Raw genomic sequence first — 113,376 nt, forward strand, 5'->3', positions numbered from 1 at the left:
TCGATCGGAGATGAGTCTGTGCATGAAAGCCCTAATAACTAATGTTATTTGACTTCACTACCATGGGATGTTTTCCTATCTATTGAGGATTTACTTCATGTATTTCGATTTTAACTTTCTGTCTTACAGCCTTGTTTGTAGATCAAAGCTATTTGAAATTGTCATCTGGTTTTCAATGGCTTGTGAGGTTATTCATGAGTGGTTTATAAAACCGAATGGATTGTAAAAAAAAAAAAAAAAAAAAATTAACAGTATGAAAAACTGCAACTTTTGAGAAGTGACAAAATATTGTAAAAAATTAATATCATGCATTTCTTAATTTTTAAAAAGCAATTTATTGTTGTTGTCAGTCACTCAGTCATGTCCAACTCTTTGTGACCCCCAGGGACTGCAGCAAGCCAGGCTTCCCTGTGCTTCACCATCTCCCAAAGCCTGCTCAAACTCATAGTCACTGGGTCAGTGATGCCTTCAATCTTTCCCAGAATCAAGCTATTTCCAGTGACCTGGCTCTTTGCATCAGGTGGCCAAAGTATTGGAGCTTCAGCTTCAGCATCAGTCCTTCCAATGAATATTCAGAATTGATTTCCTTTAGGACTGACTGGTTTGATCTCCTTGCAGTCCAAGGGACTCTCAGGGTCTTCTCTAAAACCACAATTCAAAATCATCAATTCTTCAGCACTAAGCTTTCTTTATAGTCCAACTCACACATCCATGCATGACTACTGGAAAAACCATAGCCTTGACTAAATGGACCTTTGTTGGCAAAGTAATGTCTCTGCTTTTTAACATGCTGTCTAGGTTGGTCATAACTTTTCTTCCAAGGAGCAAGCGTCTTTTAATTTCATGGCTGCAGTTACTATCTGCAGTGATTTTGGAGCCCAAGAAAATAAAAATCTGTCACTGTTTCCATTGTTTCCCTACCTATTTGCCATGAAGTGATGGGACCAGATGCCATTATCATTGTTTTCTGAATTTTTAGTTTTAAGCTACATTTTTCACTCTTCTCTTTCACTTTCACCAGAGGCTCTTCAGTTCCTCTTCACTTTCTGCCATAAGGGTTGTGTCCTATGCATATATGAGGTTATTGATATTTCTCCCGGCAATCTTGATTCCAGCTTGTGCTTCATCCAGCCCAGCAATTCGTATAATTTACTCTGCATATGAGTTAAATAAGCAGGGTGACGATATACAGCCTTGATGTATTCTTTTCCCAATTTGGAACCAGTCCATTGTTCCATGTCCAGTTCTCCCTGTTGCTTCCTGACCTGCATATAGGTTTCACAGAAGGCAGGTAATGTGGTCTGGTATTCCTGTCTCTTTAAAAATTTTCCAGTTTGCTGTGATCCACCCCAAAGGCTTTGGGATAGTCAATAAAGCAGATGTTTTTCTAAAATTCTCTTGCTTTTTCTATGATCCAGTGGATGTTGGCAATTTGATCCCTGGTTCCTCTTCCTTTTCTAAATCCAACTTGAACATCTGGAAGTTCTTAGTTCATGTACTATTCAAGCCTAGTTTGAAGAATTTTAAGCATTACTTTGCTAGCATGTGAAATGAGTGAAATTGTGTGGTAGTTTGAGCATTCTTTGACATAGCCCTTCTTTGGGATTGAAATGAAAACTGACATTTTCCAGTCCTATGGTCACTGCTGAGTTTTCCAAATTTGCTGGTATATTGGGTGCAGCACTTTAACAGCATCATCTTAAGCACTTGATATAGCTCAACTGGAATTCCATCACCTCCACTAACTTTGTTCGTAGTGATGCTTCCTAAGGCCCACTTGACTTTGCACTCTAGGATGTTCAGCTCTAGGTGAGTGATCACACCATCGTGGGTATCAGGGTCATTAAGAACTTTTTTGTATAGTTCTACTGTGTATTCTTGCACCTCTTCTTAACAGCTTCTGCTTCTGTTAGGTCCATACCATTTCTGTCCTTTATTGTGCCCATTTTTGCATGATATATTCTCTTCGTATCTCTAGTTTTCTTGAAGAGATCTCTAGTCTTTCCCATTCTGTTGTTTTCCTCTATTTCTTTTCATTTATTGCTGAGGAAGACTTTCTTATCTCTGCTTGCTATTCTTTGGAACTCTGCATTCAAATAGATATATCTTTCCTTTTCTCCTTTGCCTTTCACTTCTCTTCTTTTCTCAGCTATTTGTAAGGCCTCCTTAGACAACGATTTTGCCTTTTTGCATTTCTTTTTCTTGGGGATAGCTTTGATCACAAAGCCTCCTATACAATGTTACAAATCTCCATCCATAGTTCTTCAGGCAATCTGTCTATCAGATCTAATCCCTTGACTCTATTCATCACTTCCACTGTATAATCGTAAGGGATTTGATTTAGGTCATACTGGTTTTCCCTAATTTCTTCAACTGAAGTTTGAATTTGGCAATAAGGAGTTCATGATCTGAGCTATAGTCAGCTCCCAGTCTTGTTTTTGCTGACTGTATAGAACTTCTCATCTTTGGTTGCAAAGAATATAATCAATCTGATGTCGGTATTCACCACCTGGTGATGTCCATTTATAGTGTCATCTCTTGTGTTGTTGGAAGAGGGTGTTTGCTATGACCAGTGTGTTCTCTTGGCAAAACTCTGTTGTCCTTTGTTCTGATTCATTTTGTACTCCAAGGGCAAACTTGCCTGTTACTCCAGGTATCTCTTGACTTCCTACTTTTGCATTCCAGTCCTGTATGATGAAAAGTACATCTTTTTTTTTTTTTTGGTGTTAGTTCTAGGTCTTGTAGGTCTTCATAGAACCATTCAGCCTCAGCTTCTTCAGCATTAGTGGATTACTGTGATATTGAATGGTTTGCCTTGGAAATGAACAAATCTTTCTGTCATTTTTGAGACTGCACCCAAGTACTGCATTTCAGACTCTTCTGTTGACTATGAGGACTATTCCATTTTGTCCAAGGGATTCTTGCCCACAGTAGTAGATATAATGGTCATCTGAATTAAATTCACCCATTTTGGTCCATTTTAATTCACTGATTCCTAAAATGTCAACGTTCACTCTTGCCAACTGCTGTTTGACCACTTCCAATTTGCCTTGATTCATGGACCTAACATTCCAGATTCCTTTGCAATACTGTTCTTTATAGCATCGAACTTTACTTTCACTTTCAGACACATCCACAACTGGGTATTGCTCACACTTTGGCTCGGCCTCTTCATTCCTTCTGGAGCTATTTCTCTGCTCTTCTCCAGCAGTATATTGGAACCTGGAGGGTTCATCTTTCAGTGTCATATCTTTCTGCCTTTTCACACTGTTTATGGAGTTTTCAAGGCAAGAATGCTAAATTGGTTTGCCATTTCCTTCTTCAGTGGACCACATTTTGTTCAAACTCTCCACCGTGACCCATCTGTCTTGGGTGGCCCTACACAGCATGGCTCATAGTTTCATTGAGTTAGAAGAGGCTGTGATCCATGTGATCTGTTTGGTTATTTTTTGTGATTGTGGTTTTCATTCTGTCTGCCCTCTGATGGATGAGAATAAGAGGCTTGTGTAGGCTTCCTGGTGGGAAGGACTGGCTGTGGGGAAAACTAAGTTTTGCTCCAGTGGGCAAGGCCATGCTTAGTAAATCCTTAATCCAATTTTCTGCTGATGTGTGGGACTGTGTTCCCTCCCTGTAGTTTGGGCTGAGCAATTAAAAAGCAATTTATAAATAATCAAATTTTCCTTTTTCAATTCAGTCAGAAGCCTAACATCATCAAAATGTCTACCTGGAATTTGATTTTCAGCTTCCTGGCTGCCATGGTCTTCAAAGATCCCAAGTTTCTTAATTCCTAGAGGTGAGTTGCTTTTTGTCTCAGCGCCAATTGGTCCCTTCATCCCTTGCTATGTAGGCTTATTGTAATATAGGGCACAGTTCATTAGCATACCACAAACCCTTCACAGGTGAACTACTATACATATAAAATTTACTTTTGCCATGAGTAAGAATATAAGGATATATACTGTTAAAAATAACTAGTTATTAGACTTGTATATTATGTGAGAGATTAGCACAGAGAAGATACAACTTGCTGCAAATTAGTAATAAGGTATGTGATGGAGTATATGGTCAGTTCAGAAAAAAAAAATAATCCATGATTTGCTAAAACATGTAAGAACTGAAAGCCTCAGAGTATGAAGGAAAAAGTAGACAAAAAGATCAATAGTCTCAAACATAACAGCAAAGAATACAATAAATGTGAAATGCATTTTCTATTTCCCAGAACTTTTTTAAGAAAAAAAAAATCCATCTTCTAAATTCCTCAAATCAAATGCCAAAATTTCTCTTCCAAAGTGCTTGACAAAAAAAGTTTTGAACACTGAGATGGGTAACACTTTTTTCTAATCTCTCCATGTGTAATGCCTCTTTTCCTTTTCTCTCAAGCTCTGATAATAAAAAAAGAAAGCAAAACCTATGAAGCATATCTACTGTGTTTATTTGCTCTCAAACTGAGAAATATTTATCTCAAATTTGTATGAGAGCTTAATAAACTCATTTTAATCTCTTATTCAAACTAGAACTGGTAATTTTGAATTCCAAGCTTACCTATTTGTTACTTATTTGTTCTACATAAATGGTCCCTGGCAATGAGTTTGACCTCAAAAATGAGCTTCAATAGCAAACTGTTTCTATTAAAGGGATATCTCCTACAATAGTACATTTTGAAAAAAAACAAAATTAAACATACAAAGATTAATATTTATTTCTTTATTAGATAGTGAATCTTTCTGCCAACCATTCAATAAAATTATCTTTACACTTGAAACTAACAAGCTTCACTTGCCAGAGTGGTCAAATAATATATGATTTGATACCTAAGGTAAGAACATTTGTTTCCTGTACAGAAGCTATCCTTCTACGTGTTACTTCAAAAAAAAAAAAAGTCAGGAGACATGTATTTCAACTCTTTTAAGAATGTAATGGCTGGAAGGGAGTTTCAAGAGAAAAGGGACATCTGTATACTTCTATGGCTGATTCACGTTGTTGTACGGCAGAAACCTAAAGCAATTATCCTCCAATTAAAAGTTTTTTAATTCTCAAAAAAAAAAGGATGCAATGGCAATAAACAGACTCATGCAAAAATAGTGGCGTTCCACTTCATTTTGGACTTCTCTGCTAAGACAGAGTTTTAGGTAAGCTCAATGACCCCAAGATTAATTCCCTTTTGTGGGAGACACTACTTTCGGATTAACAGCACTTAGCAAGTAATTCTTTTTCTTTTTTTTCCCAAAGATATGCCTTGTCTCAACCATACCAAAGGCTTTCTAAAAGAAAGACTCATACCACTTGGTGTCTTCATTCAGCATCAATCTTGGTGTCTTACAAATAATTTCAAAGATGATAAATGTGTGATCGTTGCTAAAACGTACTCTCTCATGCATTTTCTTTCTTTTTCTGTAAATAATATTTGCACTTTATGGGGTTGTTGTGAAGACTATGAGATAATGTAGACAAAATACCTAGCATTTATCCACACTACCTACCTTCTACACTCTGGAAATTGACTCAATATAACCTTTTTTTTTTTTTTTTGACTTTTACATTTATATATGTATATTCTATATAACTATCATGCATTTTATATTTTCTTTAGAATTATTCTTATTCGGTATTTACATTTTGGTGTGTAGTGTTCCGAACCTGTTTTTATATATCTATACATCTTTTTTCATAAAAATGTGAGTATACATTTATATTCTAATTGACTATAAGCATAATACCCCTCTTAATAAAGATTGTTCTTTTTTTAAAAAAAGAAGTATGAAAGTAAAAGTATTAGTTGCTCAGTTGTGTCTGACTCTTTGAGACCCCATGGACTGTAGCCCACAAGGCTCCTCTGTCCATGAAATTCTCCAGGCAAGAATACTGGAGAGGGTAGCCATTCCCTTCTCCAGAGGATCTTCCTGACCCAGGAATTGAACCCTAGTCTCCTGCATTATAGGTGGGTTCTTTACTGTCTGAGCCATCAGGGAAGTATAGTTGATTTACAAATTTGTGTCAAATTCTGCTGTATAGCAAAGTAATTCAGTTATACATACATACACTTTTTTAATATTCTTTTCCATTGTGGTTTACATCGGCATATTGAATACGGTTCCCCATGCTCCATTGTAGGACTTTGTTGTTTATCTACTCTACATGTGATAGTTTGCGTCTGCTAAAGCCAGACTCCCAGTGCATCCCTCCTCCACTCCCCTTTGCCCTTGGCGACCATAAGTCTGTTCTCTACGTCTGTGAGTCTGCTTCTGTTTCATACATAATGTTCATTTGTATTGCATTTTAGAATTTGCATAAAAGTGATATCGCACGGTAGTTGTCTTTCTCTTTCTGACTTACTTCACTTAGTATGATAATCTTTAGTTCAACCCATGTTGCTGCCAATAGCATTATTTCATTCTTTTTAATGGAGTGGTAGTCCATTGTGTGTGTGTGTGTGTGTGTGTGTGTGTGTGTGTGTGTGTATCACATCTTCTTTATCCATTCATCTGTTGATGATATTTAGATCATTTTGAAGTCTTGGCTATTGCAAATAGAGCTGCTGTGAACATAGAGGTGCTGCATAGCCTTTAAATATGAAACAAAATATGAAACAAATGAAACATTTCCAGACTTTAGAAATTTTTAACACAAAAAGAGGGGAGAATTGAAAGCAGTAGATTAAAGAGCAAACTATGTTTTTAGAATAAACTATTAGGGTCTAATGCACTTAAGTAAAGTCATCTATGGCTACTTTGGCTCAGAAATTTACTTTGAATATGTTACCATCATGTTAGAACAAACCACAGCCCTTCCCAACCTGCAAAAATGCGATGACATAATTTGTTCAGCTCATTAACTAATAAAGAATCACATTTAAAATAACCTCTAACCATGACTTTAAACACATCAAACAGGAAAAAAGATCATTTAATGGGGCATAAAGTTTATTATTTGCTTTAAAGAAAAGGCTAAAAATTCTTATAGCAGCCAAAAAAATTATCTGGGTCTTCCTACCAAAGCAAATTGTCCTCACATTTTTATATGGTATGACTGATGCTTATGTGAGACTGAAAAGGATATAGTGGAAATAAAATTTGTGAATCATAAACAGAACTGCAGGAGATGATGCAAGCCATGACTCAGGCAAGTACAACAATCAAGACCAAAATTATGCTTGCATTTTTCATATCTAGCTTTTCATAGCAATTGTGATTTGCAGTTGCCAGTTGGGTGCCATAAATGGAGCTGACATCAGATAAAAATAAATTGTGACGTTCAAGGAAAAGCAAATAAGTGTTAAAATATTAATATGTATATTATTATGGGGCAGTTGCAAATACTTTGGCCACTTGATGCAAAGAGTCGACTCATTGGAAAAAACTCTGATGCTGGGATAGATAGAAGGCAGGAGGAGAAGGGGGTGACAGAGGATGAGATGGTTGGATGGCATCACCGATTCAATGGACATGGGTTTGAGCAAGCTCCAGGAGATGATGAAAGACAGGGAAGCCAGGCATGCTGCAGTTCATGGGGTCACAAAGAGTTAGACACAACTTATCAGCTGAACAACAACAAAAACATGATGGCAATAATAAGTGTACCTTAGTAGAAATTCAAGAAATATTTTATGTATCAAACTTAATTCTTTCAGCAGCAATCAATCTTCCTCTAAGTGAACTATTAATACTAAAAAAAAAAAAAGTTTTTAAAGGCCTAGGGAAAAGGAAAGAGGGCAAAGAGGAGAGCAGAAAAGGAGGAGGAGGGCAGGTATACACAAAATGGGTATGCAATATAGAATATTACTTTCATTTGAAGGAAATGAAGGATAGTGAAGACTTTTGAAGTCCAAGCCCTACAGGCTGAATTTATATAATGACTCTTTTTTGTCAAGTACAGTTGAAAGTATACACAATAAGCAGTTGTTGTTTAATTGCTAAGTCATGTCCAACTCTTCTGTGACCTAATGGACTGCAGCCTGCCAGGTTCCTCTGTCCATGGGATTTCCCATGTAAGAATACTGGAGTGGGTTGCCGTTTCCTTCTCCAGGGGATCTTCCTGACCCAGGGATCAAACCCACATCTCCTGCATTGGCAGGTGGATTCTTTACTGCTGAGCCATGGAGGAAGCTTGTAAAAGCAATAAACAGGACTAAAACAAAAAGTTTATCAACAATTGGATTCTTGAGCTAAGTAGTTTTGTAGTTTTGCTTCTCTGGCATTTCTTTTCTTTCTATAAAGTGAGTCCTGAAAACAACACTAATGTATGTTCTTACGTTCTTGCTTGATGAATTTTTTTTACCATCTTATCTGAAATTCAAAAGAATGACACTAAATTCTTTGAGAAGGACATCTCTATTTACAATAAAGATTTCCCAAGACCTTAAATTCTGAATAGCTTAATTTTATGAAAAAGACTACTGTGCTTCATAGACTGTTTGTCAAATATTCTCCCCTTTAAAAAGGAAAAATACTTTAAATTGGAAAACCCTTTCCCTGGTTATTCCAGTAGACAGTTTAATTTATTTGACCATACTATTGAATTCTTGCTTCCATGGTTGTGTTCTCTGGTGTGGAGAAACAAATTGACAGTTGGTGGCATCTAATGTAGACAGAAATGGAGAATTTCTTACAGGGAAAGAAGAGAAATCATTTTTGTTTAAAATGGATTTCAACAAATTAGGCTTTATTTTCCTTTTAAAATGACTATTCTTTTTTGCAACTAAAAACAGAAAAAAAATTTTAATCTAGGAGTTATTTTTAAACAATGAAGGGGATCTAAAGTTAATCCTCACCATGTATCATTAAAAAAAATTAAAATGGAATAAGTACACTTTTTAAAGAGATATATCAATTCTTACAAAATAGCCTTCAGTGAAAGTTTCAAATCACTCTTAAATTTATCAATTAACTAATATTTTTTGAGTGTCTGTCACTGTGCTAGTCCCAAACCTTATTGTCTACGTTTAAGGAAATACAGACATTAATCAAATAATCACACTAAAGAAAAAATATAGTTTTGATAAGCTTTCACTATATAAATTTGAAATTTTCTATTTCCATGACTAATTTAAACCTTCTTAAAGGTATCATTTCAAGCAGCTGGTAACAAACATAAGTAAAAAAGTCAAATTTCAGGTAAGAAAAACTGTGGCAAAGGTATTTTGAACAATAAAAGAAATATATAACCTAAATTTAACTTTAGATCTTAATGGAGGAGAAATTTACTCCAGGGGCTCTTCCTGGATCAGGAATCAAACCCACGTCTCCTGCATTGGCAGTGGACTCTTTACCACTGTACCACCACAGAAGCTCGTAAAAGCAGTATAGAAGGATACAAAAAGTTTATCAACAATTTAACTCTTGAGCTAAGTAATTCTGTGGCCTTGTTTCTCTGGTATTTCTCTTTTGGAAAATACGAGCCACCCAAATAAACAGAAGTCTAATTGCATTTAGAAGTTCCTTTCTGTAAAACCTTCCTTGCAAAGGGTTATCCCAGGATGTGCTAGGCCCAGAGCGACACCTTGTGGCCACACAGAAACTTACACTGTTCTAAACCAATAAAATTTAAGTTGCTCCTCAGTGAATCAAAAATAATCTTCTCTCAGGAAATGACATATTATTACTTGACAGCTGGGGGGAATTTTTTAAAATGTTATTTATTGATTTACTTCTATTCTTTAAAAAATTGTTTTCCCATTAAGGTTATTACAGAATATTGACATAGATAACCAAGAAGGACCTACTGTATAGCACAGGAAACTCTGCTCAATATTCTGAAAGAAATTTTAAACTCAATAAAAAATAAATATAAAAAGATTAACATAGGTAGCTCTATATTAAAGTATAACTACATGCTAATGATATATTTTAATTATTATATATGAATATTCACTGTAAAATTCTTTTAACTTTGCACAATGTTGGGAAATGTTGATAATAAAATATTGAAAAAATAATGTTTAAAATGTTTCATCACCCATATTTTTCTCACAAACACATTTTTAGATATTGTTTTCAGTATATATGAGCATCGTGTGTGTGTTCATAATGCACGCTTTTATAGCAATCTTATACTCATGCAGGGCTTCCCATGTGGCTCTAGTGGTAAAGAATCCACCTGCCAGTTCAGGAGACATAAGAGATGTGGGTCTGACTGCTGGGTCAGGAAGATCCCCTGAAGGAAGGCATGGCAACCCACTCCAGTATTTTTACTTGGAGAATCCCAAGGACAGAGGAGCACGGTGGGCTCCAGTCCATAGGGTCGCAGAGTTGGACACTACTGAAGTGACTTAGCTTGTGTGCACCTTATATTGATGTGCAATGAATCAGGAAACAATTCCTTGTTCTGTATTTATTCAATTTTCAATTCAACATTTACATAACTTTATTTCTGTTAAATCATGTTCCTAAGACACAATTTTAAGACTGGTATCATTAGGATCAAGGGGGAGAATCATTTTCATGGCTCATGAGACATAGGATCAAACTATCTACCAGTTTCACACTGCAAATGAAAACCAGCACCAACTTACTAATATCATAAGACCTCACCATTTTAATTTTGCTGCTTTACTAAGCACTAAATTTGCTTCTATTCAGAGGTCAATTTATACTTCTCTGATTTTTGAAAAAAAATTTTACATACTTATTATCTGACTTTTCAATTTTAGCCATCCTAGTGGGTATGAAGTGGTATCTCATAGTTTGATTTGAATTTCCTTATGATAAATGAGGTTGAACATTTTCTCATGTGCTTATTGGTCATTTGTGTATCTTCTTAGGAGAAATATCCTTATAGAACATTTGCCCATTTTTAATTGGTTTCTCTTTTTATTATTCGGGTGTAGGAGTTCTCATACTAACTACACATCCTTTCACAGATGCATGATTGAACAATATTTCTCCCATATTGTGGGCTATCTTTTCACTTTCTTGATAGTGTCTTTTGAAGTACAAAATTTTGTAACAATAAATTCCAATATATCTAAATGGGGCTTCCCTGGTGGCTCAGATAGTAATGAATAAATATACCTAATATTTCTTCTTTTTCTTATGCTTTTGGCATCATACCTAAGAAAACTTGGCCTAACCCAAGGTCACAGAGATTTATACTTCTTTTCTTCTTTTTAGAATTTTATAGCATGAACTTGGTGTCTATGAACCAGTTTGAGTTAATTTTTGCATATAGTGTGAGATACAGGCCCAACTTCATTCTCTTACATGTGAATATCCAGTTGCCCCAGTATGATTTGCGGAAAACACATCTTTCATATTTTAATTGTCCTGGTGCCATTGCCAAAAAATAATTGACCATATATGTAAGAGTTTATTTACACACACACACATATAAAAGTAAACTAGAAACTTTCAATCCTATTCCATGGATCTACATATCTATCCTTATGCCAGCACCTGCACTGTCTTGATTATCATTGCTTTACAGTAAGTTTGGAAATTAGGAGTGTGATTCCTCCTATTCATTTTCTTTTTTCAGTATTTTTTTGGCTATCCTGAGTCCATTCCCTTTTCACATGAATTTTAGGATCAGTATGTTAATTTCTAAAGAAAAGCACAGATTTTGAGAGAGACTATGTTGAATCTTTAGATAATTAAAGATTATTATCAACAATATTTCAAATACTAAAAGATGATGCTGTTAAAGTGCTACACTCAATATGCCAGCAAATTTGGAAAACTCAGCAGTGACCACAGGACTGAAAAAGGTCAGTTTTCATTCCAATCCCAAAGAAAGGCAATACCAAAGAATATTCAAACTACCACACAATTGCACTCATCTCACACACTAGCAAAGTAATGCTCAAAATCCTCCAAGCCATGCTTCAACAGCATGTGAACCATGAACTTCCAGTTCAAGTTGGATTTAGAAAAGGCAGAGGAACCAGAGATCAAATTGTCAACATCCATTGGATCATTAAAAAAAAGCAAGAGAATTCCAGAAAAACATCTACTTCTGCGTTATTGATTACACTAAAGTTTTGACTGTGTGGATCACAACAAACTGGAAAATTCTGAAAGACATGGGAATACTAGACTACCTTACCTGCCTCCTGAGAAATCTGTATGCAGGTCAAGAAGCAACAGTTAGAACCAGACATGGAACAAGACTGGTTCCAAACTGGGAAAGGAGTATGTCAGGGATGCATATTGTCACCCTGCTTACCTAATTTACATGCAGAGTATATCATGTGAAATGCTAGGTTGGATGAAGTACAAGTTGGAATCAATATTGCTGGGAGAAATATCAATCATCTCAGATATGCAGATGACACCACCCTTATGGCAGAAAGCGAAAAAGAACTAAGGAGCCTCTGGATGAGAGTGAAAAATTTGGCTTAAAACTCAACGTTCAAAAAACGAACATCATGGCATCCGGACCCATCACTTCATGGGAAATAGATGGGGAAACAATGGAAACAGTGACACACTTTATTTTCTTGGGCTCCAAAATCACTGTGGATGGTGACTGCAGCCATGAAATTAAAAGACGTTTGCTCCTTGGAAGAAAAGTTATGACCAACCTAGACTGCATATTATGACAAAGTTCAATCTAGTCAAAACTATGGTTTTTCCAGTAGTCATATATGGATGTGAGTTGGACTATAAAGAAAGCTGAGCACTGAAGAATTGTCCCTTGGATGCAAGAAGATCCAGATAGACAATTCTAAAGGAAATCAGTCCTGAATATTGGAAGGACTGATGCTGAAGCTGAAACTCTAATACTTTGGCTACCTGATGGGAAGAACTGACTCATTTGAAAAGACCCTGATGCTGGGAAAGATTGAAGGCAGGAGGAGAAGGGGACAACAAAAGATAAGATGGTTAGATGGCATCACCAGCTCAATGAACATGAGTTTGAACAAGCTCTGGGAGTTGGTGATGGACAGGGAAGCCTGGTGTGCTGTAGTCCATGGGGTCGCAAAGAGTCAGACATGACTAAGTGATTGAACTGACTGAACTGAACAATATTATTATTGTAATAATATTGAACAATATTAATATTTCTTTGAAGCTATTCAACTTTCTTTACCTTCACCAATGTTTTCTAGTTTTAGTGTACAAGTCTTATACTTCTTTTATTTTTTTTTTTTGGAGGAGGCATTTTTTATTCATTTTTATAAATAGGGAAATTGGATCTGAGAGGTGCTCAAGGGCTTGTCTGAAAGAGAACATGACAGATGTAAAAGCTGTACCAGGTTATTTGCACCCCTAGTCCAGTCTTTTTTTTTTTTTTAATTTTAAAATCTTTAATTCTTACATGTGTTTAATTTATTCCAAATTATTTTATTTATGATTTTGGAAATGAAATTGTTATAAAAATTTTTAGGCTACAGGAATGTGATTTATTTTTATGGAATGAGTTTGGATCTGCAAGACATGATGAACTGATTAATTCTAAAACTGTAAAATGGATTTCTTAAAATTTTCTGTAGGCAAGATCAAGTTACCTGAAAATAGAAACAATGTTACACCTTCCTTTTCAATCTTGATGTCTTTTATTTCTTTTTCTTGTCTAATTGTCTTGGCTAGAACCAATAGTACAGTGTTGAAGAGAAGTGGCAGTAGATTCCTTCTGATGAGAAATCATCCAGTCTTTTACCATTAAGTATTATGCTAGCTATGAGTTACTTACAGATTCTATTTATCAGGTTCAGTAAATTCCTTATTATTAGTTTGTTCATAGGTTTTTTATCGTAAAAAGGATATAGGATGTTGTCAAATGCTTTTTCTGCATCTATTAAGAAAATATGAGTTTTGTTTTATTGTTAATATAGTATGTTACATTGATTGATTTTCAAATATTAACCTGACTTTGCATTCTTAAGTCCCAGTTTTTAATGGAGAAATTTTGCATCTATATTCATAAGAGATAATTATCTATAGTGCTTGTGTGTGTGACGTCTTTGTCTGGTGGAATTCACCATTAAGTTCTTTAGCTTGGATTTTTTTTGGTTAAGAGTTTTCTGACTTAATAATCCTTTCTCCTCAAAGTGTATTCAGAGTTCCTACTTCTTTTTCTCAGTTTTACAGGTTTCTGTCTTTCTGTTCATTGATTTGTTGGTATGCAGTTGTTCATAGTATTTCCTTACAATCTTATTTCTATAAGGTCTGTAGTGAAGTCCCTTCTTTCAGTTCATTCAGTTCAGTTGCTCAGTCGTGTCTGATTCTTTGAAACCCCATGGACTGCAGCACACCAAGCCTCCCTGTCCATCACCAACTCCTGGAGCTTACTCAAACTCACGTCCATAGAGTCGGTGATGCCATCCAAACATCTCATCCTCTGTCATCACCTTCTCCTCCTGCCTTCAATCTTTCCCAGCATCAGGGTCTTTTCAAATGAGTCAGTTCTTTGCATCAGGTGGCCAAAGTATTGGAGTTTCAGCTTCAGCATCAGTCCTTCCAATGAATATTCAAGACTGGTTTCCTGTAGGATGGACTAGTTGGATATCCTTGCTGTCCAGGGGACTTTCAAGAGTCTTCTCCAACACCACAATTCAAAAGCATCAATTCTTCAGCACTCAGCTTTCTTTACAGTCCAGCTCACATCCATACATGACTACTGGAAAAACCATAGCTTTGACTAGATGGACCTTTGTTGGCAAAGTAATGTCTCTGCTTTTTAATATGCTGTCTAGGTTGGTCACAACTTTTCTTCCAAGGAGCAAGTGTCTTTTACTTTCATGGCTGCAGTCACCATCCACAGTGATTTTGGAGCCCCCCAAATAAAGTCTGTCACTGTTTCCCCATCTATTTGCCATGAAGTGATGGGACCAGATGCCATGATCTTAGTTTTCTGAATTTTGAGTTTTAAGCCAAATTTTTCACTCTCCTCTTTCACTTTCAAGAGTCTCTTTAGTTCTTCTTCACTTTCTGCCATAAGGGTGGTGTCATCTGCATATCTGAGGTTATTGATATGTTAACAACTGAAGTCTTTTTTTTTTTCCCTTGGGCCATCTAACTGAAGTTTTTCTCAGTTTTGTTGATGTTTTCAAAGAACTGAGCTTTGGTCTCAACTAATTTTCTCTAATGTTTTTCTGTTCTTTATTTCATTTATTTCTATTTTTGATCTTCAATATTTCTTTTATTCTGCTTGCTCATCATTTTATAGTTCTTTAATGGTAGAAACTAAAGTCGTGTTAGGCTAGTGACTGATATCTTACTTCTTTTTTAATATAAGCTTTTGCAGCTATAGATTTCACTCTGTGACGTGCTGTGCTTTGTCGCTCAGTCATGTCCAACTCTTTGTGACCCCATGGACTGTAGCGCACCAGGCTCCTCTATCCATGGGGATTCTCCCGGCAAGAATACTAGAGTAGGTTGCCATGCCCTCCTCCAGGGGATCTTCCCAAACCAAGGATCAAACCCAGGTCTCCCACACTGCAGGCAGATTCTTTACCCTCTGAGCCACCAGAGAAGCCCAGATTTCCCTCTAGCACTGCTTTAGTTGCATCTTTTAAGTTTTGCTATATTGTATTTTCATTTTCATTCACTTTGAAGTATCTTCTAATTTATGTTATTACTTTCTTTGATCCGTCAGTTATTTAGAAGTGCTTTTTTAATTTCCATATATTTGTGAATTTCCTAAGTTTCCTTCTGTTATTGATTTCTAAGTTCATTTCACTGCGATTAGAAAACATGATCTAAATACTTTTAAAACATTTGAGACTTGTTTTATGATTTTATATATGGTCAGTGTTCCATGTATACCTGAGAAGAATGTGCATATTGCTCTTTCTGGTTATAGTGTTCTAAATATGGCCTTACATTTATAGCGTTGTTCATGTCTGCTTTTTTTTAAAGTATTATCTTCTGCCCCGTTATTCCATTCACTATTAAATGTGAGGTAATAAACTCCCCCATTATTACTGTTGAATTGTCTATTACTCCCCTCAATTGTCAGGTTTCGCTTTATGTATTTGGGACTCTGTTATTAGATGTATATATGCACCACCTTTGTGATGCTTTGACTTTCACTGTAAAGAATTTTTCCTCTTTAGTAATAATTTTGCCAAAGCCTGTTTTGTCTCAGTGTGAGCACTGCAGCTCTTCCGGGCACTGTTTGCATGATCTATCTTTCCATCTCTCTATTCTTAATCTATTTGTATCTTTGGATCTAAACTGGATCTTTTTTAAAAATTCTAATTATTAAGTGAATGCTATATATACTATATATTTTATATATATATGAAATGATATTAGTGATCTACATGTGCAGTTTTCTACCTCATGTACAGGAAAGGAAAAGTGTAAATGCACAGGATTTCACAGTCTCTTGGTTTAAAAAGCAAAGGATAAAGTAAGGTTTTCATTCTCTCATACACGCATACACATACATACACTCAGAAGTGACCCAGTATTTCAAATGACTCCAAACCTTAGAAGGTTCACAGGTAGTAATGCTGAATTTCACTGATAGACAGGAAAATATGTACTCATTGTTGAGTTGAGCCAACTGATAAATAGTGTAAAACTTTAGGGTCTTGTTTCTTTTTCTTCTAATCAGGGGAACCCTACCTCAGTCAGTTCAGTCCAGTTCAGTCGCTCAGTCGTGTCTGACTCTGCAACCCCATGGACTGCAGCACACCAGGCTTCCCTGTCCATCACCAACTCCCGGAGCTTACTCAAACTCATATCCATTGAGTAGGTAATGCCATCCAACCATCTCATTCTCTGTTGTCCCCTTCTCCTCCTGCCTTCAATCTTTCCCAGCATCAGGGTCTTTTCCAATGAGTCAGTTCTTCCCATCAGGTGGCCAAAGTATTAGAGTTTCAGCTTCAGCATCAGTCCTTCCAATGAATATTCAAGACTGATTTCCTTCAGGATTGACTGGTTGGATCTCCTTGCTGTCCAAGGGACTCTCAAGAGTCTTTTCTAAAACCACAGTTCAAAAGCATGAATTCCTCAGTGCTCAGTCGGAAACACGACTGAGTGACTTCACTTTCACTTTTTACTTTCATGCATTGGAGAAGGAAATGGTAACCCACTCCAGTGTTCTTGTCTGGAGAATCCCAGGGAAGGCGGAGCCTGGTGGGCTGCCGTCTGTGGGGTCACACAGAGTCGGACACGACTGAAGTGACTTAGCAGCAGCAGCAGCTTTCTTTATAGACCAACTCTCACATCCATACATGACTAGTGGAAAAACCATAGCTTTGACTAGACAGACCTTTGTTCGCAAAGTAATGTCTCTGCTTTTTAATATGCTGTCTAGGGTGGTCACAACTTTCTTCCAAGGAGCAAGTGTCTTTTAATTTTGTGACTGTAGTCACCACCCACAGTGATTTTGGAACCCCAAAAAATAAAGTCTGTCACTGTTTCCCCATCTATTTGCCATGAAGTGATGGGACCAGATGCCATCATCTTAGTTTTCTGAATGTTGAGTTTTAAGCCAACTTTTTCACTCTTCTCTTTCACTTTCAAGAGGCTCTTTAGTTCTTCTTCACTTTTTGCCATAAGGGTAGTGTCATCTGCATATCTGAGGTTATTGATATTTCTCCCAGCAATCTTGATTGCAGCTTGTGCTTCATCCAGCCCAGCGTTTCTCATGATGTACTCTGCATAGAAGTTAAATAAGCTGGGTGACAATATACAGCCTTGACGTACTCCTTTTCCTATTTGGAACCAGTCTGTTGTTCCATGTCCAGTTCTAACTGTTGCTTCCTGACCTGCATGCAGATTTCTCAAGAGGCAAGTCAGGTGGTCTGGTATTCCCATCTCTTTAAGAATTTTTCACAGTTTGTTGTGATTAAGTGTATAGTCTTAAAAAGAAAGAATAACACTTTAACTTATTCATTTTTTAACCAATCATACTTGGATCAGAAACTTTATCCCACTTACATATAATCCTTCCGTAAGGCTGCCAAATCTTTCCTGGGTGTCTGAGAACTCCTACATCTCTTCTGATAAATCAACGCAGAAATGCCTCTTGGTATACATTAAGGTCAAACATGTGGTCTAGGCAGGTAACAGTGAAAGTCAAAGTGTTGGTAGCTCAGTGGTATCTGACTCTTTCTGATCCCACGAACTGTAGCCCTTCACAATTGCCGTGCTGTTTCTCCGCACAGAGACAGCTTTCTGGACTTCAGCTAGGTTAACTCCTGATATTACCATGCATGGCTCATTACTGATGGCCACCCCGAAACCATTTGAAAGCGAATGTACAAACTGAACAGAGTTCCTTGACTTTATGGCTGCAATTGTTGGGAACACCCGTCGGCACAACATCCACTTTGTATAGTGGGTAGCAGTCCATGAGCTTCCCAAGTTGAGGATCACACTTAATCAGCTGGTTGGAGAACTGAAAGACAGACTGATGTCTGACATGGAGAGCTGCTCCTGGTAGGTTTTGTCAGTGGGGATGATGAGGGTAAAGATTGTCATGGGGAAATATATTCTCAGATAAGGCACTAATTTGTTCTGGAATTCAATTAGGTACCCATTCAAAGGCCCTTAAAACCAGAAGCAAGCAGGAGTAGACGACCTATAAGCCTAGTCATGCTGGCATAAGAGGCATTCTGTACCAGGCATATGATGGCATATGTCACCGATGGCATGAAGTCCACTGTGCAGCTACAGTTCAAGTGCTTTAAGAACAGAGTCCAAGGCTCTACAGCAGTGAAGATACTGAAGGCTGCAAATACAGAGAACTCAATTTAGTCTTCCAGCTATATTCTACCATGAGCCACTCCACTAAGAAATATGTAAATCCTGACTCATTATTTCCTCCAAAGCTTCAGAAAGTGAGAAACTGTTCTGAAAGCTTTCAGATGCTCTCTAGTCCAAGGTAGATAACCTCTGACCCCACATAGTAGTGACATCCCCACCTTTCTGCTAACAAGCTGTTCTGGGTGACTGGTACTTCCCCGTATGAATCCCATATGTAACAGTTCCAGGTTGGGAAGAGTGCTTGGGCATAGGATTCCCACCTCTTGTCTCACAAATAAGATATCAAAAGATGCATTCATATGCTTCATCTTAGCATTTTCCTACTGATCCTTTTTGCTGCCAAGAATGACACCTTCTGACTGAATCCCATATTCCAGGCAACAAAGTTTCCAGCAAGTGTCTCAATCTAGGTATCAGCTTGGCCAATATGAATGGAAAGGCATTCCCTCATGCTGATTTGAAGGTGTCAATGCTGCTCTGTGGTAATGACACTAAGATCGCGTATCTTACAGATAGCACAAAAGTTGGTATTTTGGAAAAAAAAATTATTTTTCCAGTTTCTATCTTTTGACTGGAAAATGTAACACATTTGTGTGTGTGTGCTCAGTCCTGGCTGACTCTTTGCAATCCCATGGACTGTATCTTAGGGCTTCCCAGGTGGCGCTAGTGATAAAGAACCTGTCTGCCAACACAGCCAAAGTAAGAGACATGGGCTCAATTCCTGGGTCCGGAAGATCTCCTGGAGGAGGGCATGGCAATCCACTCCACTAATCTTGCCTGGAGAATCTCATGGGCATAGGAGCCTAGTGGGCTACAGTCCATAGGGTCGCAAAGAGCTGGACGTGACTGAAGTAACTTGCACACACACATTTAAAATAAATCAAGGTTTTCCAGGAAACTAGCAATTATTTGAACTTCTGTTGGTATGTTTGGTGATGGGTCGCAGTCCCCTCAGTCTCTTCACTTCTATTCCCTCTTTTCTCTTTTCCTCAGTCTAGATGATCTAAATTGACCTACCTTTACGTTCACTGATTTTTCCTTTTGTCACTTTAAAATCTGCTATAGAGCCCGTCTCATGAGTCTTTTTTTTTAATTCTGGTTATACTTTTCAATGCCTTAATTTCTATTTGGTTCTTTCCTGAAATTTCTATTGGCATTCTCTATTTGATGATACATTATTCTCATACGTTAATTCTTCAAAAATGGTTTCCTAGTTCTTTGAACATGTTTTAATACCTGATATAAAGTCCTTGTGAACTCTGAAGTCCAACATCTAGCCTCCTTTGGGACAGTTTTTATTTCTTGCTTTTTTTCCTAGCATATAGACCATATTTTTCTGTTTCATGTCTCGCTTATTTTTTGCACAAAACTGGACATCTTAAATAGTAATGGAAATTACGTTTCCTCCCCTCAACACAGAATTTGTTATTGCTAGTTGTTATTGATGACAATCATGATGTTTGCTTAGTAACTTTGCTAGAATAATTTCTGTGAAGTCTGTACTCTTTTTAGTGCAGCTTAGCTTGCCTGACTGCCTGCAAAGCCGCTTCTGCCGTGTCCGACTCTTTGCGACCCTATGGACTGCAGTCCACCAGGCTTCACTGTCCATGGGATTCTCCAGGCAAGAATACTGGAGTAGGTTGCCATTTTCTTCTCCAGAATATCTTCCTGACCCAGGGATCAAATCCATTTCTCTTACATCTCCTGCACTGGGAAGCAGGTTCTTTACCACTAGCACCAGCTGGGAAGCCGAGCTTGGCTTAACGGTCAGCTAATAACTGGAAAGATGTTTCCTTAAATGCCTGGAAGCCGTAAACCTCCCTGCCCAGATTGTTGAGGGGCTGTATGTATTTCAGGGCACACACTCAATTCTGGCAGTTTACAACTCTGCCTTACACTTCACAAGAACTTGTTTCCTAAACCTTAAAATCTGCCAGAGGTGGGAGATCATAAATTTGCATGTCTTTCTTGGGCATGCACTCAGCTCTGAATATGTGTATGACCTTACAGAACCCTGAGAATTTGTTGGAGCTTTTCTACACCCTATGAACATTATTCCCAGATTTTCCTATTAAACGGTTTTACCAAGACATATCACCAACTTGGGTTTCCCCAGCGGCACAGCAGTAAAGAACCTGCCTACCAATTCAGGAGACATAAGAGATGCAAGTTCGATCCCTGGGTTGGGAAGATCCCCTGGAGGAGGGCATGGCAACCCACTCCAGTATCCTTGCCTGGAGAATCCCATTGACAGAGGAGCCTGATGAGCTAGTCCATAGGGCTGCAAAGTGTTAGACACAACTGAAGTGACTGAGCACGCACACGTATCACCACCTCAGGCAGCTGTGACACATGTCACCACTTCAAGCAGCTGTGACGTTAAACAACTGCCACGACTTTTTTCAACAAATGCCCTGGGGAAAAGTCTTTTTCCATTGAGCAACATCTGAGTTACATCAGTTAATGACAAGACCTATAAATGAGGCTTTTCCAGGGAGCTGCCAGATTGGCCAAATAGTGACAATTCTCTGGTAACGGGGCTGAGGAACTTAAAGCATTCTGCAAATTCCAAGGCCTATTAGACCATTGCTTTTCATAATTAACATAATTGTGAGGCTGTTGGTTTGTAAGGTTATTATGGAGCTGGGGACAGGAAATGGCAATAGGGCAAGTTAAAACACTACAAAGCTTGCAATTCTTACCAAGATTCAGCTGTTTTTTTTTAATAAAAGTTCTTCAAACTGTTGCAGGTCCCTGGTTAATGCCAGTTATGAAAACGTTGATTCTGACAATTTCTGCCAGTGTTCTTGTTACTTCTATGAAGGAATAGCTTTTCAGAGGTCCTTACATCCAGAACTGTAGTTTTAATGGTAGAAGATATAGTTATACTAACAGCTAAGAAATGAAGTATGTCATTTGTTGAGTTAAAAGAGAAATGCTAAAAAGAAATTTAACAAATACTAATACTTAAATATACACTGAAATGACTTAGCACTGATACAATGAAATCTATGAAATGGACCAGAAGTTCCCCATAGATTTCTTCTGAGGATCAGTTTATATTCTTAATTCTCTCCTTTTCAATATCTTGATGCAAAACAGGATGTTTCTTTGCCATCCTTGACTTTATTTCCATTATTTCCAAATCATCAGCTATTTTATTCTAAAATAAACATGACTATGTGATTCAGTTGCTCATATTTATAATAGAGTACCATCTCTTATAGAGCAACTCATGACCCTCTATGATCTGCCCCCAAAATACTTTTCTAAGCTTTCTCAGCTACCCCATGAATATGCTATACTCCAGGTAAATTCTTACTCTTTCCCAAATCCTTTGAGCGATAAGTTGCTTTATCCAGTTCCAAATAAGCAGAATCCTACTGTACTTCTAAAATGAGCCAGAAGTCTATCCCATAAACTCATTATTCCTCTCTTCCTTTCCTCTTCTTCATGATAGACATATGTTTTGTTCCTGTAGCTTATTATACACTGCATCACTCTCGGACTGCCCACAGGGCAGTGAGCACATTTGTTTGCCTCTGCCTTGCCCTTACACATATAAACACGTATCTCAAGGAACATCTATGGCAATGAAGTGACACATGAAATTTGTCTCTATGTAGAGTACTAATATTTGCCATTTTAAAACAAGTAAAAATAATTACTATCTAACTTGGTATGCCAGAAAATCTGAAACTCTAGTTTCAGAAGTTACTAGGTATGCAAAAAAAAAAATTGTTGTGCCAATTTCAACATATGTTGGTTAAATAAAACTAAACAAATTTCTTTTCTGGAAAACTTTTTAGAAACTTTACCCTCTAATATGCATGATCAAGTCTCCAATTTAGCATTACTCTCCAAAACAGCTAGTCACAATTTTTCTGTGATGAACATCCCAAGGGACTAGTGTACAGAACACATCTGGAAAATGCTTATTTAATTCTTTATTTAAAATAGTAAGTAAAGTGATCTATTCTTTGTCCCTTTATTCAGGTTTAAAACCTAACTACTATCTCTTTATTACTTAATCAGCTAGAATTAAGTTCTACTGTAAAACAAGAAATCCCAAAAGGAACAAAAGCTTCAATGTGTGGCAATGGTTCTCTTTAGTATATATTACAAAAATTACTTAGAAGAACATGACTTATACTAGAACAAAGTTAGTGGAGGCCATGGAATTCCAGTTGAGCTGTTTCAAATCCTGAAAGATGATGCTGGTAAGGTGCTACACTCAATATGCCAGCAAATTTGGAAAACTCAGTAGTGGCCATAGTTCTGGAAAAGGTCAGTTTTCATTTCAATCGCAAAGAATGGCAATGCCAAAGAATGTTCAAACTACTGCACAATTGCCCTCATCTCACAGCTAGCAAAGTAATGCTCAACATCCTCCAAGCCAGGCTTCAACAGTACATGAACCATGAACTTCCAGATGTTCAAGTAGGATTTAGAAAAGGCAGAGGAACCAGAGATCAAATTGCCAACATCCGCTAGATCATCGAAAAAGCAAGAGAGTTCCAGAAAAACATCTACTTCTGCTTTAATGACTATGCCAAAGCCTTTGACTGTGTGGATTACAACAGCTGTGGAAAATTCTTAAGAGATGGGAATACCAGACCACCTTATCTGCCTCCTGCAAAACCTGTATGCAGGTCAGGAAGCAACAGTTAGAACCAGATATGGAACAACAGACTGGTTCCAAATTGGGAAAGGAGTATCTCAAGGCTGCATATTGTCACCTTGCTTATTTAATCTCTATGCAGAGTACATCATCCAAAATGCCGGGCTGGATGACTGGAATCAAGATTGCTGGGAGAAATATCAACAACCTCAGATACGCAGATGACACCACCCTTATGGCAGAAAGTGAAGAGCAACTAAAGAGCCTCTTGATGAAGGTAAAAGAGGAAAGTGAAAAGGCTGGCTTAAAAATTAACATTCAAACAACTAAGATCATGGTATCCAGTCCCATCACTTCATGGCAAACAGACGAGAAAACAATGCTAACAGTGACACTTTATTTTCCTGGGCTCCAAAATCACTACAGATGGTGACTGCAGCCATGAAATTAAAACGCTTGCTCCTTGAAAGAAAAGCTATGACCAACCAACATAGACAGCATATTAAAAAGCAGAGATATTACTTTGCCAACAAAGGTTCACCTAGTCAAAGCTATGGTTTTTGCAGTAGTCATGTATGGATGTGAGAGTTGGACTATAAAGTAAGCTGAGCGCTGAAGAATTGATACTTTTGAACTGTGGTGTCGGAGAAGATTCTTGAGAGTCCCTTGGACTGCAATGAGATCCAACTAGTCCATTCTAAAGGAAATCAGTCCTGAATATTCATTGGAAGGACTGATGCTGAAGCTGAAACTCCAATACTTTGGCCACCATATCCTAAGAACTAACTCCTTAGAAAAGACCATGATGCTGGGACAGGTTGAAGGCAGAAGGAGAAGGGAACTACAGAGGATGAGATGGTTGGATGGCATCACTGACATGGTAGACATGAGTTTGAGCAAGCTCCAGGAGTTGGTGATGGACAGGGAAGCCTGGTGTGCTGTAGTCCATGGAGTGGCAGAGTCGGACACGACTGTGTGACTGAACAATGACTTACAGTGCTTGCTAAGAAACAGACTGCCAGGCTCCACCCCCAGATTCTTCTTATAAAATCTGGAGTGGAGCCTAGAATTTGCATTTCAAATAAGCCTTCAGGTGATGCTGAGTCTGTTGATATAGGGACCACACTCTGACATAAGGATTTCCTCTCTCAAGTAACATGAAATCTTGAGAGTAGTTCAAACACTCCAGAATTACCAGAAACATCAGTTCTTCTAACTTGCTGCTCCATCCTCCTAGTTCATGAGTTTCATCCTCAAAGTTACCTCATGATCCAAGGAGACTGCTCAGATTCTAACCACCATGTTATCTTCTGCTGCTGCTAAGTTGCTTCAGTCGTGTCTGACTTTGCGCGACCCCATAGATGGCAGCCCACCAGGCTCCCCTGTCCCTGGGATTCTCCAGGCAAGAACACTGGAGTGGGTTACCATTTCCTTCTCCAATGCATGAAAGTGAGAAGGCAAAGTGAAGTCACTCAGTTGTGTCCGACCCTCAGCGCACCCATGGACTGCAGCCTTCCAGGCTCCTCCATCCATGGGATTTTCCAGGGAAGAGTACTGGAGTGGGGTGCCATTGCCTTCTCCGACGTTAGCTTCCAGGCAACAGGAAAAGGACAGGATAAAAGGATACATCTCCAGTCTAAGTCAGCTCCTTTAAAGTAGCCTTACTTTGCAAAATTTAGTCAAAAAGCTTAAACTAAAAAGGAAAATGGTAAATGTATTCTTTTAACCAAGTACACTGCCATCCTAAATAAAACTGTTATGTATTACTAAGGAAGAAAGGAAGATTAGATTTTTGAATAGGCATTTAGAGACTCTAACATACTACTTTAGTCTACATATCACCAAGTCCAACAAAACTTGGCCTATTTCATAAATCTGACCCATATGTTTCATTACTTTTTCTCTTTCTGTAGATCTTACTTTCATCACAGCTCACCTACTTTATCATAATATCCTTTTGATCACTCTCCCTACCTCTTATCCTGGTAGTAGGTATAAGGTGGATTTTGAGGGAACCAAAGTGGTCTAAAATTCTTCAATAGCTCCACATTTCCTATAGAATTATAAGGTATGAGGCATTTTAGTATTTCATGTTATATCCCCCATATGACTGTTCTCTATTAAACACAACAAACTGCTTCTCCCCTCAGTGCTCTCATCATGCTTTCTCTGCTAAGAAGGTACTCTTGATCCTCCTTCACCTTTACTACTCATCCTTTACGATTTAACTAAGGTAGTACCTCCTCCAGCAAGGTTTCCATGACATCCCTCTTCCACAGGATGAGTATCCCTTCTGTGTAATCACATAAAATCTGTCTAGAGCTATCATTAGATATTCTACATTGTATTATGAAGATCTGTTTACATCTCCAACTTTCTCAACAGATGTATGTGCTTTTAAGTGTAAGAACCATGTTAAATTTGTCTTTATATTCCCAGAACTGGGAATAAAGCAGATACCAACTACCATCTGTTAAACAAAAGTATCACCCTTCATCGTGAACTGGCCTACATACTGTAACTCTGTAAAGAACCTGTCCAACAATCTAATAACCTTTTCTATTACAAGTAATATAGTCTGATTATGCAATTTCAAAAAGTAACTACAGACAATCCTTCCTTAATAACTCCAGTTAAATGAAATTTCAAAGTATACATTTTTTTTTGCATAGCCAAACATCTTTTATTTTTTACAACTAGAATACCAAAGATACAACCCAACTAGCTCCAGAACACTTCCAGATTTTTTGTTTATTTAACCAAACTAAACAAAGGTTTTAAAAGGAACATCTGCAACAACAAAAGAATACTAATCTATCAATCAAAGCTGGCTTCACCATTTCTTGTCTTTTCCTTATCTTTATCCAACTTCTTCACCTTTAATCCTTCTTCCTCTTTTTTGGGGATGTATTCAGTATCTTTCTCTGAGTTTGGCATTGATTTTCCCTTTGGTAGCAAGAAACAGTCAGCATTCAAAACCTGCTCGGCAGTCATTGAACTTCTACAACAGATCAAACTACAGAGGAGGGATTTGACATTATCATCCTGCAAGAAAATAGAGATGTTACAAAGCAAAAATAAAATCAAAATGAATAAAAGGACAAACTTGTATTAAGGAATACCCAATTAAAAAATAATCTCAATTAATGATGTAGAGCTAAAATCAATTTTCCCCATTTTTTAAAGCTTTTTATCAAAATCAACTAGTTTTTATTGGAAAGGGATTAATCTAGTATTAAAACAATGGAATCAAATGACAGGGGGGTTAATGCAGAAGGGAAAAGAAAAGAATCACAACTGAAACATTTATCAAAAACAAGTGAAATTCCCCAAAAACACCTAATATTTTTTTACTTTCCATTTTCCCTTTTTTTAGGGTAGTAGTCAGAATTTGACAATGAAAATTTTACATATAAGTGCCTCTGTCTGAAACGATAGCCTCCTTTACTTGGTCAACTGCTTTTGGTTTCATTCACTTCTGAAATGATCTCTTGAAACAAATCCACCACCACTAACATTACCATGATCATTATGGAGGTCAGAATTTATAATGTACCACAATTTCAAAGCACGTTATTTTGTGTTATCACATGTTAATAACACTATCATGTTGTTCTTTCATTAATTCCACCTCCCAAAGTATGTTTTTTCTCTTTTTGTTCCCTGTCGACGACTCCAATCAGAGCACATTTTATATGGAATAAAAATCACCTATTTACTGCTAGTGTCCTCTAAGGAATATAAGACCAGAAATTTTACTTTCTCATTTCATCCCCAACAATGAGCACAGTGATAGAGCAGGTATTCAGTTTACATCTGGTAACTGAATGAATGTCAATGCCCATACTGCATTCTACAGAGTGTTTTTAAACATAGTTAAAATGTTTAAGGTAGTAATAGAGTCAATTCATAGGCAGATGATTGATAAGAATTCTGGGGATCCCCAAGGAGAGAGGGGTCTGGAATTCTCAAGGAAGAGTAAAGGACAAACTTTTTTTCCCTCTACATTCCTTAGTCTTACTCACATACAACATTTTTAATCTTTAAGCCTGATGTATCTATAACTGATGATTACACAACAAACAACTCAATTTAAACTCTGTACTAAGAATTAAGATGGAGAAGCTCTATACAGTCAACAAAAACAAGACCAGGAGCTGACTGAAGCTCAGATCATGAACTCCTTATTGCAAAATTCAGCCTTAAATTGAAGAACGTAGGGAAAACCGCTAGACCATTCAAGTATGACCTAAATCAAATCCCTTATGATTATACAGTGGAAGTGAGAAATAGATTTAAGGGTCTAGATCTGATAGACAGAGTGCCTGATGAACTGTGGAATGAGGTTTGTGACATTGTACAGGAGACAGGGATCATGACCATTTCCATGGAAAAGAAATGCAAAAAAGCAAAATGGCTGTTTGGGGAGGCCTTACAAATAGCTGTGAGAAGAAGAGAGGCGAAAAGGAAAAAAATAAGCATCTGAATGCAGAGTTCCAAAGAATAGCAAGAAGAGATAAGAAAGCCTTCTTCAGCGATCAGTGCAAAGAAATAGAGGAAAACAACAGAATGGGAAAGACTATAGAGATCTCTTCAAGAAAATTAGAGATACCAAGGGAACATTTCATGCAAAGATGGGCTTGATAAAGGACAGAAATGGTATGGACTTAACAGAAGCAGAAGATATTAAGAAGAGGTGGCAAGAATACATGAAAGAACTGTACAAAAAAGATCTTCATGACCCAGATAATCGTGATGATGTGATCACTAATCTAGAGCCAGACATCTTGGAATGTGAAGTCAAGAGGGCCTTAGAAAGCATCACTACGAACAAAGCTAGTGGAGGTGATGGAATTCCAGTAGAGCTATTTCAAATCCTGAAAGATGATGCTGTCAAAGTGCTGCACTCAGTATGCCAACAAATTTGGAAAAGTCAGCAGTGGCCACAGGACTGGAAAAGGTCAGTTTTCACTCCAATTCCAAAGAAAGGCAATGCCAAAGAATGCTCAAACGACCACACAATTGCACTCATCTCACATGCTAGTAAAGTAATGCTCAAAATTCTCCAAGCCAGGCTTCAGCAATACGTGAACCATGAACTCCCTGATGTTCAAGCTGGTTTTAGAAAAGGCAGAGGAACCAGAGACCAAACTGCCAACATCCGCTGGATCATGGAGAAAGCAAGAGAGTTTCAGAAAAAGATCTATTTCTGCTTTATTGACTATGCCAAAGCCTTTGACTGTGTGGATCACAAGAAACTGTGGAAAATTCTGAAAGAGATGGGAATACCAGACCACCTGACCTGCCTCTTGAGAAATCTGTCTGCAGGTCAGGAAGCAACAGTTAGAACTGGACATGGAACAGACTGGTTCCAATAGGAAAAGGAGTACGTCAAGGCTGTATATTGTCACCCTGCTTATTTAACTTATATGCAGAGTACATCATGAGAAACGCTGGACTGGAAGAAACACAAGCTGGAATAAAGACTGCCAGGAGAAATTCCAATAACCTCAGATATGCAGATGATACCACCCTTATGGCAGAAAGTGAAGAGGAGCTAAAAAGCCTCTTGATGAAAGTGAAAGAGGAGAGTGAAAAAGTTGGCTTAAAGCTCAACATTCAGAAAACGAAGATCATGGCATCTGGTCCCATCACTTCATGGGAAATAGATGGGGAAACTGTAGAAACAGTGTCAGACTTTTATTTTTTTCGGCTCCAAAATCACTGCAGATGGTGACTGCAGCCATGAAATTAAAAGATGCTTACTCCTTCGAAGAAAAGTTATGACCAACCTAGATAGTATATTCAAAAGCAGACATTACTTTGCCGACTAAGGTCCATCTAGTCAAGGCTATGGTTTTTCCAGTAGTCATGTATGGATGTAGGAGTTGGACTGTGAAGAAGGCTGAGTGCCGAAGAATTGATGCTTTTGAACTGTGGTGTTGGAGAAGACTCTTGAGAGTCCCTTGGACTGCAAGGAGATCCAACCAGTCCATTCTGAAGGAGATCAACCCTGGGATCTTTGGAAGGAATGATGCTAAAGCTGAAGCTCCAGTACTTTGGACACCTCACGCGAAGAGTTGACTCATTGGAAAAGACTCTGATGCTGGGAGGGACTGGGGGCAGGAGGAGAAGGGGACGATAGAGGATGCGATGGCTGGATGGCATCACGGACTCGATGGACATGAGTCTGAGTGAACTCTGGGAGTTGGTAATTGACAGGGAGGCCTGGCGTGCTGTGATTCATGGGGGTCACAAAGAGTCGGACACGACTGAGTGACTGAACTGAACTGAACTAAGGATTATAGAACAACAATTTATCCTGCTTGAGGACAGTTTCTCCTTCCTGAAAACCTTCTGGCTAAGATTATCTTAAAATGTAAATTATAGGAGTGGGTCTAGTAAGATATTTACAACCTCCAGATATTCCTTTGATTTACTGTAATAACTAATTAAAAAGTATGTAAAGTGAATCACTCAGTCGTGTCCAACTCTTTGCCACCCCGTGGACTGCAGCCCACCAGGCTCCTCTGTCCATGGGATTCTCCAGGCAAGAATACTGGAGCGGGTTGCCATTTCCTTCTCCAGTGGATCTTCCCAACCCAGGAATCGAACCCAGGTCTCCTGCATTGCAGGCAGACACAGGCAGACGCTTGCATCTGCCTGCATCTGCTACATAAAAAGTATGTAACTCCCTTGCTAACATGAGCAAGGGGGCACCCTTTCTGCCCCCTTCTGATGTCTATGTCAGAAGTTTTCTCTATGTTTTATACTTTAATAAAACTTTATTACACAAAAGCTCTGAGCAATCAAGCCTCATCTCTGGCCCCAGATTGAATTCTCCTCCGGAGGTGAAGAATCCCAGCGTCTTTCCTGGTTCAGCAACAGCCTTTCAATAGTACCTTTAGTATGTATTGTTTTTATTGTGTAGTCACTAAGGTGTGTCTGATTCATTTGTGACCTCATGGACTGTGGCCTGCTAGACTCTGTCATGGGATTTTCCAGGTAAGGAGACTGGAGTGGGTTGCCATTTCCTTCTCCAAGGGATCTTCCTAACCCAGGGATAGAACCCGTGTCTCCTGCATTGGGAGGCAAATCCTTTAGCACTAAGTCACCCGGGAAGCCCAATGAGATACTAGTATACATCTCTAAGAATGGCCACAATCCAAAATACTGACTGAATAGCAGTAAGGCTGTGGAGCAACTCTCCTTTATTGCTGATGGCAACCAAAACTCAAAAATGGTACTTAGAAGACAATTCTATACTATATTATTTAAAACTACTATTAAAAACCATACTATTTTAAAATACTATTAGCATATAATCCAACAATTGCACTCCAAGGAAATAAAAACTTATGTCCACACAAAAAGCTGCACAAGGATGTTTACTGCAGTTTCATTCATAATTTGTCAAAACCTGGAAAACAACCAAGCTGTCCTTCGGTACGTGAACGTATAAATAGACTGTGGTACATACAGATAATGGAAAAAGGTTAAGAATAAATGAACTATCAAACCATGAAAAGATGTGAAGGAATCTTACGTGCATATGATTATGTGGGAAAAAGCCAATTTTAAGAGGCTACATACTGTATGGTTCCAATTATATGACATTCTGGAAAAGTCAAAACCAAGGAGACAAGAAAAAGATCAGTCTTCAGGGGTTTGGAGAAAGTAGAGATGAACAGGTAGAGTATAGAGGATTTTTAGGACAGTGAAAATACTCTGTGTATTAATGGTAGATACATGGCATTATACATGTGTTCAAACTTTAAGAATGTACCACACTAAGAGTAAGCCCTAATATAAACGATGGACTTAAGGCAACAGCGATGTCAATGGAGGTATCACCTGCAACAAATAACTCTGCTAGGGAATGTTGATAATGGATAAACTATGTATGAGAGAGAAAGAGATGTATGGGAAATCTCTACCTTCTAGTCACTTTTGCTGTAAATCTTAAAACTGCTCTTAAAGCCATAAAAGCAGTTGTAAAACATAAAATAAATAATTTCTTTAAAAAAAGCTGGAAGAGAACTTGTACAGCCGGATCATTATACTTAAAAAAAAAATTACTATTATTATTTTTTGGCTGCACTGGATCTTCATTGCTGCGTGAGACCTTTCTCTATTTGTGCTAGAAGGGCTGTTTTCTAGTTGTGATGTGTGCATTTCTCATTGTGGTGGCTTCTCTTGTTGCAGAACAAGGGCTCTAGGGCACGTGGGCTTCAGCAGTTGCAGCCCACAGCCTTAGCTGCCCTGAAATATGTGAAATCTTCCCAGACGAGGGAGCAAACCCATGTCCCCTGAAATGGTAGGAGGATTTGTAACCACTGAACCACCAGGGAAGATCACTGTACTTTTGTAGACTTGTTTACTGCCATATTTAACCCCTTAACATCTAGTCACACTGGGGATGATTCCATTACAAAAGACTTTTATGTTTTCATGTCTTAGTTCAGATACTGTCTTTACCTGAAATGCCTCGTACCTCATTCTAACTTCCATAAAATCCTAATTCAACTTGAAGATTCACTTCAAATAACTATGTGGTGGCATTTACCAATAGCTTCTTCACTACATCTTTTCCTGACAAATTAAATATTAGCTTCCTCCAAACTATTTTCTTAAAATTCTATATATACAGATATTGGTTGTTTACTTGTTCATATTTCTAAATCATTAATTTCTTCAATGTTTCAATCCTAAAAAGCAGACCCTAGTTCAATTCCTGATATAGAACAGACTCAAAATATGTTGGTTGTATACATATGTATATCTTAAAGCAATATGAATAACATAGATGTATGACAAAGAAAAGATACAGCTGCTGCTGCTGCTAAGTCATTTCAGTCGTGTCTGACTCTGTGCGACCCCATAGATGGCAGCCCACCAGGCTCCCCTGTCCCTGGGATTCTCCAGGCAAGAACACTGGAGTGGATTGCCATTCCCTTCTCCAATGCATAAAAGTGAAAGTGAAGTTGCTCAGTTGTGTCCGACTCTTAGCGACTCCATGGACTGCAGCCTACTAGGTGCATCTGTCCATGGTATTTTCCAGGCAAGAGTACTGGAGTGGGGTGCCACTGCCTTCTCTGAAAGATACAGCTAGGTACTTACAAAAAATAGTAGAACATTAATTTTAATAAAATATTATCTTTGAAGATACAGAAACTACTGCTTTTCCTTAATTATTACACAGATTATATATATAATCTATTTGAAAAATTCCAGTAGTAATCTATAGCAATAATTTTCTGGCAATGGTGTAAGTAGGGCACTTAAATTTTTTCAATATTTATTTACTGGGAACATTATTTGTATTCTTAAAAAAATTAGAGGACTTCTTCAGTTAAATAAGTTGATACTACTGATCACACCTATATCACAGGTTTCCAACAAGTAAATGACAAAAAGGTCACATACCAAATGAAACTGATCCATCTTTGGGATTCCATCTTCATTAGTTTCAAATTCCTGATTCTGAACTGAAAGCTGTTAAAGAAATGAGAATGAATAAATTCCAAACATACTAAAATACCGATCCTACAGCAAAGGCAACTCTGAAACTGTTAAGGTTCTAGAGAGAAGAGAAGAACTCAAAGAAAGCAATTAGTCCTTGCAAGGAAAAAAAAAAAACTTTCATAATAACAACTACCAAGAAGTCCCTGGGTTTCCTAACATATCAATGCAAACATCTAAGCACATTTAATACTTCATTTTACAAGCAAATATATTAAAATGTAGTGGCTTATAAGGTGTTGGTTTCACCAATACTCGTACATTAAACACAAAGAAAATTTATCATGCAAGTTCCCTTCTTCCCTGATACCTGTGTTCAAAAATTCTTGTTAAAATTTTATGAATTATTAAATATGAACAATTTCTTACATGTACAAGTTCAGTTCAGTCGCTCAGTCGTGTTCAACTCTTTGTGACCCCATGAATCCTAGCACGCCAGGCCTCCCTGTCAATTACCAACTCCCGGAGTTCACTCAGACTCACGTCCATAGAGTCACTGATGCCATCCAGCCATCTCATCCTCTGTTGTCCCCTTCTCCTCCTGCCCCCAATCCCTCCCAGCATCACAGTCTCTTCCAATGAGTCAACTCTTCGCATGAAGTGGCCAAAGTACTGGAGTTTCAGCTTTAGCATCATTCCTTCCAAAGAAATCCCAGGGCTGATCTCCTTCAGAATGGACTGGTTGGATCTCCTTGCAGTCCAAGGGTCTCTCAAGAGTCTCCTCCAACAATACAGTTCAAAAGCATCAATTCTTTGGTTCTCAGCCTTCTTCACAGTCCAACTCTCACATCCACACATGACCACAGGAAAAACCATAGCCTTGACTAGACAGACCTTAGTTGGCAAAGTAATACCTCTGCTTTTCAATATGCTATCTAGGTTGGTCATAACTTTCCTTCCAAGGAGTAAGCGTCTTTTAATTTCATGGCTGCAATCACCATCTGCAGTGATTTTGGAGTCCAAAAAAATAAAGTCTGACACTGTTTCTACTGTTTCCCCATCTATTTCCCATGAAGTGATGGGACTGGATGCCATGATCTTCGTTTTCTGAATGTTGAGCTTTAAGCCAACTTTTTCACTCTCCTCTTTCACTTTCATCTAGAGGCTTTTTAGTTCCTCTTCACTTTCTGCCATAAGGGTGGTGTTATCTGCATATCTGAGGTTACTGGTATTTCTCCCGGCAATCTTGATTCCAGCTTCTGCTTCTTCCAGTCGAGCGTTTCTCATGATGTACTCTGCATATAAGTTAAATAAGCAGGGTGACAATATACAGCCTTGACGCACTCCTTTTCCTGTTTGGAACCAGTCTGTTGTTTCACATCCAGTTCTAACTATTGCTTCCTAACCTCCATACAGGTTTCTCAAGAGGCAAGTCAGGTGGTCTGGTGTTCCCATCTCTCTCAGAATTTTCCAGTTTCTTGTGATCCACACAGTCAAAGGCTTTGGCATAGTCAATAAAACAGAAATAGATGTTTTCCTGGAACTCTCTTGCTTTTTCCATGATCCAGCGGATGTTGGCAATTTGGTCTCTGGTTCCTCTGCCTTTTCTAAAACCAGCTTGAACATCAGGGAGTTCACGGTTCACATATTGCTGAAGCCTGGCTTGGAGAGTTTTGAGCATTACTTTACTAGCGTGTGAGATGAGTGCAATTGGGAGGTAGACTGAGCACTCTTTGGCATTGCCTTTCTTTGGGTTGGGATGAAAACTGACCTTTTCCAGTTCTGTGGCCACTGCTGAGTTTTCCAAATCTGTTGGCATATTGAGTCCAGCACTTTCACAGCATCATCTTTCAGGATTTGAAATAGCTCTACTGGAATTCCATCAGCTCCACTAGCTTTGTTTGTAGTGATGCTTTCTAAGGCCCACTTGACTTCACATTCCAGGACGTCTGGCTCTAGATGAGTGAACATACCATTGTGATTATCTGGGTCGTGAAGGTCTTTTTTGTACAGTTCTTCTATATGTTACTGCCACCTCTTCTTAATATCTTCTGCTTCTGTTAGGTCCATTCCATTCTGTCCTTTATTGAGTCCATCTTTGCATGAAATGTTCCCTTGGTATCTCTAATTTTCTTGAAGAGATCTCTAGTCTTTCCCATTCTGTTGTTTTCCTCTATTTCTTTGCATTGATTGCTGAAGAAGTCTTTCTTATCTCTTCTTGCTATTCTTTGGAACTCTGCATTCAGATGCTTATATCTTTCCTTTTCTCCTTTGTTTTTCACCTCTCTTCTCTTCACAGCTATTTGTAAGGCCTCCCCAAACAACCATTTTGCTTTTTTGCATTTCTTTTCCATGGGGATGGTCTTGATTCCTGTCTCCTGTGCAAGGTCACGAACCTCATTCCATAGTTCATCACGCAGTCCATCTAGCAGATCTAGGCCCTTAAATCCATTTCTCACTTCCACTGTATAATCATAAGTGATTTGATTTACGTCATACCTGAATGGTCTAGCGGTTTTCCCTACGTTCTTCAATTTGAGTCTGAATTTGGCAATAAGGAGTTCATGATCTGAGCCACAGTCAGCTCCTGGTTTTGTTTTTGTTGACTTTATAGAGCTTCTCCATCTTTGGCTGCAAAGAATATAATCAATCTGATTTCGGTGTTGACCATCTGGTGATGTCCATGTGTAGAGTCTTCTCTTGTGTTGTTGGAAGAAGGTGTTTGCTATGACCAGTGCATTTTCTTGGCAAAACTCTATTAGTCTTTGCCCTGCTTCATTCCGCATTCCAAGGCCAAATTTGCCTGTTACTCCAGGTGTTTCTTGACTTCCTACTTTTGCATTCCAGTCCCCTATAATGAAAAGGACATCTTTTTGGGGTGTTAGTTCTAAAAGGTCTTATAGGTCTTCACAGAACCGTTTCAACTTCAGCTTCTTCAGCATTACTGGTTGGGGCATAGACTTTGATTACTGTGATACTGAATGGTTTGCCTTGGAAACGAACAGAAATCATTCTGTCGTTTTTAAGACTGCATCCAAGTACTGCATTTCGGACTCTTTTGTTTACCATGGCAGCTACTCCATTTCCTCTGAGGGATTCCTGCCCGCAGTAGTAGATATAATGGTCATCTGAGTTAAATTCACCCATTCCAGTCCATTTTAGTTCGCTGATTCCTAGAATGTCGACATTCACTTTTGCCATCTCGTCTGACCACTTCCAATTTCCCTTGATTCATGGACCTGACATTCCAGGTTCCTATGCAATGTTGCTCTTTACAGCATCAGACCTCGCTTCTATCACCAGTCACATCCACAGCTCTGTACTGTTTTTGCTTTGGCTCCAGCCCTTCATTCTTTCTGCAGTTATTTCTCCACTGATCTCCAGTAGCGTGTTGGGCACCTACTGACCTGGGGAGTTCCTCTTTCAGTACAAAGATACTCTAAATCCCATGTATCTATCACCCAGCCCTGACAACCATCAACCAATGACCACTTTTGCCCTATGTACAAATCCATGCATATTATTTTTGAAATTCTACACATCTCATAATTTTATCTATAAATATTTTAGTATATACTTCTAAAAGGTCAAGTCTTAGTTTGACATAATCACAAAATCAGACTTGTTCTGTCACTAAGTTGTGTCTGACTCTGCGAACCCAGGAACTATAGCACACCAGATTTCCTTGTCTTCCACTATCTCCCAGAGTTTGTTCAAACTCCTGTCCATTGAATCAGTGATGCTATGCAATCATCTCATCCTCTGCTGCCTGCTTCTCCTCCTGTCCTCAGGCTTTTGCAGCTCCAGGGTCATTTCCAATGAATCAGCTCTTCGCATCAGGTGGCCAAAGAATTAGAGTTTCAGCATCAATTCTTCCAATTATATTAAGGATTGATTTCCTTTAGGATTGACTGGTTTGATTTCCTTTCAGTCCAAGGGATTCTCTTGAGTCTTCTCCAGCACCACAATTCGAAAGCATCAATTCTGTGGTGCTCAGCCTTCTTTATGGTCAAACTCTCACATCCATACATGACTACTGGAAAAAACCATAGCTTTAATTATACAGTCCTTTATTGGCAAAGTGATGTCTCTGCTTTTTTACTTGCTGTCCATATTTTTCATCATTTTTCTTCCAAGGAACAAGCATCTTTTAATTTCATGGCTGCGGTCACCATCCACAGTGATTTTGGCACCCAAGAAAACAAAATCTGTCACTGTTTCCACTCTTCCCTACCTATCTGCCATGAAGAGATATTTCTAAAAGATAAAGTCTTATTTTGACAAAGTCACAATACCACATTGAAAATTAATATAAAATATCATTTTCAAATTTTTAATCATCTCATACTTTACTTTTATATCATTTAAGTTTAGATCCAAATAAATTCCATATAATTAAAAAATGAGCAAAGCCACTTCTAATATCTTCCTGTTCTTCATCACTAAGTACAACTATAAAGGCTGAAAATAACATAACATATAATCAAAGGAGAGCTCCACAGGTCAAAAGAGGAAGGCAAACTGATGAAAAGTCCCAGAACTGGACTACAACACAGTGACAAGGTGTCTTATGACTTTCTTCCACTAAAAAGAGATAAAGTCTTATTCTGACACAATCACAGTATCACAATAAAAATTAGTAATTCTCTTTAATATAAAATACCCAGTTTTCTTAAAAAAAACATGACTCAAATAGGGTAAACTCAAAGAAAACTAACTACATTCCCAGAAATGAAAGTAAATTAATGAAATTAATGAAAACTAATGAAATTAACAAAAATTAATAACATTTATGAAAAGTGAAAGCAAAGAAAAAAATCTTAAGTGAAAATAAGCATAAGAAACATTACCTACACGGTAATAGAAATTTGACTAAAAGAGAATTTCTCATGCAAAACCATGGAAACAATAAGTGGGACATTTTCAACTGATAAAATGAAAGAATTTTCAACCACAAATTCTATATTCAGTGAAACTCTCAGGAAAGAAGGTGAAATCAAGCAGTTTTCAGATGATGGAAAACTAAAGGAATTTTTCACTATGAGACTTAAAGAATGGCTAAAAGAAATACTTCAAACAGAAAGGAAATAATTTTTCTAAAAGAGGAATATTGGAGCATTAGAAAAGAGGAAATGGCAATGTAAAGAACAGACACATGAATAAATACCAAAGACTTTCCTTCCTGTCATAAGTTTCCTAAATCATGTATGATGACTCAAACAGAAGTTATAACACTATTTTGATGTTCAACATAATGATATTTAAAAGTGGGGTGGGTAAAGCAACTTAAATAGAAGGCTTCAGCACTTTGGTCAAACTGTTAGAACACTCATACCAGTAGAATGGGGAAGACACACAAATGTAAAAAAAGCTATTATCAAAAAGACAAGAAAGAACAAGTGCTGGAGAGGCTGTGGAAAAAAAGGAATCTTGGAATCTTTGTATACTATTGATGACACTGTAAATTAGTGCCGCTGCTGTGTAAAAATACAGAGAATTCTCAGTTAGGAACAGAACTTATATATGACTCAGCTATTCTACTTCTGAATATTTATCCAAATAACACAAAACCACTCATTAACAGCAATGGGGATTTGCGACAAATCATCTCATTTCTCTTTGCCTCAGGTTCCTCACTTATAAGGCTAATGTAAGAATTAAAGTGGTTAAATACTTTAAAAGTAACTAATGCATGGCACACGCTCCATAAGTGTTATCTACTTTTTAAAAATTTCAGATAACTTGGTACATATTAGTAAAATAAGGCTCAAAATTCTCCAAGCCAGGCTTCAGCAATATGTGAACTGTGAACTTCCAAATGTTCAAGCTAGTTTTAAGAAAAGGCAGAGAACCAGAGATCAAATTGCCAACATCCGCTGGATCATGGAAAAAGCAAGAGAGTTTGAAGAGGAACTAAAAAGCCTCTTGATGAAAGTTAAAGAGGAGAGTGAAAAAGTTGGCTTAGAGCTCAACACTCAGAAAACGAAGATCATGGCATCCAGTCCCATCACTTCATAGGAAATAGATGGGGAAACAGTGGAAACAGTGTCAGACTATTTTTTTGGGCTCCAAAATCACTGCAGATGGTGACTGCAGTCAGGAAATTAAAAGACGCTTACTCCTTGGAAGGAAAGTTATGACCAACCTAGATAGCATATTAAAAAGCAGAGACGTTACTTTGCCAACAAAGGTCTGTCTAGTTAGTCAAGGCTATGGTTTTTCCAGTGGTCATGTATGGATGTGAGAGTTGGACGGTGAAGAAAGCTGAGTGCCGAAGAATTGATGCTTTTGAACTGTGGTGTTGGAGAAGACTCTTGAGAGTCCCTTGGACTGCAAGGAGATCCAACCAGTCCATTCTGGCGTCTTGAGTAAACTCCAGGATTTGGTGATGGACAGGGAGGCCTGGAGTGCTGCAATTCATGGGGTCGCAAAGAGTCGGACACGACTGAGCGACTGGACTGAACTGACCTAACATATAGTTAGCAATGTATATACTGTCTCTATGAGGGTCCCTGGTCTTATTACCAAGAATGACTATAATTAAATGTTGACAATAGTTGAATCTGGCTGAAGATAAGGGGTTTCCTTATTTCTTCCTTTGCTTTAAATATGTGAAACTTTCCACAACAACAGTTAAGGCAATATCTGTGTTTGTCTTGACTTACTGACTTGCTTTTACCTGAGGGATAATGATTTATGTAACAGATTAAGTTTCTCATAATGGTTGGAAGAAAGATAAGAGCTATCCTAGTGACTCATTCATCAGGGATGGGAAACAGGTTTGTTTATAAATACCAACTCTGTTCAGTCAATGCTGCTTCTTAATGGGTGCTGTTTGAGGTCATGTAAGAGCTCAGTGAGCATGATTATTATGTTGCAGTGTCTACTATGAGCATAGAAGAAAGGAATGGCAAACATATACATTGTATATTATCAGCTTTAAGTAGGTTTTTGTGGTGTGCATTTTGAAGCACTCCCATTCATGGCTCCACTTTATATCCACACCCTTTTTTTTCTTTCTTCTCCTCTTCAATATATAATGTCCTGTTCTGCTTTCAATACCCCCATGAACTGTCTTATAGCCTTTCTGGAACAAGACAAGGTATTTTGCAAATGAAGGTAAAGTTAGCCAGAAGGAAGGCATATATATACAATGCTGAAACTCCGGCAAAAGGACTACTTTTTAAAAAATTAACTGATATATTTTTAATCGGAGGAATACTGTTTTACAGTTCTGTGTTGGTTTCTGCTGTGTAACAATGCAAATCATTCAAGATTTACTCTCTTAAATGTGAGAATCACAACAAACAGGTGACACAAGAAGTTATGAAAATAAAAAACACCAGCCAAGGGAGGTCTGTAAGTGAAAACTTCAGCAGGTTGTGAGCTAAATCCTTAGACATGCTAATGTTTAATAGATAGGCAGTACTAAAGAGGATTAAAACAAATGCCCAAACATAAGGCAAAGGAATAATTTAGTATGTGGTGTGTCATAAAAAATTATTACCTTAGATATTTTTTCAGATAGATCAGACTTACCCATAATTTTAGGCTGAAGGAAAGGTGAAAAGTAAGAGAAATAGACTAAAGATACAGTGAAGGTCGAGGGCACATACAGAAGGCTTGCAATGAAGAAAGAGCACTTTAATTCTCTGAGACAGAAGAAGAAGACAGAAAACTGGGTAAAGAGACAACCAGTTTGTAGACAGAAGCACTGAAATTCGATGGAAAGCACATTACCATGATCTCAGTTTTTTGTTTTATTTTTTTTTAAAGGCAAGGTCTACTTAAATGAATGGGGATGAAATTTAGGCAGGGGCCTGAGGATAGCAGTAAAAGGTTTAAGTAATCATTGAGGGAAATATGAGAATGAACGGGCAGGTGAAAGGAGTAAAAGAAAGCCTGAGACCTAACGGAACTGAGACTGATGGGGTGTCAACATTCTTCAAAAGCATTCACTTCCCAAGGTATTCAAGGGCTCCCATTTCACACTAGTATCCACTTTTAAATCTGAATAAAACACAATCAACAAACCTAAGGGACTCAGAAAGGCGGAAATGAGAAGGTAAAATGGAAAGAAGAAGGTGAGGTGACGAGGAACCTTGGGACTTAAGAAATGACACAATGGTGAATTCTGCGGGTTTTGACTCTCCTATATCTCACACTGGATGCTAGAGAAGTCTGCAACCCAGAAATGGCAAGAGCCATAGACCAAAAAAGTCCCAAGAAAAGCATACTACATCTAGTCAAAGGACTGGGAATAGGGTCTTGTAGAACAGAAAATGTTTTTGGTTCAGTTCAGTCGCTCAGTCGTGTCTGACTCTTTGCGACCCCATGAACCCCAGGATGCCAGGCCTCCCTGTCCATCACTAACTCCTAGAGTTTACCCAAACTCATGTCCATTGAGTTGGTGAAGCCATCCAACCGTCTCATCCTGTGTCATCCCCTTTTCCTCCTGCCCTCAATCTTTCCCGCATCAGGGTCTTTTCAAATGAATCAGTTCTTCGCGTCAGGTGGCCAAAGTACTGGAGTTTCAGCTTCAACATCAGTCCTTCCCATGAACACCCAGGACCGATCTCCATTAGGATGGACTGGTTCAATCACCTTGCAGTCCAAGGGACTCTCAAGAGTTTTCTCCAACACCACAGGTCAAAAGCATCAATTCCTCAGTGCTCAGCTTTCTTTATAGTTCAACTCTCATATCCATACATGACTACTGGAAAAACCACAGCCTTGACTAGACGAACCTTTGTTGACAAAGTAATGTCTCTGCTTTTTAATATGCTGTCTAGGTTGGTCCTAACTTTCCTTCCAAGGAGTAAACTTTTAATTTCGTCTTTTAATTTCATGGCTACAATCACCATCTGCAATGATTTTGGAGCCCAAAAAGGTAAAGTCTGCAACTGTTTCCCCATCTATTTGCCATGAAGTGATGGGACCAGATGCCATGATCTTCGTTTTCTGAATGATAACCTTTAAGCCAAACTTCACTCTCCTCTTTCACTTTCATCAAGAGGCTATTTAGTTCTTCTTTGCTTTCTGCCATAAGGGTGGTGTCATCTGCATATCTGAGGTTACTGATATTTCTCCCAGCAATCTTGATTCCAGCTTGTGCTTCTTCCAGCCCAGTGTTTCTCATGAGATACTCTGTATAGCAGTTAAATAAGCAAGGTGACAATATACAGCCTTGACGTACTCCTTTTCCTATTTGGAATCAGTCTGTTGTTCCATGTCCAGTTTTAACTGCTGCTTCCTGACCTGCATACAGATTTCTCAAGAGGCAGGTCAGGTGGTCTGGTATTCCCATCTCTCTCAGAATTTTCCATAGTTTCTTGCGATCCACACAGTGAAAGTCAATAAAGCAGAAATAGATCTTTTTCTGGAACTCTCTTGCTTTTTCGACGATCCAGTGGATGTTGGCAATTTGATCTCTGGTTCCTCTGCCTTTTCTAAAACCAGCTTGAACATCTGGGAATTCACGGTTTACATATTGCTGAAGCCTGGCTTGGAGAATTTTGAGCATTACTTCACTAGCATGTGAGATGAGTGCAATTGTGAGGTCGTTTGAGCATTCTTTGGCATTGCCTTTCTTTGGGATTGGAATGAAAACTGATCTTTCCCAGTCCTGTGGTCACTGCTGAGTTTTCCAAATTTGCTGGCATATTGAGTGCAGCATTTTCACAGTATCATCTTTCAGGATTTGAAACAGCTCCACTGGAATTCTATCACCTCCACTAACTTTGTTTGTAGTGATGCTTTCTAAGGCCCACTTGACTTCACATTCCAGGATGTCTGGCTCTAGGTGAGTGATCTCACCATCGTGATTATCTGGGTCGTGAAGATCTCTTTTGTATAGTTCTTTCGTGTATTCTTGCCACCTCTTCTTAATATCTTCTGCTTCTGTTAGGTCCATACCATTTCTGTCCTTTATCGAGCCCATCTTTGCATGAAATGTTCCTTTGGTATCTCTGATTTTCTTGAAGAGATCTCTAGTCTTTCCCATTCTATTGTTTTCTTCCATTTCTTTGCACTGATTGCTGAGGAAGGGTTTCTTATCTCTCCTTGCTCTTCTTTGGAACTCTGTACTCAAAAGGGTATATCTTTCCTTTGCTTTTCGCTTCTCTTCTTTCCACAGCTATTTGTAAGGCCTCCTCAGACAGCCATTTTGCTTTTTTGCTTTTCTTTTTTGGGGGATGGTCTTGATCCCTGTCTCCTGTAGAATGTCACGAACCTCCGTCCATAGTTCATCAGGCACTTTGTCCGTCAGATCTAGTGTCTTAAATCTATTTCTCATTTCCTCTGTATAATCATAAGGGATTTGATTTAGGTCATACCTGAATGATCTAGTGGTTTTCCCTACTTTCTTCAATTTAAGTCTCAATTTGGCAATAAGGAGTTCATGAGCTATTCCACAGTCTGCTCCCGGTCTTGTTTTTGGTGACTGTATACAGCTTCTCCATCTTTGGCTGCAAAGAATATAGTAATAGTCTCTATTCCAGCCAAATACAAAGGGAAAAACTGTGTCAGCAAGGCTGAGTGGGGAGTTGGACCTCCACCCTAACCATCAACAAAGAGGCAGAACAAAGCTCTATATGATGGCACTAGCTGCAATCTACCCAAACTGGTACTGCCAATGGGACCCAGTAGAGAGGTATCTTCTACTCTACCCTCAGCAGCAACAAAGCAGAAAAAGTAGTGTAGGCACTATTAGCCAGCACTCTATTTTCCCTCTCTATTCCCCAAGGGTCAGTAGGACCACGCCAGTGGAAACGAAACTTATACCCTCACAAGGCAGCAACAAGGCCATAACAGTTTAACACTTTGCTCCCCCTCTCCCCAGCATCAATAGGAGTCAATAGAGAGATGATTTCCTCTCCTACCCACCAGGAAAAAGAAGAGGCAAAGCAGTGCAAATCAGCATTTCACTTTTGCTGAGGTGGTGTCAGCTGAGCTCAGAGGAGAGCTGCAGATCTAATCTCATCTGAAACTGTACACTACACCTAAACAGGGTAATGACTGTCTGCCAAAAAAAAAAAAAAGATTAAATAGGATGCACAGTCTCAGAACATAATAGCAGAAATGTTCAGGCTACAGTTAAAAATCATGTCAAAATAAAAACCAACAAGATCTTAAATGAGAAAAAAATAATCAACAGACATCAAGATGACACAGATATAGGGATTATCTGACAAAGATTTTAAAGTAACCATCATAACAATGCTTAAGAGACCAATTAGAAACCTGCATGAAAGAAAAAAAAAGCCTCAGCAAAGAAGACAGAACCGACAGACAAAATCGAATAGAAATTTTAGAACTGAAAAACAACAAGAGAACAACAGAAAGAAAAAACTCACTGAACTGGCTCAATAGCAGAATAAATATGACAATGGAAAGCACTGATGAAATTGAAGACAAAAATACCACAAAATACCCAATTTGAACAAGAAAAAGAAAATGAACAGAGACTCAGGACCCGTGGGACAATAACAAAAGACTCAAAATGTGTGTCATCAATCTCAGAAAAAAAGGAGAGTGTAAGACTAACAAACTGCAGGAGTAACAGCTGGACCAAATTCTACGTATTTGCTGAAAAACAAAGTGCAGCTGAACAAACCCCAAACAAAGTTAAACCCAAAGAAATCCATGCTAAGACACATCATAATCAAACTTCCGAAAAAAACTGACAGAGAAAAGTCTTAAAACCAGATGGAGAGAAAAATTACCTACAGAGGAATGATTCAAATAACAGTGGATTTTTCATGAGAAACCAAGAAGGTCCAAAGAAAACAGTAGCATTTTTTAAGCAATGAAAAAAAAGAACTATAAACTTGGAATTCTGTACCAGCAAAAAATATTCTTCAGAAATGAAGGTGCAGTTAAGATGCTCTCAGATGAAGGAAAAAGAAAACTAAAGAGTTTTTGCTCAGGAGACTTACCTTAAAAGAATGGCAAAAACAAGTTCTTAAAATAGAAAGGAAATGATAAAAGAAGAAACACTGGAACATCAGGAACAAGAAAGAACAAAGAAAAGAGTAAAAACATGGGTAGACGTTATAAATGATCCTTCACTTCACACTTTGAGAAAGTCTGAGATTCTTGGTTGGATCTCAGAGCAAGTTCAGAAACATATGAAATTCCTGCACAGAGGGCATTAGAGATGTTAGCAGTCCCATCCAGCTAGGAACCCTTAATCCTCCTACAGCCAGCTCCATAATAATAAGATCTATTCCACTCAGTCTACTTAATCATGATGTTAGAATCACTTCCAGATTTTAGGGGACTGCCATCCATTTTCCTTGTCTGAGATTTCTCTTAATTGGAGTATTTTTTGAGAGGTAATCATTATTGATCACATTAGCTGGGTCTAAAAGGAAAAACAAGACATGGAATATTACTTTTCCCTTGTCTCTCATTTTGGAATTAAACATCAAAATGAAGCATAATGTGCCAAAGGTATACCTGAACTCTAAACGTGTTACTCACATCTATTCAAGACTTTCTAGAAGGAGGACGTCTCATCAAAGAATTCAAGGTTGGAGATGTCTTGATAGGGCACTGTAAAATGTAAGGTTCTTCATAGTAGTCACGGCAATGGCACTTAGTAGCTTATCTCTGAAGCCTGAGCCCCTTCTGCAACTGTTCATCAACTGGCTTCAGTGAAGGCTATACCTCCAAGGCTGGATATGTGATGTGAATGCAGCAGGTGGTCTTGCATGGAGCCTCAAGACACAGAAGTCCTGCGACAGGGCATTACTTAGGAAGTGGTACCCTTCTCTGACTCTCACATGCCTAATGCCTACACTTGGGATGATGATGTGCTCCCTTCACACAACTGTTTAGGAGAAAGCAATAAGATAAAGTTCAAAAAGTGCTTAGTAAGTACTTTAGATACTTACTAGGTGCTCCCAAAAAGGGAGGATGTTATCACCATGTTATAAATAGACATAATAATGTCCTTAGTTGGTGACAATCGCTCAGTCGTGTCCAACTCTTTGCCACCCCATGGACTATCCAAGCCAGAGTACTGGAATGGGTAGCCTTTCCCTTCTCCAGGGGATCTTCCCGACTCAGGGACAGAACCCAGGTCTCCCGCATTGCAGGTGGATTCTTGGGTTCGCATAGTAGTCGAGCCACAAGGCAAACCCAATAATGTTCTTAAATGAATAAATATAATGTCTGGTCATACTTTGAAGAAAAATAAAATACATATATCTTTTATAAAGTTATTCTCAAGAAATAAAACCTTAAAGGGGAAATATTTTTCTAAAAGCATATAAAGCAGATTACAAAACATCTAAAAATGAAGATTGTGTAAAGAGGCTAAGCAGAAGAACAGGAGTCAAAGGGTGGTCTAGACGTTCTATGATGAAATCCAAAGCTGAAGAAGAAAGGAAGAGAAGCTAGGAGGTTGCTGACTGATTTGGCAGAAAGGGAAGATAGTTAACAAACACAGTAGATGTAATAGTAGTTACAGTAAAATGAGAAGATAGAAAGTCTTGTCCAGATAAAATGTACTGGATTGGATTCTACTACTTTCGTAAAAGAAAAATTATAGGAAATTACAAAATCCTGGTCTTGGAAAGTAACTGAAATTTCATGAAGACATGGGTCTCAAATTGTTAAGAAGGTCCAAAAAATGATAGGGAAGCCTAGCGTGCTGCAGTCATGGGGTTGCAAAGAATCAGACATGACTGAGAGACTGAACAACAGCAAAGTTGTTCAATGGGTGATCAATATGGCCACTAACATCTTCTAGGAATACCTTTGGAGTTGGAATAAAAAAGAAAATCTTCAAATAAGGTTGCAAAGAAAGGTGTAAGTGGCCATGGTGGAGAGTTCATCTACTGATCTTGTTTCACTCAGGAAACAAGAAACATTTATTTAAAAGGAAAAAAAAAAAAAAAGAAAAACCTAATACTTTAGCACATAATTGTGGCTAAAATTTAAATGTCCAATTTGCTACCCACAAAGGCATGCTTTTGTTCAGTTACTATTCCAGTAACAGCATTACTAGGAACACTTCTAGGCACAGGAAACAGTAGCAAACAAGACAGACAAGCTGCCTAAAAGGAGATTACATTCTATAGAGAGAAGCAGATGATAAAAAAGACAAAAGACATAAGTAGTATGCTAAGAGAAAACTGAAGCAGGGTGAAAAGAGTTGCATTTTAAAGAAGGCCAAATTGAAAAAGTGATACTTGAATAAAAGAAAAAAACATTCACTCTTCATTTTAAAATTATTCTGCTTCCTCGCAGTAACACCCACGAAATTTTTTTTTTCAATATCACGTCAGAACTGCTCTAATTTTTAAAACTGACTTCTAGAAATGCCTTTAAGAATTTCATTATAACCTAGAAATATACAAAAGAACCTTAATACAAGCAACTTTAAGAATGTACCAGTTAAAAGACGACTTAACTGCTAGAGGTGGGAGGGTCGCCAACACTCAAATACTAAAATTTTCTGTAGTTAAAGGCAGTTTTCAGAATGTTTCTGTCATTTAATATGGGTCTCAAAACAAAAATGATCCTAAAGCAAACTATCTTTTATGATACATTCCAAAATATTTAGTCAGTATTCCAGTGTTTTAATACTAAATAAGCTGTTAACTTTTACTTTTGCTAATTCCAAAACTTTTGAAAGTCATAATGTAACAGTAAACTATTCATGATGCTGGAAATGAGATCCTTTGCTAACGATTCGTTTAACTTTGAAACACAGCCCTTGGGTCCTGACTTTTTTGCCCTTTTATATATTTTACACTGTGGTTTCTATTTTAACTTACCTAGTTCTTTGAGGAGGAAGATCAAAGTATCTGTAAACTTTGGTAATAACTAACTTTCCTATCAATAAAATAGCTGTTTTTAAAAAGAACTTGAACAATTAGAAAACAGTTTTTTAGTTTTTTTACGGTATCACAATAGCTCCAAAAAATTAAATACTGAAGTATAAAATCTAACAACACATAAAATAGGATCTCTAAGTTCAAAAATAACAAAATGCTGATAGAATAAATTTTTAAAAAGGCCTAAATAAATGGATTTGTGAATTAAAGGACTTAATAAAGATGTCAATTATTCAAAATGCTGATTCTCCCTAAATTGATCTACAGATTTAATGCAGTTCCAAGCAAAGTTACAGAGGTTTTCTGCATGTATAGACAAGCTGTTTCTAAAATGTGTATGGAAAGGCAAAAATACCTGAATTGCTAAAACATTAAAACTTTAACAATGATGCAGAGCATCTGAAACTCTCATACAGTGCTGGTTCTGATAACACAAAATGGTATATCCATTCTGAAAAAGTCTGGCAGCACTTTATAAAGTTATACATATAGTTACAATCTACCCAACAGTCTCCCTCTTGAGAATTTATTCTGGAGAAGTAAAAATAGGATTACACAAAAACCTATACCTAAATGTTCATCAAAGTTTTATTTGGAATAGCCCCAAACTGGAAACAATCCAAATGTCCTGCAACAGGTGAACAGATAAACAAAGCTGCTACAGTCACATAACAGAGTAGTACTCAGCCACAAACATGGAATCAACTCTCAATATACTACAAGGCTTGAATGAATCTCAAAGTCATTATGCTGAGTAAAGAAGTTAGTCTCAAAAGGTTACATACTGTAAGGTAACATTTATATGACCTTCTGTTAACAAGACAAAACTGTAGTGACAGAAAAGATCAGCAGTTGCCAAGGGTCAAGGGTTAGGGAAAGAGAATAGGGACAGCAAATAGGATTTCTTTTTTTTTCTTTTGAGTTATGGAACTGTTGTGCATCCTAATTGTAGTGATGAGTATACTAATCTACAGTTTGTTAAAATTCACAGGATTTAACACCAAAATCCAATAAACTATATTACATGATAGTTTAAAAATAAAAGTTGTAGAAGACCTCAGTCAACATTACAGAAGAGCAAGAATTCAGCACAACAATAGTGTCATATTCATAAAGCGTTTTACTACCAGCTAATGAAGAAAGGAAATTGATGGAATAAAGAGTGCCATTGCCACACTTAATTGATATTTTATGATAACTCTCGGGAACCTAAGAACATTTGAGACATTTACTTTTATCCTTATGATGTAAAGAATAAAGAGATTACTGAAGCAATGACAAAAATCATGCCAGTACAATAATCATTTCTATGGCTATCATGGTTCTATGAAACCAGACAACTTTAAATACATATGACAACATAAGGCTAAAACTTACATAGGATTAACTGGGGCATGGAACTCCCACTGATTACTACTTGGGTAGGTATAAACACCCTTTTAGTAATAGCTTTATTGTGGTGTAAACCACGTGCATTTAAAGTATATATGATATATACTTCTACAAAATCATCACCATTATCGATGAACATGGTGATCATGCCAAAATATTTCCTTGTGCTCTTTTGTAATCTATCCCTCCCTTCCCCTCCACCCGCAAACCCCAGACCACTGCAAACCTCCTTTCTATCACCACTGGTAAATTTGCACTTTTTACAATTCTATATAAATAAAACCGTAAGTATGCATTCTCTTTCCTTCGGCTTTTTTAACTTTGAAGAATTACTTTGAGATTCCTCCATATTACTGGGTATAAAGGCATACTTTGGAGACAGTGAGAATTCAGTTCTAGATCACTGCAATGAAGCTAAAACTGCAATGAAAAAGTGAGACAATTTTTTTGGCTTCCCGTAACATATTTAGTATGCAACAGCATTATGTCTAAAAAACAATGTACATACTTTAAGTATACTTAGTTGCTAAAAAATGCCAACCATAACCTGACAATGCAGAGTTGCTACAAATCTTCAATATATAAAAAAATACAATATCTGCAAAGTGCAATAAAGTGAAGGGCAATAGTATAAGGCATGCTTGTATTAATACTTCATTCCTTTTTATTACTTAGTAGTATTCCAATGGGGCTTCCCTGGGGGCTCAGGGGTAAACAATCTGCTTGCCAATGCAGGAGATGTGGGTTCAATCCCTGGGTCAGGAAGGTCCCCGGGAGAAGGAAACAGCAACCCACTCCAGTATTCTTGCCTAGGAAATCCCATGGACAGAGGAGCCTGGTGGGCTGCAGTCCACGGGATCACGAAGAGTAGGACACAACTTAGCAACTAAATAAAAATGATAACAAATATTCCAATGGATATACAGTAGACTATTTACCCATTTACCTGTTTATGGACATCCAGGTTTTCCCACTTTTGGTTATTACAAATGTCTCTACATGTTCAGAGACATTTTAATATATTGAAAAAAATGACTTCAGATCATCACTTTCCTTCTTATACTGAAATATAACACATCTGTATGTGTATATCTACACACACTATACATCCCTGTATAATGCATTATTATAAAGGCAAAATGGCCTTTTTTCCTGTTTTCCTGTGAAAAGTGAAAGTGTTAGTTGCTCAGTGGTGGCAATCTTGAGCTTCCCTCATGGATCAAACAGTAAAAAATCTGCCTGCAATGCGGGAGACCTGGGTTCTATCCCTCAGATGGGAAGATCCCTTGGAAGAGGTCATGGCAATCCATTCCAGTATTCTTGCCTGGAGAATCCCCATGGACAGAAGAGTCTAGCAGGCTACAAACCATGGGATGGCAAAGAGCTGGACTCCAGTGAGCAACTAAGCACTTAACAACAACAAAATGACTGTTTCAATAAAAATGTAACATACCCACAATAAAAGGCAGCCATAAGCATATAAGTCAGAACTCGGAGAAGCAGGTTTTCCCATTTTCAGTTCAGGTGATAGCAAACTTAAGTCACCAACCATCATGTTCACTGAGGCTCGCTGAGTCTACAAAAACAGTAGGTCAAATATTTTAGAGGCAACACAGTTGAAGCAGCTTTCTGTGAAGTAATGTGCATTTAATCAACACAAAAAAATATTCATTTGAAATATTTTATTCTCTCTCCACTCTGAAATATTTTTACCTAATTTCCACTATTATAAACTGCTCTTAAAATCAGTCTCATGAAATTTAACAGTGAGACTATCGTTACACTGCACATTGTAGACACCAGCTTAAATATTAAGAATCATTGATTCAATAAAATTTAGTACTTTCTTAAAATATACACTTCACTAAGGCAAGAGGTAGTGCTATTTTCTAACTCTGAAAATTATAAGTAGTTTTTAAAAACACAAGTATAAAGTACTTTCCTTCCCTACTGACCATTTTCTAAGTATACCATTTCTAATGTGTCAAAAGGATGATCAATGGCAAGAACATGAACCCTGGATTCAGATAAACCTTGACTGCAATACTCACTCTGTCATTTACTTGCTATATGACCTTTGGCTTTAATCTCTTTGAGCCTTAATTAATTAATTTGTACAAAGGAAATTAACTTGTAACTACCCTAGAGTTATTGTAAAGGTAATCAGCACACTAATTACTTAGCATATATTGCCAAGTGTTAATTATCTTCTCCTATCATCCTTATCCTTGCTTCTCAGAGTAGGATAGTTTGGGAGTAGTACTTACAAAGACCAGTAGCTATAGTAACACCTGGGAACTTGTTAGAAACACAAAATTTCCACTGCAGAAATGCTGAGTAAAAATCTGCATTTTATGCACACTTGAAACATATACTATCATATAATAACTTCACCTCAATTTCTAAAAACTGCATTTTAACAAGATTCCCAGGAGAATCACATGTAGTGTAAAATCTGAAAAGCAATGTTTTTGACTATGGACTACTTTTCAAATTACTCTTCTGGTTAGTACTTCAACTGAGATTAGGGTAAAAAATTAAGCAAGAGGTGAGTTCAATCCATATTTCAGAATAAATAATTTTAAGGGTTTCCCCAGTGGTCAACGGTAAAGAATCCACCACAATGTAGGAGACGCACAAGACATGGGCTCAATCCCTGGACTGAGATCTCTTGGAGGAGGAAATGGCAACCCACCCCAGTATTCTTGCTAGGAAAATCTCATGGACAGAGGAGCCTGGCTGAGGGGGTCACAAAGAGTCGGAAATGACTGAAGCAACTGTGCATGTGCATAACAGCTGACAAATCAGTATAAATCAGGAAGAATACATTGGACTCATATTTATAGCTGGAAGAATGGCATGCCTTGGTAAACTAACCAGGATTCCTAAAAACAGAGAACTTTTAAAAACACACAGTTCAGTTATTTTTAAGATGTTATCCTAATCTTCAAATAAATATAAAATAAACCTTTCAGCAAATTTTATTTGTATAAATCCTCTATAGTCAAGCATTTCATTACAGTTTTACATTTTTATTTTCTCATCTTTTTGAGGTACCACATGAAAACCACTGAAACTGTATATAAACAGATGGCATTATTCTGTAACTTGCAGATGACCTATACATAAAGCATTCTGACTTTTACTAGTCAAAAGGGAACTCCACACACAATAAATATTGGCAAGGATGCTGAGAAACTAGAATCCTCATATTATCATTGAAGAGCATGTAAAACAGTACAGACACTTTGGAAAACAGCTTTGTTTCTTAAAAAGTGAAACACAGGCATCTAACATTTAACCCAATAATTCCTTCCCTAGGAAAACATATCTCCACACAAAAACTTGTATACTGATGTTCACAGAGGCATTATTCATAATAATCAAAAAGTAGAAACCCAACTACCCACAAACTGATGAATGTAAAGACAAAGTACAGTACATCCATACAATGAAATACTAATTGGGCATTTTAACACCATAATCAAAAAAGACACATGTACCTTAATGTTCACTGTAGCACTATTTACAATAGCTAGGCCATGGAAGCAACCTAGATGTTCATCAACAGATCAATGGATAAAGAAGTTGTGGTATATATATACAATGGAATATTATTCAGCCATATAAAGGAATGCATTTCAGTCAGTCCTAATGAGGGGGATGAACCTAGAGCCTATTATCCAGAGTAAAGTAAGTCAGAAAGAGAAAGACAAAGATCATATATTAATGTGTATATATATGGAATCTAGGAAGGTGGTACTGATAAACCTATCCTCAAGGCAGCAGTAGAGACACAGACATACAGAATGGACGTATGGACACAGGTGGGGAAGGAGAGGGGTGGGAAGAATTGAGAGAGTAGTAATGAAACATATGGATTATCATGTGTAAAATTATTAAACTGGTGCAAAAGCAATTTCAATTTTGCATTGTTGAACTTTACCATTTGATACTGGAATACATTCTGAAATAAATGTGGTTATGTTATTAAAAAAATTTTAGAAAATGAATGAAGTTCAGGCACATGCTACAAGATGGATAAATCTTGAAAACATTATGCAGAATGAAATATGCTAATCACAAAAAGCCACATATTGTATGATTCCATACGCAGAAAATGTCCACCATAAGTTAAGTCCATAGGGACAGAAAGTGGATTAGTGGTTTCCAAGAGACTTAATAGAGGAAAAGAGGAGGAGTGACTGCAAAGCAGTATGAGGTTTCTTTCCGAGGGTGATAAAAATGTTTCAGAATTAGACAGTGGTTCCTGATGCAGAACATTGTGACTATATTAAAATTAGTACTGAAATGTACACATCATATGTGAATTATATTTTAATAAAGAGAAATGCTCGCTTGTGATTGTATTTTGAAACTACTTACTCTACCAAAAAGAAAAAATATTGAAACTACTTACTCTACCAAAAAAAAAATTTATCACAATATTCTCTTTATCTGATACATGTTATTGCTACAAACTGCCTCTTCTGAGGTAACATGACACCAAATTAACAGCTAATGTCATCAAATTAGAACTTAAACTAAATGGAAAAGTCCAAGATTCCCAAGTTTCTAAAAATGCCCACTAATCAGAAAATAGCAAAGCTTGTGTATCTAAATCTAATCTATTAATTGGGAGAGCACCAGCAGATGGGGAGACAGATAGCCATCTACTTTTCCTTGTGTATTCTAGCAATTAAATGTTTCTTGATGATGATAAAATAATTGCTGTTTGCTGTTATTTGTTAAGTTATGTCCCGCTCTTTTGTGACTCCATGGACTGTAACCCATCAGGCTCCTCTATCCATGGGATTTCCAAGACAAGAATACAGGAGTGGGTTGCCACATCCTTCTCCCAAGGACTGAACCCACGTCTCCTGCAGTGGCAGACAGATTCTTTACCACTGAGCCACCAGGGAAGCTCCAACTGATAAAATAATTAATGCTAATGTTGTCAATGCCATCAACTATAATTTCAGGTTGTTCCTAAAACTTATGGTTAAAAAAAAATTTTAATGCACAACTTTAGAAACTCTTGTCCTAGCATCTAGCTGATAACAGATTAATAGCTTACACTACATGATATACCTTAACCGAAGGCAAAGATCTTATAATAAATTACCATATGATGCAAAAGTGCCTAATAATACTAAACGAAGTCTAGAACTTATTTATAAAACCACAATATTTTACCCCAGATTTGGTGAAGTCAAAATCTCCAACAATTCCATGTTGACGGTTTAAAGCAAAAACATTGTTCTGATGAAGTGATCCATGAATTATGTCAGCCTTGTGCAATGTATGAAGGCCCTGGGCTACACCTTTCATGACCTTTAAAGCTTCCTATAGAAAATACAAAAAGAAGTCAGGAAGTAGACAAATCATTTTAATAACTGAACCTTTTCTCTAATTAAAAGACTTTTTCAGAAGTGACTAAGCTTCCTCCAAATGAACCTTTAAAAACAATACAGCATAGAGAAAGAATTAAAGGCCAGAAGTCCTGATGATGTAACTGGTAATATCATGTAAACATATGTATCACATATGTGTGTGTATATATATGTTTAATATGACTGAGAGACTATAGTCTCTAAGAAGACTTGGATTACAAACAATGACCATAGACCATCTAGAAAAGAAAAGAGGCCAAAAGAGTTACCGTGCAGAAAGAATCAGGTCATTGTTTACTGTTATTACTAATTCAGATTTACAACAGAAATGAAAGCTACTGCTTAAGACTAAGTGCTATACTATACAATTTACATATGACGCAGCCTAAGTTACAAGGATTATGCTTTGGTGGCAAAAAGTTCCAACCCTAAGTCCTAACTCAGCCTCTGGATGAGGGACCCTGTACCAGTCACTTTAATCTCTGTGAGCCTCACTTTTCTAATCTGTATATAATGGGATAACTCATATCCCAAGGGTGATGTGACGATTAAATAATCAAAACTGTACATTGAAAGTGTGCAGCATACCCTCAACAAACTTTAGGTGATACTTTCTCACTAGACACATCCATGGAAATAATGTTTGTTTGGTTTTTGTTTTTACTTACTTCTGAAGTTAAAGGCATGGTGGACTGAACAGCATTCAGATTTGCCCTAGGATAATATGGGACCATCAGATAAGCCATAGGATCAGACTAAAGAGCAAAACAGAAAATGAGAATCTAAGTGAAAAATTCTTCAAAATATCTTCAGTAAACAATGAATGTACAAAATAATTTTTCCACAAAGAATTACTTCTCTGCTGTGCAAAATCTTTTAAATTTAATCAGGTCTCATTTGTTTATTTTTGCTTTTTTCTTTTGCTTGGGAGACTGATACAAGAAAATATTGCTAACAATTTATGTCAAAGAGTGTTTCATATATGTTCTTTTCTAGGAGCTCTATCTTACATTTATGTATTAAACTATTTTGAGTTTATTATTGTATATGGTGTGAGGGAATGCTATAATTTCATTGTTTCATATGTCACTATCCAGCTTTCCCAGCACCACTTGCTGAAAAAACCGTCTAAATAAACGTAAAAGCTTTGCACAGCAAAAAGAATCCATCAACAAAATGAAGACAACCTATGAAATGGGAGAAAATATTAAAAAATGATGTGACTAACAAGTAGTTCAATAGCACTCCACTCCAGTAGCAAAATCCCATGGACGGAGGAGCCTGGAAGGCTGCAGTCCATGGGGTCGCTAAGAGTCGGACACGACTGAGCGACTTCCCTTTCACTTTTCACTTTCATGCACTGGAGAAGGAAATGGCAACCCACTCCAGTGTTCTTGCCTGGAGAATCCCAGGGACGGGGGAGTCTGGTGGGCTGCCGACTATGGGGCCGCACAGAGTCGGACATGACTGAAGCAACTTAGCAGCAGCAGCAACAAGTAGTTCATACCCATAATATACAAACAGTTCATACAACTTGATATTAAAAACAATACAAAAATAAGCAGAAGAATAGATATGTTTCCAAAGAAGACATATAGATGGCTAACAGGCACAGGAAAAGATGTTCGATATCACTAATTATTAGAGAAGTGCAAATCAAAACCACGATGAGCTAGCTATCACCTCACAGCTATCAGAAGGGCTATCATCAAAAAAAATTTAACAAATAACAAACTTTGGAGAAGATATAGAGAAAAGGGAGCCCTTACATTGTTGGTGGTAATGTAAATTGGTACAGCCACTAAGGAAAACAGATGGAGTTCCTTAAAAAACTAAAAATAGAACCACCATACAATCCAGCAATTCTACTTCTGGGTATATATCCAGAAAACAGTAACAACAACAACAAAAATCCTAAAGATATATACACTTCAGTGTTCAAAACAGCACTATTTACAGTGGTCAAGACATGGATGTAACCCAAATGTCCATTTACAAATGAGTGAATTAAGAAGATGTGGTATATACAATGGGATATATATTCCCATTTGCAGCAATGTAGATGGACCTAGAGCATATTATGCTTAGTGAAATAACTCAGAGAAAGTCATATACTATATGATATCACTTACATATAGAATCTAAAAAATAATACAAATGAATATATATACAAAACAGAACCAGACTGACAGACATAAAAAACAAACTGTGGTTACCAAACAGGAGATGGAAACTGCAAGGGACATATTAGGGGTATGGGGTTAGTAGATACAAACTATTATATATAAAACAGATAAGCAACAAAGATTTACTATGTAATACAGGGAATTTTACCCATTATCTTACAATGGAATATAACTTGCAAAAATACTGTGCTATGAAATTAATATACCTGAAATTAACACAAAATTGTAAATCAACTATATATTCAATTTAAAGTTAAAAGCATTTACTTCTATAAAGCTTGTAACTAAAACATATTTTAAATAAAAAGTTTTCTGAAAGAGATTAGCATAAAAACTTTACCTTACACAAAAATAAGAATATCAGTGGTAGCAACCCAGATTCTCCTTTAGCGTCTCTCCAAGCTCTGTGATAGGCAGCTGCTCTCTGAATTACCCTGGCTTCCGTGTCGACATCCACAGAATAGCCCTTTTACCAAAAGAGAGGACGTGGCAGTCCTAAGATTAAAATCTCACTCTAATTATATATCATTTCAACTTAAATTTTATGTAAGTTAAAATATATCTAAATTTATTTTTTAATTGCATGAGTAGTTTTCCTATCTGCTTTTAATGATATAATTTAAAAAGAAAAGAACAATTCTACCAGTAGCTTAAAATGTAGTCTACAATATATACCCACTAAGGCCAAATTAATTATCCAACTATTATGATTAACAGTTTTGCAGGTCAATGAAAAGAAGAAATCAAAGAACAGAAGACTGTTGGCAAAATAGTTGAGATTTCAAATAGAAACCTAAGAAAAATAAGAACTTTGAATCTTAGCTAGATCATATTAAGTTCTCCTGAAAAGAGAAAAGCAAGTATATCCTATTAAAAACATATATTATTTAGGGAAATGAGGGAAACTTTAAATACAAGGTAGTTACGGCAGCCAAACTGGAAACATAATCATGAAACCAGTTAATTCATATAATTTAGAAAATAAACAGTGGGTCTTTACTTTCCTGTAAAAGTACCACCACCACATGGCACTTCTCTGAATCTCCCACAAGTCCAAAGAACTTAAACTTACCTTTAAAAGAATTATCTGCCCATTAACCTCAGAACGTATCAAAGGACGCTTGCTGCTAAGCTCCTTCATAGGCTCAGCATCAAGAAGATCTCTTTCCAAGCTCATTGTAAGAAGACCACCAGAGTTCTAAGAACAAGTTTTTGTTTTAGTTCAAGAAACCAAACAACCACAGCACTTTCAAATAACAAAATTAGTTACATACTATCAGATGGACTGGATATCATGAACTCTACTGGAGATACCAATAAAATAAGAATATTTAAAGTTTTATATTTTTTCTATTTCCTGGCACTTGAATTCCCACCCAGAATGTAATCACCATACACTTAATCATGCTACATCTCCACACAAGATTCTGAAAATGACTGGGATGAACCCTGTGTCCAAGGAACCCTGATGTTTACTTGGGAAACAATGTGTTTCCTAAAAAATATTAAAATTATGAAAAATAAAAAGGCGGCTGTAGAATGGGAATGAGAAGTCTAAAAATTAAGACTACCACAATTCTAGGAACTAACAGAGTTCTAACACCCCTGCCTCTGTTTGAAATGGAATCACTAAAATTGAAAATTTTTTTCAAATAATTTAATTCTACTATGTATTCCTGATACTTTTTAAAAGGAATCATTTTTTGCACTAAAACATGCCTATCGACATTTTAAATCAAGCTGAGTTTTACTGTGGTATAGTCTTATTAATAATGAGGGATTGTGGAATTATTTTGTTTTTTTAAGTGTTGTCACCATATTTAAGTAATCCACAATATATAATCAACCTACAAGGGATTTCCTAAAGCACATATCACAGGAAAACACCTTAAAATAATTAAGGGTATCCATAACCAATCATATGATTATGATTAACAGTTTTGCAGGTCAATGAAGAGAATCATAAGCCATGATTAATCTTCCACAATAAAACAGATTAGCATATTTTTGAAATTAATTTTCAAGCCCCATATAGTATCACATATTTACTCACGCATCCTGCATAAAATAGTCTCTAAGCAAAATTAAATAATTGCAAGGAAAATCTCACATTATTTTAAAGTTTAGTCTGAAAAGATTATTCAGTAATTGCTTTAACAGTTTACAGGACTTTAATCTTATATATTTATCAGTTCAGACATCTATGTGAACATTCCTTTAGGTACTATATTTAAACTATTATCATGAATCTAATGACAATGTTAAAGAATAAACATCTCCTCTAGACCCTCATGGGCAGCAGACAAAATAATAAAACACAGAGTTAACAGACTCTGCTCTGAGAGCCAGAGTTTACCAATCCTGCTCCACAATGTCCTATCCAATACACTGATCTCCTAGCTTTGAATCCTGACTGCCTAGAAAATCATACTCACATTAACATATCTACCTTAACTTCTATCTCAACTTCTCTAGAATAATTTTTCCAGCCTGCTTTAAAAGATACATTCTGTTTAAAAATTCTGCATGACTATCAGAGTCCTGCTTTTATTCTAACTCTGGGAACAGGAGGTAAAATTGCTTCATCAATTCAAAAGATAAACACGTTTAATTCAAATAAGTGCCATGCAAAATGTTTTCTCTTTAGTTATGAGAAAAAGAGAAAATACAGAAAACATGCAAACTGATATAAAAATTAAAATACAGAATGCAAGTATGAAAGACAGTCTTGAGAAAGTTCGAACACTAAAAACCATTCAGCAGAAACATTTTTATAGCGAGATTATTATAGATTTAACAATGATACATAATTGTAACATCATCACTTTTCAGCACTCTGCATAGTAGTAATTCTCAAAGGAAACAAAGCTTACCATGTACTTAAGTAATCCTATTTCAGGATGAAGTAGAGGAAGCTCAGGGAACCATTTTTGTACTAAGCTACTCAGCTTCGCCTAAATTTTAAAAATATATATTTTTTATTATAGATCAATGTATATTCAACCATACATCCTGGTGTCTCCCTTATTAAATATCTAACAAGACTTCTAATCTAATAATATATATATAACCTCATAAGACATAAAATCATTGATTTTGCCTTCTACCACAATAAATGAAAACCAAGCGTCAACCTGGATCTAAATTAACCACCTTACTAACAGAAGAAAAAGTTTACTACAAATTTTAAGCTTGGCTTACATATACAGGCACAAAATCTTGCCTAAGGTCAAAGTCCACACTCACTTTCAAGCTAAAATGAAAAAATGTGATGAAAAATCAACTGGAATCACAAATTGTCACTAGTTCTCAAAATATAAGAACACAGTAACACTTTAAAATACTGGCTATTTCATGTAGGAAAAAAAATCATAAAAACCTGGAAAGAAAAAAATAAACATGTAGCTCGACAAAAGCTAATTTGCAGCAAGTGTGTCAATTGAATATCCTTAGAAAAGTCACTTACCACATGTTTTATTCAGTAAAATTTCCAGACAGTTATCAAGTTCACAAGGTGAATAATGAAGTACACACAGGTAAGTTTGCTAAATATCACATAATAAAGTGCCTATTATTTTCATAGTACTTTTATTCTTCAGAGCACTGTTCCTTACCTTCCTTTTCTTCCCATAATATCCCTAAAATATAAAATGCAATATTCTTTCCATTTTAAAGACAAGATATGCTGACTGATTCTTCCAAAGTAACAAAAATCAGTGGTAAAACTTACCCTCAACCCAGTAGTTTTATTTTGTAATATTCAACTAAATTATGGTACCCTGTTAATGTTTTCACTGCAGTCTTAAGCTAAAATAATAATCATATAGATTTTAATAAAGGAAAAATCTTTGGGCTTTATGTTAAACAGAAAACTAGTGTGCAAAACTGTCTGTGATATAATCTTGATTCTTGTAAAAATAAGACTAGAAGGAAGATAAGTTAAAAGTTTAGTGTAATTATACTACTGTTACCACCGATTGAGAAAGTTACAGATGATATTTCTTTATACTTTTCTGCAATTTTCTGCAAGCATCCGGAACAATGGATATGAAATATTCTGTCATCAGAAATTAACATCTAAGTTCACATAAATATTATTCTATCAACAGTTAGTCACTTAGTTGTGTCTGACTCTTTGTGCCACCTAGACTACAGACTGCCAGGATCCTCTGTCCAAGGAATTCTCCAGGAAAGACTACCAGAGTGGATAGTCAAGCCCTTCTCCAGGGGGTCTTCCCAACACAGGGACCAAACCCACGTCTCCTGCTTTGCAGGCAAATTACCATCTGACACACCAGGGAAACCCCCATACCAAGATAACTATGCCAATATAATCTCTGCCTTGTGATTACAGTCCACTTCATAAAAACAGGTATTTGAATCCAATTTTAAAACTAATTCAACATTTCAAAGAATCAAATACTTACATATTCCTCCTGCTCATGATAAATTCCCTGAAAGACACTATTCCGTAACTGAGTTATTTCTTGTTTTATTTTTTCAATCTCAGATCCATCATGGTCATCAGACTTTAACCAGAAAGAAAAAAGTAACGTTACAGGCTTATTAAAGTAGACTGAAAACAAGTTCTTCCTAGTAAAAATTAATGTAACTTATATGGCAAATCACTGTCTGAGTTTTACGTATCCTTCCATATCTAGCACTTAACAGTCCCTCATAACATAATTGTCAAATTAATATTAGTTTAATATTAGTTTATTCTAACCCTGAATTTTCTAAAACCTACACAAAGGGATTATAAAAATAAAGCCATAAAGTCTATTACATAGATTTTTCTTATCTCTGAATTTGCTGTATAGATGTTCTCTAAGATGACCAACTGCCACCATAAAATAAATATCAAGAACAGGAACCAGAATACAATTAAATTCCACGGAATCTTTCTCCATGTAAAACTTAATTTTAAAAAATCAGTAAACATGTGGCATGCCTAGGAAAAACAATGTAGGACTCCTAAAGACTCTGTAAACATCAATGATAATAAATAAGTCTCCTTAAAAGGTACATGTCTTTAAGGTTAGATGTATTTCTATAACAGTTAAAAAAGTAAACTAAAAAAGACCTCACGTCCTACAGCCCAGAAGAGGATAAAACTAGAAGAATTTTAAACTATTAAATTAGTTCCACTCCATGCTTAACTGCTCCAATGAGAAAGAAAGCTAATTCAAGTTGGATTAAGATATAATGTAAACCCCTTTGATAAGTAAATGGAATCCTCAAGGGAACAAAGAATGACAGTTTATTCACAAAGTTTCAAGCCTAAAAGCTAAAAGTGCCCTAATTCTTTTTGTTCTATTACATATGAAAACAACTTAAAACATCTGCAAGAAATACTATGTCCAGCCCTTAAAAAGAGAGTTAACAAAAGACATCCTGATCTTTATAACAAATTCTACCTTTGGGGAAGCACCCTGTCACCTCTCAGCATGTAAAGGCTTGTTTTTAATAGACATTGCAACAGTCCCAGTAAAAGTTTTTTAAATTATTCAAAAACATTTATGTTACTAACAACCAAGGCAACCATGTAAAACATTTTTAGAAAACATTTCATGACATAGGAAAATGTTTTACATTATTAACATAGTAACTTACAGAGGGAAAAAGAGATAAAATATATAAAACAAAAAGGGAATAATTTTAAAGAGTGTATTTAAGAAGCAGACTCCAAGTAAAATTAGGTACACACAGAGTTCATTAAGAACCAACAGTTTTCTTACTTCTTCCAAATTATTCTTTTCAACCAATTTCCATCTCAGTCGAGCCTTTAAGCTTTTCAGTGTCTTTTTAATGGAGAGCAAGTGATCCACGCTGGGACTCTCATTTAAACATTCAATAATCTGTTTCTTAAACTAAGTGAGAGAAAGAGTCGTTATATTTTCAACACACAAATAGCAATATTTATTGAACAGTCACCTTTGGACCACTCTCTCTATTAAGATTCAACTAATATTTACTGAGCTCAGATTGAAATAAAAAATTCTACTGTTTTCAACAAGACAATTCTACCCACTGACTTCTTGAATTTCTGCATATCTATTTAGAAGAATATCATTCTAGCAGTCAAAGGAGAAAAGGTAAAAAGTATTTCAAGCTGGACACACAGTGAGACACACTTCACTACAGAAAATGCAAAAGGGAATTTCCAGTGAGGATGTAAACTGAATTTATCTTTTCCAAAAGTAGTTTGAAAATATATATCAAGTTTCAAGAATATTCATTCCTTTTGACTAAGTGATTAACAATTTTTAGGAATCTACTTGAGGAAATACACAAGATTATGTACAAAAACCATAGAGTTTCATGGTAAAAAAAAAATGGAAGTAAACTTAATATCTAACACAGATGAAAGGTTAAATAACATCATATATCTATGCAAGAGATGATGTTTTTTTCACTCACAATCACAGTATAGAGGAATTATTAATCATATGGGAAAATGTTCATGAAAAACCACTAAATGACAAACACATTTTCAAAACAGTTTACAAAATGATGGAATACACATAATATTCATATGTACATATATAATATAAATGCCTTGGGAACCCCATGGACAGTATGAAAAGGCAAAATGGGAAGAATCAATATAGTGAAAATGAGTATACTACCCAAAGCAATTTACAAATTCAATGCAATCCCTATCAAGCTACCAGCCATATTTTTCACAGAACGAGAACAAATAATTTCAAGATTTGTATGGAAATACAAAAAACCTCGAATTGCCAAAGCAATCTTGAGAAAGAAGAATGGAACTGGAGGAATCAACTTGCCTGACTTCAGGCTCTACTACAAAGCCACAGTCATCAAGACAGTATGGTACTGGCACAAAGACAGAAATATAGATCAATGGAACAAAATAGAAAGCCCAGAGATAAATCCACACACATATGGACACCTTATCTTTGACAAAGGAGGCAAGAATATACAATGGAGTAAAGACAATCTCTTTAACAAGTGGTGCTGGGAAAACTGGTCAACCACTTGTAAAAGAATGAAACTAGATCACTTTCTAACACCATTCACAAAAATAAACTCAAAATGGATTAAAGATCTAAGTGTAAGACCAGAAACTATAAAACTCCTAGAGGAGAACATAGGCAAAACACTCTCAGACATAAATCACAGCAGGATCCTCTATGATCCACCTCCCAGAATTCTGGAAATAAAAGCAAAAATAAACAAATGGGATCTAATTAAAATTAAAAGCTTCTGCACAACAAAGGAAAATATAAGCAAGGTGAAAAGACAGCCTTCTGAATGGGAGAAAATAATAGCAAATGAAGCAACTGACAAACAACTAATCTCAAAAATATACAAGCAACTTATGCAGCTCAATTCCAGAAAAATAAACGACCCAATCAAAAAATGGGCCAAAGAACTAAATAGACATTTCTCCAAGGAAGACATACGGATGGCTAACAAACACATGAGAAGATGCTCAACATCACTCATTATTACAGAAATGCAAATCAAAACCACAATGAGGTACCACTTCACACCAGTCAGAATGGCTGCGATCCAAAAATCTGCAAGCAATAAATGTTGGAGAGGGTGTGGAGAAAAGGGAACCTCCCTACACTGTTCGTGGGAATGCAAACTAGTACAGCCACTTTGGAGAACAGTGTGGAGGATTCCTTAAAAAATTGCAAATAGAACTGCCTTATGACCCAGCAATCCCACTGTTGGGCATACACACCGAGGAAACCAGAATTGAAAGAGACACGTGTACCCCAATGTTCACCGCAGCACTGTTTATAAGAGCCAGGACATGGAAACAGCCTAGATGTCCATCAGCAGATGAATGGATAAGAAATCTGTGGAACATATACACAATGGAGTATTACTCAGCCGTTAAAAAGAATACATTTGAATCAGTTCTGATGAGATGGATGAAACTGGAGCCGATTATACAGAGTGAAGTAAGCCAGAAAGAAAAACACCAATACGGTATACTAACACATATATATGGAATTTAGAAAGATGGCAATGACGACCCTGTATGCAAGACAGCAAAAAAGACACAGATGTGTATAATGGACTTTTGGACTCTGAGGGAGAGGGAGAGGGTGGGATGATTTGGGAGAATGGCATTGTAACATGTATACTATCATGTAAGAATCGAATCGCCAGTCTTAAGTCCTACGCAGGATACAGCATGCTTGGCGCTGGTGAACGGTGATGACCCAGAGAGATGTTATGGGGAGGGAGGTGGGAAGGGGGTTCATGTTTGGGAATGCATGTACACCCGTGGTGGATTCATGTCAATGTATGGCAAAACCAATACAGTATTGTAAAGTAAAATAAAGTAAAAATAACAATTTAAAAAAAAAAAGAAGAAAAGGCAAAATGATAGGATACTGAAAGGGGAACTTCCCGGGCGGTAGATGCCCAATATGCTACTGGAGATCAGTGGAGAAATAACTTCAGAAAGAATGAAGGGATGGAGACAAAGTAGAAACAATACCCAGTTGTGGATGCGACTGGTGATAGAAGCAAGGTCCGATGCTGTAGAGAGCAATATTGCATAGAAACCTGGAATGCCAGGTCCATGAATCAAGGCAAACTGGAAGTGGTCAAAGAGGAGATGGCAAGAGTGAATGTCAACATTCTAGGAATCAGCAAACTAAAATGGACTGGAATGGGTGAATTTAACTCAGATGACCATTATATCTACTACTGTGGGCAGGAATCCCTTAGAAGAAATGGAGTAGCCATCATGGTCAACAAAAGAGGCTGAAATGCCGTACTTGGATGCAATCTCAAAAATGACAGAATCACCTCTGTTCATTTCCAAGGCAAACCATTCCAATACCACAGTAATCCAAGCCTATGCCCCAACCAGTAACATTGAAGAAGTTAAACAGTTCTATGAAGCCCTACAAGACCTTTTAGAACTAACACCCAAAAAAGATGTCCTTTTCATTATAGGGGACTGGAATGCAAAAGTAGGAAGTCAAGAAACACCTGGAGTAACAGGCAAATTTGGCCTTGGAATATGGAATGAAGCAGGGCAAAGGCTGATAGAGTTTTGCCAAGAGAACGCTCTGGTCATAGCAAACACCTTCTTCCAACAACACAAGAGAAGACTCTACACATAGACATCACCAGATGGTGAATACTGAAATCAGATTGATTATATTCTTTGCAGCGAAAGATGGAGAAGCTCTATACAGTCAGCAAAAATAAGACCTGGAGCTGACTGTAGCTCAGATCATGAACTCCTTAATTCCAAATTCAGAATTAAATTGAACAAAGTGGGGAAAACCACTAGACCATTCAGGTATGACCTAAATCAAATCCCTTATGATTATACAGTGGAAGTGAGAAATATAGATTTAAGGGACTAGATCTGATAGACAAGAGTGCCCGATGAACTATGGACAGAGGTTTGTGACATTGTACAGGAGACAGGGATCAAGACCATCCCCATAGAAAAGAAATGCAAAAAAGCAAAATGGCTGTCTGAGGAGGCCTACAAATAGCTGTGAAAAGAAGAGAAGCAAAAAGCAAAGGAGAAAAGGAAAGATAAAAGCATTTGAATGCAGAGTTCCAAAGAATAGCAAGAAGAGATAAGAAAGCCTTCCTCAGCAATCAGTGCAAAGAAATAGAGGAAAACAACAGAATGGGAAAGATTAGAGATCGCTTCAAGAAAATGAGAGATACTAAGGGAACATTTCATGCAAAGATGGGCTCGATAAAGGACAGAAATGGTATGGACCTAACAGAAGCAAAAGATATTAAGAAGAGGTAGCAAGAATACACAGAAGAATTGTAAAAAAGAGCTTCATGACCCAGATAATCATGATGGTGTGATCACTCATCTAGAGACAGACATCCTGGATGTGAAGTCAAGTGGGCCTTAGAAAGCATCACTACGAACAAAGATAGTGGAGGGGATAGAATTTAGTAGAGCTATTTCAAATCCTGAAAGATAATGCTGTGAAAGTGCTACACTCAATATGCCAGCAAATTTGGAAAAGTCAGCAGTGGCCACAGGACTGGAAAAGGTCAGTTTTCATTCCAATCCAAAAGAAAGGCAATGCCAAAGAATGCTCAAACTACTGCACAATTGCACTCATCTCACACGTTAGTAAAGTAATGCTCAAAATTCTCTAAGCCAGGCTTCAGCAATATGTGAACCGTGAACTGCCAGATGTTCAAGCTGGTTTTCGAAAAGGCAGAGGAACCAGAGATTAAATTGCCAACACCCGCTGGATCATGGAAAAAGCAAGAGAGTTCCAGAAAAACATCTGTTTCTGCTTTATTGACTATGCCAAAGCCTTTGACTGCGTGGATCACAACAAACTGTGGAAAATTCTGAAAGAGATGGGAATACCAGACCACCTGACCCGCCTCTTGAGAAATCTGTATACAGGTCAAGAAGCAACAGTAGAAATGGACACGGAACAACAGACTGGTTCCAACAGGAAAAGGAGTACGTCGAGGCTGTATATTGTCACCCTGCTTATTTAACTTCTATGCAGAGTACATCATGAGAAACACTGGGCTGGAAGAAGCACAAGCTGGAATCAAGATTGCCGGGAGAAATATCTATAACCTCAGATATGCAGATGACACCACCCTTATGGCAGAAAGTGAAGAGAAGCTAAAAAGCCTCTTGATGGAAGTGAAAGACGAGAGCGAAAATGCTGGCTTAAAGCTCAACATTCAGAAAACGAAGATCATGGCATCCAGTCCCATCACTTCATGGGAAATAGATGGGGAACAGTGGAAACAGTGTCAGACTTTATTTTTTTGGGCTCCGAAGTCACTGCAGATGGTGATTGCAGCCATGAAATTAAAAGACGCTTACTCTTGGAAGGAAAGTTATGACCAACCTAGATAGCATATTGAAAAGCCAGAGATATTACTTTGCCAACACAGGTCTGTCTAGTCAAGGCTATGGTTTTTCCAGTGGTTATGTATGGATGTGAGATTTGTACTGTGAAGAAAGCTGAGCGCTGAAGAATTGATGCTTTTGAACTGTGGTGTTGGAGAAGACTCTTGAGAGTCCCTTGGACTGCAAAGAGATCCAAGCAGTCTATCCTAAAGGAGATCAGCCCTAGGTGTTCATTGAAAGGACTGATGCTGAAGCTGAAACTCCAATACTTTGGCCACCTCATGCGAAGAATTGACTCATTGGAAAAGACCCTAATGCTGGGAAGGACTGAAAGCTGGAGGAGAAGGGGATGACAAAGGATCAGATGGCTGGATGGCATCACTGACTCGATGCACATGAGTTTGAGTGAATTCCAGGAGTTGGTAATGGACAGGAGGCATGGCATGCTGTGATTCATGGGGTCGCAAGGAGTCACTCACGACTGAGCGACTGAACTGAACAAATAATTTACCATTCAAAAAGGAAATACTCTGAAATCTAGCACTGAATATCTCTTAAGCTAAGGGGAATACAATCAGTGTTTTTATTTCTCCTCATCTTTCTGTATATAGCAAGTTTTCCACTGTAAACTTGTATAGGCAGAAAGAAAAAGATAAAAGTTATGTTTTGGTGAGCATAATAAAAACCAAAGGTTAAAAAAAAAACTCCATGTATTTTATCAGTAAATTTGCTATTGCCACTATAGGGTGAGTTTAATTATATACCAGCTAACAATGGCTATAGTATTTTTCCAGAAATAGTAAATAATTTATCTACACACTGGGTGTTAACTACTTAAGAAAAGTTTAAGTATTAAAAATTTCAAAGCATCTGTATATAAGACCAATAATATAAAGCATACTCCAACCTCAACACTGTCCTTGTACTTGGATTGTACTGTGGCAATAAGGCTTTCCTCTGAACGGATCTTTTGTAGTACTTGACTACATGTTTTTAAAATGATGTCCTTGTCTGCATCACCTTGTTCCTAAATGAAATTACACAAACAGAATTATATTTAAAGGAGTACAAAATAATTAAAACTTTTGATAACAATGGACAAAATTCAAAATGATATCTTTAACAAATTTGTATATTTCAAAATATTTCTTAAACATCTTTTTCTAGGGAGAAGTGAAACTTATGTCAAAGATGCTCATATGGGAAATTTTATTCCTATAACACTATTATTCCTAAAGCTGTCTAAACTAGAGCATTAAAGGAAATCAGGAATAATACTATGCTAGACATAAAAAACTAAAATATATAGAACTTCAACACTATTTTTATTAACAACCACATCTAAAATCAAGCCTGACAAACCATCTAAATAAGGACAACTTGACACAGTTGACAGTGGGGAAATACAGTAACGCATATGCATTTTTTTTAATGTCACTCTATAAAATTACAAAGGGAAAAGAGAAACAAAATAAAGAACATAACCAGTTTAGTAAGCAACCTAAAAAGCTGGTTAGGAGTCCCAGTGAGCAGTATTAACATTACAAAATATACTAATTTTTAGCTTTATACAGCAATAGAGAATATATACAATATGGAAAAACAGCTACTAATCAATCTTGTGTATTCACTTCCAAAAGGTCTCTCAGATTTTATTTCAAGTTTTTATAAACTCTGAAGAGTCTTATCTTATGGTTACTGAGCATGACAGACTTAAGTGCTATTGAAATCTGATAGAATCAGATTAATCTAAGAGTTGTTTTCCTAGAATTAAATATTAGATTGTTTTTTCTTGATGTGAAATATCCTACTAAAATGAAAATATCACCCTGTGGAAGAATAAGACTTCTCATTGTGTTTGGATTAGAACTTGGCAGTATTAGTATTTCAGACAGGCTTTTTTACAAGGAAAGCTAAGTCTACCTAGTTAAAAAAAACACAACATAACACTTTGCTTTAAGGAATACCAGTACTCACAATCAGAGATATCTCCAGCTCCTTGCAGACACGTGACTCAGTATTCTCCAGGATTTCATCAATATTATCAATTGTGTCATCAGAAATCAGTGATTCTTCCACAGACAGATCAAAGGCCTCATTTGTAAAAATAAAAGCATGAAGTATCTCATTTAATTATTTCAATTAGTATTGTATTCTTATACTTGGAGAAGAGCATTAGCCTATGCATTGCATAATATGGGGGAAATAAACATAAGAAATATAAAGTACTACCTTCAGAAACATTACACATGGGAAAAGAAAAGGTACACACACCTCACACACTTAAACAAAATACAGATTTTGTTAAAGTAATTAGTGGTTAAGAGAGATGAGAGGACAATACAGAGGAAAAGTATGAGAAAAAAACAGGGACGAGACCAGGATGATTTGAGGGAATAATAAAAGACACTGTCCAACTGGTAAAGAACCTTGACTGCTCAGGTGGCAAGTTCAAACTGGACAGATAGTAGGCAGACAAAACCGGCCTTTATACAAAAGAATGGGGGTATGATTACACCTGATACATAATGATGACTCACTAGAATTGAGGAATCTAAAGAATAAAAGTTAAAAATTAAACTCTGAGAGTTTTCATCTCATTAGGAAAACTAAGGTAATTCCTATCAGGAAACAGACTTTATAATAAGGTATAAAATAGAATAAAATCATGGGTCCAAATTATTATATAAAACATAAAAGTCATAAGCAGTCACTCCGATTTCAGAGGTTCAGATCTGTGATTATGGAGGTCTAGATTTGGGAAATAGCAATGGAAATGAAAGATAACAGACAACCTAAACAGAGGGTGATTCTGAAACAAATGAAGACAAAGAAATAACTTAGTTATGTTAATGTATCCATAAGAAAGCATCAAAAAAGAAGAATTCTACAAGTAGCTGGAGAAAAAGTGTTTTTTTTTTTCCCAAAACAAAGCTAGAAATGCATATATGGAAACCAATCACATAGAGAGATAAATGATACCAAAGATGTTTTTGTCCTTGCTCAGGAGGTTGCAAAGCAGACAGAAGAACAGAGAATCAGTAACAAAACTGGGCAAAAATTCAGTTAGGGTTCTGAGTACATTATACAAACCACATATCTCAAAGCCTTTTAGAAAATTATGTAGTGTTTTCACAATAATAAATAAGAACTAAAAAAATTATATCTTTTCTAATATTTAATAACCAAGACTAATATTTGCCATTTTAGATATCTTTAAGATATTTAAGATAAGTAAAACCTGAATGACTTAAACATGGCCAAACATTTTAATGATGACTAGTTAGCCAACTAATGTTAAAACACATATATCTTTCTAAAAAAGAAACCAAAAGGAGGAAAGCTCTATCTTCTAAAGCACATACCATTATCTCTACACTATAGCTGTAAAATAAACAATTCACTTGTAATAAACTCCAGATATTATCTTACACCTGTAGCTTGACTGAAGCTGTTTTTATATATGTCCTAAACAGAGAATGTAAATGGGTAAATCCCTCACTCTACTATCCCAGCATTCTCATTCTTATTTTTTTTCTCTCTCCCCCCCTCCCTCCCTTGCTCTCAGAAAGAAGTAAATTACATGTGGGAAATTTAAAAATATATATTCCCTGGTTTATGCTATAACATCACCAGGTAACAGAACTCCTGTTACCTTTAAAGTATTCTGGAACCATGCTACAAGACGTTGTATACAAGTCTCTGTTTCACTTCTAACACTGGTGAACTCCTCTCTTTTATTACACCTCCAGTCATTAAATTTTTCCAGTATTTCTTCAGAGTTAATTCCTTCTTTGGCCTGTCCATATACTGCTTCTAAAGAGGCTGACAAATCCTGCAGAGAGATACTTCTGTTTATTAAAGTTAATTAACTTTATACTAAGAGTAAAGCACCATATTAGAATCTGAGAGACAGTGAAATGATATATTGAATCTCTATCTTGGAGAAGTTTATAAATAAAACTTTGAATATCTAGACATAAAAGCATAAAACTACCTAGAAGGTGATTTACTTGGATTATAATAGTACAAGTTCATTAAATAAATTAAGTTTATAAACAGACGGCTTTATAGTCTTAGGCTTTTAATTAAGTAGAAAGTATCCTCTTTTCTCTGACTTTACATAAGAATCTATTTTGTCCTGACATGGAAGTTTCTAAGGGCTACTGCTAAGTAAAAATAAACATACCAAATTGTAAAAATAATTCCAATTAAGGAAAGACATTAAGCATATATATCTAGACAGCATATTAAAAAGCAGAGACATCACTTAGACAACAAAGGTCCATACAGTTTTGATCTTCCCAGTAGTCATGTACGGATGTGAGAGCTGGACAATAAAAAAGGCTGAGCACTGAAGAATTGATGCTTTCAAACTATAGCATTGGAGAAGACTCTTGAGTACTCCTTGGACACAAAGAGATCAAACCAGTCAATCCTAAAGGAAATCAATCCTGAACATTCACTGGAAGGACTGATGCTCAAGCTGAAGCTCAAATACTTTGGCCACCTGACAAGAGCCAACTCACTGGAAATGACCCTGATGCTGAGAAAGACTGAAGGCAGGAGGAGAAGGGGGCCACAGAGTATGAAGTGATTGGATGGCATTATCGACTCAATGGACATGAATTTGAGCCAACTCTGGGAAACAGTGAAGGACAAGGAAGCCTGGCATGCTGCAGTCCATAGGGTCACAAAGAGTTGGACATGACTGAGCTACTGAACAAGAATATACATTTAAAAGCATTTTTAGAAAGGACTAGAAGAGACAAGATAGCCTGATGGCTCCCTCCAGGACTAAGACCCGAGAAACAGCACAGAGACAAGAGGAAAACTTAATAGATCCCAGAAATTTTTATCACAAAACTGAAAAACCCTTGGAAAGAAAGAAGATGGCTGGTATTTAGCACTGAATGAATACAATCACTCCAAGTAGGAGACAGCCTGTACACAGCAAAGAATCATCTTGGGAAAAAAGAATTTTCTTCTTATGTTCTTCTCCCTTCCTCACACTGGGCAAGAAAGCAGCAGCACAAGCAAGAGGCAATGGGTTTATACAAGTACAGTACGGAAAACTAGAGGAGGCAAAAACTGATAACCAGGACAGAAGACTCAGCCAAGCACTCTTCCCCTTCCCCCCGAATACCCAGTACCATTTACACCTAAGGGGAGCAGCCCCTGGAAAAGAGGAAAGGCTGAGGGAGAGGGACTGAGAGGTCCTCTGAAGAGTAAGATGATCTAGAACAGAAGCCAATAGGAAGTAGTTGAGCCGAGACTGCGTTATGGTCTTCTTGACAGACCAGAACCTGGGAACAGGAGTCGACAAAAAGAAGGCCAAGGAAAGAAGGATGCAGGGGACCCAAGTCTCTAGTGGAACAAGGGTGCTTTATTCAGGGCAGCGTGTGCTTATATATTGTAATACAAGGAAGCATTAGGTAAAAAATAAGGTAAAGTAAAAAACACCGAAACCAGACGCATAACAACAGTAACTAGGGGAGTAACAATCATCACAGGGCCAGAAGACAATCCGTGTATTGGAAATAGGAACATGACTAAGGAGTTTTACAGAAAAGTAAAAGGTTACTGAAACGAATCCATGTATGTGTTCTGCCTCATGACCTCAGTCCTGAGAGCTGCGTGCAGCTCTGCTCATTCCTGTTTTCCAGCAACTGATAAGGAACAGAGGGCCCTTGAGAAACAGAAAACAACGTATAGGATTCCTTAAAATTAAGGAATTCCCTGACAAGACTGCAACCCTGTAAGTTTTGAGAAGCAAGCCTATCCTAGTCCCTAAATCCACCTGAGGTCTCAAAAGGTATGCTCCAAGCTTTCACTCTTCCCAAGGTCCCTCTTCCACACTAACACATACACACGTAACAGCACACCAAGATAGGTGATAATTCTTCAAGAGCATATGCAGTCCAGAGGAGAAGTACAGGGGAGCATGAAATGTGGCAGTAACACAAGCACTCTGAAAGAAATATAACAAACTAAGCCATCTTATTGATATTTCTTGATTCCAGCTTGTGCTTCCGCCAGCCCAGCGTTTCTCATGATGTACTCTGCATATGTTAAATAAGCAGGGTGACAATATACAGCCTCGACGTACTCCTTTTCCTATTTGAAACCAGTCTGTTGTTCCATGTCCAGTTCTAACTGTTGCTTCCTGACCTGCATACAGATTTCTCAAGAGGCAGGTCAGGTGGTCTGGTATTCCGATCTCTTTCAGAATTTTCCAGTTTCTTGTGATCCACACAGCGAAAGGCTTTGGCATAGTCAATAAAGCAGAAACAGATGTTTTTCTGGAACTCTCTTGCATTTTGGATGAGCCAGTGGATGTTGGCAATTTGATTTCTGGTTCCTCTGCCTTTTCAAAAACCAGCTTGAACATCTGGAAGTTCACGGTTCAACATATTGCTGAAGCCTGGCTTAGAGAATTTTGAGCATTACTGTACTAGCGTGTGAGATGAGTGCAATTGTGCAGTAGTTTGAGCATTCTTTGGTATTGCCTTTCTTTTGGATTGGAATGAAAATTAATCTTGTCCAGTCCTGTGGCCACTGCTGACTTTTCCAAATTTGCTGGCATATTGAGTGTAGCACTTTCACAGCATTATCTTTCAGGATTTGAAATAGCTCTACTGGAATTCTATCCCCTCCACTATCTTTGTTCGTAGTGATGCTTTCTAAGGCCCACTTGACTTCACATCCAGAATGTCTGTCTCTAGATGAGTGATCACACCATTGTGATTATCTGGATTGTGAAGATCTTTTTTGTACAGTTCTTCTGTGTATTCTTGCCACCTCTTCTTAATATCTTCTGCTTCTGTTAGGTCCATACCATTTCTGTCCTTTATTGAGCCCATTTTTGTATGAAATGCTCCCTTCATATCTTCAATTTTTATGAAGAGATTTCTAGTCTTTTCCCATTCTGTTCTTTTCCTCTATTTCTTTGCACTGATCGCCGAGGAAGGCTTTCTTATCTCTCCTTGCTATTCTTTGGAACTCTGCATTCAGATGCTTATATCTTTCCTTTTCTCCTTTGCTTTTCGCTTCTCTTCTTTTCACAGATATTTGCAAGGCCTCCCCAAACAGCCATTTTGCTTTTTTGCATTTCTTTTCCATGGAGATAGTCTTGATCCCTGTCTCCTGTACAATGTCACGAACCTCTGTCTATAGTTCATCAGGCACTCTGTCTATCAGATCTAGTCCCTTTAATCTATTTCTCACTTCCACTGTATAATCATAAGGGATTTGATTTAGGTCATACCTGAGTGGTCTAGTGGTTTTCCCTACTTTCTTCAATTTAAGTCTGTATTTGTCAATAAGGACTCAGATATTCAGATGACACCACCCTTATGGCAGATGGTGAAATGGAACTAAAAAGCTTCTTGACGAAAATGAAAGAGGAGAGTGAAAAGTTGGCTTAAAGCTGCACATTCAGACAATGAAGATCATGGCATCTGGCCCCATCACTTCATGGCAAATAGATGGGTTAACAGTGGAAACAGTGTCAGACTTTATGTTTTTGGGCTCCAAAATCACTGCAGATGGTGACTGGAGCCATGAAATTAAAAGACGCTTATTCCTTGGAAGGAAAGTTATGACCAACCTAGATAGCATATTAAAATGCAGAGACATTACTTTGCCAACAGAAGTCTGTCTAGTTAAGACTATGGTTTTTTTCCAGTGGTCATGTGTGGATGTGAGATTTGGACTATAAAGAAAGCTGAGTGCAGAAGAATTAATGCTTCTGAACTGTGGTGTTGGAGAAGACTCTTGAGAGTCCCTTAGACTGCAAGGAGATCCACCAAGACATTCTAAAGGAGATCAGTCCTGGGTGTTCACTGGAAGGACTGATGCTAAAGCTGAAACTTCAATACTTTGGCCATCTCACACGAAGAGTTAACTCATTGGAAAAGACACTGATGCTGGGAGTGAATAGGAGAAGAAGGGTACGACAGAGGATGAGATGGTTGGATGGCATCACCGACTCAATGGATGTTAGTTTGAGTGAACTCTGGGAGTTGGTGATAGACAGGGACACCTGGCGTGCTGCGATTCATGGGATCGCAAAGAGTTGGACACAACTGAGCGACAGAATTGAACTGAAGCCACCTTATAGAAAGGAAGCAAAATCAATGCCCCAGATAATAGGAAGAACTCAAAATAAGCATAACAAATCTTCTCAAAAATAGAAAGGAAATTGGAAACATAAAGCAAAACCAAGTAATTATAAATAATAAACAACTGAAATTATTAAGCATGAAGAAATAATTTTTGAAATAAAGAACACATGGTTTGGTTAAATGGCAGAATACAGCAAAGAATCAATTAGTGACTATTGATTAGGACAAAAATGAGACTCATCAACAACTACAGAAATAAGAAAACAATGGATTATTATTTTCAAAAGTCTTAAGAGAAAATAGCCTTTGCGTCTAAGATATTTTATAGCTCATTAATTAACTGTTGAAAAGAGTTTAAATGTAATCAGCAACTTAAATATTTGAGTTGTTTAAATATGATATCCTGAGACATTTAATACCTTACAAAGTCAACCACTCAATCTCTGCTTGAAAGGACTCTCAGAGAAAATACTCTAAAATACAGAGTGAACCAAAAGATATCCAACAATTTATGAAGAGTCAGAAAATAACTCAACTCTACAAAGTTTCTTACTTGAGTTTTCATATACGATACCTGTAACAGTCTGTGAGTAAAATCATAGACAGCAATTGTGATTGTTTGGTTAGCTGGTATTTGGGAGAGAGAGAAAGGCAGATAAGACCCACGAGAGGCAAGGGAGAATGTTCTAAGGTATACAGGGAAGAGGGTAGAAAAGGAGGAAAAAAAAATCATAATAAACAGAAACACAAAAGTAGTCACAGAAATGTTATAATAAAATAGTAATTATATATAAATCAATTAAGTTACCCATTCATTAAAAGGCAGATTTAAATGTTTTACTGATTCTTTTAAAAAATGATCCACTGAAGTGTTGTCTAAGAGAGACATATAAAATAAATGGAAGAAAAAATGAATCTATATATAAGGTAAATATTAACCAGAAAGACAAGTAGGATAAAAATTTTAAAAGGAAACAAAAATAAAAATTTATCCCAAAACACCTTAAGGAAAAACTATTATTACCTAATAGTTTAAAAATACATAGTTTAAAATAGATAACAATCATGAATTCATTAACACTTAACAATAAGCTCTGAAATATTTTGAAAAATTAAAGAAAACTAGAATATATATTAACTAGAAAATATTAAAAAAATCTCAAAATTTACAAAATAATCAGATAAAAAACTAAGCAAAGATACAGAAGATTAAAGCTTCATATCATAGCTTAAGCTGTAGATCAGAAACTACACACAAAAAACCTAGAATATATTTTCTTTTTGAATTTATAAAAACAGTCATGAAACATTAACCATGTATTGTAGGCCACAAAAGAAGCCCCAATAAATGCTAATGAAATCAAATATTGTGACATTTCACTTCTTTGACCTTCATTATAAAAGTGTAAGTTATATTACTTAAATACTTGAAGAAAATAAATAAAAATCTAACTATTTTTTAGCAAAATAGAGAAATTTAAGAATAATCTGAACTTATGCAGCTCAATTCCAGAAAAATAAACAACCCAATCAAAAAATGGGCCAAAGAACTAAATAGACATTTCTCCAAAGAAGACATATGGATGGCTAACAAACAGATGAAAAGATGCTCAACGTCACTCATTATTAGAGAAATGCAAATCAAGACCACAATGAGGTACCACTTCACACCAGTCAGAATGGCTGCGATCCAAAAGTCTACAAGCAATAATGCTGGAGAGGGTGTGGAGAAAAGGGAACCCTCCTACACTGTTGGTGGGAATGCAAACTAGTACAGCCTCTATGGAAAACAGTGTGGAGATTCCTTAAAAAATTGCAAATAGAACTGCCTTATGACCCAGCAATCCCATTGCTGGGCATACACACTGAGGAAACCAGAATAGAAAGAGACACATGTACCCCAATGTTCATCGCAGCACTGTTTATAATAGCCAGGACATGGAAACAACCTAGATGTCCATCAGCAGATGAATGGATAAGAAATCTGTGGTACATATACACAATGGAGTATTACTCAGCTATTAAAAATAATACATTTGAATCAGTTCTAATGAGATAGACGAAACTGGAGCCGATTATAGAGAGTGAAGTAAGCCAGAGAGAAAAACACCAATACAGTGTACTAACACATATATATATAGAATTTAGAAAGATGGTAATGATGACCCTGTATGCCAGACAGCAAGAGAGACACAGATGTGTAGATTGGACTTTTGGACTCTGAGGGAGAGGGAGAGGGTGGGATGATTTGGGAGAATGGCATTGAAACGTATACTATCATGTAAGAAACGAATCGCCAGTCTATGTTCGATGTAGGATGCAGGATGCTTGGGGTTGGTGCACGGGGATGATCCGGAGGGATGATGTGGGGTGGGAGGGGGCTTCATGTTTGGGAGCTCATGTATACCCATGGCGGATTCATGTCAATATATACCAAAACCTATACAGTATTGTAAAGTAAAATAAAGTAAAAATAAAAATTTAAAAAAATGTTAAAAAAATAAAGAATAATCTGGTGACAAAAGGGAAGAATAGAAAGGGAAAGAACCCAGATTTGGCAAAAAGTCTTTTAAGATTAAATTTTAAAAAGAAAAGAGTTTTAAAATGATCTTGGTTGCCGATCCTTTAACTCTGTAACAGTTAATGAAAAGAAATAAACCATTACAGAGTAAAGCTGTACTGTTGCTGCTGCTAAGTCGCTTCAGTTGTGTCCAACTGTGTGACCCCACAGACAGCAGCCCACCAGGCTCCCCCGTCCCTGGGATTTTCCAGGCAAGAACACTGGAGTGGGTTGCCATTTCCTTCTCCAATGCGTGAAAGTGAAGTCACTCAGTCGTGTCCAACTCTTAGCGACCCCATGGACTGTAGCCCACCAGGCTCCTCTGTCCATGGGATTTTCCAGGCAAGAGTACTGGAGTGGGGTGCCACTGCCCTCTCCAGAATCATGTCTAAGGCCAGTCAATTTTCCCCATGCCATTTTGCTGGTAGCATCTGTTTTGCTATTCCCCTTAGAGCATCTCTGGTATAGTTAACAAACCTCTGTTGGTTATAGTAAATATAGTTTATCCAATCAACATTTTTATTAATGGTGGACCACCAGAATAATACCGACTCGAACCCTGCTGCTATTTGGTTTCTAGCCTTGGATTCATTAGGAATACTTCTAGGGACCCCAACAGAATAATTATATAGGGATCAAATGACCCACTCGGGGCAAGAGTGTTCCTTTTGGCTCTATGGTTAGTCTGCTTAAGAGGTGGATCCGAGTGTCGAAATGCCAGGGTGAAAAGGATAGCCAATTGAACTAGGGTGCAAATTCCACTCCAGTTGGCTGGTAGAGTCTCAAGCCATGGTCCTCCACAACACCAGATGTCTTCCCAGGCGCAGAATGGTTGCTCATTCCCTCAAAGGACTGGCCTTCACTGCACCCGGACACATTCCCCAAGAATGCTAACTGTTCCCCCCACCTACAGAGGCAGGAGGTATAGCTCACATTAGGGAATGGGGGTTTGACAGTCCTTGCGGGTTATGCCTAGGACCCTTCACAGTCACGAACATTAGACAGGTGAATTCTTACATCACTGGCCTTTTCTATGCAAATCTTGTTTCACCATTCTGGAATAACCTATACTATTTATTCAATTCTGTTTAAGAAAATGTTTCAAATAATGGCTCCAATGGTTCCTGAACCATACATAATAACAGGAAAACTACATATTAATCAAATTGCCAACATCTGCTGGATTATATAAAAAGCTAGAGAATTCCAGAAAAACATCTATTTCTGCTTCATTGACTAAGCTAAACTCTTTGACTGTGCAGATCACAATAAACTATGAAAAATTATCTTAAAGAGGTAGGAATACCAGATCACCTTACCTGCCTCCTGGGAAACATGTATGCAGGAGGTCAAGAAGCAATAGAACAGGATATGGAACTGTTCCAAATTGGGAAAGGAGTACATCAGGGCTGTATATTGGCACTCTGCTTATTTAATTTATATGCAGAGTACATCATGAGAAATGCTGGGCTGGATGAAGCACAAACTGGAATCAAGATTGCTGGGAGAAATACCAGTAACCTCAGATATGCAGATGATACCATCCTCAGGGCAGAAAGCAAAGAAGAATTAAAGAGCCTCTTGATGAAGGTGAAAGAAAGAAGTAAAAAAGCTAGCTTAAAACTCAAATTTCAAAAAACTAAGATCATGGCATCCAGTCCCATCACTTCATGCATGGCAAACAGACAGAGATACAATGGAAACAGTGACAAACTTTATTTTCTTGGGCTCCAAAATCACTACAGACGGTGACTGTGGTCATGAAATTAAAAGACGCTTGCTCCTTGGAAGAAAAGCTATGAAAAACCTAGACAGCATATTAAATAGCAGACATTACTTTGACAAAAAAGGTCAGGTCCATATAGTCAAAACTATGGTTTTTTCAGTAGTAATGTACAGATATAACAGCTGGACAATAAAAAAGGATGGGCACTGAAGAACTGATGCCTTCGAACTGTGGTGCTGTGGTGCTGAAGAAGACAATCTTGAAACTGAGTCTCCCTTGGACAGCAAGGAAAGCAAAGCAGTCAATCCTAAAAGAAATGGGTCCTGAATATTCACTGGAAGGACTGATGTTGAAGCTGAAGCTCCAAAACTTTGGCCACCTGATGCAAAGAGACAACTCATTGGAAAAGACCCTGATGCTAGGAAAGACTGAAGGCAGGAGGAGAAGGGGATGACAGAGGATGAGATGGCTGGATGGCATCACCAACCTAATGGACATGAGTTTGAGCAAACTCCAGGAGACAGTGAAGGAAAGGGAAGCCTGGCGTGCTGTAGTCCATGATGTCACAGAGTCAGACATGACTGAGTGACTGAACAACATCTTCAACCAGGTGTACAGAAAGACACAAGTGCTCGGATGTCCCTTAATAACCTTTTATCCAATTTTCCAGCAAGCTTAACCCCCTCCCTACAGTCCAAAACAAGATAGCTAGTACTCAGCTTGGTATTAAAGATACTGTCAAAAGCAGTAAAAATTCAAAGATACATAAAATGTAGGAGTAGAAGAGGGTTATTCTGTTCAAATGATAAAATCACATAGAAAGTTCAGAGTATCAACTGACAAAAACTAAAAAACAGTTCAGCAGAGTTGCCAGAAAAACATCAGTATATAAAAATCATCAGTATGCCTCTATACCATCAAAAGAACAAGGGAAGTGAAAGTAAGACAGCATTCACAGAGGAACCAAAAATGCAAACATCTTGGAGTTAAATCGAGAAAAATGCATGAGGACTTAAGAGAAAAATTTTAAACAACATTAAAAGATATAAAAGATCCCAATAAGCAGAAAGAAATACTATGCTAATAGGTGGAATGATAACACTGTCATGCCCATTCATTCTAAATTAGTCATTTCTGAGATGGTAGGATTTGACTAAAGATAAGGAGCAGCCGCTGTGCTTTGCTGGAGCAGCCGTGAAGAGATACCCCACGCCCAAGGTAAGAGAAACCAAGTAAAATGGTAGGTGTTGCAAGAGGGCATCAGAGGGCAGACACACTGAAACCATACTCACAGAAACTAGTAAATCCAATCACACTAGGATCACAGCCTTGTCTAAAACAGTGAAACCAAGCCATGCCTGTGGGGCAACCCAAGACGGGGAGGTCATCATGGAGAGGTCTGACAGAACGTGGTCCACTGGAGAAGGGAATGGCAAACCACTTCAGTATTCTTGCCTTGAGAACCCCGTGAACAGTATGAAAAGGCAAAATGGTAGGATACTGAAAGAGGTACTCCCTAGGTCCGTAGGTGCCCAACAGGCTTCTGGAGGTCAGTGGAGAAATAACTCCAGAAAGAATGAAGGGATGGAGACAAAGCAAAAACAATACCCAGCTGTGGATGTGACTGGTGATAGAAGCAAGGTCCAATGCTGTAAAGAGCAATATTGCATAGGAACGTGGAATTTCAGGTCCATGAATCAAGGCAAATTGGAAGTGGTCAAACAGGAGATGGCAAGAGTGAACGTCAACATTCTAGGAATCAGCAAACTAAAATGGACTGGAATGGGTGAATTTAACTCAGATGACCATTATATCTACTACTGCGGGCAGGAATCCCTCAGGAGAAATGGAGTAGCCATCATGGTCAACAATAGTGTCCAAAATGCAGTACTTCAATGCAATCTCAAAAATGACAGAATCATCTCTGTTCGTTTCGAAGGCAAACCATTCAATATGACAGTAATCCAAGTCTATGCCCCAACCAGTAATGCTGAAGAAACTGAAGTTGAACGGTTCTATGAAGACCTACAAGACCTTTTAAAACTAACACCTAAAAACGATGTCCTTTTCATTAAGGGGACTGGAATGTAAAAGTAGGAAGTCAAGAAACACCTGGAGTAACAGCCAAATTTGGCCTTGGAATGTGGAATGAAGCTGGGCAAAGACTAATAGAGTTTTGTCAAGAAAATGCACTGGTCATAGCAAACACCCTCTTCCAACAACACAAGAGAAGACTCTACACATGGACATCACCAGATGGTCAACAACGAAATCAGATTGATTATATTCTTTGCAGCAAAAGATGGAGAAGCTCTATACAGTCAACAAAAACAAGACCAGGAGCTGACTGTGGCTCAGATCATGAACTCCTTATTACCAAATTCAGACTGAAATTGAAGAAAGCAGGGAAAATCGCTAGGTATGACCTAAATCAAATCCCTTATGATTATACAGTGGAAGTGAAAATTGATTTAAGGGCCTAGATCTGATAGACAGAGTGCCTGATGAACTATGGAATGAGGTTTGTGACACTGTACAGGAGACAGGGATCAAGACCATCCCCATGAAAAAGAAATGCAAAAAAGCAAAATGGCTGTCTGGGGAGGCCTTACAATTAGCTGTAAAAAGAAGAAAAGCAAAAAGCAAAGGAGAAAAGGAAAGATAAAAGCATCTGAATGCAGAGTTCCAAAGAATAGCAAGAAGAGATAAGAAAGCCTTCTTCAGCGATCAGTGCAAAGAAACAGAGGAAAAGAACAGAATGGGAAAAGACCAGAGGTCTCTTCAAGAAAATTAGAGATACCTAGGGAATATTTCATGCAAAGATGGGCTCGATAAAGGACAGAAATGGTATGGACCTAACAGAAGCAGAAGATATTAAGAAGAGGTGGCAAGAATACACAGAAGAACTGTACAAAAAAGATCTTCACGACCCAGATAATCACTATGGTTTGATCACTCATCTAGAGACAGACATCCTGGAATGTGAAGTCAAGTGGGCCTTAGAAAGCATCACTACGAACAAAGCTAGTGGAGGTGATGGAATTCCAGTAGAGCTATTTCATATCCTGAAAGATGATGCTGTGAAAGTGCTACACTCAATATGCCAGCAAATTTGGAAAAGTCAGCAGTGGCCACAGGACTGGAAAAGGTCAGTTTTCATTCCAATCCAAAAGAAAGGCAATACCAAAGAATGCTCAAACTACTGCACAATTGCACTCATCTCACACCCTAGTACAATAATGCTCAAAATTCTCCAAGCCAGGCTTCAGCAATATGTGAACTGTGAACTTCCTGATGTTCAAGCTGGTTTTCGAAAAGGCAGAGGAACCAGAAATTAAATTGCCAACATCCGCTGGCTCATCCAAAATGCAAGAGAGTTCCAGAAAAACATCTATCTATGGTTTATTGACTATTCCAAAGCCTTTGACTGTGTGGAACACAAGAAACTGTGGAAAATTCTGAAAGAGATGGGAATACCAGACCACCTGACCTGCCTTTTGAGAAATCTGTATGCAGGTCAGGAAACAAGTTAGAACTGGACATGGAACAACAGACTGGTTCCAAATAGGAAAAGGAGTACATCAAGGCTGTTTATTGTCACCCTGCTTATTTAACTTATATGCAGAGTACATCATGGGAAACACTGGACTGGAAGAAACACAAGCTGGAATCAAGATTGCCGGGAGAAATATCAGTAACCTCAGATATGCAGATGACACCACCCTTATGGCAGAGAGTGAAGAGGAGCTAAAAAGCCTCTTGATGAAAGTAAAAGAGGAAAGTGAAAAAGTTGGCTTAAAGCTCAACATTCAGAAAAGGAAGATCATGGCATCTGGTCCCATCACTTCATGGGAAATAGATGGGGAAACTGTGGAAACAGTGTCAGACTTTATTTTTTGGGGCTCCAAAGTCACAAGATGGTGACTGCAGCCATGAAATTAAAAGACACTCCTTGGAAGAAAAGTCACGAGCAACCTAGATAGTATATTCAAAAGCAGAGACATTACTTTGCCGACTAAGGTCTGTCTAGTCAAGGCTATGGTTTTTCCTGTGGTCATGTATGGATGTGAGAGTTGGACTGTGAAGGCTGAGTGCCAAAGATTGATGCGTTTGAACTGTGGTGTTGGAGAAGACTCTTGAGAGACCCTTGGACTGCAAGGAGATCCAACCAGTCCATTCTGAAGGAGATCAGCCCTGGGATTTCTTTGGAAGGAATGATGCGAAAGCTGAAACTCCAGTACTTTGGCCACTTTACGTGAAGAGTTGACTCATTGGAAAAGACTTTGATGCTGGGAGGGATTGGGGGCAGGAGGAGAAGGGGACGACAGAGGATGAGATGGCTGGATGGCATCACTGACTCAATGGACGCAAGTCTGAGTGAACTCCGGGAGTTGGTAACTGACAGGGAGGCCTGGCGTGCTGCGATTCATGGGGTCGCAAAGAGTCGGACAGGACTGAGCGACTAAACTGAACTGAACTGAAGGTTCCACAATATCTTATGAGGTACTGTACTCTATCTAAAGATCTTAGGAGCCATTATCACTCAAGGATCAAGATCCCTCTCCCTGACATAAAAGCTTTACTAGATTTTCTGCTAGAAAAATGTCTAACCTGCTTGCTACTGCTTTTTTCTCTGTGAGTTTTCCCACTGAATGCGGCTCTAACAAGCCTTATATGCCTATTTTACCTTGCTTCCAGGATACATACATACATATATATAAAAACATACTAAATATATCAATATAAAATTTTAACATCATTAAAAAGAAACTAGGATTCATCAAAGAAAAAAAAAGTTCTGCCGCCATCAGTACTGTCTGAAGTCTAAAGGCAAATGCTAATTTCACCTCTCAAATGGTAAACATATTTTAATGTATATTTAATATCTTTTAAAAGTCCAACCTGCAATGTTTTTAAGCGTTTATTAAGAGATAACTCATCAACTTCCAGAATAAAAACTTCTACTGCCATGTACAGCTTCTGTTGTACTTCATTTCTTTCAGCAATCAAAATATTCCCTTCATTCTGAAGGAAGGAAAAAGGGAATAACCATCATTAATATATCAGGTGTTTTTACACACTGACCTATATGAAAAAAACTGATCTCTTAAAATTAGCAAAATTTAACATTACATTCTCCAACGTAATATTTAAGACAAACCCCTCTCTTCTTAGATCACCAAACTGACAAAGTTTCTTTCCCTTAATTAGAAATAAGATTTAAATTCCACAATTCTGCTCAGTTAATCTTTACTTTTCCAAAACAAAATTTTAGTTAAGAAAATTATACAAGTGTCTGTGACTAATTACATACTGCCTACTTCCTACTCCCACCCCATGCTCAAGTCATTCACCTATTTATGTTTCAAGATTTACTTAATCTCCAACAGGATAAAACCTCCAATTCCCCCAAGAAGCTATGCCTGGAAACAGATATGAGAGATATCCAAGAACCCTATGCATTAGCTCTATTCTAGTTCTTACTAAACTATATTAAAACTAACTATTTATGTATTTGTCCTATACCTGAAGTAGAGAGAGGAACAGGACGTCTTAAATTTGTGTCTCTACTACCTGTAACAGAGGTACATACACTTAAATGTCCGAATTTTAGAGTATTCTTTTTTGTGTAAGCTCAACCAGACCATTATATAACTAATTTTGAAGACAAAAGAAAAGACTCTCTTTCATCAAGAGTCCACATGGCGGGCTTTTCTGGTGGTTCAGTGGTCAAGAATCAGTCTGTCAATGCAGGAGACACGGGTTTGATCTGGGAAGCATGCCATGGAGCAGCTAAGCCCATGTGCCGCAACTACTGACCCTGTCCTCTACAGCCCAGGAAGCACAGCTACTAAAGCCCTGGTGCTCTGTATAGCCTGTGCTCCTCAACAGGAGAAGCCACGCAATAAGAAGCCCACGCATCACAACCAGAGAGTAGCCCCCGTGTGCCAGAACTGGAGAAAAGTCTGTGTGGCAGTGAAGACCCAGCACAGCCAAAAATAAATACACAAATAAAAAATGTTTTAAGAAGTACACATGGCAATCAAAGAACTGTGCAAAATATATAAATGAAAATAACAATCTTAAGATGCAAATTAAATGCAACAAGGGAAATAAAAAGACAACTTTATCTGAGGGACAATTATGCCTCTGTCCTTAATAATCTACAGTAATCTACTCTTCAATCTGTCAAATGAACTTTAGGGCAATAAAGCCCAAAAGTAAGTCCTGAAGTGTCAGCAGTAGTGGAGACAAACTGTTTTAAAAAATCACATTTCTCCTGTTAGAACACCAAATCTGACAGACACTATAAGACCTTTTCCCCTCCGTGTCCTGAATCACTTTACTATTTTCAAATGACAAAACAAAAGTTAAAAAGCAGTTCTTTTTCAAGTTTCACCTTACTACATGAAAATAATTGTGAAATATTTTAATGATGGCAGTATGGAAATAGAATACACTTCATAATCAAGACATCTGGTTTAAAATTCCAGATTAACATTTAGAAGTATATAATCTTGAAGTATGTAATCTTGAGCAATTTGCTTAAACCTTGTGGGCCTCATTTTCCTGAGGAGCAAAAATGCCCATGTTTATAAAGTACCTATATATACAATGTTTCTAAAAGATGCAAAAATTATTACTTCTGTCACCTTTTTTTGTCTACCATCAGAAGTGACCAGTAAAGGTCTAATGTGTAAAGTAACCCAAATCTAATCCCCTAACCAAATTAAATATTCCTGGCATTTCCAAAGGCTTAGTTATTCTTATTTACTTTTCTCATTCAGAGGCAGTTAGGCTGCCAACTGGCCAAACAAGGTATGACTAGGGAATAAGACCTTTAGGGTACAATCTTCAGAGGCAGAAATCACCAATGCTTAAGATAGGACAACTTCAAACTCAAGTATAAAGCTCATAGGTACTATGGAAAGCTATGACTATCTTATCAGATATCTTATAAGAAAAACATGGAGTTCCACTCAGCTGAGTATAATAAAGAAAATTCCCACAGGAAAAAATATTTGTACCTACACTAATTAAGAATTCACATGAAATATTCCATTCTTCATACCCCTTTCCTACCCACATATAAAGGACAGGACAGGAGAGTGAGGTCACTCAGTTGTGTCTGACTCAAGGTACTAGAGTGGATTGCCATTTCCTTCTCCAGGGGATCTTCCCTAACCAGGGATCGAACCCAGGTCTCCCACATTGCAGGCAGACGCTTTACAGTTTGAGCCACCAGGGAGGCACCCACATAGAATTACCTTTTCAAGAACAGATGGTTTAGAGAGCATTTAATAGTAAGGCAGAGTCCTATACTGTAGCATAAAGCATGCCCCTGTGACCAGAAGATCCACATTAGCAGGTGTGGGAGTCATCCTGGCTTATAAGCCTCATGCCCCTCAAAAACCATTCTCTCTTATAGGTATAGCTCCCAGGGTCCCTCAAGGAGTATGCCCAGGTGTTTAGTATTTGTAGTTTGCAGTTCCTCCCAATCCAGATACAATTTACCAATCAGGGATTTTATTTACCTCAACAATGTTGCCAGTAACATGACTGAAATTTCAATTTATCAAATTACCAAGGGAACAGAGAGAGGTAAATCCTCAGCCAAAATGGGAAAAGATTTTGTTAACCCTTTTCCACAACCACTACTCATTTACCTTACCCTTCTTCTAAGGCAACAAAAGAAATCAAATTACTAATATGAAGATACTCCAAAAGTTAAAGATTTCATATAAAGTGTCATTACAATATCTGCAGTCCTTCTGCTTTTTTGAAAGATATTATCTCCTTATAGTCAACAGATAAAAATCATAATGGAGAAAAATTCTTGACCCACCACATTCTCACAAGTTTGAATCTTCTCCTGAGCCAGATTATATTCTGCCCAAATTAGCTCTAATTCATTCAAAGAAGCTGGGATAGTAAAGCAGTCTTCCTTCAACACTTGTATAGCATCTGACAGGTCATTTCCAAAACGAACACTGATACTGACACGTCTATTCAAAAAAAAAAAAAAATAGCAAAAGGAAAAGATCAAGAAATGTTTAAGGTGGTGTGAGAAAAAAAATTACACAAATAATAATGGTCTAAAGTTACTATTTACAACACTGGCTATGAAGAGGTGTTTTTTAAAACTATATAAAATCATAGATAACTTTGATACAAACCTTTAACTAAAAATACATTTCACTGGGAAAAAAATATTTTATATAAAAAGACAGCTTCAAAAGTCTGCAGAATTAAAATGATATAAAATTAGATTTGTAAATACTTCTTTTAAAATGTTATATTTAAGCCAATTTTATCAAGATGAAGGCACAGAGTACTTGTACCTTAATAAGCAGACCATCATTTGCATAATCTTGAAAAAATCCCCCCAAAAAACCCAACAAAGCAATCAGAGAGGCCAATTTAGGAAAACCAACAAGGTTCACCATTTTATTTGTTTTGGCTTCCAACCAGACTTTCGCCATTCTAATAGCACACTATTTCCTCAAATACAGGTCAAAATATATTGAACTATTTTGGTCTAAAGTCTGTCTCACAGCTTTTCCAGTGTAGTCACTTTGGCTGTGCGTTAAAAGTTGATTAACCTCTAGAGAGACCAAATTACTCAAACTATTTAAAACCTATAAACCAAATGCTGACTGACAGATTTATACTGGAAAATAGATTCCCAATGGACAAAAAATGAACACACCGTATTGAGAGCAACATCTTAGTGTTTCCAAGTATATGAGGAAATGAATTACTGGTTTAAGTTTTATGCATAGCACAAAAAGAGAACTAGATTGTTTTGAGAACCATTTTTTCCACACTCCAGGAAAGGGTGAAAAATTATCCCTAACCAACAATAAAGCAATTTTCTATAAAGTAAAATACCTACTTAATTCACATATAGAATCTGGGACATGCTGATTAAACTGCGTGAGACTTGCTAACCAACTGCTTTTCTTCTGACTCCATGAAGATCACTTTTCCTCTGATTTAGGAAGACTACTTTTGTCTTTCTTTAGACAGAGTATAATTAAATAATCTGGATTACTGAAATCTATAGTTTCTGTATAGGACTGAAAATAACCCCAAGCAAAACAATGGGACCTAGTAGTTTCCCATCAAACTATTACTTAGAAGTTGTGTTGACTTTTTAATTCCATTCTCATATATAACTTTAGACACTATCATCCCACACGGTGACAATAGAACACTATAAAAACAGTATAAAATTTGTCTCAGGAGTAACTATCTTTAGTTTCCCTCTTTAAAATAATGAAAATACAAAGAATAAGTTTCAAAGTAAATATGAAGTGGGAGGGGACATGGGTAAACCCATGGCTGATTCATGTTGATGTTTGGTAGAAACCAATGCAATAACTGAACAACTATATATATGTGTATATATACATATATACATATATATATATATATATATATATATATATATATACACATGGAGAGAAAGAGAGACAGAGAAAACCAGGAATAAAACCATCAAGGGTCCCCACTAAAAAAGTTAATTAATTTTAAAAAAGAAAAAGCAAAAATGCAATAAAGAAATTAAAACACAACTAATCAGCATTGTTTTAAAGCATTCTCCTCAAAAATTCACTTTTACCTACCTAATTCCTTTCAATATTTCAACCTTGGCTGCCAGATTTTTCATTCTGGTACCTATACAAGTCTTCAGAGCACTTTCCAAACGTTTAGTCAAATCCACAGTAGTTGCTTTCTCTTGCTGAAGCAAAGAAGAAACATATCTTAGTCACACACAGACCCACATAGGAAACTGTATTTCTACTGTTATTTAAATAACTTTTAACTAAAATTTTAAAGGATTTATGAGGCAGTGTTCCCTGAAGAATGCCACATATGAATTCAAGGGTTGGAGATTGAGTTCAACTACCAATGGTCAATGACTTAACCAGGCCCAAGTAATGAAACCTTGATTTTAAAAAACTCAGAATGATGAGGTCTGGGGGAAGCTTCCAGACTGGTGAACAAATCCATGTGCTGGGAGACTGACAGGTCCAGAGAATCCTCCAAATGATCCCCATCTCCACTCCCATCATAACTTCCTCTTTGCGGAGTCTTTTTATATTTGCCTGTTCCTGAATTGTATCCTTTATGATAAAACTGTCACCATAAGTACAGCACTTTCATGAGTCCTGACAGTTGTTACTGAATTACTGAATTGAGAGCAAGGTGTGGGAGTGGGTCATAGGAAGTCCTAAACTGATAGAAAAAAGTGTGGGTAGCCTGGGACCTGATTTGTGGCTGGTGCCTGAATTGAGCTAAGTCTTGAGGGACTTAATCCTTGTGGAGTCTGAGATAACTCTTGGCATTTAGTGTCAAAAATGAACTGTGGCCATTCAGTTGATGTTAGAGAAATGGCAACTCGTGTTGGGGTAACATATTTGGTATTAGAAAAAGTTATACATTTGAAGACTTGAGCAAACCTTGATACTTAACTATCATAAAAGGAAATACATGGAGATATAGCAGCCTGTTAAACAACAACAGGATGCAGATGAAGCACTTTAAGAGATTTCTCAAGCAAAATGGAATGTATAGGCCTAACTGGAAATCTGATTGGAAGAAACCAAACATAAATGACATTCATGGAACAATATGGGAAATCTGAACACTGGATATTAAATGATATTATGGGATTCCCTGGTGGCTCAGCTGGCAAAGAATCCTCCTGCAATGCGGGAGACTTGGGTTCAGTCCCTGGATTGGGACGATTCCCTAGAGAAGGAAAAGGCTACCTACTCTAGAATTCTGGTTTGGAGAATTCCATGAACTGTATAGTCTGTGGGGTCACAAAGAGTCGGACACGACTGAGTGACTTTCACTTAGTGTGAACATAAGTTAGTGAACTTAGTGAAAGGATTATTACTAATCTTTAAATGTAATTGTATCATGGTTATGTCTCTTTTGAATTTCTTTTCTGTTAGAGATACACAATACATTAAAGCATATACATTAAACTATTATGAATGGGATTTGTTTTGAAATTACTAGGAGGCATAGATTTTTAAAAAGACTATCTATTTAATAATTGTAAAAACTGGGTGATGGATACATAGTACTAATTATTCAATTCTCTTTATAAAATGTTTGAAAATTTCCAGAGTTAAAAAAAATTTAAAGAACATAAAAGGAAATATAAATGAGAAATTATTAATCTTTCAAACATCCAATGAAATTCAAAGATCATTAGTTTGTAGTATAAGAAAAAATTTCATCTATAAATAAGTGTGAAGAAAGAGAGAATAAAGAGTAGGGAGAAGAAGGGATGGTAAGAAAAGGAGACAGAAAAGTATAAAGACAAATAAGAGTAAATCAGAGCTTCCCCGGTGGCCAGATGGTTAAGAATCCACCCGCCAATGCAAGGCACAGGGGTTGGATCTCTGGTCCATGAAGATCCCACATGGCTAAGAGCAACTAAGACCATGCACCACAATTACTGAAGCCTGTGCACCTAGAGCCCATGCTCAGAAACGAGAGAAGTCACTGCAATGAGAAGACTGCGCGTCGTCAGCTAGAGAGTAGCCCCACTCCTTGCAACTACAGAAAGCCTGAGCACAGCAGTGAAGATCCCAATGCAGTCAAAAATAAATAATGAATAAATCTTTAAAAAAAAAATAAGAGTAAATGAACACAATGATTTCCCAGTTGATCATTCTTTATCTTAAGCCACTGAAACATTCCATACCTGCAGCTCCTGGGCAGTCTGTTCTACTTTCAATTCTAATGCTTTGCACCTTTCAAGAAGAACCTCCTTCTCTGTTTTAAGTTTTTCATTTTCTTCAATCAGTTTCTGGTCCTGCTTAATTTTTGCCAGGCTGACATTAGACCCTAAATTAAAGTCACCAACAGCCAAATTTTCCCTATTAAAAACAAATTCACTCATTTTAAAAACCAAATTAAGTGTGACAGAGATAAAAACTTAAAATTTGGCTTTTTATACCATTATAAATATATATATGTGTATTTATATAAAGTTAATTTTGGAAACTAATCTAATCTTTACCTAGTTTCAACATTCAGTTCAGTTCAGTTGCTCAGTCGTGTCCAACTCTTTGCAACCCCATGAATCGCAGTATGCCAGGCCTCCCTGTCCATCACCATCTCCCAGAGTACTCAAACTTATGTCCATTAGAAAGCATTTTAATGCAAACTAGATTTTATAACTGAAGTCATACTTCAAAAGCAATGCCTCCTAATCTCAGATATTTCATATTCCAACTTTTTGATATCAACTCCAGCAAAGACAGTAAAAAGCATTTCTGTATCAGTTTCTCCCAGTCTCTTCTCATTACTCCCACTCCATTTGACCATTTAGTTCCTAAAGCACTGATAAGATCCCAACAAAAAGCTTTATTACCCATGACACAGTATCATGGGCTCGATCATGATACAGAAGTAAAAGGATAGTTTTGTACTTTTAAAAATCAAATCTGGCTTTCTGCTTCAAGTTTATAACTAAAAATTATCTAAAAAGTGAACATTTTTGTTATAATCAAATTCCATCACAGTAAATTTTCACAGGAAGAAAAAAGAGCCTCACTTTTGTTAGAGAAAAGGCAACTCCCTAAAACTCATTAAAATATTCTCAGAGCCATAGGAAAAACTTCAAAGTTTATCTGAAATTCTGTCTCTTGACTGAATAATTTAGATTTAGGGGTAGATTTTTATGATAAATGTATTCAAGAGACTTGGAAAGAAGAGTTGGTATGTGAACTTCAAACAATTCAGGAATGATTTTTCTTTCAAAATGACTTTTAATTAAAATATCCCTGTTAAAGAGGAATTTATTTTTTCAGTGTGTTAGAAAGGAATACCTGTTTGAGAAAAACAGAAATAATCAGTATCATCCCTCAAAATCACTGACATAGGTGAGGACTCTAAAAACATAAGCCTTGACTATTATGACAAGAGCTTCTAACATAAATCAAAAATTAGGTAAGACTAAAAATCCCACTACAATCTTACTTTGGAAATGTCACATTATTTCCTGCATCATTTTCATTCTTCAAGTCAAGAGATATTCTCCCACTTAAGCGCCCCTTTGGCCGGGTGAAGGTTGACTGGCTTGATCTATGCCCCCACAAAGGAATGGGGCTTTTGAGGTTCCTGAGGACAAGCTGACCAGGATCTGATTTTTTTTCCTCACAGACATTAGGGCTGGAAGTGAGTCTGCATTTTTCTGCAAATCCTTTCTTAGCCACCTCTTCCCCAATATCTACACTGCCATACTCAGCCTGCGCAATTACTGTTCCATCTTGATAGGTAGCTTTAATTCTCATTTTAATTTCCTTTTCAAAAATCAAGCTCCCCAAAAAGGTTCTGCCCTAAGAAAGAGAAGAAAAAAGAAGATATTAATCAGCTATACCAACATATTTTTCTTCACTTATTTTTCTATTAATATCTAGTTTTTCCAATCATCATTTCTTCTTCATTCTGAAATCTCTACAAACGTGGTTTTACCTTGTTGGCTAAATATACTTCCTTATGTGAATACTATACTCCAATTACACACTTGATAAATCCTTTCCAGAAGAGCTAAGACCTGTACAGGCATCTATATTTATACATGTTTTAAAGTGTACCAATTAAATACCCTAGAATAATCTCTTTAAAGCAAGCAGATTCTGTTGACTGTTTTGGTCCTAACTAAATATAAAGGTGTCCTAAGGAATTATAGCATGTGAAAATGAAATCTGGTATCTACGAAAAAGGGGAAAATGTGGAAGCAGTGACAGATTTTCTTTTCTTGGGCTCTAAGGCACTGTGGATGGTGACTGCAGCCATGAAATTAGGAGATCCTTGCTTCTTGGAAGGAAAGCTGTGACAAACCTAGACAGTGTATTAAAAACCAGAGACATCACTGTGCTAACAAAGGTCTGTATAGTCAAAGTAGTCATGTACAGATCTGAGAGCTGAACCATAAAGAAGGCTGAGAGCTGAAGAATTGATGCTTTTGAGTTGTGGTGCTAGAGAAGACCCTTGGGAATCTCCTGGACTGCAAGGAGATCAAACCAGTTCTAAAGGAAATAAATCCTGAATATTTATTGGAAGGACTGACACTGAAGCTAAAGTTGCAATACTTTGGCTACCTAACACAAACAGCCGACACACTGAAAAAAACCCTGGTGCTGGGGAAGACTGAAGGCAAAAGAAGATGGTGGCAGAGGATGAGATGGTTAGACAGCATCACTTGACTCAAAACACATTAATTTGCACAAACTCTGGGAGGTAGTGAACAGGGAAGGGAACCCCACGTGGTCGCAGAGTTGGACACGACTCGGTAACTAAACAACACAGTTCTAGGTACAGAAATGTTTTTAAAAGTAACTATAGTGCAGACAAAACTACAGCTGGTGACCTAAAAGATACTAAAAACTAAACAAAAAAGAGGCAAAGAGAAGGTTTTCAAATTTTATTGTTCTTTCTAGTACTGATTATTTTCACATAAGTCATTTGAGCTGCTGAATATAAAATACGTATCTGATTACTTCGCAGTGTAGCATTCCTTCAATAGCAGTATCAGTTACCAAAAGAATATCATTTTTGCACAGATTTAAAAGGACGTAGGATTCCTGTTAAGACCACCACTGAAATTATGAGGTCTTCCAGAATCAGGTTGCTAACCTAAAATTTAATGGAAATAAATGCAAACTGGAATCTAGATTAACAGAAACGTCACTGCCAATTACTATGTTGAACAGTATGAGCCTCTGCCAAGATAAAATCTGATTAATTTACAACTCTGCTATTTCAAATTTGTGATGTTTATGGCCACAGCTAAAGATCACTTTTATAAATATTTTCTCAAAAGCAAAAGATAACAATAATTATATGCATCAGTCTCTCAATAATAAGAGACTATTCTTTGAAGCTTTCTCATCAGAAGAAACTATTTACATTTATTATATGTGTATACACACAAACACCAGTCTTATCTAGAATGTGTATCCTAGCAAAGAAGAGTACAAATATATTATTATATAATTGCTTCTGAATTATTCCATAATGTCACATTTTTCACTAATTTATACAAGCTTTCATATTATAGAAAATGAATGGATTTTAACCAGACATTTTTTTTCAAGCACATAGTTTTCTTTCCATTAACAAAAATATTTTAAATCTGTGACTTGCCTGATCAAACTGGGTAACTTCTTGGCCAGAAGGAATTTGTAGTCCCCAAAGTCTATACTTTTTGGCAACACTAGAAAATTGCAGATCCAAAGGAATCTCTACTATATCCGATCGATTCAGAATTTCTGTATTTCCATAGTCAATATATCTCACCAGACACTGGAAAATAATCAGATAAATACTAATATAGAACTTAGATTAAATATCTCAAAAAAAAAATCACATATTTGCTGCTTTTTGTCAATTACCTGTAAATCATGATAGCATTTCACCTGAAATTGTCTAAATGCATTCAGAAACAAGAGCTCCAGCAATATCCTCAAAATACAGAAAACCCATAGTCCATGAGATCCCAGGGATTTTTCTATTTGGTACTAGTTCAACTAGTACCAAACAGTACTATTTCCAACAGTACCATTTCTCATTTTGATTTTTTTAAACAGTGTATTTAAATAAATATAAGTCTATGAAACTTATGACTCTCTTCTATCTCTAATGTTAAAACCAATCAACATTCTTAAATTCAAGTTGGAAACAATAAAATCTGAAAAGGCAAAGTTTTAGGAAACTTTCTTTGATAAACTTAACTCCAGCTATTAGACCTTTGAAATGAATCAAATTCACTCTTTCCTCCAGCTCTATATCTATAAAAGGTAAAAAAGATAAATAGTTTATCACAAGGTCAAAAGCCATTTCGCCCTTAATTTAAAAAGTTAAAGCCAAATCAAAAGCAAACACAAAATATCATTTCCAGTTGTCAAACTGTGGGGAACAGGTCTATTTTACTAAGATAAATCATTACTTATAACAATAATAAATCACAAGATTTTAAAAATATATTTGGAACATTACTCAAAGCGTTTCATCTTACTTTATTGCACCAAGAACAATATTTACAAAATATTATATAACATATTTTTAAGTCCAAGAAAGCAGACATTTAAAAAAAAAATAGTAACAGAAACCCTACAGAGATGCTTTTACACAGCCTGAGATGTCCAACTGCCACCAAACAACTATTTAGAATCCTATCTCCACAAATTCCCTTAAAAATATTCCAGAATTTCACAATGGAAAAGACAAAATATCTAAATGCAAAGCAAATTCATCACATTTAACCAAGGCACAAAAAAGAGGCAAGCAAATCTTCACTATTAACGGCATGCATGTCTACTAAGTAAAATATAAACATAATTTTAGAATTAAATGTTCTTTTTCTACTCAATCTTAATAGAATAAACTTTAACTTACTCAGCAAGACTCAAATATAATTATTAAGAACTAAAATACAAAGAACCAACTGGTCACCAAAAATAATGCACAAATTAGGTAATCTATTCTTTGATAATCCGGGGTGATTATATGACAACGTAAAATCAGAAGAATATTTCTGAATCTAACTTTGACTTTTGTAAGCACTTCATTTCTTTTGTTGTTTTTTGAGTGGGGGGATGTATGTTTTAATCAATTCATATGTTATTCAACCATATTTTAAAATTTATTTAATTGGAGGCTAATTACAATATTGTAGTGGTATTCAACCATATTTTATACCACTATGAATAAGCAATGAAAGGCTAATTAAGCATCAAAGTTTGGAATGAAAATAAATATTCCTCATGGCAAAAAAAAGTTGAACACTCATTCTTGCCTTTTCATCGTTAATGACTTTCAGTACTTGGCATCTGTACCAACATTTATCTTCAGAAAATAATCCACCGTAAATCTACAGACAGAAAAAGAAAGCAAAATTATTTGGCATTTTAATGAATAGTAATGCTAAGTAGATCAGCTCATTTACTAAGCACTTTATGTATAATAACTTATTTTATTCTTACAACCCTATGAGGCAGGTACTTTGTTTTCACCATTACATGCCCAAAGTCATAAGCTAGTAAGCAGCAGAACCAGTTCAAACCCAGGCAATTGCCTTTAGAGTCCATCATATTGTTCTGCCTCTCTAAAAAATAAAAAAAGAGAAGACAAAAAGCATAAAAACTGAAAACTCAAAAAAAAAAAAGGCACAAACATCAAAGACTTCAAATCATGCTGTTTTGATGTCTGAAGACATTAATTGCTCTTAAAACACAAACATGCCAAGGTACATGCCACTTAACTATAATTCTTGACCATTACACGATTCCTATGTTCAACCGGCCAAAAAAGATTCTCACATTTTTTACTTCGGGCTTCCCTTGTAGCTCAGTTGGTAAAGAATTTGCCTGCAGTGCAGGAGACCTGGGTTCGATCCCTGGGTTGGGAAGATCCCCTGGAGAAGGAAATGGCAACCCACTCCAGTATCCTTGCCTGGAAAATCTCATGGACACAGGAACATGGTGGACTGCAATCCATGGGGTCGCAAGAGTTGGGCACGACTGAGCGACTAACACACATTTTTTACTTCACATAGAAGGACCCTGGTATTATTTAAAAGTAAACAAATGATATTAGATAATATCCTTAATACTGAACCTTCATTTATTTTAAATTTATATCTTAATTATGTTTAATAAAAGAACAAAGAAAAATTCACATTCTTTAAGTCAGTGTATCAACCTCACCACTACTGACATTTGAGACAGAATAATTCTTTGGTGATGCCAGTGATACCACCAACTCAATGGACATGAGTTTGAGTAAACTCCAAGAGAGGGCAATGGATTGGGAGGCCTGGCGTGCTGCAGTCCACAGGGTCGCAAAGAGTGGGACACGACTGAGTGACTGAACTGAACTCTTTGGTCGGGGAGGGAGGGAGATGTCTTCTCTCCTATACACTGTAGAATGTTTAGCATTCTACGTGTTTAGCATTCCCCCAACCCGGGCCCCCTGCCTCTACCGCTATAACATGCCAATAGCCTTCCTTCCAGTTGTAATAAACAAAAATATTCCCAAATGTTGAAAATGTCTCCTGAGGGTGGAAATGGGAGATACAAAGTCATCCCAAGTTGATAATTATTTAAATCACACATTCTTAATGGGAGAATGGGAGAAATAATATCCCTAAGGGAGTGAATATTGGTTCCTGGAGTGTGGAGGAGAATCTTAGATATTACAGTGGTTTGTAGCCCTCCCAAGTTCAACCCTATCTGACAACATAAACAGATATGCAGTGTATCTGGAGTGTTAGAATGTCTTGCAGAGAGGAGACCCACTGGCAGGAAAAGTGCCTTAGAAGGGCAAAATGAAAAAAAGGATTACATTGTATTCTAAAATAAGGATCTACCACAATCCATTAACTATTCCAAGATAGGTAACAGTTAAGAAGGTAGGCTCTGTGAGTTTAAATATTTGATCCACCATTAACTAGCTGGTGACTTTCATAAAGTTATTCTAGCTGTGTCTCAATTTCCAAAAAAAGAAAAAACAAGTATCTGCCTCACAGGGCTGCTGTGAGGATTAAATAACTTGGTACAAATGAGTAAGGATTAAATGAGTTAGTAGCGAAGTCCTTAGAACACTGTCTCTGTCTCACGGAGGGTAAGATTCAAATGCTGCTGCTGCTGCTAAGTCACTTCAGTCATGTCCGACTCTGTGTGACCCCATAGACGGCAGCCCACCAGGCTTCCCCATCCCTGGGATTCTCCAGGCAAAAACACTGGAGTGGGTTGCCATTTCCTTCTCCAATGCATGAAATTGAAAAGTGAAAGGGAAGTCGCTCAGTCGTGTCCGACTCTTCGCGACCCCATGGACCACAGCCTACCAGGCTCCTCTGTCCATGGGATTTTCCAGGCAAGAGTACTGGAGTGGGGTGCCATCGTCTTCCCCGCAAATGCTAGCTATCATTATCAAATGCTAGCTATCATTATCATCACTACTACTACTGTATATATTAAATGATATTTAGCTAATCTTCATTTTTGCCTATTACAAATAATGCTATACAGAATATCTTTGTATAGACACCTTTGTGTACTTTCTGTACTTAAATGTCCAATGGGTAAATTCTTGGCAGAGAAGTTGATGTGTCCATGATTACAGGCATTTACTGTTTTAAAAAGATGATTAACACTCATATATAGCCATCTGATTTAAAACAAAGATTCCAATACAATTGAACAAAGAAAGGATCATCATTTCAATAAATGGGGCTGATATAATTGAATATTCATATGGAAAAAGATTAAGTGTGATCTATACTTGAAATCAGGGGCTTCCCTGATAGCTCAGTTGGTGGAGAATCTGCCTGCAATGCCAGAGACCTCGGTTCAATTCCTGGGTCAGGAAGATCTGCTGGATAAAGGATAGGCTACCCACTCCAGTATTCCTGGGCTTCCCTTATGGCTCAGCTCGTAGAGAACTCACCTGCAATGTGGTAGACCTGGGTTCAATCCCTGGGGTGGGAAGGTCTGTGAGGTGGGAAGATCCCCTGGAGAAGGGAACGACTACCCACTCCAGTATTCTGGCCTGGAGAATTCCACAGACTGTATAGTCCATAGGGTCACAAAGAGTGGGACATGACTGAGTGACTTTCACTTTCAACTTCAAATCACAACCAAAATTTTATTGGAGGTAAATACCATAGCCCTAAATGCAAACACTTCTAGGGGAAAAACAAAATTGGAGAATACAGTCAAGGCCTTGGGGTAAGTAAAGATATCTTATGTCGGAAACAGAAAGCAGAAGCCAAAAAAGAAAAATTTAATAGACTTCAAATGTTATTAAGAAAGTGAGCAGGGAAGCCATGGACTAAGAGACACTGGCAACACGTGTAAGACAAAGGATTCATTTCCAGAATATATAAAGAACACAAGCAGTTGTCCCTTGGTATCCACAGGGGAGTGTTTCCAGGACCCCCCTCGACACTAAAATCCCTTATATAAAATGTCACAATATGTGCACATAACTTTCATATATCCTCCCATACAATTTAAAACATTTCTAGATTATCTGTAACACTTAATACAAGGAAAATGCTATGCAAATAGTCGCCAGTATGTGGCAAATTCAAGTTCTGCTCATTGCAATTGCCTGAAAAATTTCTGGAATGTTTCTAACCTGCAGTTGGGTGAATTCATGAACGTGGAATACATATATAATGGAGGCCCAACTGTATAGAACTTCCTATAAATCAATCAAGACAAATAACCTTGAAAACTGGAAAAAGATCTAAATAGGTACTTCACAAAAGATATCCAAATGGCTAATAAAACTTGAAGAGCATGCTTAAGCTCAGATTCCTAAGGTAAATAAAAGTAAAATCACAAAATAACATTACACACCCACCAGAAATGGCTAGTATTAAAAAGACTGACAATGTAAAGGGTTGGTGAAGACACAGAAGAACTAGAACTCTCAAACTTTGCTGGTAAAGATGCAAAGTGGTTCAATACTTTGCCAAACTGACTGGCTGGTACCTACTAAAGTGAAACACACCTACTCTATGACTTGGCAATTTCACTCTTAGGTATATACACAAAATAAATTAGTTAAAACATCCATCAGAAGTCTTGTATAAGGAGTTCATAGCAGTTTCATTCACAGTAGCCAAAAACTATAAACAATCCAAATGCCCAGCAAAGGAGAAGAGATTAATTTTGGTGTATTTATATATTTGGGCTTCCCTGGTAGCTCAGATGGTAAAGAATCTGCCTGCAATACAAGAGACCCAGCTTTGATCCCTGGGTCAGGAAGATCCCCTGGAGAAGAGAATCCAACCCACTCCAGTATTCTTGCCTGGAGAATCCCATGGACAGAGAAGCCTGGCAGACTACAGTTCATAGGGTCGCAAAGAGTTGGACAAGACTGAGCAACTAGTATTTTCACTTTCATACACTGAAATACTGCATAGGTTGAAAAAGAACAAACATACAATAATATGGATAAATCTCAGAAATTACATTGAACAAAAAAAGCCATACATACACAAAAGAGTATATATATTGCATAATTTAAGAATAGGCAAATGAACCTATGGTGACAGAAATCAGAGTAATAGTTACCTCTGTTAAAGGACTACTGACTAAGAACTGACTGAAAGGGGCCTGAGTGAATTTTCTAAGCTGACAGAATTGTATCTTGATCTGGGTGGTGATCACACAGATGAAAACATATGAAAAATTCATCAAGCTGTGTATTTAAAAGATACATACTGCATTGTAAATTATGCCAATTAAAAAATACATGCACATATATACTGTCAAACTGTTCTCCATAAACATCTCTCTCATAAATTTTTGTGAATCAAGGTCAAGGACAATGATTCTATTCTGTTCACCACTGTGTTAAGTACCAGTGTTTAACACAGTGCCTGGTAGATAGCAGACAGTTCATAAGTATTTTTGAAAAAATAAATTTATAATGACTATAGTCTATACAAATTCTAAAAATGTGCCTCTTTCTTCAAATATAACAAAAATTCCAAAATCTATAAAATCTAAGATCAGGAAAGCTAACAGGAAAGATGGAATAATTGTATCCAAGAATATGGCTCACCTTCTTTGGATCAAGATTCCCAAAAACTGAATTGGCAAGGGGACAGACTTCAGACAGTGAACAACCAATCTTCATAATATCCTTATTTCTATTGATACTCTAGAAGGAAGGACAGACATAAATTCAGTAAAATATTATTAATATTTGCAATGTTATACAAACAAGAGTTCTACTACGCATGATACTTAAAAGGTTTTGGAGCATTAGAAATTAAATAAATTCTCACATCATTACTTTTCATCATTCAAATGAGTTCTTTACTAGAAATGGAACTAGGCTATAGAAAATTTTTACCTCCCAATGAGTTCAAATTACATGGAATTCAAAATTAGATACTAAATATTATTAATATCATATGAAGAGATAACTTTGTCTCTGGATTTTACTTTAAATCAAATCCTAATTGTTCAAAATAGGTACCGTATTTTAGTCAAGTGACATGGGTCTTCTCACATATTTGTTGCTGTGTACAGGAGAAAGATGTAAAACTGATTTCAAAATATATAGGTTCCTCTGTACATAAACACTGTTATCTACTTAGTAAATTTATTTCTCATAGGGGCATGGGTTAAAGATTTTGAAACTAGTTTAGATGTATACGAGGATTGAATAAATAAATAAATACACTGTATATAATGAAAGCAGGCAGAAAGAAATTACAAATAAGGAAGGCAGGCTAGAATGAACCTGCAACGTTTGATTACAATTGCGAAGTATCAGTATGAATTCATGTATATATACATACATATGTACACAAGTACACGTTTATGTGTGAATATATGTATATATGAAAGAATACAGATAAACATAAATATGCACGTTAGTTATATGTATTTGTATTTTTGTATTACATTGATAAATTTATTTCCTAGCTCTGTCTGCTAAGAGGAACTAGAAGCAATAATACTCAAGTAGCGACAAGCACACCTAGTACCCAGATCTTGATTTCTAAACACCATTCTCTGATAAAAGAAACAAGATTTCTCTGGAGAGTGGATCATTCCAGGACTAGGACAGGGAAATAAATGATGATCCTGGAATATCTGGCGGTGCCAAAAAGTAAAGAAATATTCAAAAAAAGAATGGGTGTAGCTTAAATGATACCGTAGACAATGTGGACAATCTCCTAACGGCCAAAGCTGGAACAATGTAAACAACAAAATAAATGACAGTACTAGATTATAACCCACAGGTGTATACTAATATAAATAATTGACTGACTAAACAAAAGGTCGTGAGGAAACAACTCTCTTCCTTAATGAGTAATTCCAATTAACAAATGCAGAGGGAATGAGGAAAACAGAAAATCATCATCAAAGACCATAGTCATAAATAAAATATCCGTGGGTAAAAAGTTTAAGAAAAACAAGATTAGATAGTCTCAATGCATCTTCTTCTAAAACACTCATTACTTACAAAAGGAAAAACAGTAACTTTACAATTGACACGTAGCAGTTATCCCCTTATAAAGTGCATCAAAGTTAATATCACCAATAAAGAAATATCTCCATATTATAAGTCCTCAATATGACATAATTTCAGTACATCATACTGTAGTATGTACCGTAGGGCTAGTCACTTCTGTAGCACTACTGCCAATTTGTTTACGAGAAACCATAAACAAATACAAACTGAGGGATCCTCTATAAAGTAACCAGTACTCATTAAAAATGTCAAAATCATGAAAGATAAAAGTATAAAAGAACTACCAAATGTTGGATGAGACTAAGGATACATGACAACTAAGTAAAATGTGAGATCTTGAAGCAGATCCTGGAATAGAAACAAAAAGAAAATAAGAAAAACACTGGTGGAATTTGAATTAGGGCTGTACTTAAGAGTTACTAGTACTGTACCAGTGTCAATTTCCTGACTGTGACCACTGTACTATGGTTATGTAAAATGTTAGAAACAAGGAAAGCTAGGTGAAGGGCATAATATTGAAAATAATTTTACAATTTTCCTGTAAGTATAAAGTTATTTCAAAGTAAACCGTTAAATACGTATGTTCTTTAAAAATATATCAATAACACAATAAGGCTAGAAAGAATATGATTATCTTCGATAAATGAAAACAAACTCTTGAGTTTCTATGCACAGTAAAAATGTGAAGTGAATTCAAACCGACCCCAAAACACACTGAAATCAGTCTTTAATAATCCCCAGGAATGAACTCTCTGAAGTTCAGAATACACCAAAACATTTTACATAATTAGATTTTGTAGCTATATGGACTAGCATAAATGAAAGCTCTTTATTCAAATGTCAAATCCTTAAGATTCCTCCAATGGGTACTCAGCAAACTAGGCCTACTGAAATTTTCAAAGTATTCTCATGTAAGTGGCTTAAATGGCAGAAAATCCAAAGTGGTAGAAAAACAGAGAACACATGTGAGCAGATCTTCATCTTGACCTGCCTCCGTATGTTTCTAAATCTCTATTTACTCTTCATCTACAGCCTATCAAAACCCTAATCAAATGCTATAATTAGCTTTTTTTCTGCTATATTCTTTCTGTAGAATTACTGTTTTATCGTTGCCTTTTCTGTTAAACAGTATGTACACATCAAGTGTTAAAAAGTACATCTTACAATTGAGCAGGGGAGGAAATTACACAGAAAATTAGCATCGTGCAGCATTTTTCAGAAAAAAAAAAGTGACGAGGTTTTCAGAAAAAAAAGTGACTATTGTATTACATCTACTATTTGATACTAAGAGATCCAATACAATTATACAAAATATGTTAACATCAAATAATAAAACCAAAATTAAGATAGCAAAAGTCTTTTTTTACAGGAAAATACTCTTGAAGCAGGTATGTAACTGACCATTCTTTTTAAAGAAAATCCACTGCATGCAAAATTATCAACCTCCAGAAAAATCACATATACTAAGTCTATTCTCACAAAGTATACCACATGCACACTTGGAAAACACAAAATGAAAACAACTGTTAAGCAACAGAGTGAGCTTCATGTTTATAAGAATATGAGAAGTCCTTCCATGCTTAGCACTGCTATATAAAGAAATGTCTTTTAAAGTGAAATTCATGAAGTGTCCCCCTGTTGGGACCACACTTTACAAAAATACTGTGTTCTTGAAATGACCTGGGCTTCCCAGGTGGCGCTAATTGTAAGGAACCTGCCTGCCAATGCAGGAGACATAGATGTGGCTTCAATCCCTGGGTCGGGAAGATCCCTATGAGAAGGAAACGGCAACCCACTAAAGTAATCTTGCCTGGAGAATGCCACGGACAGAGGAGCCTTGTGGGTTATAGCCCACGGGGTTGTAAAAGAGTAGGAGAGGACTGAAGTGACTTAGCATGCATGTGTTCTTGAAATGAGATTACAGACCAAGATAGAGCATCTTAGCAATGTCATCTTGAATTTTTAAAATTTTTAGCATTTTATCAAAACATATCAAAATTTCATCAAACATCAAAAGATGTCCCTTAGATGTACAGGATTCATTTAAAAATTTTTTTCCTAGAAACAACATACAAAGGAGAAACACAGTTATTCCCAACCAACCTTCTGGAAGATGCTTCCCAAGGTTGAGAAGGGTCTTCTCTTCTTCTTAATGACTGTTTTTGGCCTTAGCATGTGTTAAGGTACAAGATTTCAGGTTAGTCGACCAAGGAAATCTCTTATTACAACTGTCAAAGGGGCACACATAGGGCCTGTCTCCAATATGGATTCACATGTGTGCACAAACAACTTGCTTCTTAAAAAAAAAATCTGATTCATATGGACACTTTAGTAGTTTTAGTTCTTAATCTTTTCATTCAATTAAGACATGCTTTCTCTCTGTTTGAAATGTGTTTCAATTTCTACAGGGGCCTCAACTTCATGGTTGAAATCAGAGGTTCAAAAATTATGAGTTCTGCTGTTTCGGTAAATAAAATTTTATTTACAGATATACCTATTTATTTATATATTGTCTATGGCTGCCTTTGTACTACAATGGCAACTTTTGTAGAGCTGAACAGCTGCAAAACAGCCACAAGCTTTAAAATACTTACTAATATTAAACAGAAAAAGTTTGCTGACATCTGGTTTAAATCATAATTTCAAATTCAGGCTACAAATTCACATAAATGTCAGCAAAAATTGAAGTCTAGAGCTGCACTGACCAATACTAGCCAATTCTTACCTGAAATGTGGCTCATCTAAGTTGTACTGTAAGTCTAACATATACACTGGGTTTTGTAAACTTACTATGAAAAAAGGAAAATAAAATACCTTGTTAACATACTTGTGTTCACTATATTTTAAAAAGATATTTAGGATGTGCTGAGTTACATAAAATGTTTTTATTAAAATTGATCTTGCCTGTTTCTTTTTCATTTTGAATGTGTCTTTTAAATTTAAATTACTTATATGGCTCAAATTATATTTCTACCAGGCAGTACTCGTCTAGAAAATCTTATTTAATTAAGATAGTAAATGTTGTTCCTATTTAATAAGCTTAAAAATATTTATCATCCAACACTGGACACTACTGAGAGGGACACGGGTGCTATTAATGCAGAGGAAACAGGGAAATGGGCAAAGAACCAGAACATGTGGGCACCCTTTAGAAAATGTGTCCATAAGCCAGGATAGAAATTTGTTGAATTTTTCTACGAATATCACTCTTCTAAAATATGTTTTCTAAGTAGATTTAAGAAGCCTGAGTTAATCTTATTTCTTCTTTAATCATTCTTTTTCATAAATCCTGTTTCCCATATTGCCAATTCACTCTACCCGCACAAAGAGAGTTGTTCTCAGGCTGCAGAAGTACACAGAAATGTTATTCCCTTCCCCTTCATATCACACAGCTCATAAAATTAAAAGTTATTGAGTAACTGTACATTAGAGAGATTCACCTTCTTAAATTCTGGAACATAAGCACTTTGGTGCTTTGCTTTGTATTTAAAATTGAGTAAACTTATTTGCCTTGAAGACTGCCAATATAAAATTATAAATGTTCCATTAGTACTTTCAATTATATGATGAAAAAGACATTGTACCTCAAATTCAAAATTAAGCCAACAGAAAAAAGACAGAAATTTAAAAACAATATCACTTAAGAAATTTAAAAACAGTATTGCTTGCTCCTCGGAAGAAAACCTGTGACCAACCTAGACAGCATATTAAAAAGCAGAGACATTACTTTGCCAACAAAAGTTCATATAGTCAAAGCTATGGTTTTTCTAGTAGTCATGTATGGATGTGAGAGTTGGACTATAAAGAAAGCTGAGTGCCGAAGAATTGATGGCTTTTGAACTGTGGTGTTGGAGAAGACTCTTGAGAGTCCCTTGGACAGCAAGGAGATCTAACCAGTCAATCCTAAAGGATATCAGTTTTGAATATTCACTGGAAGGACTGATGCTGAAGCTGAAACTCCAATACTTTGGCCACCTGATACAAAGAACTGACTCATTTGAAAAGACCCTGATGCTGGGAAAGATTGAAGGCAGGAGGAGAAGGGGACGACAGAGGATGAGATGGTTGGATGGCATCACCGACTAAACGGACGTGAGTCTGAGTAAGCTCCAGGAGTTGGTAATGGACGGGGAAGCCTGGTGTGCTGCAGTCCATGGAGTCGCAGAGTCTGACATGACTGAGGCACCCAACTGAACTGAATCACTTAAGAAACAATCACATCCAAGACCTCTAGATGGAGCTGTTAACTTAACAAATACAAGTTTCTCAGCATCTTCAGTAATTTATGCAGCCTAGATTGCTGATGCTAAATTAAGTGTAATTTTAAAACCTCACATTCATAATTCTGGTATTAAGTTCAATTTTTAGCCATTTGTCTTCTAATAATGCCCTGTGTTAAATAATGTCCAATAAAAATTAAGCATGGACAATAACGATATATATATATATCATATTACAGGGTTTTATTTTCATTTTTGTTGGGGAGGATCTGGGTTAGTGGAGGAAAAGGTGGGAGAGGAAATAAGTCAGGCTATTTTACCTGGGCCCAAAATGTTACTGCATCTTCCACGTGACTTCCAACCACATCTTCAACTAAAATCAAATTACAATGCAAAGAAAATTAGAAATTCATCAACATCATCAAACTTTTACATACAAAAATAATTTTTAGTGTCAGTACCTTTACTGCAATGTTTATCTTCCTCCATTTGGACAATTCCTGAAAAACTAAAACAATTCAATACTTTGAATTACGTTCTATTAATCTGGCCATTAACAGTGAATTAAAGACAAAATCATATAACATTCAAATTCCTCTGTGCATGTTTTGTCCCAAATAAAGTTATCAAAATCCAAACTCTATATTAAAAACAACTTCAAAGATGTGTTCTGCAATAATTATTTTGAGTATATCTTGCAATTTCATTGGATGCAATTTCTATCTTTGAAATTATCTCTCTAAACAAACTTTTATAAATTTACACTGAATAGTATAATTGATGCACACTCTTTTCAGTTACATAAATATTTCAGTACAAAGTGTATATTCTTTAAAATAATTGATGCCTTTCCTAAACAAGAGTAGCGGCTTCCCTGATGGCTCAGCAGGTAAAGAATCCACCTGCAATGCGGGAGACACGGGAGAGGTGGGTTCAATCCCTGAGCTGGGAAGATCCCCTGGAGGAAGAAATGGAAACCCACTACAGTATTCTTGCCTGAAAAAGTCCCATGGACAGAGTCTGATAAGCTACAGTCCAAAGGGCTGCCGAGTCTAACACAACTGGGCAACTAAACACAACTGGGCAACTAAACACACCTGCACTAAACAAGAGTAGCACTCCCACAATTTAAACAAAGAAATACTACAAACATATATACATAACACAAATGCTTCAGACTGGTATTTCATTTTTAAACAAGAATATCCATTTTATGGTTTCTGCTTTTGAAGATACGCTGCATTTAAAAACTGCAAAATCAATCAAATTGTGCCCCTAACTTCAAAAATACTTTTCATTACATAATTTGCTTTCCCAAATGCAAGGTATTTCAAGATGTGTACTAGTTCTAACTTTGCCCTTAAAACACTAGAATATGGCACTTTATATGCATAAACATTAGGTTTTGGAATTGAAAATAGATCTTTTAAAGAATTTTAAGAGTTAATTAAGCACATCACAACACCAAATATCCAAATCCTCCCCCAACCACAGGAAAAGAAGTTAATCTTGTGTCACAGTGGGGGAAAGGTCATAAAAAATTTTAAACTATTATGATTTTTATTACAACTTTACATTTTTCACATACACTAAGTAGGATCAAACCATCTTTAAAACAAGGATTCTTGCTCATATACTACTTAAAAGGTAAATTTTAAGTTGAGCAAAAAGTTGTAAAAACAAGTTAGAATCTGTCCAAAGAAACTTATTTCGCTGGAAGACACTCGCTTAATTTAAAAGATGGGGGCTTCCCTGGTAGCTCAGCTGGTAAAAAATCCACCTGCAATGCAGGAGATCCCGGTTTGATTCCTGGGTTGGGAAGATCCCCTGGAGAAGGGACTGGCTACCCACTCCAGTATTCTTGCCTGGAGAATCGTGAGAGTCAGACACGACTGAATGACTTTCATTTTGTTTTCTTTCTTTCTAAAATGAAAACCTTTACTTTGGAAATGGCACCACACGACGTAAAATGTTTTTAAAGTCTTATTTTTAAAGGGGTCAAAAACACTTTTTGGCAATGGTTAACACGAGAGTGGTGAAGGAAACGGCAACCCGCTCCGGTCTTCTTGCCGGGAGAATCCCATGGACGGAGGAGTCTGGAGGGGGCTACAGTTCACCAGGTCTCAGGGAGTCGGACACGACTGAGAGACTTTCACACACTCACAAAAAGGGAGTGGTGCTGCACCCACTATCTGCAAACCAGGATTACCAAACAGCACTTCCAATTCACATCGAGAATTAGGAGTGAGTCCAGGTCGCTCCTCAACGCCTGTCTTAGCAGGCATTTCGAAGTTTAAAAGGGCACAGAATTTGCTGGAAGAGAGAATTCCACCCTACAACTGGTCTGCAGGCCTCTGTCTTCACCCAGAGCAGCAGGCCCAGTTATTTGCAGGCCAGCTTCGCCTTCTGGCAGCACCCTTACTTAGCGACTGGGGTGGCTTCACCCTCAGAAGCAGCGGGCAGCTTGGAAACCAAGAAGGCCAGGAAACGGCCACGCCCATACTTGTCGACCTAAAAGACAACCCAGGGTGAATATACGGTGCTACCACCACCAAACCCACCGAAAGCACAGCTACTGACCTCGCACTTCCTGCCACAGAAGTTCTAGAAGAATGCCCCGGGCCCCACATGCTGGGCCCTCAGCTCTCTGCCCGCCGCCGCAAACGTGCACACTTACCTCACGTGTTCTGGCCACTGGGTCTCCAAACGGCGCTTGCGCGCTCGTTGCTGTGCCAACATCCTGCCTTTGCTCAACTGCCTCGCTCACGTGAGCATCAGGGCATCCGGCCTAGGGCGGGGCGTGCCGGCTGGGAACCACGCGCTCTGCGAGGAGCGCACGGAGTCTGCGCACAGGCTTTATATGACGGCATTCCCAGCACCTGTAGACTAATGGCCGTCTGCTGTCTCGTTTAGCAAACTTCAAACGGTGACGTGAGATAGTGGTGTGGACTTTTGTGTCCTTTCGTAATTTGTACATGTTGCTTAAATTATTTTAAATACCCAAGTTGGAAGAATCCCAGCATTTTTGTTTTTTTAACAAGGTAGAAAGGGGAAAATGACTTTAGTACAATGAAAGCATGATGCTCAGGTTAGTAGCTTTGCAAGCATTTCTCAGTCCAGCCTAGGGTCAGCTCTCGCTCGTGTTGCTGCGTTTTTCACATTAAGGCGGGGGGTGGGGGGTGGGTAATTAATATAGCCTATCTGGTTATGAGCAGATGTTACACTTTCTGGCAAACCTTGCACAACAGTTGAAAATTATCTCCACTAATTTTTGCCAGTTTTAAGTATTATATACAATAATACAGCAGTAAAGTAGTAACAGTACACATATTAATGACAGACTATATGTGTACGCTGTTGAAATTAACCTCACAATTAAGAGGACAGTCATTTCCTTCACACACCCCCCACACCCCCCAGCGCACTCGGAAGTTTCTTCTTGTCCCTTTATGGTCGTTGGCCCCTGTCTACTCCAAGTAATAGATTCTGCTTTCTGTCACCAGTTTGCATTTCCTAGAATTTCATGTTAACCAAATCATACAGCGTGTCCATTCTGTTTTCTTTCATTCAGTATAATTGAGATTCATCCATTTTGTCACATGTATCAATAGTTCCTTGCTCTGTATTCAGTTCAGTTCAGTCTCTCAGTCGTGTCCCACTCCTTGCAACCCCACTGACTGCAGCATGCCAGGCTTCCCTGTCTATCACCAACTCCTGGAATTACCCCAAACTCATGTCCATTTAGTCCATAAATAGCTATCCAACTATGTGATCCTCTGCCATCCCCTTCTCCTCCTGCCTTCAATCTTTCCCAGCATAAGGGTCTTCACATGAGTCAGTTCTTCGTATCAGGTGGACAAAGTATTGGAGTTTCAGCTTTAACATCAGTTCTTCCAATGTACACTCAGGACCGATCTCCTTTAGGATGGACAGATTGGATCTCCTTGCAGTCCAAGGGACTCTCAAAAGTCTTCTCCAACACCACAATTCAAAAGCATCAATTCTTTGGCACTCAGCTTTCTTTACAGTCCAACTCTCACATCCATACATGACTACTGGAAAAACCATAGCCTTGACTAGACGGACCTTTGTTGGCAAAGTAATGTCTCTACTTTTTAATGTGCTATCTAGGTTGGCCATAGCTTTCCTTCCAAGGATTAAGCGTCTTTTAATTTCATTGCTGCAGTCACCATCTGCACCGATCTTGGAGCCGCCAAAAATAAAGTCTGACACTGTTTCCACTGTTTCCCCATCTATTTGCCATGAAGTGATGGGACCAAAAGCCATGATCTTTGTTTTCTGAATGTTGAGCTTTAAGCCAACTTTTTCACTCCCTCTTTCACTTCATCAAGAGGCCGTTTAGTTCTTCTTCACTTTCTGCCATAAGGGTGGTGTCATTTGCATATCTGAGGTTATTGATATTTCTCCTGGCAATTGTGATTCCAGCTTGTGCTTCATCCAGCCCAGCATTTCTCATGATGCATTGCATATAAGTTAAATAAGCAGGGTGACAATATACAGCCTTGACGTACTCCTTTTCCTATTTGGAACCAGTCTGTTGTTCCATGTCCAGTTCTAACTGTTGCTTCCTGATCTGCATACAGATTTCTCAAGAGCCAGGTATAGTATTCCCATCTCTTTCAGAATTTTCCATAGTTTGTTGTGATCCCCATAGTCAAAGGCTTTGGCATAGTCAATAAAGCAGAAATAGATCTTTTTCTGGAACTCTCTTGCTTTTTTGATGATCCAGCAGATGTTGGCAATTTGATCTCTGGTTCCTCTGCCTTTTCTAAAACCAGCTTGAACATCTTGAAGTCCACGGTTCATGTATTGTTGAAGCCTGGCTTGGAGAATTTTGAGCATTACTTTACCAGCGTGTGAGATGAGTGCAATTGTGTGGTAGTTTGAACACTCTTTGGCACTGCCTTTCTTTCCATTGATACTGGCTGTAGAGTTTTAGTAGATACCATTTACCAGTTGAAGAAATTACCTTCTATTTTTAGTTTGCTGGGAGTTTTTATGAATGTATATTGTTTTATCAAATAGTCCTGCATCTGTGATAATGATCATGTGGTTCTTTTTTAATTTGTTAACTACAATGAGTTATTGTCACTAAGTTGTGTCCTACTCTTTTGGGACCCTATGGACTGTAGCCCACCAGACTTCTGTCCATGGGATTTCCTGGGCAAGGATACTGGAGTGGGTTGACATTTCTTTGTCCAGAGCATCTTCCCCAACCCAGAGATCAAACCATCCTCTCATGCATTGGCAAGCAGATTCTTAACCACTGAGCCACCAGGGAAGCCCAAATGATAAATTTGGGCTTGATAAATTATACTGGTTAATTTTCAAATGTTAAACTAAACTTGCAACCCTTGCATAAAACTTGGTCATGATGTATTATCTTTTTTTATATATTCTTATATTAGATTTGCTAAAATATTAAGTATTTTTGCATCTACGTTCAAGAGGGATATAGGTCTGAAATTTTCCTTTTTTGCAATGTCTTTGTCTGGTTTGGTTATCAGAGCAATACTGACCACATAGAATGAGCTGTAAAAACTACTAACTTCAATTTTCTGAAAAAGTCTGCATAGAATTAGTAATCTTTGTTCCTTAAATATTTGGTAAAATTCACAGTGCAGCCATTCCAACCTGGAATTTTCTTTGTGGGAATGCCACTAACCACAAATTCAGTTTCTTTAATTGAAAAAGTCTAATCAGCATAAAATCAATCTAAGGCTAGTCATCTATTAATTATTGAATGAACTTTACATTTTGTGTCTTTTAAGGAATTTAAGCAAATTCATTGGCATGAATTGTTGATAACATTCCTTTACTATCTCAGAAACTATGGTAACATCACCACTCTTGTCCCTAATGATGAATTGTGTGCTTTTTCTCCTTTGCTGATTAATCTAGCTATTAATAGAAGTCTATCAATTTTTTCTCAAAAAAAAAAAGAACAGCATTTGGTTTTATTCATGTTTCTATAACTTTTCTGTTTTCCATTTCTGCTCTGATCTTTATTATTTCCTTTTTCCTATTTAATTTTAATTTTCTCGTCTTTCTCTAGTTTCTTAAGGTGAAAGCTGAGGTCACTGATTTGAAATTGTTTCTGGTATAGGCATTTGCCACTCTCAATTTCCCTCTAACTACTGCTTTAGCTGAATCACACATATTTTTATTTCTATTCTCATTCCATTAAGTGGTTTGATTCTTTTTCTGAATTCTTTTTCAACCCATGGGATATTTAGACATATGTTGTATAACTTTCAAATACTTGGCGAAGT

The 113,376-nt window shown here is 37.1% G+C and overlaps 1 protein-coding gene across 2 annotated transcripts; it reads right to left on the minus strand.

Annotated features, from left to right (window-relative positions):
* Positions 1–26,094: 26,094 nt before the first annotated feature.
* Positions 26,095–107,587, minus strand: STK31 (serine/threonine kinase 31). Of its 2 annotated transcripts, XM_068973214.1 has the most exons (23): positions 107,545–107,587; positions 107,404–107,456; positions 101,439–101,537; positions 96,658–96,732; positions 95,007–95,165; positions 92,838–93,196; positions 91,558–91,732; positions 89,459–89,574; positions 87,676–87,835; positions 84,732–84,854; positions 71,073–71,252; positions 69,395–69,511; positions 68,325–68,444; positions 62,295–62,426; positions 60,984–61,085; positions 59,430–59,510; positions 57,629–57,754; positions 56,897–57,022; positions 55,039–55,125; positions 54,174–54,323; positions 50,431–50,553; positions 32,704–32,772; positions 26,095–26,322 (listed from the first exon to the last, which is right to left on the minus strand). In XM_068973214.1, exons 1-23 carry the CDS (start codon positions 107,570–107,572, stop codon positions 26,095–26,097), a joined length of 2,988 nt encoding a protein of 995 aa, XP_068829315.1. In that variant the 5' UTR covers positions 107,573–107,587. The 2 variants fall into 2 exon arrangements, with proteins under 2 accessions (XP_068829315.1, XP_068829316.1); XM_068973215.1 differs by lacking the exon at positions 32,704–32,772 and having other exon boundaries at positions 107,545–107,584.
* Positions 107,588–113,376: the final 5,789 nt, after the last annotated feature.

This window comes from Capricornis sumatraensis, chromosome 5 (genome assembly GCF_032405125.1).
Source record: "Capricornis sumatraensis isolate serow.1 chromosome 5, serow.2, whole genome shotgun sequence".
Lineage (NCBI taxonomy): Eukaryota > Metazoa > Chordata > Mammalia > Artiodactyla > Bovidae > Capricornis > Capricornis sumatraensis.

What these genes read in the sequence shown, in the direction of transcription:
- STK31 (XM_068973214.1), bottom strand. Translation starts at nt 107,572, where the DNA reads ATGGAGGAAGATAAACATTGCAGTAAAG. An exon ending in AATAATGTGACATTTCCAAA is followed by an intron (nt 91,733 to 92,837) that starts GTAAGATTGTAG and finishes TGTTTTTAATAG; the next exon opens with GGAAAATTTGGCTGTTGGTG. An exon ending in AAAAGAATAATTTGGAAGAA is followed by an intron (nt 61,086 to 62,294) that starts GTAAGAAAACTG and finishes TTCTGGTTAAAG; the next exon opens with TCTGATGACCATGATGGATC.